Source organism: Ochotona princeps, chromosome X, assembly GCF_030435755.1.
Source record: "Ochotona princeps isolate mOchPri1 chromosome X, mOchPri1.hap1, whole genome shotgun sequence".
Lineage (NCBI taxonomy): Eukaryota > Metazoa > Chordata > Mammalia > Lagomorpha > Ochotonidae > Ochotona > Ochotona princeps.
Window position 1 is genome coordinate 57,916,191 of NC_080865.1, and position 144,179 is coordinate 58,060,369.

Genomic DNA, 144,179 nt, shown 5'->3' on the forward strand with positions numbered 1-144,179 from the left:
TTCTTCTGGGAAATTTTACATTCACTTTCCTTAAAAAATAATATTGCTGTTTTGCATACAGTAATACCACCTATATAGGCATTCTACGGACTACCACTGTAGGAAAATTTTCCATGTTCCATTAGTCAGTGCTCTTGCATTCCGTGCTGTCATTGATACTCACCAGTCTATCCTTATCTTAGCTCTCAGGCTCATCAGGGCAAACTACACAAACATTTGGCAACAAAATTGTACTGTTCACGGAGAAATTTCATAGTTGTTGAGTTATCCACTGTGCCCTGAATGAAAATCTTACTTTTTATGCTTCATACATAAAATGTTGTTCTAGACCTTTTTCATAATAGTGTAACAAATTTCAACACTGATCTCTCTAAACATAAAACATCCTGATAGACTTAAAACAAAAGTAAGGTAGTTTCTTAACTCTATGCTTTCACTTCAAATAATATTGTGCCTCAATTTAGTAAAGCTAAAGATAGAAATCTTTTACTAATATAATTATTCATTCTATTCTATTCAGATAAAAAGCCTTCACGTATTGGTTCTATCATTTATGAATATTTGTTATAAAATAACAGAAAATATATTCAATTTCTATAAATGTCAATGCCTTCCTCAACCAGATGAGGAGAAAAATCTATAGAAATATTGTGAAGAATAAGATAGGCTAAGTAAAACATCAGGCATATAAAAGCTACCATTTATTAAATAATTCCTACAAAACCAGTAACATTAAGAGAGATAAATAGAAAAACATACATATTTGGTTTCAAAAAATCTATTCTGTAAGAATATCTAGATTAGTAAAGATTAACAAAAGTCAAGATTAATAAATCTCCTTAAGTTCGATGACCAGTGGCTTCTAACAGCTGAGAACATATTTCTTCTTGTTGCTCAGATCAAAAACTTTGATCCTTGATCCTGCTTTCTTTCATATCCAAATGCAATGTAAAACATTCTATCAGTTCTGCCTTCAAATACTCAGGTCCTTTTCACCTTTTGCCACCTCTAACACCTTCATTATTATCTTTTTTTTAAAGATTAATTAATTTTTTATTACAAAGTCAGATATACAGACAGGAAAGACAGAGAGGAAGATCTTCCATCCGATGATTCACTCCCCAAGTGAGTGCAACGGCCAGTGCTGTGCTGATCTGAAGCCGGGAACCAGGAACCTCTTCCAGGTCTCCCATGCGGGTGCAGGGTCCCAAAGCATTGGGCCGTCCTCGACTGCTTTCTCAGGCCACAAGCAGGGAGCTGGATGGGAAGTGGAGCTGCCGGGATTAGAACCGGCGCCCATATGGGATCCCAGGGCGTTGAAGGCGAGAACTTTAGCCGCTAGGCCATGCTGAGAGGCCCTCATTATTATCTTTTACAGGAACTATTTTGATAATCTTCTAATTGATTTCTTTGCTTCCTTCATTTTTTTTATCTGATCTTTTCTCCAAATAGCAGCCAGAACAACCATTAAACAATGGAAGTAGCTGATTATCACACTTTTCAGAGAAGTCTTTATGAAAAGAACTCCTTCGTCATTTTCATTATCTTAACCTCTTACATTTTTTCAAAGTACAGATCAAGCATGTCTTAGCCCACCCACTTATTGCATAGTGTCCTCAATTGTTAGCTCTATGAAAGCAAGAATACCGTCATCTCCTCTCACTGCTGTGCCTTAGGACGTGTATCAATTCAAGGGAAATAATAACACTTTGTTCTTTGGCCTTTGAATATTTCATTATTATCATTTTTGAGCATATAGTGATGCTCAAATAATTTAAAAATGAGATCCCAGGTACCCATACCTATATCTTAACACTAACATTTTATTTGTTGTTGTTGCTCCATGTTGTTCATTTACATATATGATATAGGACTACATCTGGGGTAAGCAGGCGGCAGGTGAAGGATGAGGCACAACAGGCTCAACTCCCTTAAAAAATGTTGGTGCGATCAGGGCTTGCAAAGCTGCCCTCTCCCCCTTGCTGCAACATTATTAACATTCCCCTACTGTCAGAGAAGTGACAGTGAACAGAACCTACTACCATGCCCACTGGGAGGCCAGAGGCCAAGAGGCAGGAATTCATACTTTTTCCTTCATATTCCACTTGAATATAGGAGAAAATAAGCAAATCAGAAGAAAACAAATGCAAGTTGGGAATTTAATCATAACCAAACTTCAGGGTACATTCTGCAATACTGGGAAAAAAAACCCTGCCATCTTCTTTCTACACTCACTATATCACAGAGTGATACTATGTTTAAAATTATGAAGGAAGCATTACATGAAAAAAAATTTTAATCATATCACCTGTCACAGTCTACTGATGTGGGGGAAAAATAAAACTATATTTTAATATATATATATATTTTAAAGCTTTGTTGTTTTCTGATATTAACTGCTACATAAAATTATGCATATTTATGGCATACTAAATGTTTCATACATGTGTATCTTACACAATGTTTAATCAGATCTAAAAGTTATTTATTTTTATTTGAAAAGCAGAGTTAAAGAGAAACATGGACAGCAGGGTCATCTTTCATCTGCTGATTCACTTCCCAAATGGCCAAAAAGTCGCTGCTTGCCTTTCTGCAGTCCAGAGCCAGGAAATTCTTCCAGGTTTCCCACGTGGATGCAGGAACCCAAGGATTTGGGCTATCCTCTACTGCTTTCCCAGGCCCTAAACAGGTAGCTGGATTGAAAGTGGATCAGCTGTGACACAAATCAGTGACCATACAGGATGCAGCATGAAATTTGAGGCTTAACCCACAACACCATGGTGACTGCCAGCAGATAAATCTGTATTTCCAAGCATTTAACATTTATTTATAACAAAAATGTGCAATTCATAACCCACACTCTTTTTTCTTTTAAAAGATTTACCTGTTAAATTGAGTGGCAAAGTGAATGGGTGGAGAAGATGGGAAAAAGAAAAGACAGAGAATCTTGTACCCACTGGTTCACTTCCCAAATGAGTGTAATGACTGGTTCTGGGACAGCCTGAAGCCTGGAAGTCCATCCAGGTCTCACATGTGAGTGGCAAGAGCCCAGGTGTTTTTTTGTTTTGTTTTGTTTAAGATTTATTTGTTTTGATCATAAAGTCAGAATTACAGAGAGAATAGCAGACAGAGAGGAAGATCTTCTGTCTGCTGATTCATTCCCCAAGTGGTTCCAATGGCAAGAGCTGAAGCAATCTGGAGCCAGGAGTCAGCAGCTACTTCTGGATTTCCCATGTGGGTGCAGGTCTCAAGGCTTTGGGCTGTCCTTGACTGCTGTCCAAGGCAAGGTTAGGACTTGAGATACAAGGCTATGTGTCAGGCCCAATCACTTGTTTTATGTGATTTTTATTATGAAAAGAATATTTCAAAATAAATCTGCATTATTGAAAAATTTTTTAAAGATGCAATTTGCTTAAAATATATACAACCAAGTTACACTACTATTTACTTTGCATTTTTCTGGAAAGTAGTATACTGCTCCTAGGAGTGATGTGAGGAAAAAAGCATAAGGAGAAGTACTATAGTCTCATTGCCTCACAAGCACATCGATTTAGAGAGTAAACACTTCACATTGTAAGAAATTCAGAAACCATTTGGTAGGCTCTTGTTGTGTCACAGTAGTGTGAAACCGGGCACATCAAAGCCAATAAGAAAATGTAGGCCATCTTCTTGGTGTAATCCTTACCCTGGCAGAGTGTAATAAAATTGGGTGGGAACAGCTTAGATCCCAGCTTCTTCCTGAGAAGGCAAAGGACTAGTTGGTACAATCAAAGCCCAGACATATCAGGGAGCTTCCTAGCAGACTGACATTCCCATAACCTGTGTCAGAACGCCATGGGAGAAAGTCTGAGATGACAGTTTGAGCTTGCAGCAAGTAACTCATCTCCCTGGGTCAGCACAGAGCAAACAGATTTTCCCTGGGGAGAGACGGAGTTATGCCTGTCTAACATCACGGATTGTCTTGAATCTGTCTGTAGAACTGATATCTGTTTTGCTGATCTTGGAACACTGGCAGGATCTCAAATAATCTAGCCACCCTTAGTATCATTAAGATCAGAAATGGCAGTTGAAACTGGCAGTCACCTTATTCTCCTCTTGTGCATCAATACGTGGCAAGCACAGGAAACACACTAGCTCCTCACTGCTTTCCAGAAAGAAAAAGGAATTAAACCATGTGTTCCATGTCCCAAACTGTAAGGGAGTCACTTGAAGTCACTTGCCTCCATTTCTTTCCTGTGCCAGAGTGCTCAAGGAATATGGCATATTCTTGATGCCTGGGGTCTGCTAAGAGCAAAGAAAATGGATTAAAGTATGGCTGTATGAAAGACTCCTGCCCTCAAATATCTTGGTAAGCCAATTGATGAAATTCTTTTCTCATATAATTGAAGCCAGTCCCTGAAGACAGGTAGATGTAGCTGATTTTTCTGGTGTGCAGATATTAACAGGAAGAGTCAAGGAAATGAAAAGAAATGGAAATCTGCATTAAGGGAACAAAATAAATATCCTAAAAGTAATGATGGTGAAAATAGGTAGATGATTTTATCTAACAAATAATTCAAAATTGTGTTCCATGAGGATTAGATCATACTGTTATGGGAACAATGAAAATATCAGGAAATAAAAATTGAGAAAAAATACCAAACTATAACGTTGAAGATGAAAAACATAGAATAGGAAAATTCACATATCCGTAACAACAATGACCAATAAATTAAGAAAGAGATAAAAGCAAGTTATCCAGAGTAGCAAACTTTTTAATGTAAAAAGGTAAAAGAATCTTAAGGTTTCTCTTTCTGCCTCTCACTCCCTTTCTGCAACACCAAAAAAAAAAAAAAAGTGAGAGGGAGAAGAAAGAAAAGAAAAAAAAGATGAAAAAAAACAAAAATCTAACAGGGCCCAGCTATGTATTTTCCCCAAGAGAATCTCATTAAATATAAGGATACACACATATAGAGTGAAAGTGAGGGGGCAGAAAAATATATTCCATATAACTGGTATACAAAGGAGAGCAGAGGTGGCTACATTTAGACAAAATATAATTTATTTAACAATTTATTTAGTTTTACTGTAAGGCAGTTATACAGAGAACAGACGAGACAGAAAAAGATATTCCACTGGTTGCAAAGGTTGGAACTGAGTCGATCTGAAGCCAGGAGCCAGGAGCCTCTTCTTCTTCTTTTTTTTTTTTAAAGATGTATCTATTTTCATTACAAAGTCAGATATACAAAGAGGAGGAGAGACAGAGAGGAAGATCTTCCGTCCGATGATTCACTCCCCAAGTGAGCCACAACGGCTGGTGCACGTCGATCCGAAGCTGGGAACCAGAAACCCCTTCCAGGTCTCCCACATGGGTGCAGGGTCCCAAAGCACTGGGCCGTCCTCGACTGCTTTCCCAGGCCACAAACAGGGAGCTGGATGGGAAGTGGAGCTGCCGGGACTAGAACCGGCGTCCATATGGGATCCTGGGATTTTGAAGGCGAGGACTTTTAGCTGCTAGGCCACGCTGCCGGGCCCAGGAGCCTCTTCTGAGTCTCCCATGCAGGTGCAGCTTCCCAAGGCTTTAGGCCATCTTCTACTGGTTTCCTAGGCCACAAGCAGGGAGCTCGATGAGAAGCAGAGCCACAGGGATTAGAACAGGCACCCATATGGGATGCCAGTGCTTGCAAGCCAAGGATTAGCCAAATGAACACAAGAAACAAAAAAGGGCATAATACATGATGCATTCATAATAAATTAGTATTTTAAATATGTAAAAATTGTTACAATTTGAGTATACGTCATCTAAATATTGAAATTTATATTTAAGATTCTGTACTATATAGAATGAGGTGTTTGGAGCATGGGATTCATGTCTGAAACAAATTAATTTGTTTTATATGTATATTTTCAATAAATTTTATGATTTGATAATTTTAAACATTTTGCCACATTCACTGCTTAATGAGATGGTATGCACACATGCAAATACACTCACATTACTTCTCTTGATAACAGAGACATTATTACCACAAAATGAGAAATCCCTGACAGTGATTATAGTATGTATAACAATACTATACATATTACAATATGTATGTGTTATAATAATATATAGTATATACTATAATAATAATCTACTATATATTATATAGTATACATTACATATCATATTATAGAGTATTATACTATATATTATGTTACATATCATATATTGAAAAATATAATATTGAGATATTATGATTATATGCAACAGACATATATGTAACACATACAAATCATATACATGTATGTATATATACTATATGCATATATATACATAGATACATATGTAGCATTCTATATAATATATAGACATATGGGCCCGGCGGCGTGGCCTAGCGGCTAAAGACCTTGCCTTGAATGCCCCGGGATCCCATATGGGCGCCGGTTCTAATCCCGGCAGCTCCACTTCCCATCCAGCTCCCTGCTTGTGGCCTGGGAGGGCAGTAGAGGACGGCCCAATGCATTGGGACCCTGCACCCGCGTGGGAGACCTGGAGGAGGTTCCTGGTTCCCGGCTTCGGATCGGCGTGCACCGGCCCGTTGTGGCTCACTTGGGGAGTGAACCATCGGACGGAAGATCTTCCTCTCTGTCTCTCCTCCTCTCTGTATATCTGACTTTGTAATAAAAATAAATCTTTAAAAAAAAATTAAAAAAAATATATATATAGACATAATTGCCAGAGGTCAGCTCCAGCTGAGTTTGGAGCTCAAGAAGGATGTGTGGATTCAGCCAGGAAAAGAGACATGCACATGGTCACTTAACAGCTTGAGAATCTGCCTTTTTAATTTAATCAGACACATCATAAACCTCTGCACAAATGTTTAATTGTTCTATTTTTAACTTCATGACTAAATGGGTATGCAAAGATGTTTGAGCAAAGATGTTTGATTATTTTATTTTTTTACTTCATGGTCAACCAGGTACTTTTAAAGATAATTCAGTAAGTTGAGATAATCATTTTCTTCAAAGGAAGCCATTACTCATTCTTTATTAGTAGCCATTGTGTGACAGCCAGGACTCCAAGGGGCTAAAACAGATACATTTCCTATGCTGCAAAGAAGTTGCAATGAGAGCCTACCCTTTAAGGTCACAGTAACTGTATTTATCACTATAGCAGTTTCAGTTCATACTTCCATCACTTTCATTAATCTTTAGGATATTTATCAACCCTTTCTCAGAAGGTGCAATACATGTCTGGGCTGTATTCTGGGGAAATAGTTAGGCACATAATAAGATGTCCAGAAACGACATGGACTTAATTGTATCCCCATGTGTATTAATTCTAATAAATTGTTAAAGGCCCACTTCACCAAGACGTTATCAGTAACATTAACTTCCAGTTTGCATCAGCTGCAAAAACCATCTCACAAGGGCAAGCAACAATGCCTCAATGGATTACAGAATTTTTAGTGGGGTGGTTGAGTGTCCATACAGAGGGGGTGAAACTGCGTTGAGGAGATTGGAAAGACATCCGCCAGGCCTTGCCATACAGCTGGAAACTCCTTGCAGCCTTACCAACAGAGGAGCTGTTCTCTTTGCACATTGATGTCGTCCACACACATGGCACAGACACCTGAACAGAATGTAATGTACATGATAGATTTCAGCAAAGCAATATTTGTAATCACATACCAAATGGCATGACACCCACGTCACTTTTATGCTTTCTCTAGATGAACTTTCACTTACACATATAGGCAGAAAGTAATTTCATTCAAAACTTTTGGAGCATTTGCATTTTGACTGCGATTCATCATATAAGGTGAAGTGTGTGATTTTCCACTTGTGGCTTCATGTTGACACTTTAAAAACTTTGAATTTTTTAAAAAATACTTATTTATTTTTATTGGAAAGTCTGATACACAGAGAGGAGGAGAGACAGAGAGGAATATCTTCCGTCTGATGATTCATTCCCCAAGTGACCACAACGGCTGGAGCTGCGTCAACCCGAAGCCAAAAGCCTGGAGCTCTCCTGCATCTCCCACTGGCACCAGCTTAAACCAGTATCAAAGCATGGCAAGTTAAACATGGTTGAGGTGATGCAGCATACTAAGAACAGAGAGAGGCTATAATTTCAGTGGTAAATAATGAAACTAAAAGGTAGCCTTTTCGGGGAATATAGAAGCTATATGAACAGGAGAAAATGTGAAAAAGGGAGGAAATTTGTGTTTAGTTAGGCAAATAATAATGGGTTATTTCCACCTGGAAGAATCATATGTTACTTTCACTTGAGGCCTTGCAAATTCTCAACTGACCTATGTATCAGTACGTATCTATAATCATTTCTGGTGAACACAACCCTTCATTTATTGCATGGCTATAATTTGCCAGACTCTGAAGTACTGTGTGAACACACAGAAAAGCTGAGAAGCTGTACTGCCAAAAAAAAAATCTTAAACACTATGATTTTCACATATGTATATTTTGGACAAGCACCAATCTAAGAACTTTGTGTATACTACCTTTATTTTTTTCTGTGAAACCTATAAGAAATATACTATTATTCTTGCCATTTTATAATAATAAAGTCAGGGAACACGGAAGCTAAGTAAGTTACCTAAAGTCATACAGAAGATAAGCAATAAAACCACAGTGAAAATACTGTATGAGAGCAAAATTCGTGTTCCTGAATGCTTGTCTATATTGAATGTTGAAATTAACAATTGAAAATTCTTACTTTAACTCAAAGTATCTTAGAAATAAAGCTTCATACCTACTTGATCTGAAATATGTTTACCAAATTGAGAGCTATTATAAACCTAGGGCAACCATCATAAATTTATGTAAATTCATATTAGGTGTTACTCAAGTTACAGACTATTAAATTATATGTAAATCAGGAAACTGATTTTGCAATGCTATTTTCTTAACTTTTATTTAAAAATTGTCTCCCCGATAGCTTTGTTTCAGTATATATTCTATTTTGTTTTTTTGTGCTTATTTCTGATTCACTGATCTTCCTCACTGTTTCTGAAACACACACACACAAACACAGACACAGAGAGAGAGAGAGAAAACAGATTTCATATGGTCTATGTCACCAGGAAAGTCACATATTCTTCTGTTGTGAATCACCAAAAAACATAGTGTGACTTACCCCAATGCCTTTTCCCATGTTCTCAATGTTACTCATTAAGACCTTGGAACAAATATTCCAAAGAACAATAGAAACAACTCCAGCATTTTTCTTTGTGCATCAATCCTTGATCTCTTTGAAAAAAAAAAAAAAAAGAACAACAACAAAAAGTACAACGTTGCCTTTAAATTATAATAGTTACACTTTTGCTGCAATAGTAACTTCTTATGATCAAATACTTTCAGATGGATGCACTACTAGTATTATTTCAGGAATCAAATATGAGATAGAGTTTGAGATAAGGCCATACACAACCTGCCATAGATTCATTTGTTCACATTAGTCTGGACTTAAAGAGAAAAACAGGGGTCGGGGGGAATCAACCAAGGAAGCTCTTCTAACTCTAGCAGGAAATGATGTAACGAGTGACTACTATTGCTGGAAGATTTTTGTACAAATATTTCTCAACTACAGGTCTTTAAGTAACATACTGATTTTACTACCTACTTAATACTTTGATTATGGAAAAAATGTGCCTACAGAACTTAGTTACAGTGACTCCCATGTTATGAATAAATATCTGTTTTCATTTTCCTTCACAGTAAAACCATGCCATTTGATGGAAAGGGGAAGGCAATTTGAAGTCAGTTTGTGAGTTCACACAATTTAAATGTTAGTCGAAAGAACTATATGTTGATTGTTGATTAAAGATGCTTGAAGAGGCATTCAAATATACATACACATGATTTAAAAAAAATTTTTTTAAAAGATTTATTTATTTTATTTGAAAGTGAGAGAAGCAGAGACAAAGAGATCCTTTATTCATTGGATCATTCCCCAAATGGCTGCCGGAACCAGAGCTCGGCCAGAATGAAGCTGAGAGCTAGAAGTTTCTTCTGTGTCTCCCAGGGGTGTAAGGACTTGGGCCATCTTTCACTGCCTTCCCAAGCACATTAGCAGTGAGCTACATTGGAAGTTCAGCAGCCAGGACTTGAACCAATGCCCATACTGAATGCCAACACTGCAGGCAGAGTATTAGCCTACTTCAAAAACAGCACAGGGCCCTGATTTTTATGTCTTAATATTTAAGCTAACTTAGCAATATTTTTCCTTTGTAGAACATCTCTCCTTGGGCTAAGGACTGTTTGCTTAGTTTGGAGGCATCCAGAATTGGACTGACCCACGCTGTTAATTTCTCTGGTTCTCTAGCTTATCAACCACCTACTGTGAAACTTCCCAATCTGTGACTGTGTGAACCACTTTTTCATATATTGTATTAGTTTTAGCTCTCTGTAGAACCCTGAGTAATACAAGGTCCTCATTTTCTCTTTTGTGCATTGATGATAATTTGCAAATATTTTATGTGTAAGTAAGATAATAATTTTCCTTATAGAAATATACTCTACTTATTAGCATGGTGAGATCTAGCATCAGTAAGACATAAATTTGATTTATTATGTTCTCATTTACTATCCAAGTGTAATTTTCTCTGTGCCTCAGACAGCATTTTGTGCAAAATAGAATAATAACAGTGCAATGATTAAGTGAAACAATGCATGTCAAGGAATCAAACATGGGCTCAGAAACCATAATTACTACTGCATGGGTGTTAGAATTTCAGCATCATTATCATCATCATCATCATTTTAAAATTGATATAATAAGATTACCAGAAAAATGGCACACTATGAAGTTCCCAGACTTAATTTTGCCAGACATCCAACTAAACAACATATTTTAAAAATGTGGAAAAATGAATGTGAAATGTTAACACAAAAATATAAATTTTGTTTGTCTATATTAGCTATATCAGGTTCAAAACATTTTTTTCTGTGAAATGATGCCAATTATTTAACACAACCCTTATAATTTTGGTTCCTTGGAATTTAACCATATCAATGCAGTCTTTTGTATATTATTGACAAAGATTATTGACTAATACTTTCCATTAAAATTCTTGCAAAATTAGAGTTATTTGACCAGAGGAAAGAGCAACAACATTGTAATAATTAAGAAGGACCTTTTGGTCAAAAACTTATATTTTAAGTTTTGCATAATTTTCTTAAAATACTCTCCTAATAGGAAGATGCAACCATCATTTGACCATCCAGAAATTCAACAGCAAAATGTGCAAAACACTATTACCATCAATTTTCCCCTTTGATTAATCAAACTTTGCTCTCACTAGATTACTTGTAGTCTTCAGTAGTCACTGTTTTGCTTTTCTTAGTTATGCATTATGTATTATACTTTTCTTTAGGATCATACCAGTAAAGCAATGTTTCACTTCCTATTATAGTTGCTTAAATAAGTAATCCCTCTTATTTATTGTTTTTCTTATGCCATCTTACTCTGACTCTATACTCCCTAAGAAAGGGCGTTTACATTTCAACTTGGAATATAACACTAAATTGAATATCAGCCATCTTTATTCTTATAAAACCTTGGACTCAGCAATACTGTCTTTGTTCCATGATCATATTCCTAAAGTCCTCGCTGTTGGCATATTGCTTGGCCCTTAGTCTGTGTTCTTCAGTTGCCTCCCTTCTGTTTTCTTCCTCATCCTACCTTAAACTTCTGCAAACATTCTAATTAAAACAATATCTGATTCTTCCTGATATTTTGCTGAAATAGTTCTATGTCTAAGAGAAATGTGCTCAAGTTGTATAAATATATCTGTATGTAAATCTGTATATCCTCAAAGCATGCATGTATAGACACACACATATACATAAATATAAAGAGAAATTTAACTTAATCATTTTTATTTTCTGGACAGTCATGGTATGAAACGAATTTAGCACATAGCATGTTTTTGTGTGTATGCATACAAAAATATATCTGTATGCAAAATATACTATTTATGGCTATAAATCTCTAACTCTGCCTGTATCTCTACATATATCTATACATATATATATGCATGTATATGTATATAGCATAGTCATTCTGAAGCTTCAGGTCAAATTAATAGCAAAAGCCATTTTTTAAATCCTTCTTAAGCTTGAGTAAATAGCTTCTGACATTTTAGAAGATGCTTTTATCTCAGAAAACATAATTGACACATCTTGAAGAAAAAAGTCATGAATGATATTTGCCAAACTCAGCTAATTGTCTGGTCCTCACGGACTTTTAAACAGGAGGATGTGATAAACATTGCAGTACTGCCCTCTTCAATTTTCCTTGACAGAAATGATCCCAAAGTACCAAAATTTAAGCCTGAAGCTATACTTTTCTGTTTCACAGATAGAGATAAGTAAATCAATGCTGGATAAAGTCTCAAATTTTTACAGCTGTTTACATCTTAGAAATATATATTATTGGGGCTGATGTTGTGGCAGGGTGGATTAAGTCACCAGTTGAAATATCTGTTTCTCCTATCAGAGCACTAATTTGAGTTCCAAATGTTTGGCTTCCAATTGAGCTTCTTTCTAATAAAAAGGTTGGGTAACATATTGAAGATATTTGAGTTTGCTTTTATTGTAAAAAAAAAATACCAGAACATACACATTTGAATTACATACAATCGAAATGTGTTCTCATGTCATTCAATCTTTGTATTCATATATATATATGTACATATACATACATACACACATATATATACACAAAGCATATTCTTGTGCATGAATGCAAGAACACAAACACATGCACACACGCACATATACACCACTGCTGCTATTTCCCCCACGAATCCATATGTTGAAACCATAATGCTAAGTGTTATTATATTTGGAGATGGCACTATTTTGGAGAAGACTGAGCCATGAGGGTGAAGCCCTAGTGAGGAAATTAGTGCCTTTTTGAAAAAAGGCAGAACAAGCCCGGCTTACTTTCACTCCTGCCAAGTGTGCACACAGTGAGAAGGTGGCTGCTGGTAAGCTAGAACACAGGCTGTCACTAGGAACTTGATCTACCAAACGCTGCAATTTCTGACTTCCCAGTACTCACAATCTTAAGAAATGCTTTTTTAAAGCCAAGTGGCGCATAGTATTCTATCATTGCAGCTAAATTGACTTGTATATGTGCAAACACACACACACACACATACTCCACACTTGCTCTTACTTACTGAAAACCATAGATGATGCCTTGAATGCAAATATCTAGAATGAACCTCAAAGATCAAATGTTTTAGAACATATTTAGTGAAAATGGAATGTTAAAGAGGATATTAAGTAATGTCTACTATGTTAAATGAACAGTTCGATTTCACTTTGTTTAGTATTTTTAAAGGAAATGTTATTTTGGGATGTACAAATTCTTTTCAATAAGTAAATGATGACTTAAAAGAAAAGTCTGTAAATTGTAAGGGTCAGTGGTTAGAATGTGTATTGTAGAAAGTCACATTTTGAAGACCTTTGGGTCATGCTTATCGTAACTTATTTATTTGACTTTCTCTTTGCTGATTTTTATAAAGAAACTTATATTCATAGTTGTGGATATGGAAGACTCAGATAGCACATAATTCAATACTTCCCTGAATCATGTTTTCTTTCAGATATGCCCTTAAAAAAAATAAGGAGAACTTGCGGTTAGTAGAGGAACAGTGACAAACGTTACTTCCTAAAATAAGCAGGAAACATAAAGGACTTTAAAAGCCAATGATAGTGGGGAGAATCCCAGTACCTATGAAAGTGTATCACATAATACAATGTAATCAATGAATAAAAATAAATGAATGAATGAATAAATAAATAAATAAATAAAGGATATTCAATCTGAAAAAAAAAAGCCAATGATAAACAGTAGAGATCTTGACTTCATGAAGAAGACACAATCTTAAAGAAAAAGGATATTTTGGGGTCTTCGTTTGGAAATATTTGCGTTCTGTGAATTTTTCATATATCATAAACACCTGTCTTATCTAGACAGTAGATATTTTGTTTCCTGGAGAAATGGCTTGTGGATGCAGGAAATTTTCCTTGACCCTCCTCTGCTCCATGCGATACTTTATGTGCACACACTTCCACTGCATTTCGGAAATGCCAAAGACATTGATTTTGGGATTACAAGGTGAGAGTGTTTTAGACTTGTAAGATACCGCCGAAATCCCACTACAAGAAATGAGAATTGCTGTTGTTTCACACCATAGCTGGTGTCATTAGTGTTCTGGAATTTTACCATTCCAATAGGTATGTAGTTGAGTCTCAGTGTTGTTTTCATGAATATTTAACATGACATATCAGGTGTAACAATTTTTCATATGCTTGTATCCCACTGGTATATTTTCTCCCGTGAATTATCTGTTCAAATACCTCGCTTATTTTTCTTGGGGTGGGTCATTTTATATGTTTTTGTGTTAAGATGCTTATAAAATGTCTTGTGTTAAGATATAAGATATTCTGTAGCCGGACGCAGTGGCCTAGCGGCTGAAGTGCTCACCTTGAATGCGCCGGGATCCCATATGGGTGCTGGTTCTAATCCTGACAGCTCCACTTCCCATCACCTCCCTGCTTGTGGCCTGGGAAAGCAGTCGAGGACGGCCCAATGCTTTGGGACCCTGCACCCATATGGGAGACCCAGAAGAGCTCCTGGCTTCGGATTGGCTCAGCTCCGGCCATTACAGTCACTTGGAGAGTGAATCATTGGACTGAAGATTTTCTCTGTCTCTCTTCCTCTCTGTATAACTGCCTTTGCAATAAAAACAAACATCTTTTTTAAAAAGTTATTTTGTATTAAGATGCTTGTAAGATATTTAGCTTATTTTTATTTGGGTTCATTTTATATTTTTTGTGTCAAGATGCCTATACATTTTAAATATCTGTCTTTTTTCATATTTATATTTGGGAAATATTAGTGTTTGAGGCTCATCTCGTTGCTTGGATAATGCCTTTGGAAAAAATTTTTTTAATTTTAATGAGTATTACTTTTTGTGCAGTATGTCTTTGATGTTATACCTAAAATGTCATTATCATGCTCAAGGTTACACAGGCTTTTCTTGTGTTATCAATTTAGTAAAATTATATTATTCCATTTTAGATTTAGGTATGTGACACATTTTCAGTTACTTTTTATGGAGCTTGTAGGTCTGAGTAAGTATATAATTTTATATGTGAATGTTTGGTTATTTTAGTACCAATTGTTGAAGAGTATCTTCATTCTATTGTGCTGCCTTGACTTCAGAGATCACTTGATTTCTGGACCTCTATTCTGTTTTACTGATCTCTATTCAGTCACAAACATTTCACTATCTAGATTTCAGGTTCTTAGTAAGATTTGAAGCATAATAATATTAATCCTCAGAATATTCTTCATCTTCAGTCTGATGTTGATTATTCCGAGCTATTTTCTTCTCCACATTAACTTCAGAAGCAGTTTGATACCCACAAGATACTTTGCAGACATTTTTTGTTAGGATTGCATTGAATCTATAGATAGATTGGAGAAAAACATACACCTTGAGTGATATATCTATGTTTAAAAATAGCTTCACATTTATTGGGGCCAGCGGCGTGGCCTAGCAGCTAAAGTCATCGCCTTGAACAGCCCGGGATCTCATATGGACACCGGTTCTAATCCCGGCAGCTCCACTTCCCATCCAGCTTCTTGTTTGTGGCCTGGGAAAGCAGTCGAGGATGGCCCAAAGCTTTGGGACCCTGCACCCGCGTGGCTGCTGGCTTCAGATCGGCTCAGTACCAGCCATTGCTGGTGAATCATCAGACGGAAGATCTTTCTCTCTCTCTCTCTCCTCCTCTCTGTATATCTGACTTTGTAATAAAATAAATAAATCTTAAAAAAAAAATGAAAGAAAATAGCTTCACATTTAGATTTAGGTATCTTTCATCAGAATTTTGTAGCATTTTTCATAGAAATACAAATTTGGTTAACTGAGTAGTATTTATTCTAACAATTATATTTTCTAGTTAATAATATTTAAGAATTTTGTTTCCGTGAGTGAAATAATGAAAAAACGTTATTAATTTCAAATTCCACTTGTTCATTGCTGATCAATATGGAAATGATTGACTTTTGTGTATTAACGTTGTATCATACAGCATTATATTGTTGCTTGTAAGTTCCAGTAGTTTGATATTTTATTTTTATTTTTCTCTTCATAGACAATTTTCCAGTGAGGGAGTCCATTTCATTTCTTCCTTCCCAATTCGTATGTATGTACCTTTATATGAGACAAATTTCATTGGTGATGATGTATAACTGTTTTTATACATTTCTGGTCTCTAATTGCTAATAATTTGAAGAGATTTCAGTGGTTATGTTTATGAGAAGTATTGAGTTGTAGCCTTGTTTTCTTGTAGTTTCTTCTGCTGGTTTTGTTATTATAATAATTTTGTTCTCATAGAATAGGTAACAAATATTCATTCTGTGCTTCTGTTTCCTAAAAATGATTTTAGGGTATTTTTGGTTATTTATTTCTTAACATGTTTGCTGAAATTCATCAGTTTTAAAACCCATCATAGCGTGATGCTTTGTTTCAGTTTCTTTCAAAGCTTTCAAAAGCTTTCAAAGCTTTTGGAGCATATCTTCTGCGTTTTCTTCTATGTACTTTCATAGTCTTAGGCATTTCATTGCCATTGATTTCTGTCATTTATGTCTTTGAACCACTAAGATTTTTTTTTCATATGGTGACAAGTGAATGAGGGGATTAAGTTTCATTCTCCTCAATGTGGGTGTCTTTTTCTTTTTTTCCTAACACCATTTACTAAAGAGAATTTCCTGTGTCAAATGAATGTCTAGCACTTCTTTCAAGTATCAATTGGTTATATGTTGATTTATTTCTGGTTTTGATAGCACATTAGTGCTGACATTGTCAAATTAATTGGTAAGGACTTTTGCTTTCTTGCAGGTTTTTGGAGGAGTTTAAGAACTGCTGTTAATGTTTCCTACAAATCTGACAGAATTTATCAGTGAAGCCATAAAATATTCCTGATTGGGGAGTGTTTCACTACTGATTCAACCTTGTTACCTCTAATCAGTTCAGGTTTTTATGTCTTCTTGTTTCAATTATGGTAGGTTTTATCTATCTAGTGTTTCCAGTTTGGATGCATACCTCTGTTCGTAGTAATTGCTAAGAATTATTACTATGTTTATTTCTGTGGCATGAACTGAAATGTCTCCTTTTTCAACTCTATTTATTTGGGTATTTCCTGCCATTTGGTAAGTGTTCGACCATTTTATGTGATCAGAAAAAGTCTCAAACTCGTTTATATGTTCGTGTATTTCAGTGTGTTTCTCTTCTGTTAGTAATTTACTTCTACTTTTTGGGTTTGCACTGTCCTTTCTTTTTAAATTATTTGAGGGTAATTATTAAACAAATTTTAGATATATATTTATTTACTTGTTTATTGTGGCGAGGGTACTTACAGCCATGATTTCTCCCTTAGTTTTGGTATGATGTTTTTCCATTTTAATTGTACAAATTTGTAAACTTTTCTTTTGATTTATTGGATATTCTATCATTTGTTGAAGAATGTGTTGGCTAATTTTAAGGTATATAGAACATGGTTGAATATAAACCAAAACTGAAATGTCTATGAGGAAGTCACAGGTTGTGGTTGAGAACCTGCATTTCCCTAGTAACATATTGGTTAATCAATACCATGTCAATTATTGCCATAATGTTGTAAATGGTTGTAAATATTATGTTGGGTTTTTTACTTGATTGGGATGATACTCTGCTGGTTCTACCTTCAGACCAGAGATGGTCTCACCAAGAAGCCATTGAACTTACCAGGACAATAAGATGCTGGACTTTATGATTGGTCAAAACCTCCAATGAAAGAATCTCAACTGAATTTGAACTATGGAAATGCAACAAGGTGGAGCAATCCACCGTGGGGGGAGGGTTTGGGGAGGGGTGGGGGGAATCCCAGTGCATAAAAAAATGTGTCACATAATGCAATGAAATTAATAAAAAAAAAGAATGTGTTGGCTAGCTGTCCTGTACTTGTAGCACTTCCCAAGTTTCTTACTGATGTCTGTTTTTATTTCACTGTGTGTAGAAAAAAAAATAAGTGATATGATTCAACTTTTAAAAATTTTGTTGAGACCACTTTTGTGGCCTATGAGGTGGTCTATCTTTAAGAATACTTCATGTGCTGATGAAAATAAAGTGGTTTATAATTGATAGCTGAATTATTGTAAATGCATTTTCATTCCATTTAGAACAATTTAATGTCTCTTTGTTATATTTTCCTGGCTTTTTTCCTAGTGCTGAAAGCTACATCTTCAAGTCTCCAATTTTTATTGCATTAGAATCCACTTCATTTATACCCAATAATATCTTCTTTATAAAACTGAGTGTTCTATTTTTAGGTTCACATATTTTTACAATTGTTATATCACCTTTCATTGATCATTTAGTCTTTATGGCGATATTTTTTTGTGTTTTTTTACAGTTTTTTTTTAACTTAAGAAAAAAATGTCTAATGTCAGTACAGTCCCTCTATCTCATTTTTGGTATCAACAGAAAATTTATTTTCCAAATTTTAGCTGAACAGCAGTTGTTCATGCTTTGTTTGCGATCTTTCTTTCTTAGACAGATGGGTCTCCCCAGCTCTAGTCAGGCATCTTCAGCTTGCTTTGTTTTTGTTTTTGTCTTTGTCCTGGTTTTCTTATTTGGAAGCTTAGATTCTCGATTCTAGATATTTTCTCTTTTCAAATATATTAATATATGTCCTAAATACTGTACATTTTCCACAAGCACTGCTTTTTCCTAATTTCCCAAACTCTGGTTAACATATTTCAATTTTTACTTAATTCAAAACAGTTCTTTATTTCTTTTTGTGCCAGATCAAAGCCAGAGTCTGAGACACCATCTGAATCTCTGATCGCTTTTGTGGACTCAGTACTTCAGCCATCATCTGTCGCCTCTCACAGTGTACGTTAGCCAGAAGATGGATCAGAATTGTAGTAGAGAGTGTATCAATCGCTGATTTTTTTTAAGCTATATTCTGTTGGTGATTTTTAGTTAAATACAACTGTCGTCTTTGAGCAGACATGATATGTTTCTATTCTTTTAAATTTCTTATATTGAATGTTATGGCCTACAACATGTTCTATCTTGGTGAATGTTTCATTTGAGCTTGAGAAAGTATATTCTGTTGCCATTTGTACAAAGTAGTTCTCAGATGTCAATTGTATTCATTTGATTGATGGTGTTATTGAGTTCAGTTATGTCTTTACTGATTTTCTGTCTGCTGTATCTGTCTACTTTTGATAGAGGATTGCTGAAGTTTCCAGCCATAATAGTGGGTTCATCTACTGCTCTTTGCGCTTTATTACATTTTACCTAATGTATTTTAATGCTTTTCTGTTAGACTCATATGCTTTAGGATTGTTATGTCTTCTTGGAGAACTGAGCAATTTATAATCCTGTAATGATCTCTTTATCCCTGATAATTTCCTGACTCTGATGTCTGCTCACCCTGAAATTAACATAGCTCTTCCAATATGGTTTCACCTAGTGTTAATATCATGTCTTTCCCCATCCATTAACTTTTAATAAATTTGTTTCTTTAGATTTAAATTCTTGTAAATGACACATAGTTGGATCCTTCAACCAGTATATTTATATCATTAATTTTTTGTTCATTTGTTTATTTTTTAGGATTTATTTATATTACTTGAAAGAGTAACAGAGACAGAGATGAGGAGACATAGGAAAGGTCTTCCATTTACTGGGTCACTTCCCAAATGGCTGTAACAGTTAGTGCCGGGCTAGTCCAAAGCTGATAACCAGGAGCATCTTTCTGGTCTCCCTCATGGGTAGAGGGAACAAAAGGCCTTGGTCATCCTCTGCTTCTTTCCTGGGGCATTAACTGGGAGCTGCATTGGAAATGGAGCAACTGTGCCATGACCTGGAGCCCATATGAGACACTAATGCCACAGGAAGCTATTTAGCTTGCTACACCAGTGCAGCAGAAGCAAATCACTGATGTTTAAGGTAGTTGTTGCTACTGTTAGACTGATGCACATCATATTACTGTTTTCTTTTTTTTTATTTGTACCTATTCTCTTCCACTCCTTTTGACACCTGTGGTTTTAATTGAATCTTTTCTATAATTTCATTTTCATTCTGTTCTTAATATATCAATCATAATCATACTTTCCTTTTTACATTTTTGCTGGTTACCATAGGGTTTTAACTATATACTCACCACTAATCTAAGTTTGCTTCCAAATAGTACTATATCATTTCATAGGCATGACAAATTCCGAATAATAAGAAAATACTACTCATTCTTCCCATTATCTGCCCTACATCACTATGTTTATTAATTTCCTTTGGTATAATAATATCCAAAGAGCATTCTAAAATTCATGGAAAACATTTTATGGGAAGACTATACATGGATTTAAGACATTTTTCACACTAAAATGAATTTCATTGTAATTCAATTTTCATGGAATACCTTGACGTGTCCCATACACACACACACATATATAACAAAACAAGTTGTAGTTGTTATTATTTTGCACAAGCTATTAGAGTTTGAATTAAAGAAAAATAAACAAAAAGGTTCTGGCTTTGTAGCATAGTGTTTTACACCACCGTCTTTGAACCCAACATCACATACAGTCACTGGTTTGAGCTCTGGCTGCTCCACTTCCAATCCCTGTTAACGTTCCTGGGAAAGCAGTGGAAAACAGCCCAAGTCTTTGGGCAACTTATCCCAAATGGAGTTCCAGACTCCTGATTCTGATCTATCCCAGGCATGCCTATGCCTTTTAGGGCAATTGGGGGACTGAACCAGCTAATGGAAGAGTCTCTCTCTGTCTCTCTCTCTCTCTCTCTCTCTCTCTCTCTCTCTCTCTCTCTCTCTCCATCTCCTCCAACGATGCCTTTCAAATACATAAAGCTTTTAAAAATAAGAGCTGATCTTACCTTTCCTTATTCTTTCTCTCTGTATAGATCTGAGTTTTTAAATTAATTTCCTTTACCTGAGTAACATTTTAATGGTTATTGCAGTAGAGATCTACTGGCAACAAATTACCATATTGTTTTTCTGCCTGAAGAAGTCTTTTTATTTCTGCTTCACTTCTGAATTACAGTTGCACAGGATTAATAAACTCTGATTTGGTAGGTTTTTCCTTCAATAACTTAAATATTTCACTTGATTCTCTTCTTTAAAGTTTTATTTTATTATTTTATAATACAGTTCCACAGTCTGTGGGATTTCCCCTTCCCCTCCCCAAAACCACTCTTCCTCCACTAATTTCCCACAATAGTATAGTCCTTCGTAAACATTGTATCCTGACATTGTAGGTATGAACAGTGGTAGAGAAACCAGCATCCTATTGTCAAGGTATATTTAAAAGTTTCATTGGGAGTCCATTCTATTCTTTCATGCTTTCTCATGAGAAGTTAGATATAACTATTGCCTTTGATCATTTACATAATTTCTTTCCCTTTAAATTCTTCCTAGGATTCTCTCAGATTCCAGCATCTGTAGTTTGTTTTGTGAAAGTAATTTGAGGTTTTTCTCATTAACATTTTTTCCAAATATTTCTTCTGTTCCTTTCTTTTTTTATATATTTCTTAACAAGATTTTGACTTCAGCTGTCGGCTATGTAAAATAAACTTGGTTCTAGTCAGCAGGATAGGAGTATTGTCAGGAATAACCGAACATGTATCACCAAATAAGTGCAAAAATATTCTAGGAACAATCTGCAGAAAATTCAGAGAACAGTATAATAATTTGGTCTTAATGTTTTTCTTTCTATAGTAATAATGGTTTATTATCTTAAGCTAGGGACAATAGATGGATTATTCATAATGTTCTTTATTATAACCTATTCCAGATCTTAAACCGTTTTACCCTCCCGTTTGCTTATACACTGTCATCATATTTTCAATTGACTTATAAAATCAACCACGTCTTTCTGAAAAATTTTAAAAATACAGAGACTTGTTCATTATATATGCAATGTATAATTAAAATCACATTTTGGTGATTTAATCTATGCATTTACTAAAACCTGAGAAAACTGACAATTAAAATAGATGCAAAATGATTAAAGCTGTAGTGAAACTATTCTCTATTGGAAATATGCAGTTCCTCCCAACATGCGTTAAACATTTTTTGATGCATCATCATTTCTCCTCTTTCATGCAGCTAGGATTTGTTGGTAAAAATGTATTTAAGAGATGCATTTATTTGAATTCGAAACTTAAGTTATGAAAAATCTGCCATCTCAATAAAGAACATTGTATAAAAGTTACCTTCTGCTAGTTGATGAATTGACGAAATCACATAATGTTTAACACTTAGAAGAAGCAAAAAAAGCTCATCCTATAAGCCATACACATTTTTTGTGAACTGTTACATGACTAGAATAGTTAAAATAGGCAGAATCTGCAAATGTTTAATTTCCTGTGATTGGTAACCTTTCATAGCTTACAACTTTTTTTTATGTTTTGGTTATTAAATCATCAGTAACTTGCAGAAGTAATATATACACAATCAACTCACAAGCATCAGCAACAGAATTTTCATTTTCGTTTCTTCCAACAAATCATTTCAATGTGTGAAATTTTCATTCTGAAGCTTCTCCTACTTCTTTTTATTGCAGTCAGATATACAGCGAGGAGCAGAGACAGAGGAAGACCTTCCATCTGATGATTCACTCCCCAAGTGACCTCAACAGCCTGAGCTGTACTGAACCAAAACCATGAGCCAGGAGCCTCTTCTGGGTCTCCATGCGAGTGCAGGTACCCAAGGATTTGGGCCACCCTCAACTGCTTTCCCAGGATACAAGCAGGGAGCTAGATGGGAAGCAGGGCTGCCAGGATTAGAACTGACACCCATACGGGATCCTGGCGCATTCAAGGCCAGGACTTTAGCCGCTAGGCTACTGCAATGGGCCCTCCCCTGTTTCTGAATGATGAATAATCAGACAAAACCTTGCTTAAATATCATTGAAAACTCCACTTATAAATATTCATAGGTCATATTTGAAAAGTACATGAAAATATATAAAATTATACCTTTATTTGAGTTATGAAAGCATGAATCTACTAAATAAATTTCAAGCTTTAAAAGAATAGTACCAAATATTTCTCATACATTATTTTTAATTTATTTCAATGCCTTTGCTTAATCATGAGCAATGTGCTTGAATATTGAAAAGACATTTTAAAAAATCATATTTCTGTTGACCTTTCAAAGATATTCCCCTGGCTCTCAAAATTATCCCTGTAAAAACATGAAATCTGCTCTTCTTACTATATGAACAAAAAATCTAAAAATGGGAATAGTGAGTCACTATTTCTGTAATTATTTTTAATTATTTATTTTTGTTTGAAATGCTTATTTTACAGAGAGAGCAGAGCTAGAGAGAGAGGTCTTCCATATGCTGGTTCACTCTGCAAATGTCCACAGTGGCCACAGCTGGACTGAAGAGAAGCTAGGAGCCAGGAGCTTCTTGTGTGACTCTCGCATGGGTACAGGGTCCCGAGGACTTGAGCCATCCCTGCTGCTTTCCTGGACCACAAGCAGAGAGTTGGATGGGAAGTAGAGGAGCTGGGACTCAAATCGGCACCCATATTTTGGATGCTAATGCCACAGGGTAGTGGATTAGCGTGCTGTGCCACCATAGTATTTTGTCATCCTAATAACAAATTATGTTATTCCTTCCTCTGTGTTTATCTTTTGATTAAATGTAATTTGGATTATAATTTCTGAATATATTTTTTGACTCATTTGAGCAAGATCACCAATTTGTTTCATGCCCTTGTTCACTTCATGCAAGTTATTTTTGCCATGCTTTTTTCTGTCTTCCTTTCAATACAATCTATTTGCTTATTGTCTTAATTCTTTAACAGTCTGGTCATTATTTTCTCACCTCTTTTTAATGTATTCCCCTTCCTTCAATGTTCATCATATGTTTTAAAAACAGTAACACTTGATATTCCATAAATATTAAATGGGAAAAAGTCAAGCAATCTCCTTGAAGCAGTTCTTAAATATATGAAATGAATTGGAAAAACTAACTTACCCTCAATTACCACTGATGGAAAAAACAGAATTTTAAAAATGTACAGTACTCCCTAGGCAGAGTAAATCTGTAATTTGAAGGATACCTTTTAATTTGTTTTTCTATCAATAAGGAACCAAGTTAAAACTTGTATCATTTTTCTAATGATTTCTGCAAGCTAGCAGCAACAGAAATTGAAAAATCTATACAAGCAGATTGTTCACAATGCATTTCACTGTGTAATCACAGTCCAATTTGTTGCTAATTTAATGATGTTAGTATACTGTGACCTTCACCCAGGGAGAATAGCCAAAAGCTGAAATAAATAGTTTCCTGGTAGGACTCTTCAGTTTAATGTCAGCCAGAAATGCAAAATGAGCAAATTGTAGTACTCCAGAAATATCAAAATCAAAGTTAGAGTTTCTTAATGTGGCAAAGCATATTTTGGATCATGTGATAATGATCATTTAAAAAAACACCTTCTTGTCACGATTGCTTATAGTTACATGAGCTTTCTCAGAGCATTTCAACTGAGAAAGAAATTTGGTCACCATTTCTGTGGAACTACATATTAATTTTTAATCTACATTTCTTGTTAGTTTCTTATTTTATACGTGCTGATTTTTCTTCTACACCTTTTCAATTTCTAATATATTCAATTACAATTACGTTGTATACATTCAGCAAACAAATACACATTTACTCAAGTCAGGCAATTACTTCCTAAATTAGTGTTTAGAATAAGACTGCAAGATCTAACTTGAAATAGAAACATAAAGAATGTGACAGGGCTTTAAAAAATCTTAGATGATGAAATCAAGCAGAATTGCAAAAGTTGTGCAAGTATGTCTGCATTCTCACTGTCTCTACAATGAAAATATGAAATGTATAATATTGTAACCTCTTTGTTTAAAACAACTAGTTGTGAAGCCTAGAAAAAAGCGACAATCCAGAAAGCTGCAATGAGACTTGCTGGATGACAGTTAAACTTGTTCACGTAACCTTTTTCTCTGGGTTCTATGACACATGCCACCCATGCTACAAATTCAATAGTCAGGGTACAGAGCTATTTCTAGTTGGTGGCAAATATGGCTTAGTCGGAAACTTAGCAATATTACTATTTGACAGTGTATTGTGAGCTTTCTTACAGACACAAAAGAAATACAGGTTAGTGTGGTCAGTAAATTGCTACTCCTCATGACCTTTTTTACATACTTTTGGTGAATTAATTGGCTTGTTTTTTGCTAAAAATGAAATATCAAAGGCTACTTGAATTGAAAGGATATATGTTTTTCTTTGACATTGCATTTTTTAGTTTCCAGTTTTCTTGTTTCTATAGAGAGGACCTTGAATTTATCGTTATACTAGAATCTGTGACACATACACGCATGCACACATTATTTTTTAATGAATGGCTACATCTCCCTTGCTCAGTAGAGCAGATGCACATACAAATATGCTGTGACATCTGATTATTTTCTTTAAAACATAAGAATAATGAGCAAACAAAGCCACCCATTCTTTAAGAAAAGTTTTCACAAAGATTTGTGATGGTGCACAGACTGAAAAGCAGCAGGACAAACAAATATAATAGTTTTGTCAGTCATTACAGTAAAGAAAACTGACTTTGCCATTGATTTCCATTTTGACCTTGACATGGTTGCTGATCTTATTTTCCTTTCATTTCAGATATTAACTTGAAAGAAGTTCCTAACTCATTTTCAAGTCTTTTTTATATGAAGAGTAATTGGCAAGCTCACAGTTCCAAAGGTGAAACTGAATTCATGTGGTACACAGTTGTGATTATTTTGCTATTTATCAAATTAAGTTTTTTTTCTTTTTTACCATTCTCTTGGATTTGTGTGTGTGTGTGTGTATGTGTGCAACCAATAAATTTTCAATATGTATTTGAATATGTCTATATGTGCATTTCCTGTATATGTTTGGGTTTAATTCATAGAATAAGTGTTCTAAAAAAGTGTCTTGGCTCTTTAACAGGTATTCATTTAAGTGAACACCACTATAATTTGTTCGTCTTCTATGATAATTCAAGATGTTCTTCACATTCTGATTTAAAGTTTGAAAGGGAATAATTTGCATAAATTTTCAGAGTTGAACATGCTGACAGCTAGAGAATAAGATGTTGTCTAATAAGACATTCATTACATATACTAGATTTTAAGAATCATTTTTAGGTTCAAATTTTACACAGTGCAAGATAATAACTACATTTAGAGCCATCGAAATCTTCAGTTCAGATTCTTTGACTTTAATCTCTGTGGTGCAGTTTGCAAAGGCACTTTTTTGATGACAAAGCCTGCTATTGGATCTACCAAAGAAGAAAATTCTTATTTAAAAACCATGATATCTCACATCAGTGGATCAAAAGATTCCACATTTTAGTGCATTTTAGTAGTATCATCAAGGTGTTTGATAGAATGGCATTTTTGAAAGTTTGCCTAGAGATTTTTTCCATTCTATTTTCAGAGACTTGAATAATATTTAAAATAGTTCTAAGAAAATATCAAGTTTTACTAATGCTTTTCTCCAAATGTCTTTATTTCAAATTCATTTCAAATTAAAATATGTATTTCTAACTAGACAATTAATATATACTTAATTTATAAAAACTGAATAGAAAGTTGTGAATAGCAATCTAGCAATAAGAGATTTACATGTAATAACTTAGTGTATTTCTCTAATTTTGTCTTTATTCCTGTTCAAATGCATTTGATATAATTAGAACTAAATGCTGTGAATATGAATCATGCATAAGGAAAATATTGTCTGGACTTTACCTCTGGTCCTTGAAATTTTCTAAATGACAGGACTATCTTTGTGGCTCATTGTGGACCATGCAACCATGTGTTACTTTATGTAAAGAAGATGATTCAAAGTGGACCTTTAGATACTTCATCCTTACTAAATGATCAACAAGATAGAAACTGGTCATAGAAGACCAGACATGTGGTTAGAGAATTGGCCCTTTGCTCCACATGATACCTAAGTGACCTTCAGTTAGAAGGGATTGATGATGGAGATTGAGTTAAGTGAATAGCAATTTAACCACTCATAACGCGATGCTGATCCCCCAAAACCATGAACATTGAAGTTCAGCTAATCTTCCTTGATTGATAATATTCTACATACTGTCAAACACTGATGTGCTGGAGTAAGGACATCTTGGATCCATAGGGTTTTATAGGGACCCTACAAATCCACACACTATGAGCTCACTCTTAGTTCTGATTTGTATAGTTTTGTATAATCAAATCATACTCATATGTATAGTATTTTCCTCAGCTTTAGGCATCATTACAGTAAATTATTAAATCTAAAAGAGAAATCAACCAATATGCAGCTAAATATTTTGAAGATCTTGTAGTTGGTGTCTGAAAATATTAGTTTCATTCATGATTATTCCCTCAATCTGTGAAATTTGGGGCAAATTAGAAGAGTTAGTGCCAGAAATCAAAGCAATCTTAATACAGGAAAAGTTATTTCAAAACTTTAAAGGACAAGTTTTAATGATATAATATACCACAATTTATGACCTCTTTTAAAATTTACACACAAATGAGTAGTTCAAAATACTGCATGTAAAGCCTGAAACCTCTTAAGATTACTTAAGTAGGGGCCTGGTGCGATAATGTAGTGGTTAAAGTCCTCGCCTTTTACGTACCAGGATCCCATATGGGCGCTGGTTCTAACACCGCTTCCCATCCAACTCCCCGCCTGTGTCCTGGGAAAGCAGTTGAGGACGGCCCGAAGCCTTGGGACCCTGCACCTGCGTGGGAGACCTGGATGAGCTCCTGGCTCCTGGCTTCGGATTGGCTCAGCTCCAGCTGTTGCGGCCGCTTGGGGAGTGAGTCATCGGACGGAAAATCTTCCTCTCTGTCTCTCCTCTCTGTATATCTGCCTTTCCAATAAAAATAAAATCTTAAAACAAAAAGATTACTTAAGTGACCATGATCAACATGTTGGTAGAAAACTGAACAATAAAAATCAATATTGGTAACTTCTTAAGCAAAAGTCAAACATCATAATAAGAACTGGAGAAAAGACTATCTTTATTATAAAGTGGCAGAGAAGTTGACTTAATGGTGTGTCCACGTGTTGATGTTTTGTGGAAGTCAGAATTTGTGAGTCATGAAGTGGGTCATTAGGCAGAAGAAATAACTAAGCAAAATATTATAGATGTGGCAAGACTTCTTGACAACTTTTGCAGTAAAAATGAAGATGGAATACATGAATTAAAGTTTATAATGAAAAGAGAAGCATGATACAAAGATTTGAAAAATGCTTTACAGGCTCAAGTATCTTAGCTTTCTTTGTGTTGCTCTGACACAATACCCGAGACTGAATAATTTCATATATTTAGAGCAGAGATTTATTTATTGGAGTTCTGAAGAACACTAAGCCTAAGGTTGAGGAGCCTGCCTCTGGTAAGTACCCTCTTGCTGGGTCATCACGTGGTGGAAAGAAGAGTATATCAGAAAGAGAAACAGAGGAAGGTAGATGGAACCAGAGAAGCAGTCAAACATGTGCATTCATCAGTTACCCATTCCCATGACAAGGAACTCACTGCATAATAATGACTTTTAAATGATTAAATGTTTAGGGGATTCACTTTCCAATGCTTTGACAGATACATTCAAGCCACAAGTTTCTTTCTCTGGCTACAAAAACCCATGTCCTTCTCATATGCAGAAGACGTTCACTCCATTCCAACAGCCTCAAAGCTCAAAGTTCAGAGTCTCATGTTTACCACATAAGTGTGGGGCTCAAGGCAAAATTCATCTAGAGACAAATATCTCTCTAACCGTTAGCCTATGGACTAATGAATAAGGAGAAAAAAATGGGCAAGAATAAAATGGCAATGGGTCTCCAGTAAATCCAAGCCTTAAGAAACAATCAGGCATTTGCCCTCAGGGAGCATTTGTGTGTTGGGTTCAGCCTGAACTCCCAGGTTTTCCCACAACCTCTCTTCAATTTATATGCAGATCACCATGGCTCCACACCTTCTACATTCTTTATACCTACAAAGTTATCACCTTATGGATAGCATCTGGTTTATAGCTGGGCCCTTCTGGTTGAGCTTCACCTAGTCCTATTGTGGGCATAGCCCAAGTGGCCAAGAAGCACTGTGTCATGCTTCAGGGTAACATCCTTGTCCTGCCCTCAAGATCTAAACTCATTTTGAAGAGCTCCAGAATACACACAGGATTATTCTCATGTAGTCTTTGTGACTAGAATTTCATATCCTGTTATGCACGTAGATCTCTTAAGCAAACAACTATATCCTTGATATTCTCTTTTAAACACATTTATTGTTAGTATTATAATTCTTCATATGGCTAGGCTAATGAGAGTTTTCCTTATCTTTCCACTATCTCTTTAATTACCAATTTCACTTTTGGGTAATTTTTCTCTATCTCATTTTTAGTGTAAGTGACCAAAAGAAGCACTTTGTTAAGTAAATATTTCTTCTGCGAGATGTGCTTGTTCATTATTCTTAGGTTCGGCTTCCACAGACTTCTAGGACATGAACCAAGTCAGCTGAGTTATTTGCACCTGTATAATAAGGATGACCTTACTCTAGTATCCAAATCTTGCTCCTCATTTACATCTCAAAAATCATCAGATTGACTATATTGTCCATATTTCTAACATTATGTCATTATAATCACACAAGTTGTGCCTATGATTTTGACTAAATAATACTCTTCCTCAGAATTTTGGAAGGGAGGGAAAACCCAGAGCCTTATGGAACTGTGTCATAAAAAACATTAATTCATTTAAAAAAATAAAACAATACTCTTCCTCCAAGACCACACTACAATTGCCCTTGTGCTTCACTTATGGCTGTTAGCGTTTTCTTAGCCTACTCCTTCAAATTGATCCAATTTCCACCCATTACCTTGTTCCAAAACCAATTCCACATTTTCAAGTACTATTTATAGCAAGAACTTTACTTCTCAGCTTCGGTTTTCCATCATAGCTCATTTTGTACTGCTGTAATGGAATACCTGTGGCTGAGCAATTTAGGAAGAACAGAAGCTTTTCTTACGATTCTGGAGATTGGCAAGTAGAAGCTTGAGTTACCCATATCTGGTGAGTGCCTTTCATGACATCATTCCATTAGGGAAGGCAAGAGGGAAAGAGACAAAAAAGGGGGGAGAAGAAACACAAAAAAGAGGGGAAAAGGCAAAGGGACAAAATCATCCTTTTATTAGGTAGCCGCTCCACCAATAACTTCGTTATAATGATAACTGCATCTATCCATCTATTAAAGGCGCTACCTCTCTGTATTGTTGCATTGAGTATTAACTTTCCAATACACAAACTGTAAGGAAATCAAAACATTATATCAAGAAAAATAACAACAACAAAATCATGTTTGACAAAGAGATACTTTGGTAAAACAAACAAACAAAACCATTGTTAGAAACAGAAGAAAGCCAGGTGCTATTCGTGGAAACAATGGGAAAATAACACAGAAGGAACTTTTGAGATTATTAGACCTAACCCTGTCCTCATAATCAAGTACGCAAGGCCCTTGAAGGCACAAATAACATAAGAAGCCCAGGGCTTGCATGGGATTTCAATGTCCAGTGCCACATCAAGTCTGTGCTCTCTACATTCTAGAACAGACTTCTGTACTGAGATCAGCTGTGGCTGAGGCAGGCCCAGGTGTGGCTTGGGCTACCGCTGTGGAGGGTGTAAGCTGAAAGCCTGACAGAGTCCACATGTTGCTCACTTGATAAGCACATGGAGAACGCAAGCTCTAGAGCCGTGGCTATTTCCCATGCAGGATTTTTACACCTCAATGTAATATCATTTGGTTTGTTTTTAGATATACTTGGAATCAGTTACTGTTTATCTTTACCCATACCACCATGGTATTTTGGAAGCATGTTATTGCTTTTTTTAAAGATTCATTTTATGTTTGAAAGGTGGAGAGAGAGAGAGAGAGAAAGAGAGAATCCATCCTCTAGTTCACTCTCCAAATGATTACGAGTAAAACAACCCAGGGTTGGGCCAGAGCAAAGCCAGGAGCCAGGAGTTTCTCCCAGGTCTCCCACTTGGATACAGGAGCCCAAGTACTTGGGTCATTCTCCACTGCTTTCCCAGGTCATCTGCAAGGAGCTGGATCAGAACTAGGGCAGGCAGAACAAGAACTAGTGCCCATATGGGATGCCAGCACTGCTAGTGGAGAATCATTTTACTAAGTTACTGTACCCCAAAGTAAGCATCTCAAATTCTAACTGTCTGACATTTCAAAGTGCTTTTGTGGGTATTTGAATATCATTTATGCACACTAGGAATATATAGTGAGATTCTGTATGCCATGATAGTCCAAGAAGATGTAATTTAAGGTAAGTTAGAAACAAGATGATAAGACAACATACTCGTACTGTGAAAGTTCTCTAAATTGCGTTTCCTTTCCTGGCAGATAAGATTTGAGATTGGGAAAAACTATTATCAGTTCAAAATGTGAACTATAATAATGTCAATGTGCCTGAAGTGTTAATTACTCAAGAGATTTCATTTGGGGGGGAAAAAACACTAAGCTGTCTCTTTATTAACTTAAACACGGCATGCAGAAGTTTGCCTACGGCAGGCAACTACAGACAATTCTGGCCACAGTGCAGCAGCAGTGTTTTACTTCTGTCAACTCAGATCAAGAGAGCTCTGGCCCATCACTTTAGGAAGCTGGAGAGCTAAGAGTTTTGAAGTCAAGCAGATGTCATTTCATGAAGAGCTGGAGTTTTCAGTTGGTTCTCCACTCCAGTCTATTATGTCCTTTTCACTCTCCATGATACTTGAACATGATTTAACATTAGTGCCTAATCTGGTACTAAAATTGGTTAGTAAAGTTGTATGGAAAAAATAATTCCAGTGAAACTTGATTTGTCTACATTATCATTATTTTGTACTTGTATTGTTATTATTGTTATCCATAATAATGTTTTGTAGGTATAGGGATTCCTCCCCCTCCACTCTGCTGCCTCCCTCCCCATTCGCTCCTCCTACCATATTTTCTTTTGTAAAATAAGCAATTAAATTTTTTCTTTCTGTACCTTAAGTAACTGACTTATTAGCAAGTACATTGTCAAGCAAAGACTGCAAAATGGCATTTGGTCAGCAGTAGTAATTACAATATAAATTTAACAATGTCCTCAAGGAATTTATACGCAGTAGGCATCTTCATAGAAACACACAAGCATATCATGTGACTATGACCCTGTTTATGATTTAAGTATCAGTGTTAAGAATAAAAAACAGCAAAAGCACAAATCAAGTACTTTTATTTTTCTAAAATGTATAAAGTTCTTAATTGTTACTTGTGTAATACCCATATTTATTTTGAGGCAGAATTATCATATAGTACTCAAGTATCATAGTATTAAACTGAGGATAAAACCATATATTTAATACATTACACCCATATCTTAAATATTACTTCAATTTAAGAAGTATTGATATCGTTTGAAACTTACATTCTTGTTCCAGGAAACTAATTTTGGTTAAAAAACCATGTCAGAAATTGTATACAAAACAGCCCATGCAATTCATATGCACTTTGAAACTTAAATTACTCATTGTATTATTATGCCAAATTATCATATACTAAATACACACAGATGCTAGCATTGTGGCACAAGGCTTTAACCCACTTCTTGCCAAGTTGCCATTACTTATTGGCATGGCCAAGTCCCAACTGTTCTCTTTTTAGACCAATCCCGTGCTATTGAGCCTAGGAAGGTGGTGGATGATGTTCAACATACTTGAGTCCCCGCCACCCACATAGAAGACTGTGTAGTTCCTGGCTTCAGCCTGGCCTTGCCCTGGGTTTTCCATTCATTGGTGGAATGGGGAAGAACATGTGGATGCATGCTCTCTCCAGCTCTTTTGACCTTTCTGTCACTCTGCCTTTCAGATGAACAAATCTTAAAAATGAACAAACAATATTATAAACAGCTTAAGAAAAATAAAATGTTTCTGTAGTTTATTTTTTTTTATTATGGTCTGTGCTTGGAGGCCAAACTTGTAGTTAACCTACCCTGTAATTATTATAAAAATAATGTCAATCATGTGTTGTCAATGTCCAAGTTTTGGAAAAACAGAACAGAAAAAAACAAATGAAAAGAAAAGAAACAGCAACAAAAGTAAGAGAAGAAAGAGGATAGGGAGGAAAAGAAATAAAATACCTTCACCCTTGAAAGTTGTACAATCATTTCTCAAGATGGAATGATGTTACATGTAGATAACCTTAGCATTCCGTACTAAAGCAAAAAAAAATTGAAACTAATATGCTCAGTAATTGTGTAAGACTTAAAAAAAACCACAAAAGTAAGTTGTTATTCCATACCTAAAAGTGAAAAAAAAATGTGTAAAAGAAGTCAAGACATCACTTCCATTTGCATTAAATATATTTAGAAATAAACTTCACAAGAAGGTTGAAAACTTATGCATTCAAAATGAAAACCATGGCATGCTCCCTGTGGCACAGACAGTTGAGCTGCCATTATACCAGGGGCTCCCCTGCAGAATGATTCAGCAGATGGAATGGTTTCTTCCTCTCTCTTTTTCTCTCTGTCTCTCTTTCTCTGCAACTTTGCTGTCAAATAAATAAATATAAAAAAGACATAAATTCATACCTCAATGAATCATTTGTTGTAGTATGTTTGTGTCTTTGGGTTGTGTTTAGCTGCCTATCTCTCTGTTTATCCATCTGTCAGTAATTATTATCTCTAGTCACTTAACCATCAAGTATAGATTGATATTTCTATAGTGTATTACTTGAAAGGTACATACACACAAAATCTGCTAGTATTTTTGTATAATAATCTTTGAAAATCTGTTAGGAGATATGAGTTTTTTTTAACTCTGGATTTTTGCACAAATGCAGTTTTACCATGGGATATGCTTTTAATAGTAAAAAGTTTAGTTTAAAAAAGTCTATGCAAATTCTGTCACATACAATTAAACAATGTGATCCATATTGTTTTATTTAGGACTTATTATTAAATCATGTGTATAAAACATAATAAGCTGACTCATAAACTTGTAGAAAAGCCATTTTCATCCAGGAGGTAGTAGATTTCAATATTTTCTTTGTTGTGCATATATCAAATACTGTGTACATATCTAAAATTGTCCTAAGCATCTCTCACAAATTAAATCTTATCCAAGACAATCCTTTCATTTTAGGCATCTAGACAGTAAATAAATATGCTAAATTTACCTTGAAATTTTATATACATAGATGATGAACATGAAGAAATTAAATATTTTCATATATACTTACAAATAAGCACACAGATATATCTTTCTCAGGCAGATAAATATCAACAAAATTCTTCTGAGATTTTTCTGTCAATAGCCTAAAAATGTGTCTGTTTTTTGCTCTGGAAACTATTGATCATCTAGTCAATATTATTTTCATTATCTATTAGAAAATTTAATGCATTATTGAGATACAAATGTCCAAATAACACACACAGGGCACATTATTTGATATATGAATTGGCCATTTCTTTAGGAGAGTGAAGCCCATACGGGTTTCCTTGTTGTTTAGCAAACTTCTACAATTTGAAAAATAGCCCTATTCAAAATACTGTTACAGGGAGCTGTTTGGAATGTTGCATGCTTCCATAATTTACAGTTTTTGAATTAAAGCCCAGTAAATAACGTGCAGATATGATTACATCAATACTGACCTTTCATTTGCTTAATGATTTTGGAAGCTCTTAGTTTGTGCTAAGAAATACCTCAGAAACAGGCAAGTGCTTTTAGGGAACAACCATTTCCATTCACATGAGATCCAAACATTTACATAACAAACTTTCCCATCTGGAAAGACCACGGCTCTTCATTGCCTTTCAGTCTACCCCAATGCCTGCTGCTCATGATGCAACAGAACTGAGAAAGGCTAGAGTTCTCATAAATAGTGTGTCAGCATAGCATGCTAATTGCTAGCATTGAAGATCATTTCAAAAACAATAGATGTACAACTTCCACTTGGAGAATGAAGAGTTAAATTTAGAATATAGCCTGCTGGTATATGTTGTGAGTGTTTTAACAGTCACATTATTAAATGAGCTAATCTTTGCACATTGGCACGCCATTAAAAAACGTCAAAGAAGAAATAAAGGGCTATTTGCAATCCCCTAAAACACCAACATTCATTTTGAAAAGTGGTAGAGGTACCTCCATAAGGAAGAGAAAAATGAACCAAAAGCAATTTGAAGCAATTTATGATGCACAAAGGTATTGTAAACTTGATTTGTATGAGTTTAGAAGTAGTAGAGACATATCTGTCAAAATGAGTCTCAGTTGCATGAATAGTTTATCCTCATTTTCTGAACTAAGAAACAACAATCAGAATAGTTCAAAAGGCAAATGAATGTTTCGATGGGTAGATAGTTGGACACTTTTGAAAATGGGACAACTGACAAATGGATTAAAAGAAACACATTTTACGAAATGTGCAGAAGTCATTAATATTTGCAAATATGCTGTAAAATGGAAATCACTACTTTACAAAATTCTCTAGCTTGAAGCAGTATGGAAATTAGTCAATTAGAGATGGGAGGAGATAGGATCAGTGTTAACTTGTTTGTTTATTTTTTAGCTAGTGCTATAAAATATTGGAGAAAATATAGTCATGGTAAGGAATTGCAACTTTAATAGAAAAACATGGTAATTGTGCTAAAATAATCAGGAGATGGGATGTTTGCTCTAGCAGCTAAGATACCAGATAAAGAAGCATTGGTAAAAACATTAGACAACCTGAGTTCCATACTCAGCTCTGGCTCCTGACTCCAGCTTTTTGGTAATGCAGATAATGGGAAACTGCATTTCTGCCACTAATACGGGTGACGCTAATTGAATTGTGGGCCTTCAGCGAATGAGTCAGTTGATGAAAGGAGCCTTCTTTCTCTCTCCCACCACCCTTTCTCTTTGTCTCTCTCAAATTAAAAACAAAACGAAAAAAACTTTACCTTATACTACTCATACAGAGATTGTGATAGTTTGCATAAATTTTTTAGCAAGAAATGAGGTAATTAGTCAAAGGACACATGAATCTGTTTAAAGCACATGTGGATTTAAAGCACATGTGAATCTGTATTTTTCAAGATGGAAGAAATGCAGCCAATTCACAATAAAGAGTATGGTAACTTAAGGTTGTGGGGTAAAATAAGGAATGCCTAGATAAATTTGAATCTCAAGAAAATATTTTCTATGTATTTTTGCAGGTAATGTTTTTCTGCTGAAATAGTCATTATTTGTATAAAATTCAAATTTGGCTGGATATCCTGTAGTTTTCTCTCCTAAAGATTGCAAGCTTCACAGCTGCAAGGAATCAAAAATCCCTTCATTCCCTTCAACCAAACTAATTATTCACTGGGTTGTGTATACAGTACTATTTATATCTTGATATTTATTTCCTAGTATTAATCAATGTATATTTTTAGTCCTAGAGTTCACTTGAGTTGTTTGCGATACATTACACACATTTAATGAAATTCTCTTTTAGTGTATTTTCTTGAGGACACTAATTACAGTTTTTTTAAGCCTGTGTCTTTGGTAACTTTGATAACAGCACCATTTGGTGATCACTTTCCAGTTTCTTTCTTTTTATTTCTTTCATTTTTCAATCATCTTGCCCTATTTTCAGGCTTTTCTTAATGCGAGATACATCCCATGAAAAGTCATACAGGTTTTGTTTGTTATTTTTCTTACTAAAGGTTCTGATTTCTTTTGGTGAGAAGATAGCATAAGAATAAATGACTTTGATTTATAAGATGTTGGTCTGTACATGGTTTGACTTTAGCTGGCATAAAGCCTTTTTCTGTATCTCAAACGAAAAATAAAAGCCCTAAATTTCAATTCTTATTTACTCAGGATTACAGTATACTGAAATATTTCCTATATTTTGGCCTTGAAAAGCAGATTTCTCCATTATTTATCTGCTTCTGATCTATGTAATGTATTCAAGACACTCTCAAAAAAAGAAAAATTCATTTGCCAATTCTTTGAAATTTTGTGTTAGCTGAGATTTTTGCCCCCCTGTCTCCACATTACTTTATAGTTCTGGACTCTGATTGTAACACTTCATCCCAATGAGACCTCTGTAAACTGCAGATTACTGTTTTCTGTTCAACCTGTATACATTAAGTAGGAGAATTGACACATGCACCAAGGATCAAACCAACAATGCAGATGTCGCCTCAGTGTTTCCATTGCCTCTAAGATCACTGGTTCCTTAATTGTTCATCGCTTTAGCTGTTGTCTGGGTACTCAGCCAACTTTTAAAAGGTGTGTCCATTTTTGACAGTGGTGCCAATACCATAGATTTTTTTTTAAAGATTTATTTATTTTTATTACAAAGTCAGATATACAGAGAGGAGGAGAGACAGAGAGGAAGATCTTCCATCCGATGATTCACTGCCCAAGTGAGCGCAATGGCCGGTGCTGTGCCGATCCAAAGCTGGGAACCAGGAACCTCTTCCAAGTCTCCCACGTGGCTGCAGGATCCCAAAGCATTGGGTTGTCCTCGACTGCTTTCCCAGGCCACAAGCAGGGAGCTGGATGGGAAGTGGAGCTGTCAGGATTAGAACCGGCGCCCATATGGGATCCCGGCGCATTCAAGGCGAGGACTTCAGCAGCTAGACCACGCCGCCGGGCCCCAATAACATAGATTTTAAGTCCAAATTAAATGAAGATAATGTGAAAGAAAAATTTGCAGTATGGGAGAAAATATTTCCAAATCATGTGTCTGTAAGGGCATTTGAAGTTACGTGCGTACATATATATTTGAATGAGCAACAGGTATGGTAATATATACAAACGTCCAATAGCGCATAAAAAGTTATTTATTAAACATGTTTATCAATCAATAAATCATAGAATCAAAACATTAATGAGGAACCTCCTTACATGCACTATGATGGCTATAATCAGAAACTCAGATGTAGTACATGTAGTACATATGTACTACATATATTATGTAGTTATAAGAGGCAATGAAGTACTGAACATGATATTGCATGACTAAATTGGAAAATATTATGCAACACTAAGGAAATACTATGAATACTATGATTCTAAGTTTCAGATTCATAAAATGTCAGGAATAACCAATTCAACTACTAAAGAAGATTAAATATTGATTACTTAGAATTGGGAAAATGGGGGAATAGGATGTTTAGCTGAAAGGGTCAGCTTTTCCTTTCCTCTAGATGAGGAAAATATTCAAAAACTGTGGTGGAGGACATACGTAGATATATGCAAACATATCTTCCTTTATTTTTTAAAATTTGTGTTTATTTGCAATTGAAAAACACAACGACAAATATGTGATAGAAGAGACAGAGAAAGAGATTTTCCATTTGTTGGCTCTCCACCTCAAAGACAACAATAGCCCAGGCCAGGCTAGGCAAAAGCCAAGAAGTCAGAACTCAATCTAACTCTCACATGTCAGTGGAAGGCACCTAATCTCTTGGGTTGACACTTGCCCTTCCACAGTGCACATTAGCAGGAAGCTGGAATTGGGAGCAAAGTTGGGCCTTGAGCCAGGTATTCTAAGCATTGTCTTAACTTGCAACAAATGTCCACCTCTATTGACTTACATACTTTAAATAACTGAATCATTTGGTGTATGGATTGCATTTAAATAAAACATTTATTTTACAAAATAATGCATCCAGCTCTTATTTTTTTTTCTTTGTGGAAGTGCTAGAGCAATGGCAACTAGTTTGCTATGGCAAAAATCAGAAATCACACTCTATTATGTTTGCTAGAAGAAGAAAGGAAAGCCATAAAGTGAAGGAGTTTCTTCCAGATGAGAATTCTGAGATATTAGATGCCTGTTAAAATACTTTCTGAACCAAGTAATTTTATTCCCTTTATTATTCACCGGATTTTGGACCACAAAGGGGACTTGAACAATTTCATGAAAAAAAAATCAGTATTGTGAATTAGCTATGCCTGGATTTCAAACTTATTTTCCCAAAAATAAGCTTTATTTTAGTTTCATTTTTCCAGTTTTTGAAGTACCCTGATGCATGCTGTTAATGGATTGAAAGAATGTTTCTAAATGGAAAAATCACCGTTTAAATGACAATGTTACCCATAGATCAATACACTCACTTGACCACAAAGTTAAGGGCCTTGAAAATGGTTATTACCAATGGGGGAGATGATTGGAAATGGAGGATGCTACTACCAAGGATTCCAACAGTCTGCTATTTTGTGTGTGTGTGTGAGAGAGAGAGACAGAGAGAGAGAGAGAGAGAGAGAGAGAGAGAGAGAGAGAGAATTTGGCTAAAAGCTTTTGCATTCTCTTAATAAGATGACGTTAGGGTTTTGAAAGGAAGACTGCACAAAGTTACGAATGGAACAGAACTAAGAGAGATCAAGCACTCTTTAGGGATGCTGATCATCACGACCTTGTGCTAGAGCACATGGGCCGTTTGAAATTCTGATTAACTTCCAAGCATGAAATAACAGAAAAGCCACAACTGAGAAGCCAGGGAAAAAATGTGCCAGGTTAAGTGCTTACTTACATTCATTCCCAAAGTCTAAAACCAAATGTTGAAATGATCAGGAGGGATGAAGCTGGGAGCTAGAATTTCCATTCCACAGAGGGGCTTGGAAAGTATTTTCGACTTTAAACAGGTTGCAGAACAGCTTGTGTAGCGTGACAAAGCATTCATGCAGAATAGCCTGGTCAGCAGTGTCAGAGCTTGAGCCCTGTGAGTGGCATACCTGCCATAAGGAGAGGGCAACAGTGGCAGTAGAAGACAGGCTTAAAAGGGGGAAGGGCGGAGAACAGCCACGTAATTTAAAATACATGAGATTGCATTAAGCATACAGACAACAATGGAACAAGACCTGTGGGATATTGAAACCGTGAGATAAAGGGAACTCAGCACTTTATTTTCACTACTCTCCTGGATATGGGCCAATCATGGGAGTAGAATCAATAAAGTAAATAAAGTCCTGGCTATATGGCCAGATGATCAAAATGAGAACCCTTGAAGTCCAAGACACTGAGCATCTTTTTAAGGAGTTGTAGTCAGGCAAATGAACTCCAAAAGTTGATTTGGGATTCCTAGGCTTATCTCAAAGCTGTCCATCCATAGATCTGACTCAACAGATGGATCACTAGCAAGATCTAAGACACGTCACTGAATGATGCATATGCATGAGACGACCACATAGCAATAAACTTTGTGCAGAGATTTTTTTCAGCTAGATGCCATCAATTTATTTAGTTTTATCTTTTCTTCATTTCTTTTGATGTCATATTTAAATAACTATGCTAAATAAAGTAGTTCTTTAGATTTTCTTACAGGAATTTTATGGTTTCAAGTCTTATGTTTATGTCTTTAATTCACTTTGAGTTTAATTTTTGCATGGTGTAGAATAATTTTTCTAATTTTCTATTTTCAATGTAGATACCCAACTTTTTTGAGCACCACTTATGGAAGAGAATGACCCTTTCCCCGTTGTGTATTCTTGGCATCTTTGATGACTATCAGCTGACTTTACATGTTTGAGTTTTCTTCTGGTATTTCTTGGCTATTCTAGCCCACTGGTGTCTATGTCAGTTTCAATGCTAAAATCATAATATTTTGATTACTATAACATGGTAATGTTTTTTAAAAACTATAAATGTGATGTTTTTAGCCTTGTTCTTATTCAAATTTTCTTCCATTGTTCAGGGTTTCTTGTGGTTCTTTATCAAGGATTACTTTCTCTAAAAATTGTAATTGAAGCTTGATAGGAATTAGATTGAAACTGTGGAGAGTTTGGGAACTATGACTAATTTAGCAATGTTAGTTCTCCTAATACATGAATATGGGGTATGTTTCCATTTGTTTCTTTTTAAGATTTATTTAATCAATGCTTTACAGTTCTCAACATATAGGTAGTCTGGTTCCTTGATTAAATTTAAATTATTCTTTTTGATCCTATTATAAGTGATTTCCTTGTTTGAATTGATTGTTGTTAGTATATAAAAATATACATGTTTTTACTCACTGATTTGTACCTTTCAATTATATTGAATTTATTTATGCATATTAAGAAATGTGTGTATGTGTGTAAACTTTAGTTTTCAATAAATGTAAGATCCTGCTAGCTTTAAATAGAGAAAAATTTTTACTTTTTTCCCCTCTAATTTGGGTACTATTCTTTTGCTTGACTAATTGTTTTTATGAGGACTTCTGCTTCTCTGCTGAGTAGAAATGGTGAGAGTGGGAATTCTTGTCTTGTTCCTGACCTTAAAAAAAGCATTTTTAGTTTTTCACTATTGAATGTGATTTCTTCTGATTGTCATACATTGTGTTACAGAAAGTTGCTTTTTTACCCAATTTGTAGAAAGTTGTAATCATTAAATGGTGTTGAATTTTGTCATATGCTTTCTTCTCATCTATTAAGAAAACCATTGGTTTTAGCTTTCAGTCTATTTGGTGTTTTGCAATGATAACTTTGCAGATGTTGGAGCACATTTCTAAGGGAACAAATCACATGTGGTTGCAGTGTGCTATTGGCTTTAATTCACAAGCGTTTTGTTGAGGATTTTTCATGAATATTCATCAGATACTAGTTTATTGTTTTTATTTATACTATCTTTTTAATTCTGTCTTATCTAGTTTGCATAATGAGACGATTCTGATCTTAACACTTCAGAAGTGAAATTCCATCTATTTTTTTTTTTTAGAAAAACTAAAGATAGCATTATAGCTTGTTCTTTTTAAAATGTTTGTCAGAGAGGCTTGTGATGTGGTATAGTGAAAGCCATTGCCTGAAAAGCTGGCATCCCATACAGGTGCAATTTATGTCTCAGCTGCACCACTTTTGATCCAAATCCCTTCTAATGGCCTATTAAAAGCATAAAAAGTGCCCAAGATTTTGGGCCTTGCTAACCCACCTGGGATATCTGGATGGAACTCCTTGCTCCTGGTTTAGTCTTGGCTTAGCCCTGGCCATTGTGGCTATTTGAAGAGTGAACCAATGAAAAGAAGATTCTCTCTCTTTCTCTCTCTCTCTCTCTCTCTCTCTCTCGTCTTGCTTTCTCTGTAACTCTGCCTTTCCATTAAACAAATAACTTTCATTAAGACATGTGGTAGAATTTACCTACAAGCTGTCTGGTCTTGGAGTTCAGTTTGTTGGAATGTTTTTGTTTGCTGATTAAGACACTAGAAAAGTAGATATATCAAGATGGTCAAATAGAGGAGCCTAGAATTCACCTTGTTCTGTATAGAGAAAAAACAAAGCCGCAAATAATCCTAAGGCAGAATAGAACAAGGGAGAACATTGAGACTTTGTAGGATGTCAAGACCTGGGATGACAGCTTTCATAGAAGCGCAAGGTAATATTGCGAGCTTCAACACTGTACCCATATACGTCTCAATTGAAGTAGAAAAAGGAAATTGGAGAGCCTCATCTCCAAATATAATATTTTTTTAAATTTATAAAATTTTTAATCAGAGCTAGATGAGAGATGCATAGTAATTACACTCTTGCAATCCAATAAAATAAGTTACCTGGAGTAAGCACAGTATCTGCTTCAGAGAAGAAACTCTCATGGTCACTCCTCCAATTGCAGAACATAGGCTGTTGCAATGCAGTGCTATCATGAGAAAGAGTCCTCTGACATAAGTTAGCCTACCATATGGGACAGAATTTCTGCATATATGTATCTGTGGTTCTGCCAAAGACATTTCAGCACACTAGTAACAAGGATTATATACTCATAAATTCAACTAGACCCAGGATTGTTGTACCTATAGCATCCTAGCCTACACACGCACTATACACAACAAAGGAAAAGTGGTTCATCACAGTAGTAAGGGACCTATTTCTAATGCTCTTAAGGTTGAAGTACCCCCCTTGTCAGACTTGCAATCCCACCTTACCTCCTGTCTTGGCCAGTTTGAGCAGTGTTCACCATCAGCAGGATTGAGCAACATGCTTGGAAAGCTCAGTGATATTAGAAAAATCATTCATGAAGTTCTGACAAAAAAATAAGAAAAAAGAGGAGGTGAGGAGGAAGATAGGTTCTGAAAACTTTAGGACATTATTAAATTTTAAAAAGGGGGATGTCCCCGAGGGCAAAGAAAAAAATATAGAAATATATTGATGACTACAATTGACTCATAGACCAAACAACATATATGACAAGAAACAAATCCTCATCACAGTATATTATAGTCAAATTGCCAAAAGTACAATACAGAGAAAATATTGCAAATATTTAGTTGAGGAGCAGGCTTGTGGTGCAACAAGTTAAGCTGTCATCTATGAGTCTGCCATCCCATACGGGAGCCAGTTCTTCTTCTGGTTGATTCAATTTAGATCGAGCTCCCTGTTTACGCTCCTAGAAAAGCAGCAGAAGATGCAGCAAGTGCTTGTACCCTGCCAACCATGTGAGAAAGGTGCAAGTGTCTCTTGAATTGATCCAGCACTTCTACTTTAGGTTATATATCCAAAAACGTTGAATTTAGGATTTTGAAGAAATATCCTCATTTTTATGTTCATTGCAGCATTGTTTCACAATAGTCTAAATTTGGAAACAACTGAAATGTACAGGATGGATAAGTGGATATATATATATGGATATTATTGAATATTATAATGGAAGATACACTTCCAATGTCAAGATTCTTCAGGACATTATGCTGAGTGAAATATGCTAGATACATTAGGACATATATTACATGACTTCACTTATATGAAGAATCTAGAATAGCAAAACTCATTAACATAGGATAGAATCTTGGTTTCTAGGGGTTTGGGTGTGGAGAAAACACAATGTTACTTCTCAAAAGTTGTGGCATTTAATATATGCAAGATTAATAAATGCTTTTGATATACTTTGTATAGCATAGTTCCATAGTTAGCAATACAAAATTGTAGATTTACACATTTGCTGAGAGAGTAGATCTTACTGTATGTGTGCTAGTCACAAAAACAGAAAATAAGGAGATATCAAAGTTTTGGAGGTGACAAGCATATTTTTGGATTTGGTTATAATGAGGGTTTCATGTATACACATATCTCCACTCACAAATTGTATACATAAACGTTTATAACGTTAGTCAATAATACGTTCATAAGAAATTTAAAACAAAATCCAAGCACCATTGAGATAGTATCAAAAGCATAACACAAATGATTAGTGAGAATCTGTGACTAGGAAAGGCATTTGGGCAGTGGTTAACATTCGATTTACATTCTCTTATCCCATGTTAGAGTGCCTGGGTTTCAGACTTGGCTCTGTTTCTAATTCCAGCTTCCTGCTAATCTACACCCTGGAAGGCAGCAGATACAAGATTCAGGTGGTTGGATTCAGTTGGAAGCCTAGATTGGGTTCCAGGCTCCCAGGTTTGTTATGACCCAGCTCCAGGGGTTGTGGTCATTTAGTGGAATAAAACAATGGATGAAAGATTAGTCTTTTTACCTGTGTGCCTCTCTGTGTGTATGTATATTAGCTTTTGAAATAAAATGAGAATAAAGTACACATGAGAATGTGTGCTAAATCTAGCTGGGTTGATTGCCAGCTTAAACAAAAATAACCCAGTTCTAAAGTGGACTAAAGAAGACTACAAATTCTCATAGTGTAATACTCAAAATATCCAAAATACAGTCTGAAACTCTTTGGCCTAATTTTTTTTTAAAAAAAAGCTGAAATTGAAAATACATTCAATAGTAAAACGTAGATAAAGAAAATGTTAGGAATAACTAAGAAAGATTTTTTTTTGTTCAGCTATTATAATATACCAACAAGGAATGATTTATACTCATGATACACAGAAAGATACATAAAAGCTTTAGAAAAAGAATATACAGGGTGTGTCATTATGGCACAACAGCTTAATCTACTGCTTGCAACATCAGCATTCTGTACTGATGCATTAGTTCCAATCTTACCTCTTCCTCTTGCTATTCAAATCCTTGGTAATGTCCCTGAGGAAACAGTGAATGACAGCTCAGGTACTTTGGCCCCTACTACCCAGATGGGGAGATGTGGGGAGTGAAACATTGGGTAAAGATCTATCTCTCCCTCTCTTTGGTCAACGTTTAAAATGAATAAGTGGGTATTTAAAAAATAGAGAAAAATATAGAGAGAATATATAAACAAAAAATGCAAAATCATGTTTAAAATGAGAATCAATAAAACTAAAATTGTAGCAAAAGGAGATGACGGAACAATTCATAAACTTAAAGAAATTGAAACATAAATTATCCAACTCAAGAAAAAATAGGAGACAAAAAATTAGCAGAGCCCCAAAATTTTGTAAGATAATACAGAAATTCCTAGCCTTCGTGTCACTGCAATCTCTATGAAGAGGAGAAAAAGAGCAGTGTACTGAAAGTGTTCCCATAAATAATGACTGAAACTTAACAAAACTTAGTCAAATACACAAATCCATAAATGCAAGTAACCAACTTATCAGCAAAAAGACTAAATCCGAAACAATTTTTCCCCAGGCAAATAATAAACAAAAGTCATTCACCAAGATAGAATAAATACTGGATTTTAAACCACGCTTTATGAGAATAAAACTCATGTAGAGTACACTTTTGGTCATAAAAAATCAGCCTAGAAATCAGAACAATAACAAAAAATCTCCAAACACACATTAATTCAAATGTACATAATTTATTGATCAGTGCTCTCTCAGCAAGATTAGAAAGTATGGGCCCGGCGGCATGGCCTAGCGGCTAAAGTCCTCGCCTTGAAAGCCCTGGGATCCCATATGGGCGCCGGTTCTAATCCCGGCAGCTCCACTTCCCATCCAACTCCCTGCTTGTGGCCTGGGAAAGCAGTCGAGGATGGCCCAAAGCTTTGGGACCATGCACCCGCATGCGAGACCAGGAAGAGGCTCCTGGTTCCCGGTTTTGGATTGGCACAGCACCGGCCTTTGCGGCTCACTTGGGGAGTGAATCATCGGATGGAAGATCTTCCTCTCTGTCTCCCCTCCTCTCTGTATATCCGGCTTTCCAATAATAACAAAATCTTTAAAAAAAAAGATTAGAAAGTATTTTTCACTGAATGAAAACACAATATATCAAGCTTGAATTAGATAGCCAAAATAGAGAATAGGGTAAACTTTTAAATGAAATTCTAATTGTGTGAAAAGATTAAAAGTTGCCAAGGAGTATTATACAGCATTATGTTAGGAAACAAAAAAACAAGATAGAAGAATACAGTCCCAGCAGAATGAGGGAATTCATAAACTTAAGAACCAAAAACAATGTATTTGAAAATAAATAATAGAGAAACCAAATTAATCAGACATTAGTGTAGAATGAAAAAAATCTGTCTAAAAAAAAAAGCAAGTGGCATATGATTTCATTCAGAATGCATTTTACAGCTCACAAAACATTTATTGTAATTGAAATTGTGTGATTGATTATAAATGGAGCAGAGACTTGACTGAAAGGGAGCAGGAAGAAACATTCTGTGGTGATGGAAAGGTTCTACATCATGAATTAGTTGGGAAAAGAACAAGTGTATGTATTTATCAAAAATCAACAGATTGTTTAAAACATGTGCTTTACATTTTGCATTCATTGGAGAAATAGAGAAGTGGAGAAAGAAAGAGAGAGAGCGAGCGAGCGAGTGAGTGCTCTGTATTATGTGAAGCTGAAAATTTAAACCAGGTTTCCTATGCAGGTGGCAACCATTCTAATCATCCATGACCTTTATTTCAGGCATTCTTCTGTAGAATTAGGGCATTCCAAACAAATTATTTTTTAAAGTTTTATTTATTTATTTATTTATTTATTTATTTATTTATTTATCTATATTTAAAGACAGATGTGCAGAGAGAAGGTACAACAGAAAAAGAAGCAACAGAAAAAGAAAGAGATCTTCCATAGCTGGTTCCATTCCCCAAATAGCCCCAATGGGTAAAGCTTGAACTGAGCCAATCCAAAGCAAGGAGCCAGGAGTTTCTTTCAGGTTTGTCCCATGGGTGAGGTGCAGGGGACAAAGGACTTAAGCCATCCTCCACTGCTTTCCCTGGCTGTTATCAGGGAGCTGGATGGGAAGCACAGCAGCTAGGACACTAATCGGTATCCAGATGGCATGCCAACACTGTAGGACCCTACAAACAGACGCTTAATCACTGTGTCAAATTATTCCCAATCTGTTGCCTATCTATTGTCTCAAAACCTTAATCTGTTATTTGCAGAAACTAGATAATATAAGCTTTTTCCCCAAATAGAGAAAAATAAATCACAAGTGGAAAAATAGCAATGCATTCAAAAATGAACAGCAACTCTAAAAATTAATATATCTATGCATCGGGATGACAGTTCTAATCCCAGCAGCTCCACTTCCCATTCAGCTTCCTGCTTGTGTCCTGGGAAAGCAGTCGAGGACTGCCCAAAGCCTTGGGATTCTGCCCCTACTTGGGAGACCTCGAGGAAGTTCCTGGCTCCTGGCTTCAGATTAGCTCAGCACCAGCAATTGAAGTCACTTGGGGAGTGAATCATCAGTTGGAAGATCTTCCTTTGTCTCTCTTCCTGTCTGTATATCTGACATTGCAATAAAAATAAATAAATCCTTAAAAAAACTTATACATCTACATATGTAAAATAATATTGGCTATTTAAAATAACGCAAATATAGAGTTTAAAATATAGCTAAATTTAAAAACATGGCAACGCCAAAAAATGGAAGAGGAAGTAAATTATGTTAATGCGTTTAAAAGTATTTGCATTGTTGGGAAGTGATAAACATGATAAAGAAGGCATCAATAGGTTAAGGTAGGTTTTATTTTAATATAAACACTAAAAGGAATAGCAATATTCATTTACATATATTATATATCATTTGCTTGCATATATTATATATCATTTGCATATATATATATATATATTTAAGGCATAGGATGCTGTGGAATACCTACCAGATAACATTTCTTCATGACCAAAGGACTAATTTCTAGAGCTGATGAGTTTGTTGGTTGTTGACAGTTTTGGAAATTGTTCTCACCTGACAGGAGCCACCTCCTCCAAGAACATATGCACTTGCCTAAGGCAGCCAGCATCTAGTGACTGAGTAATGAGAGGATACATAGGACAGAACCCCCTTGTCACAATTGGAAATGAGTCTGCAGGGCCATCTTAGCCTTATTTTATAGCTTCCTGTGGAACTGACTAATGCCTTTTTATCACTCTTCTACTTCTTTCAGTACCTAATTCAGCTTTTTTCTTTTTCCCACAATTATTGATCATGGATGCCACTTTCCAATAAAATTCTTACATGCAGATCTCCTTTCAGAGTCCCTTTTCTGGGTAATCTAACCTGTGAGAGTTGCTACCAAAGTTTCTTGAGGAAGCAGACAACAATCTACCCGACTGTAGCTACAACACTCAATGGCTAGCATCTAGTGATTATCGTGTCACTACTGATGACAAGCATTGGCCGGCCCTACCCACACAGCAGTGGTATAGCTGTTAAAGCTTTAATTGGTGGAAAAGGATGCACTGGTGCTTTTTGCTGTACAGACCTTGGGAATATATGAATGGAGGTTTTTGATGGCTATTTCTCAGATAGTTGATGCATTGGAGAAAGAGAGTGAAAAACTGGTTAGATGTGGCAAGTTGTTGGAATCAGAGAGAATATTTTGCTGTGTAAAAATGAGTCTTTCATCTCTGTAGCCATAGTAAGAAAATGACAAGAATGATGCCAGGTACTTAGAAAAAATCTAATTGCAGAACATTAGAGGAGGTAGAATTCTTTGCAACCATAGAAGGTCTTCTATTCCCAGAGATTTGATTGGGAAGCTTGGGACCTTGTGGCACATGGTAATGATATCAAGACTGATGCACTAGAAAATAATACAGCTCCCAATTTTGAAGTAAACAAGTTTACAAAATTTCCTTCTTCCAATAAAGTCTAATTTCTATCTTACTTAACCAGGATACAGTCTTCTGTTTTGTAAGGCAATCTGGCATCCCACCAGGATACAGCCTTATCTCTCCTGTGAAGAAGTAGCTAATACAATTAGCAACATAACCCTGCCACACAATTCCTTGATTAACTAAATGATAAAAGGGATGTTTAGAAGCTGTAGGACTCAGGCAACATATTCAAGAACCGGGTACATGTGAGAGTACATGAATGTGTTGGATTAAGAGAGGTATGACATGAGGTTGGACAAAAGAAACCCAGTTGTTATGAGAGACCATTACTTTTGTTATAGGACTTAACACCATTGTAAAGCTCCCCAAGAGACAAGATTAAAAACATTGCTCTATAACAGTGTAATGGAGACTATCATATCCAAATGTGAGGATACAATGCAGTATGCATCTCTACTTACAAACTAAAGATGAACTCCCAATGAAACTGTTAACTGAACTACAGTAATACAATAGGGGAACTCAGTAAGGGGGGAATAATTGGGAAGGGAATAAGGAAAATCTCAGGGCCTATGGAACTGCATGATAAAATGATAATAATAATAATAATAGCAATAATAATAAAAAAGAAATAAAATTTAAAAACATTGCTCTGGTGGCTTTTACAAACTTGGAGAAAGGTACAGCTGAAATGTACAGTAGGTACAACTGAAATGTCAGGACTGTAATTGCAAATGGTAGAAGAAGTGATCAAATGGCTCAGAGCAATAGGCCTACTAGAGTAGACATATTATGCAAGATTTGAAATCGCACAATATTTCTGTAGTCCTTAGGATCCCAGAGGGATGAATCATTTACTGAGGAAATAAGAATTCTCTGCTCAGGAGCACAGAAGCATGTCAGAGTTGGTCAATGATGGCCATCCTCTGTGGTACAAAGGCAAAGGTAAACAACATTACCATTATAGAGCTGGGTTCTCTGACAGCAATGGAGATAGGATCCACAAATAATAGAAAATAAAACCTGATTCATAACTGTCAAATGAAATATGTTGGGCATTTCTGTAAGACACACATAGAATGGATCAGAAATAAGGCACTACCAAGACATACTGGAGCCTAAGGCAAAGGAAAAACAAATCATACTGGTCCTATTTTTATTTAAGCATTAACAATTTGATCACTGTGGATTTTTAAACAATTAGACTTTTAAAAATATTCTACTAAAATACTGCTTATCCTGATTCTTAATGTTTTGAATTTTACTTTATGATGAATTCTTCAATTGCTTCACCCAAATACCAACCTAAAGAATTAGCATCTTACTGAAGATTCTGAAGGTGCAGTGGCAGGCAAGGATTGAGTTATCCCTTCAAAAGTAAAGAAAATTGCACAAAACTCACCTTTCACAACCATAGTGGAAGCACAACATCAAGTAAACATGCTCAACATCAACTAAAAATGCTCAAGCTCCCTGGCAATAAGGGAAATCCAAATTAAAACATCAATGAGGTACCACCTAATGCCAGTAAGACTGGCCCACATGAAAAACACCAACAATACTTGCTGGCGAGGTTGTGGGGAAAAGGGAACCCTACTCCACTGCTGGTGGGGCTGCAGATTGGTACAGCCTTTATGGAAATCAGTATGGAGAATATTCAAACAACTCAAAATCAACATACCGTATGACCCAGCTATAGCACTCCTAGGGATATATCCAAAAACTTGTTTTACAAGAAACCAACATGCACTCCTATGTTCATAGCAGCACAATCAGTAATTGCAAAAACATGGAAACAACCAAAATGCCCATCAGCAGACGATTGGATAAGAAAGCTATGGTTCATCTACTCCATGGAATACTACTCAGCTATTAAAAAAAACAAAATGCAGTTCTTTGTGGCCAAATGGGCCAAACTGGAAAACATAATGCTAAGGGAAATGAACCAATCCCAAAAGGTTAGATACCACATGTTTGCCTTAATTTAAGATGATATGATGTTAAGCATAACATGTTATGTTATGGATATTATGTCATATGTAGTATATAAACTAAAATTGAACTGTGAATGGGGGGGTCACAGAAAGTGGTTAAGAAATCGCATTTGTTTTTAACATGTTGACTGCTCAATACCATGTCAATTAATTCCATAACGATGTTAAGTGCTGCAGATGGTATATTAGTGCTTTTGTTTGACCGGGATGATACTCTGCTGACTCTGGCCTCAGACCAGAGAGGGTCTACCCAATAAGTAGTTGGACTTGACTGGACTATAAGATGTTGGACTCTGTGCTTGGCATATGCTTGCAAAGAGGGAATTTCAACTGAACTTGAACTATGGTTATGCAACAAGGTGGAGGAACCCACCATAGGAGGAGGGAGGGGGGAGAATCCCAGATTCTATGTAATTACAACACAATGTAATTAATGAATAAATTTAAAAAAAAAAACAAAAGTAAAGAAAATTGCACAAAACTCACCTTTCACAACCATAGTGCAAGCACAACATCAAGTAAACATAAACATTTTGGGGAGTTGGTGGCAGCAAATTTCTTGCTTGGGAGTATGGCTTCTTCTTCTATTATAGATGAAATTGAACACTACCACCTTTAAATAGAGCCTAGAGTAAGAAAGGGCTTTGCAAAATGTCCAGGCCAAAACACACAGCTCTCTGTTGTTTATGTCCCACATTCCGTTTGTTACTGTGGAGCTACTGCAAATGAGAAAATATTCTGTTGGATCCTGGTGGACACATAGTCAATATCACTGCTGTGAAGGCTGCTGTATCAAAATACTATGCAATAGATATCATACACACAACAACACTTGATCTGTCATAATTACACAGGCTGTGAAGTCCAAGATCAAGGCATCAATATATTTCAGTGTCTGGTGAGGGGCCATTCCTCATCAACTGTGTCACATTCATGATCTAATCATACATATCAACAAACTAGAATCAATGAACTATGACAAATGAAACCTGAAGAAATGGAAGCAAAAATAAAACACTAGAAGAATTTGATCTATAAAAAAATTCTGTTTAAAAAAAGTACAAACAGCCCTCCCTTTTGGAAGTGCTAGTAATATTAAATAACATTGAAAATAAAATACAGAAGCCTAAAATCAGTACCAAAAATGAGAGATACTGCTACTGATTAAGTTTATAATAGAGATTACTATGCACTATCTTATACAGATATATTCAAAACTTTAAATAGGCAAGAAGTAAATTCACGAATGACATAAAAGTCAAAATGGTTTGTTATTCTGCAATTATTAAAATTATTGAATCATTGAGTAGAAACTCTCCTCACAAAGAAGCTTCACATCCACATAATGCAATTAACTCTTCCTGACATATATGAAAGAAATGGCATCAATATTATAAATTATTCCACTGAATATCAGAAGAGGGATTCAATGGTTTCATTCATATTATCATGGCAATATAAGTTTGATGATAAAAAGAAATGCCTTCAATATCATAACCATAAATGCTAAAGTCCTAAGTAGTTACTTACACATATAATGTGATTTACACATAGAAAACAGTAGAAGGTATGTGCCTGCATAAATTTATTTCTTGAAGGCAGTTACTTTAACATTTGAATATCAATCCTGCTAATTCAATACATTTACGTAATAAAGGAGAAAATAAAACGGATGGACGTATCAATTGGTACAGGTAAGACACCTGATAAAAATTCAACAGATTTATGTTAACCGCTTTTATTCAATCAAGATTTCTGCAAAATTCTATTGCAAATATGATGCTTTATGGTAAGATATGTTTTCCTGTTGAGGTCAAGAATGAGACAAAGATACTGACATAATATTTCTGAATGCAGTACTATCATTCTTGCAAGAAATTAAACAAATGATTTTTGGAAGAAGGAAATTAAACTGTCATTCAAAGAGAACCGATGTATCCACAGACTGTCCAAAAGAAGTCTAAACCTAATTTGTAGAAATAGTGAGGTCAGTGTAAGCACAGGATGCAAAATCAATGTACAAAACTCACAGTTCTACTGTATATTAGTAAGTAGAATTAAAGAGTAATTTTTTAAATGCTTCTTTTACATTACCACGAATCACTTCTTTTACATCTGGGAACAAGCTTACATAACACAGGCAGTGTCTCTGCATAAAAAGTTTAAAAACAATTCTTGTTACAATAATTAAAGAGGTGTTGAGTAAATTGATTCATGGATCAGAGGAATCAATACTATGAAGTTGTCAATTGTTTCTGAATTAAGATGTATGAGGATATTCAATGCAAAATCATTAGCAACACAGGAGATTTTATTTTCCTGAGGAGATTTTCATTGTGTTTCCAAATACATGGAAATGAAAAGACCCAATAAGAGTCACAACAATAGTGAATCAGAAAGCCCTAAATATATACAACTTCTTATGAATTAGCTGAAAATGGAAATTAATAAGAAATGCAAATTTTAAAAAGATACCAAATACCCAGCTATAACATTATTCATTAGAGAAGCAACTAAATCTATATTTTTTAATGGAGGTGTATCTACTAATCTAAACTTTGCAGACATTAAAATGTAGGAAGGGCTGTTTCACTATTTTTATTTTGCATTTGTTAATGTTCATTCCATTTAATTTATGGATGTTACTCAATTAAAAAAAACAGTTAAAATGATATGATACTATTTATTTAAAGTAGGAGGATTCCAGAACAGAACGGTTCCAAAACAGTGATTATCTCTGGATAGTATGAACTAAGAGTTGAAATATACTTTCCTAGATATGTTTCTGACCAATAATCATAAAAACAAAAAAGGTACAATGGATTATGTTTCACTGAGATGACAGCAGAAAACGAAAAAAAATTTTCTGACCCATTTGCTGATAAAACTACCATTTGAGGTTGATTTTGGAACCCTAAATAATGGCTTTTCCGATCTACATGTTTGAATATTCTCTTACATGGGAAAAAAAAGAACATGCAAGAACAGAATAAAATATTTAGACACTATCATTTCATTATCAATACAAAAATACCTTGTACTTGGAAGAGGGAGATGAAGAGTGCAAAAGTAACTGGGAAAAATATGCATACTCAGACATCCTAATCCTTAGGTCGCATAACGCCATCGTTGCTCCGCAAAGTAGAATTATTATATGTGATAAGCTTCTATGGATATGATCTGAATTGTATTAAAATTAACAAGAATTATGGTAAGCACCCTGATGTTACATTGAGAATAATTTAAGTAGCATTTTGTTTCCTAGCTTTTTTTCTATCTTCCTTCAAAAATTTGAATGAGATATTTTATCTATGTATGCCTGAAACCTCTATAAAATGTGTTTGTTGTCTGAGGAGGATTTTACAAATTTCCGCTTTTCGCTTAGTATGACAGCAAGGATAGTCAAAAACAAGCAAATACGTAATACAGAATTTTAGGGCAGACTTTATAGTACAGCAAATTAAGCTTTCACTTAATAGTCTCGTATTTCATGCTGGGAGTGTCTAGGTTGAAGTCCCAGCCACCCTGAACTTTCAATGCAGCTTCTACTAATACACATGGGAAAGAACGGATGGTGACTCAAGTACTTGAAATCTCGTCACTGGTGTGTTAGACTGAAATGAAATTGATGACTTCTTGGTTCAACCTGGGGCAGCAGAGATGTTGTAGACCTCTCCCTCTCTTTTCATCCCTCTCTCTCTTCCTCATTACCTCTGTCATTCTGCCATTCAAACAAATCAAAAAGTCTTTGAAGACAAAACAATACAAAAATACTTCCACAAAACTTGTTATGAATGAAACTACATTGTAGTATTACCTCTTTTTTTAATTTCAGCCAGGTAAATCATATATATATATATATATATATATATATATATAGGAGCAATGCTTTAAAATATAAGCTATTTATTTTTATTCTCTGCATATAATTATTTCTGTATATAAAATGTCTTGAAACAAAAAATATCTTCACAAGTGTATTACTTAATTTAATTTTAACTATTATATGATTGAACAATCATAGAGGGACTGAGAAATTTATATTGGTGTAAAAATTTTGTTTTGGATCTGGAATATATGAATATAACAGTTCATGAAATGCTAGCATTGCTATATTTTAACGTTTAAATAATAATATTGTTTTGCAAGCACAGTACAGTTAAGAAATAAAAGAATGCCAAGTCTCTCTTAATCTGAGTACTAGATACGATATTGAATAAAATCTGAATTATCTCTTTTGAAGAATGGGTGAATATGTTTCTGCAGCAATGTCTCAAAACACTGTCAGTTTGTAAGGATGGACAAAGAAGGCTTGTTTTCATAATGCTGCTGTAGGTAATACCCATAGTTTTTGAGCATGAGTTTCAAACAGTTTTTTGATAAGCTGTAGTGTGGTTAAATTTCTGAATCTAGGATATGGGATCAAGTCCTCGGTATCTATATATTCTCTAACAAGAAGTGGGAATAATATCGTTTAGACCTCTCAGAAGATTGCAAAAAATATATAATGAATCACAACTACTATAGTGAATGGCATTTAATATAAAAATGATTAAAACATTCTCAATAATATGTAATAATTAGATTATCATTTCATAATTTTTAAAAAAGTATCAGAAATCAATATGCATTGAAACTTAGTAAAATATCACAATGGGAAAATTCCTACGGATATATAGATAAAAACAATCCCAGAGTCTGAGGGTAAGTGAACATTGAAATAATGTGTGTAATCTCAATCTCTTTGGTTAAGAAAATGTGCTTAATAATTATGCCAATGGCACCAAACAGGATGGCTAAAATCCTCACCCTGCAGTGGCTAAAATCCTCACCCTGCAGATGCCAAGATCACATGTGGGCGTTGGTTAGTGTCCCAACTGCTCCACTTCCCACCTGTCTTCCTGCTTGTGGTCTGGGAAAGCAGTTGAGGACAGCCAAAAGCCTTGGGACTCTGCTACCTATAGTTTAGATGGTTATAATACATAAATTGTCACTTGGTTCACAAATCAAGTGGACACATATTTCAGGGGAGGGCTAGACCAAAGTCAGGGGCCAGGAACTTTCTCTGGGTCTCCCAAATGGGTGCAGGAACTAAAACACTTAAGGCCATCCTTTGCTGCATTCCCGGGCACACCAGCCAGGAGCTGGATTGGAAGTGGAGCAGCAGGAACTCTAATGGTGTCCACATGGGATACCAGCTAGGTAGGTTGTGGTTTTACTCACTATGCCACAAGGCCAGCCATAGCCATAAGTCATTTTTGTTTTTAGTGCTTCCTATATTCTCTTTTCAATGCCATTTATACCTTAGTCTGCATCCACTAATCTCTCCCATCAATTCCAATTTTCAGTCTCTGGTCCCTCAATTTCTTACTTGCAAAATATTTCTTGTCAGGACAAAACAGGGCTTCATTGTCTCAAACAACTCCATTTGAATATCCTTTGCCCCAAAGAATATGAATCTGAATAAAGAATGGCTGAAGTTGGAAATTCAGAAAATGTGAAGCAGGGGACATGGAGACTGCTGCAGGTTAGGCTGCATGAGCTATTATTTCCTTTATTTGTATTTAGATCTGGCCTCCTGTGGTTACAAAGGGAGGCAGGTGCCTTTGAGTCTCCTGTTTACTAAAACAAGTGAAGTGGGTTGGGGCAGCGCCTGAGAATGGGGCAATAGCTTTAGCAGATGTCACGTGCATTGGTACCCAGGGGACACAAAGAAGCTATACAGATACAACATGCAACATCCCAGTCTCCCAGTGCTGTCTCTTTCTCTGGGAGCCAAGTCTTGTCACCCCTGCTAGCAACCACAGGACCAGAAATATGCAAAGACTTCCAGTTTTGAGTTTTTAATTTTTTTCCCTTTGGTGCTAAAGGCGGTGAATTGACAGACTGCTTTTTATTTTCTTCTGACAGCCAGCAAATGTTTTGGTTGGAAACCTTCCCTGAATGACAGAATACCAGGTTTGAAAGAAACATTTTCATGAAATATGTCCCTCCGTGGGATGAATCTTGTTTGTGCATTAAGACACCGCTGCCCTCACCCACAGCACTAGCTCTTTCCAGCCTCCAAATAACTCACTTTCCATCTTATACATGTGTGGTCCTAATATAACTTAAATGTGTTTCCATCCCTTTGAGTTACTCTATTCCCTTGTTTGTACTTTCTGTGTGCTGCTGTGGTACAGATTAGGAAAACAGACATCAAATGCAGGACAACAAAGGAACATGCTGAAATTAGATGAAGAGGGTAATTAATGCCTCCTGATTTTTTTTTTACATAGAATTGGCTAGCGTTTCTGCTCTGATTTCAGTTGACTATTCTGTAACAGGCTGTACTACCCCCAGCACAAATTCTACATTAAAAAAGAGATTATAGAAATTTATAACTGGTGATATGACTCACAACGCTACAGTTTGAGTGGTATAATTTACTTTGCAGCAATATAACTTGTAATTGTCAATATGTTCCATGAGTTAGGTCAGTGTACGAACAGGTAGCCTGGTGTCTTTTGTTTAGTTACCCAATTTGTCATGTTAGAAAGATTTCCATCTCAGAGACGCAGTGGGGATTCTTTACTGTCTATCAAAAGGGCCTACTGTCTGTTGTGTCTGACACAGGCTCGCACTTTTCTCACACTTCCATTGGAAAGTCTACAATCTCATATGGTAAAGGTTTCACTAGTATCAGGAATCTGCAGAAAGTTCAGGGAAAACAAATATTATGGGAAAAACATACTTTCATTTATTTTTTAAAACGTTGATTTACTGGGTCCAGTTGCAGTAGCCTGGTGGTTAAACTTCTCACCTTTTTGTGCCTGCATCCTGTATCGGCACTGCATCATATCCCTGCTGCCCACTTCCCATCCAGTTCCCTGCTTGTGGCCTAGGAAAGCAGTAGAAGACAGCTCAAGGCCTGGGGACCCAGCACCCTCATGGGAGACCCGGAAGAAGCTCCTGCCTCCTAGATTCTGATCAGTTCAGCTCTGGACGTTGCAGCCACTTGAGGAGTAAATCAGTGGATGGAAGATCTCCGTCTCTCCTTTTCCGTATATCTGATTTTGCAATAAAAACCAATAAATCTTAAATTTAAAAAAAATGATTTACTTTATATAAAAGGCAGAGTTATACACAGAGAGAAAGGGTTAGAGAGAAACAACGAACTTCTATTTCTTGGTTCCCAGCCTAAATGGTCACAATGGTGAGGCCTGCGCCCAACTGAAGGTAGGAGCCAGGAACTTCACTGATATCTCCCACATAGGTGCAGGAGCTTAGGAACTTGGGCCATCCTCTGCTGCTTCCCCTGGCATAGTAGCAGGTATCTGGATAGGAAATGGAGCAATAAAGACTTGAATTGATACCTATATGAAATTCCAGCATCACAGTAGCAGCTTAATCCTCTGCAGAAAAATGACAGACCCAAGTTTCAAAGTATATATTGCACCAAACATAGTTAACTTTAACTCCATTTTCAATGAACTTTTTGAAGTAGCTGCAGATTTTCCACTGTAAGCAATTTGGAACAACTTTGAATTTCTGTCTCTGTGTGTGTGTGTGTGTAGTGAATTTTCAGCAAGTTGATAAGACTTCAGAGGAGTGGGCTTCTAAAGTTGATTTATATTGGGATATATATACCCCAATTCAATGAAAGACAGATAAAATGATGCTGCGAAGAAAAAGACAAACTGCTACGCTTTCAACTTTCTATTTTAACTCCCTCCTTCATGTATTACAGTCTTTCTGTCTTCTTTTTTTGAAGAGGTTTCATCTGCATATTTAAAACTGCAAATATCCCAGGTGTGTGTATGTCAGATTCAAACATTTGAGGCAAAAAAATGGTGATGGCCCTGAGGTTTCCTTAGCTGAGGGTTCTTTATGAGAACCTAAAATTCCCATACAAAGGTATATGAATATTTTCATTGCCTGCATGTTAAATAGATCACAGTACATCAGATCAGTCAGTACAAAACTTGATTTCAGGTTTTCTTAAACTTTAGAGTCCTCATTAGAGACACGCTGATGGCCAGGATAAACCATGGGTCCCCAGTGACATGGTAAATTGTCTGTACTCTAAATATATCAGGCAAGATATCCCGAAAATTAGGAAAAGAAATAACAACAAGAACAAAATACAAAAAATAACCAATTTAGTAAGAAACTTTAGTGCTTCTGTGCTATTCTGCTCTTTGCTTAATTAAAACTATATACTGTTTTATTAATTTTGAAGTGAAAATATGATTACAGAAGTTTATGGTATAATTGTAACTCCATTCAGATCGTAAGAATCCTGATTACGGTAGAGTGGCCATTTTTCTAAGGATGCTTCATTCAAGCATTGAAACACAGGTCAGTACCCATGATTGAAAAAGAAAATATTGTGGCATAATATTATTGTGGGCAATATAACATAGGCAAGTAAATTTTATTTGAGAAAGCATATTTTTGTACCTATCATTTTATTGATTTAGAGCTTATAAACATCCACCTTCAATTATAGATTTTAGTTAGATTGCCTCCTCCATCATAAAGATCACTGCAGATTTAAAACTAATAAGTAGTTTTGTATTTAAGAAAATTTAATATTCATAACTTTCAAAATATTTCCCCTAACTTTAAAATTTTATTTATTTTTTTTAATTTTATGATATAATTTCACAGGGTTTGGGATTTTCCTTACCCCCTCCCCAAATTCTTTCCCTCTACCCACTGATTTCTCTATATTAATACAATAGTATAGCCCTTCATAAACACTCATAAGTCTACCATTCTGCTATTTAACTGTATCCTGACATTGAGGGTACAAACAATGGCAGATAGTCCAGCATCCTATTGCCAAGATATATTTAACAGAATCATTGGGATTCCATCTTTCATTTGGAAATAGAGATGCATACTGCATTGTATCCTCACATTTGGATATGATAGTCTCTATTACACAGTTACCATACATTCCCTTAAATGCAAAAGCATAAAACAAAATCAACAGGAATAAAGTTAAAAATTTACAATGCCATGAAGTTAAATAACATGCTACTGGATGACCAATATGTCACTGAAGAAATGCAAAAGCAGATTAAAAAAAACCTTCTTGGAGAAAATGATACTACTGTATGATCTATGAGTCAGTGAAGAATATAGTAAGAGAAAAAAACTATTTTGAAGAAATGAAAATAAAAACAAAAATATCAAAACCTATGAGTTGCACAAAGCAGTACTGAAATGGCTGTTGATCTTCTATTTTTCATGAAGGTTGCCTTATATTATCAAAATATTTTTAATACAGAGCAATAAGATGTTACTAATTTTATTCTAATACACAACTCAAATATGTATTGTCAAGTTGTTCTCCAAAATATACAGCAATTTGTTTGTGTTACTCCATACCACATAACAAGGATCTGCACATTTTTACGATAAATGAATACGTTGTTTACTTAGTGTCCAAAAGTACCAGAATGGACCAGCTACACTGTGGCATGTTGGATTAAGCTGCTACGTGTAGCACTGCCATCCCACACGGTTGCCAGTTTGAGTCTCGGCTGTTACAGTTCTCATCCAGCTCCTTGCTTATGTGCCTGGGAAAGCAGTGACAGGATGACCCAAGTGCTTGGGCCCCTGCATCCTCATTGGAGACCCTGATTAGAATCCTGGCCCCTGACTTCAGACTGGCACAGCCCTGTTTGTTGCGGCCATTTAGGGAACAAATCAACATCTCTTGCTCTAGTTCTCTAAAAATAAAGTGTACCAGAAAGAGTATTAATATTCACTGTGATAGTATTTCAAGTACGACATGTTAGTAACATGACAATTGCAGCATTAATTAATGCCAGTTGAATTGGAAATTCTTTTGTTAGCTGCTTCAATAACATTGGAATTCTGCCTTCATTGATATTGGATTTTGCATCCTTACCCAGTGGAGATAAAATTAGACTTTTCTGACTAAGCACAATCCTAGCTAAAATAATTATTTGATTGCCATATTCCATGCTTCAGAAAGAGTAAGATTTACATAGCAAATCAACATTCATGTAACTCAATATGCCATCATTTCTTATTAAATTAATGAAGAGGAGAAATTTAAAAAGATGTCAACACCACATGCTTAGCTAGGAAATTTTCTTCATATCAAAAGTTGAAAAGCAGGGTGAAATAATTATGAAACAAAGTATCCTATTCCAAGAATATTTATATCTGACTAAAATATGAATAAGAAACTCCCCAATTTTACTGAAAGTTTCAAAAATAATTATTCCAATGCTTTTGTTGTTTTTTGGGAGAAAAATGGAGATTTGGGCTTCTAACTTTTTTCTTCATGTGAAATAGATAGCTAGAATCCTTACCAAATTTATTACCTCTTAGAACTGAGTTCATAAATTTACTTGAAATGTAAGGCCATGTCCAAAATAAACAAATAAATAAAAAATGTGTCATACAAAATATAAAATACTGAGTAACAGTAAAGACTGCAAGAAATATCTGACCTAGCAGTGAATGTGTCACTTAAAGGGATGCTCACACCTTTAATTTTTTTTAAATTTTATTTTTAATATAGTTTACATAGTTGAGAAGGATGTATGCCCATCATGGGTCTCCAGTTAGGGTGGGAAGGATTGAGGTATGGAGTCAGGTGGCTGGGACAAACATTTTAATTATTATTTTCCTGCTATGTCCATAAGTGAGGACAGGGAGGACACCACCTACTCTTTGCTGTAAACACCTGGGGATAGGGGACAGTCATTTATATCATCTTAGAAACTCTGATGTGGAGAATAATGTCCCTAGGGTGTTGCTTAAGTGAGTTGTCAACTCATTGCACCAGGCTTGAGAAAATCTTCCCAATGTCTATCGGCTACCCAACTCCACCTTAGTGGGATACCTATATCTTACAATGAAATGACTGAATTTGAGTCCTAGCTCTGCTTCTGAGCCTGGCTTCTTGTTAATACACATTCTGGGAAGGTAGCAGGCAATGGTTTGAGCAGTTGAATCACTACTACCCACATGGATTGAGTTTCATGCTCTTAATATCAGCCCCTGGCCCTCAAGTAATCATAGGCATTTGAGGACTAAAAATAGCCCCCCCTTTCTCTCTCTCTCTCACATTAAGAATCAGTTTTTTAAAAAGAAGAACATTATAAAAGCTACCAGCTGTAAAATAAATTATCTCTGAGTTCCTTGAGTAGCATTGAGAACATTCCCGACCCTCAGTTGTATTTACTTGTCAAAACCTTGTGTAGCTACTATGACAGTTTGAGTACATTTTGTATTTAGTGATTTAGTACCAAGGAATCACAGAGAGAAAATGCTTAATAGTAATGAGACAATATGACCTAGATTGACTGGATTGGTCTGAGTTTTCATTCTCAAAAGCGTTCAGATCCTGAGTTATACCAGTATGTAGAATTATTATTCTGTTTTAATACTAATAATGCCATAGAAGAGGGTATGGGATAGTTAAACACTCTCCCCTAGTGATATCAGCCACTGAGTTTACAAATTTTCTTATATCTGCATGCTTCTCAAAATTTGAGGATAATATCTGCTCACAATGGGATATTTCTCTGAGTTTGTCTTTAGAATACTTGCTCAGACCCAAAGTTTCCTCAGTACTTCTGTTTAGAGATAATTCAAACAATAGGATAATAATTTCCTCTTTGGGAATCTTGACTATTCTCTCATTTACTCCATGCATTACTTTGGCAATCCTGAGAAAACTAAAATCAACGATTTATTTGAAAAATCACACTAGAAACCTCAGTCTTCTTGAACTACACAATTGTCAAAAGGTCTTTTGGATGAGCAGTCTAAAATCAAGCAAGTATTCAATGACAGATACATCTGAAAGATCTCTGATTTGCTTGAAATACCAGGATATAAACCACAAAATGGTCATTTGATGGATAGGCTCATTTTAGACAACTTGATATTTTTGTTATTTATTTTTATTTTTTTATTTTGTTTTACGACACAGCTTCATAGGCTCTGGGATTCCCCCAACCCCTCCAAAACCATTCCCCCCATATTGGATTTCTCCATATTGTTACAGTAGTACAGTTCATATCCAGTCATGATTCCTTCATTGCGGGCATGGACCATGCAGAGAGTCCAGCATCTTATTGTCTGGATAAATTCTACAGTTTCATTGGGAAACCATCCCTGGTCTGAAAGCAGAGCTGGCAGAATATCACCCCTCCAATGAAAAGCCACCACACAACTTCAACAACAATTTACAACATCATGGAGTTAATTTGATTTATGACGCATTAAAACATATCTGGACAAAAATGAGTCCCCAGGAATAACTCCATGCCATGCCACTGAAATATATAAATCATGAGTTGAAGCTATGTATTTAAATAGTGTGTGGCACTCTGTTTATGCAGCTTTATATTTGTATCAATAAAGTTCAATTTAGTACTATATAAGAATACATAGCCACGCACAGGAAATGGGCAGACATTTCACAAAAGAACAAAACCAAATGGCAAACAAGCATATGAAAAAATGCTCAAGTTCCCTGGCAATAAGGGAAATACAAATGAAGACAACAATGAGGTACCACCTAACTCCAGTAAGGATGGCGCACATACATAATACCACCAACACTTGCTGGCGAGGATGTGGGGAAAAGGGAACCCTTCTCCACTGCTGGTGGGACTGCAGACTTGTACAACCTATATGGGAATCAGTATGGCGAATACTCAAACAACTGAAAATCAACATTCCATATGATCCAGCTATAGCACTCCTAGGGATATATCCAAAACATCTCCTACACAAGAAACCAACATGCACACCTATGTTCATAGCAGCACAATCTACAATCGCAAAAACATGGAAGCAACCAAAATGCCCATCAATAGAAGACTGGATAAGAAAGCTATGGTTCATCTACTCTATGGAATATTACTCAGCTATTAAAAAAAACGAAATGCAGTTCTTTGTGGACAAATGGGCCCGACTGGAATCCATCATGCTAAGAGAAATGAACCAATCCCAAAAGGTTAAATACCACATGTTTGCCTTAATCTGAGATGATAAGATGACAACTTGGAAGATAGTACCTGTATATTGTAATATTAGTGCAATCTATAACAACCTGTATCCAATGTAATAAGATACTGCAATGTAAACTATAAACCAACAATTAATGTCAAAATACTTAAGATCTACATTGAAAAACTGTAACACCTACTTTACCCTCAATACGCTATGTTAATCCGTGATGGGGGGAATGCAGGGAAGTCTTTCAGGACCATAAAAAGAGTGAGGAAAAAGTACAATATAGCCTATCAAGATCAAATCTGGTAATTCATAGACAACAGACTCAAAGCGGCACTAAACAATAGCAAAACTACTATACCAATGCATGAGGGGGGAACCGGCTGTGATCCTGACAACCTCTTAACAGGAGGTCATGTGCGTGGAGCAGGGGGGCACTCCAGGGTGGAGCAGGTGGTAAGGAGGAAGCTTGGATCCCAACCATGAAGACTCCCAGACCTTCACCACCACCAAACTATTAATATGAGCAACAAGGACTACATCCCAACTGCCTAGGAGACCACAGGGAATTGGATTCCCCCTGAGGCCGAGTACTCTGAGGTCACCCACCCCCAACCAGAACTTCCACAGGGGATGGAAGAAGTCCAAACACTACCGTGTAGAAGCCAACATCATCGGAAAGACAACCAGAAGCCCTGAGCGGTTCGCAGAAACAGAAGAACGATAAACGTCCTTCGGGACCAGGGAGGAGAGCTTTCTCTGGTCTGAACCTGGCTCCAACTCTGGACCCCCGCCCTCCCTCGCAATGACCATCGGGATCGCTTTGAAAACCCCTCACAGCAAACAAACAATCATAGAAACTAAAAAAACCTAAAATAAATAGACAAACAACAAAAAGTAGAGCCTGGAATCTGACAGGAAAGAGCTGGCGTGGATTGGCTCATGCCTCGCTGGCTGGGATACAAAGATTAGTCACTCCTCACCATGGTGTTGGGGATTTCCCTGCACACCCCCCCCAAAAACAAACAAACAAAAAAATGTTCAGCACCTTAATTGTCGACAAATGTCTTGTTAGAGTTACAAGTCAGTCTAGATTACCCTAAAATCTGCCAAGATCAGCAAAATTATACTTCAACACAACAAATGGCTAAATACTAAAATGAAATAGACACGAGACAGCTGAATGGTACCTTATAGCCATTTTAAGGTATATAGCAGTCGGTTCTGTATATAAAACTAAAACTGAAATGTCAATGGGCTAATCATAGGTTGTGGTTAAGAACTTGCTTTCTTTCTTTTTTTTTTTTTTTTTTTTTTGTAACACACTGGTTACTCACAACCATGTCAATTCCATAATGTTGCAAATTGCTGTTGATGTTATGTCGGGACTCTTGGTTGAATGGGATGATATTCTGCCAGCTCTAACAACGGACCAGAAATGGTCTCCCCAAGAGACTGTTCAACCCATCTGGACAATAAATAGCTGGACTTTATACTTGGTATATGTTTACAAGGAAAGAATCTTGATTGAATTTGAACTGTAATACTGCATCAAGGTGGAGGAAGCCACCAGGGGGGAGTGGCGTGGGGGGGATTCCCAGAGCCTATGAAACTGTAACATAATGCAAAATAATTAATAAAAAAAAAGAAAAAAAAAAGAATACATAGCCACGAAAAGTTTCAAAAATGCATATAACATACATATCATATATGTTAAATACATGTTAAAATCTAAGAGTATGAAAACCTTTTCAGATCAATTCCCCCCTCATTTAATGAAATGACAACATTACTCCCATTTAACCTCTTTACTCTCTTCATCAGAGTAATGATTAAACTATCAAATCTCATAGCCATTGATTTTCCTTTTCTTAAAATTTGACATAAAAATTTGCCAAGCAATTCTTAAAGAATAAATTTCAAATAAGCATGACTTGGACTACTACATAAAGAAATTTTAGAGAAGCAAATACATGATGGCCAAGAAACTGTTATCTACCTCTTCCCACCCCAGACTGCAGACATTTCTCTGAAATGTTTTGGGTACTGTCCACCAGTGAATGAAACGTAATGTGATGGCAATTTTCTGATCACTCTGATTGCCCTAGAAGACTTAGACATAGTAACAGCAAAGGACTTTAGGAACCGAAATGTATTCACAAGGTAGCACATGAACGTTTTCTTGACTCTTTTAATGTTGTTTATTTGAAGCAGGGTATTGTGCAGTGAGTAGTTCTTGTCAAAAAACTTGAAAATATTGGCCTTTTGTAAAAACGCATACAGCAAATATGTAAAATACCCTTCTCTGAGCAAGTTCTACCTTCTTTTGTTGTCAACTTCATCCCCTGTGTTGAATGTTGGAGTTTCTGACATATGCCAGCTCAGAATAGCAGAGAAGCTTCCCATACTATCTGCTATTTTAACAACAATGTGCTAACTAAACTACTACCTTTTAGTTTTCTAAAATCTGAAAAGTATTTTTTTAAACTGCCATTCCTGTATGACGCAGTGCATTTTCCCCCAATCTTTGTAGTATTCTAGTTGATACAAACTTGCCTGAGAATCTCTTTAATAAGTTCATTTTTGTTTTCCTTTCCATATGTTGTACTCTATACAATGTAGTAACTCTAGAAAGATACCAGCAATAACTGTAAAGGGTTTCATGTTCAGTTTTTAAGCTTATGAAAATTTAGGAATGTTAATAAAGGGAGAGATGATCTTCCATCATTAATTATTCCATGTCACAAATATATTTAAATTTTATAAATTTCCTCTAGTTGACATTTCTTTTGGAAAAAACAGCTTCTGTGACAATGTTTATTTTTATTTTTTTATAGCTTCCCTTTTTTGAGAATTTAGCTTTATTCTGGGCTTAGATTTCCTATTTGTAAACATTTCCTGTTTTCTTTATATTCTCTATTTCTACATGAGTACCCATTATTTTCAGTAACCACTTGAAAGGGCTGGTGTTCTGGTACAGTGGATTTAGATGCTGCCTGGAACACTAGCATCCCAAATAAGTGCTGTTTCATGTCCCAGTTGCTCTATTGCCAATTTATCGCCCTGTTACCTGCTTAGGAAAGCAGCAGTATATGATCTATCCACTTGAGCTTCTGCTGTACAAGTGGGAAGCCCCAACAGAATTCTAAGTTCCTGGATTAGGTCTGGCTCAGTCCCAGCTGTTGTGACCGTTTAGGGAATCAGCCAATGGGAGAACTCTCTTTTTCTCTGTAACTTTGATTTTCAAATAAATAACTTTTTTTCATTCATTCATGTATTTATTCCACAAACAATTATTGGACTCTTACTGCATGCCAGGCCATCATTATTGCTAATGAGTTCAGAATAAGCAAAACCAGAGAGACTTCTTGTTGACAAGGGATCATTGGCGTGATGCAGAGACAGAGAGATGCTCTATACTTATACTGGCATCCTCGCTAGTGATGGAGGGAAGCACCATAAAGGAAAAGAAAGATGAGCACAATGACTGAGAGCAGACTTTTCAAAAAAACAGCTGAGGAAGAAGAGACCCAAATAGGCAATGGGACTTGGTGAGGTATGGGAAGGAAAGGCATGGAAGTTACATGGATTCTCACTTGTCAAACTCGTCACAAACATTTGTCAAATGAAACATCAAAAAATTTAAGAAATAACATGAGGAGCCTTCAAGATGTTCATGGAAAATGCATATTAAGAAAAAGCTATGCATTGATTTCAAAATGGTTCTGCACAAACATCAGCTTATCTTTATATTCTGTTTTTGCCAGAACTTTTTCAAGTATTGCTCATATGGCGAGACAGTAAAGATGGGCTTGTGTACAAGTTTTCAGTTTGGAGGGTGTTATGATTAATATATCAGAGCTCAGGTGCTCTCAGAGTCACACATTTCCCATTTTGTTGATCTTGGGAATAAACATCACTCATCTACTGACATGCAGTTTTAGATCATTTGCAAGATGTAATGATATATAAGGGCAAATTAACATGTGAACTGGGGAAAAGCCCTACTTTTATTATGGAGAGCCAGAAAAGATCTCAATATGAGTAAATGCTCTGTAAAATATGAACTGTTTATAGCTATGTAAAATGTTTGCTCAAGTTTATTGAATGATTGTTAATTAGATTAATAATAAATATAAAGAATTTATAATGGCAACATGAAAAACAATTTTTAAAGAAAATCTATGCAAAACATGCAAGTGAACATGTTCATCAAGGCAAATGAGAGGGGCTCATCCATATATCACCGTTTTAATATGTTTTCTGATGTTCTCTGAATATAAATCTGGAGATCTAAAGTTATTGAATTTTGTTTTAGAAAAAGCCTTGTATTTTTTTTTAAAGATTTATTTATTTTATTACACAGTCAGATATACAGAGAGGAGAAGAGACAGAGAGGAAGAGCTTCCGTCTGATGATTCACTCCCCAAGTGAGCCACAATGGCCGGTGCACGCCGATCCGAAGCCAGGAACCTGAAACCTCTTCCAGGTCTCCCACGTGGGTGCAGGGTCCCAATGCATTGGGCCGTCCTCGACTGCTTTCCCAGGCCACAAGCAGGGAGCTGGATGGGAAGTGGAGCTGCCGGGATTAGAACCGGTGCCCATATGGGATCCCGGGGCGTTCAAGGCGAGAACTTCAGCAGCTAGGCCACGCCGCCGGGCCCTAGCCTTGTATTTTTTTCTTTAATGTGTAATATTGGACATTAAAGATGTCCATATTAAAGATTTCAGTGCAATATTTCGATATACATATGTAGCATAAACTGATCTTTTAGTTTTAAAAATCTTGTTCATTTGAAATGAGAGAGATAATCTTCCATCCTTCTGTCCACTGGCTCACTCCCCAAAGTATCCAAGTCTTTGAAAATGAAGAGAACAACAACAACAACAAAGACAAAACAAATGAGCTAAGGCAAAGCCAAGTGCTTGAAACTCATTTGGGTCTCCCATATGAGTGGAGGGGCAGCAAGTATTGTGCAATCATCAATTCATCTCAGAATGAATATTAGCAGGAACCTAGATCAGAAGCAGAGGAACTAGTATTTAAATCAGGCACTTTGATATGAAATGCAAATGTCACAGGAACTGTGCCACAGCAATGTGTCTCATTCTAGTCTTTATTTCCTATTTCTATCTTTGAAATTCACCAAAAAGTTTGAAAGTATCATAGTTCATTCCAGCAAAGACACATTTATTATCTAACCATTTAACCGTGAGGATTTCACTACTTGTATATACTCTGTGCCTATATTCTCTCTCTCTCTTTCTCTCTCTCTCTCTCGGTTTCAGAGGTTGTGTCTTACAATCCAGTATTTCTAGGGTGTACCAACAAGTTTTGACAATCTGTGATCAAAATTATCAAAATAAACAGGCAGATAAATAAATAAATTTTGCGTTCTCATGTAAAGCACTTGCAGAACTGTCTTACTCCCGAGCACTGATTTCTCCTTGTATCAAGAAATGAACAAGTGGTACAGGTTAGAGTTTGCAGTAAACTACATATTGCTATGCAGTATACAATAGCACAGTGTATTATTTATAGGATAGCTATTCTTTGAACATTGAAAGTTTGGGGCCCGGCGGCGTGGTCTAGCAGCTAAAGTCCTCGCCTTGAAAGCCCCTGGATCCCATATGGGTGCCGGTTCTAATCCCGGCAGCTCCACTTCCCATCCAGCTCTCTGCTTGTGGCCTGGGAAAGCAGTTGAGGACGGCCCGATGCACTGGGACCCTGCACCCGCGTGGGAGACCCGGAAGAGGTTCCTGGTTCCTGGCTTCGGATCGGTGCGCATCGGCCCATTGAGGCTCACTTGGGGAGTGAAACATCAGATGGAGGATCTTCCTCTCTGTCTCTCCTCTCTGTATATCCGGCTTTCCAATAATAATAAAAATCTTAAAAAAAAAAAAGAAAGTTTGAAATATGGTGCACTCTTCGAATAAAGATGACAACTTACTTCAAGAATATGATTTCATGAATGTACTTATTATTTATGTCATGCATGTAAGCTTTTTTCCATTGGGCCATTCAGTAAAATTTAATTTTTGCTGTACAGTTTATGATATTTTCACAATTAACAAATATTTTCAAATGCTTTACTGGATCATTCACCTGTCACTGTTCTAATAGAAATAGAACTGAAAAATATTATTTTCAAAGTTATCATAAATTGTGTATTTATTGCTCAGCTCAAGTTTTCATAGATGTCTTATATCTAGGACAATGTGATAAAACGGGTTAGATATGACTTCCTCCAAAATTTTGGCCTTGAATAAGGTAACTAATTGTGTTAAGGCTTTATCGTCTTTGTAGTTTAGTCCAGGATATAACAATAAAGAAATTGTAGCATCTCTGCTCAAAAAGAGAGTTGAAAGTTTCCTGTAAGTGGAGTCTGCTGAATATCCAGATCAGTTCCACAGTTAGTTCAAATAGACTACTGAGTCAGTAATGATTCACAGAAAGTTTATCTGCCTTAACTGTGGAAATTTATAGCTACTGTATAAATATGAGCTTACGTTAACTACCCTTTCAGAGTTGCATAGAAACATGGACAAAATTGCAGACTTACACTTCATTATGAGGAGATTGTTTTGAATCCATTGGTAAATTTTACGGGCTTTAAGAAAGAATTCTCCAGAGTTAACCAGGTCCAAAGTTGCCGCTGAAACAATGAAAAATGTGGTCCATTAGAAAAATTTTATCAAGTGTAATTTTAAGAGATTTCTAGCATGGAGAATGTTATAAGGGTTTTGAAAAACATCAAATGAGCAAATATATTCATTTAATTAAAAGATACTTATTGCTTGAAGAATTTCTCTGAGAAAGGCTTTAAGCTTGTTCTACGCTTCAGTGGTAAAGAACATTTGATAATCAGTGCCCATTATCAGTTTAGGAATGTAAGAGTAATTCATGTTTTCTCAGTACTGTACTCACTTACCAGCAAATTCCCCCTACTTTTCAAATAGCTAGAATTCCAATAGAAATAATAAAACATTCTCCTTAAATTTCTGTGATGAGCTTTGTACTTCATGCAGGAAATGTTTGCTAAAAGATTTGAACTAAAAGTTTTTCAACATAGGTAAGAATTACTATGGAAGTTAGGAGCTGTGTATTGCTCATATGTATTATGTATTACTTTTTATATTCCACAGATAAATACAGTGACATGCATCAAGCAGGAAATTCACAAACATTCATATGAATGTATATTACAGAAAGAGTAGGGTGGGGATTTTAATAACAGCATCTTCTGTCAACAGATTTTTTTTGTTAATAAGTACGCTATTGACTTCACTTTTGTTCTCTTATGTCTTCTTGCAACAATATTGAGAAGGAAGACTGGTAGAAGACTTGAATAAAAAAACACTTGTTTATGAGATGAAATAATACACCAACTAGAACATGCATCAGATGTTACGTGGCTATTAGTAATGTGGATTAATAAGGAAAATCAAAATAAGAAGGCTGAGGGAAAGCGTAAATGGCCTATTTTCAATCCAGATTATGCATCCCTTTGATCTCAAATGCTCCTGTAACCTTTGCTTTATTTTACTTATGAGTTAATATTTGCATACTGCAGTTCATACTCACAACTGTGTGTATAAACTATGAAGTAAAAAAATTAATGTTTCACACCTGTATCCTCAAACACTGTATTTTTTAATGTTGCTGAGTGCAATGTATTACACGGAAAATTGCACTATGCAGTAAAACTATTGTAAAGAATAAAAATTTACTAGCACCAAAGCAGGAGCAACATGATGCCTCTGCCCACACAATCCCTCCATGTATACACATATGACTTTTTCACATACTGTAACACTCATCACTGATGCGAGTGGAGTCTCCCTTTTACAGAATTTTCGTAATTGATTTTAATGTCCTTTGAATCCAGTAGAGGTTAGTTAGATTTCATATGATTCATTCTGGTACTGATTAAACTATACTGTCGTTGAAAATCAGAAAACTTCCATAGTTTTCTATGGAACCTCATTTTTCTCTTCAAAGAATTCAATAAAATCCAGAGTTAGATCATCATGTCTCAGCTCAAGGCCCATGTGTTGAAATCAAGATTTATTTGCTTCATAACTTTGAATAATCTAGTTAGATCATTGGGATACATATAGAATGCTAACCTTGACATCATGTGTACTGTTTCAAACGGTTTTGTCATGTATGTGAATGAATGTATTAAAGTATTTTTTTACTTTACAAAGACTTCTACTTCTGCAGTTTAAGCAGCTTGAACGTTAGTTAACTAAATACCACATTTGATTTTATTTCCATGCTAACAGTACAATTGTAATAATACATCTCAGGCACATGCTAAGTGCAACTCTTTAGTTGGAAAAGAGAAATACATAAATAACTTCAAGTTAGCATTATCACAGAAAGCAATATATTTGATAATTTAAAAAACTCATACTCCCATATTCCAAATGTATCTAAAACTTTTGAACAATTTTTTAAATTTTCTTTAAATTATTTTTTCCAACTAATTATTCAATAATACAAAATAAGTAGATGATTTTAGCTTTTTACTGCTAAAACACATCTTTTCAGACACCAAGAATCCATTTTTTCCATCATTTTAAAACCCAACTCTTTGCAAAACTGAGTGGAAATGTAGAACAAATGAAATTTCAATGGATATGAAATGAGTTATATAGTTATTAAACGGTGAGAATAGAGAATATTTTCTGCCAAACACAGCAGATAACTGAATTTTCTCCTCTTATGCTAAGATTCCAGCATTTATATATTTCCAAACATTTGACCCATGAGGTTTCCATCCCTTCAGAATTATTCTATATTGAGAGTGTTGAAACAGCAACATATAAACCTGATACAGAGTTGTGTAGCAGGCAGTAGTGCAGCCGGTTAAGTTGCCACCTGAAACACTTACATCACATTTTCAAGCATTGCTTCAAAGCCTGGCTGCTTCCAATCCACTTACCTGCTGCTGTACCTGAGAAATTAATGGATCACTGCCCAAGTGCTTGAATTTCTGCCACCCTTGGGGGAGACCCAGAAGTATATGTGCACATGTTCATACATACACATACACATACACACACACACACACACACACACACACACAGGCCAGAATTAAATGGTGAGTATTTGTGGTTTTTTTTTCATTAAAACTGCACTCAAAGTTTTAGATTTCTTTTAAAAAAAATAGTGGTGGACATGTAATGGAAGAGTAGAACTAAAATATTGATATTACACTTCAAATACACTTAAAATTATTTTTGTTGTTTTTGGTTTTGCACATTGTCATAGCTTTTAGTTTGTTTTCTAATCATAACCTTAACCCTCCACTGAATATAGAATTCAACAGGTAGTAGGTAGCAAAACCACTGATCCTCAATGGTACAGATAAGGGCTATAAACAATAACTAAAATTCAAAATGTTAATTTCACTCATACACATTATACTTTTCTTGTAAAGAAAATGTGACATATATATATGCACACGTGTGTGTTTATGTATATACACAGAATATATACATGTATATACATATATATACACTCAATATCTATATATATATAGATAGATAGATACACTCCATGAAATACTCTTCATTCAGCTGTAGAAAAGCATTAAATCCTATTTTTGCAAAAATAAATAGATGAATGAATAAATCAATAAATGTGACTGGCAAATATTACACTTAGTGAAATAAGCCAGTGTCCCCAAAACAAATATCATCTACTTTCTCTGATTTATGGTAACCAAAATATATGTTATTTTTTTCATTGGATAGTAATATTGAAAAGACTTAATAGACTTGTATGTATTTTTCTCAATACTACATCTTTCCAAGATACCTATGGAGCAGTTGATAATAAAACAAGTAAAATGCCACACTGTCCATTTCCTGATTTCAGCTTAAAATAAATTTTACTTATAGGTACTTGAAGCTTATAATAAAATATTTAAATCAAATAAAATAATACTTTGCCTGTTTCCTGATTTCAGCTCAGTGTAAATTTTATAATAGAAACTTAACATATATAGTTCTATCATTTTTTAATATTTTATAATGTATTCTAAAGTTGAAAAATACTTTGCTAAACTTGTTTGGTTTTTAATATTGTGATGAACTAAATTGCCAACTTCTACATTTTAATGTCAATTTTTATTTTAATATTTTTGTAGGTGACATTTTATTTTAGATATTTGAGCATGGAATTAATTCTTCTATGAATCACAAAATATGCTAACCTATCAAAATATAACTGATTCTGTTTAGAGAACATACATTTGTTGCATTTTTCTCCTGTTAGAAAGTTCATTGATGGATTTCCAGTACATAGAAAAGTGCCTGGTGAGCAAGTGTTTCTATCATGGTTATCACTTCTGTATGATTAGTCTACATAATTTTAGTCCTCTCAAAATATGCCAGTCTGTGTACCAGAAAAACAAATGGTGTTTCATTTCACTCACAGTAAAATTCAAGGCTGTTTAAATTGGCTGTGACATGTCACAATTTGTACCCCTCACTCCAGCATTTTGTAGTCAGCCCCTGTTTCCTCATTTCCAGTCCTGCAGGCAGGCCTCTTTACTGCTTCCTAGTTCATAATAGACACACTCCTTCCTTGGAGAGTAACATTGTTTAAAACTGCCCCCTAATTGTTGCATAGCTTTCTCTCTTACTTTTTCAAGGTGTTGGCTTTAGTGTCCCCTTGTCAGTTGATGTTTCTCTGGCTACAATTTGTGTGTGTGTGTGGGGGGGGTGTGCATGTGTGTGTCTAATATTTATTTGTTTTACTTGAAAGTCAAACTTAACATGGAGAGGAAGAGAAAGAGAGAAATATTCATCCACTGGTTCACTTCCCAAGTGGCCACAATGGTTACAGCTAGGCTGATCGAAAGCCAGGAGCCAGGAGCTTTTTTCAGATCTCCCAAATGGATACAGGGGCCCAAGGACTTGGGCCATGCTTTGCGCTTTCCCAGGCCAAAAGCATGGAGTTGGATTGGAAGTAGAGCAGCTGGGCCTCTTCAAGATCGCAGGGCTCCAGCACCCACATTCTCCCACCTCCCACTGCCACTCTATTCTCTTCCTTCCCTACTTCTTGCTTCTATTGCACTGATACACGTTTTATTTACTTATTTACTGCTTTTATTTCCCTAATAATAGAAACTTCATTTAACGGCAGTTTTCTTTTGTTTCTGCACTTCAGGATGTTTCACATGTACAAAATTTCAAGGCATTTATTAGGCCCTCAATAATGTATCTGTTGAAATAATAAATGTCCAAACAAGTACAGGTGATAATTAGCTCTGGAAGTAACTGTAATTATTTTAAATATGTGGACCTGAGGGAGTACTCTCTCCAAGGAATAATATTCCCTCTGAGTTATGAATTGCAATATGAACATTTCCAATAGTTTTTATAATATGTAGTCCAATAATTTGACTTGGACTGTCAGATAATATCAAGTTTAGGTCCACACCAGTTTAAAAAATAGTTGGTTAGAAGCTCATATTTGTACTGGAGTCAAAGTAGGATTCCTAATTAATTAAGAACTTCATTAAAGCATCCTTGGGAATAGTAACACACATTTGCACATTAAAATAAGACATATTTTAGGGGAAAATGTTCCATTCAATATTATGGGAACATTTCTTTTTCTTCACCTTTTTAAAGTTGTTACCCACTGAAGCTATACAAACAGTTTGGAGTCTTACACTGTAGGCTAAGTATTACAATTTATAAGAAGACAGTTTCTTCTCTTTTGCTTTGTGCTTCATGGTTTCTCCTGCCTGTCCCACACAGTAACCTAGATTACATTACAGAAATAATTGATGGGAATAAGATTGTAGATGCTGTCATCATTAGAGTATGCATCTTTCTGTTTAGCATTTTTTATAACTTCTTTATACAAAGTATTTTAAAGTTTCAACAACTTGCTACTATGGATGACAAAGAAATTTTCACTCATTAAAACTAGTCAGTGTAACCGCACAAGAGATTGGGCATCTAAGACCCTAACCTACAATTCCTGTCTCGTCCTTTCCCCCAAAGAAAACAACTAGATACAATACAGAAAGTAACTACCTAGCAATATCAAGTGAAAGGAAGCTCACGAATGATGACAAGGAGGTAATATTTGCTAAGGGATGCTAAGAAATGCACCTAGATAAGAAATGACAACATTCTACAGCTTTGACCTTTAGCATGTCATGGAAAACAGAAAAATGCAATCGTTTGGCTTGTATAATGAAAAAATTAAAATCTTGCAAATAGTGTACACGTCAAGAGGTTGGGGAACTCCTGAACGGGTAAACACATAAGAAGGTCATCCTGTAGTGTCCATATGCATCTCTGAATGCACCTCAACAATGCATGAATAAAACACATGTTAAACTGCTCAAACAGACAAATAATTGAATATATAAGCACCACAAGGTTGGTGAACAGCCAACTGAAGTTATAGTTCAAATTCATTGAAGAAATGAGCTTTAAATTACAAAAAGCCACACACTGCAGAAAAATAATAGAATTCAAAATTTCTACAAATTAACACTGCTAATGTACTGATATGATCTGAAATTATCCAGTATGTAAAGAACAAAAACTGAAAACATATTTGGACATAAAACAAATGCTTGATCTGCAGATAAGGGATCTTTTCTTCCTAGTAGACTAATCATTTATCATTGTGTAATGTTCCTTTTGCTACTAATATTTTTCTTTAGTATAAAATCTACATATAGCTATCTCCTCTTTTTCTTTTTTATGATTTATGTGTTCAGGGTATGCCCGTTTCATTTTTTTCACTTTAAATTTACCTATGTCATTTTATTTCAAATAATTTTTTCTTATGTGTAGCCTATTGTTGGATCAAGTTTTTTCCTATACCTCTCTACTTTTTTATTGGAATAATTAGGCTATTAATATTTATGACTATTATTGATAAATCAGCTTAAATATGGAAGCTTACCTTATTCTAATTATTTTTGCTTTTGTTTCCGTTATGAGCTGAAGTGGTATCGTATCAAACATCATACGTTGAAGTCCTCAGCAGTAATATCATGGAATGTGACTGTACAAATGATATTTTTTAAGTAGTTAGTCTATCAGGAGGCCATTAAGTTTTGTAAGCTTTCACTTCAGAGTATTATAGGAGACTTTATACACTATTTAATTCCCTTTTGTAACAAAACTGTTCTGGCTGAAGACTGCCTTATGATAGATGATTATTACAGAGTCTCAGCTCCTCCCTTGGACCTGGTTATATTTTCATAGTGAAAATGAACTGACCCCAACTACCTCATTGTTTCCATGCTAGCCTCTCTTGTCATCAGAAGAGTAATAGCAAAGGGCTGATTCACACTGCTTTGTCACTTAAAGGTCATGGTAGAAATTCAGCTTCCCATTGGAACCACGGTACAGTGGGACCAGCAAGAGAAGAAGCTAGAAGCCCCCAAGGTATCCAAGAAGCAGCTGTGGCACATGAATAGCTTCACAGTGACTGCATTTACGCAGCTGGTGGCTCAGCCTGACGTGGTGGAAATGTACATTGTGACGGCGCACGACCCCATGCTATTGGTTTACCTGAAAGCCATGTGGAACTTGGTGCCGGAGCCATGACACTGGAGTTTTAAGTCTAAGTACCTGCGGGCAAGCGGGGCTTCGTGAAGCCCTCGTTGGAGCTTCCAGACTTCATAAAGTCATATCGGCACTGGGGAGATGCGGATGACCCTCCAGGAGACAGAAAAACAAAGACTAAGAGAAGGTTTGACCCAAGATAGGTAAGATTGACATCGACTACTTGAAGATGCACGACGGCTTCTTCAAGAGGCAGACCAAGCTGAAGCTGACCACAGGACCTGTGCTACGGAGGAATGGAGTTTGAGACAGAACTCAAGGAGAAGCCTGGAGATTTCCCTGGGCATGCTGGTAGGTGTGAATGCCCACAAGGTCCCACCCCCGTGGTTGATTACCATGCAGGGATATGGAACCCCTTCTCCCCAAGTTGTACCCCAACCTGAAAATGTCCAGGTTGAACTCGCCAATCCCTGAAGGCTGCTCCTTTGGGTACCCTGCTGGGGGTTAGGACGAGGTCCCCGTGGATGTGACCCAAAAGACGTTCTAGGAGGACGTGTTTGGAAGCAACGCTGTGGAACTTCAGACCAAGACTGAGCAAACAAAAAATTGATGAAGCGTCTTGGGTGTATGTGGGGGAATTGGAACCATCTGATGAAGAGTCCTCAGAAGAAGAGGTAGAGGTGGAAAGCAATGAAGACAAACCAGATGAGACTGGTTTCATTACCTCTACAGTCAGTGGCCTCATCACCCCTGGGGGGGGGGGGGGGTTCTTGTCCGTGTCTGCTGGAAGTGAGACAGCTAACCTCACTGAGCTGAGGAACAAGAAAATAGAGGAGGTGGGGAAGAAACCCCTCAGCTATTCACCATGTTGCTAGAGAAGAGGACAACCTGAGTGAGGCGCGTCATGTTGGGGGTTCACCCATATTTATGACATGTCCATGGTGATTAGCCAGAAGGGCCCGGCCGCAGAGCTACATGGTGTGGAGATCGCCCTGGTACCTGAGGAGCTGGAACTGGAGTTGGAGCCTGTGGCCATGACCAAGAAGTATGAGGAGCAGTAGGCCCAAGGGCGAAGGAGGATTTCAGCAACATGGTGACTGAGCATGCTGCCAAGCAGAAGCAATAAAAGTAGAATGCTCAGCCCCAGGACAGCCTAAGGGTCAGCAAGAAACACAAGGAGTTCAAGTACTAAGTGCCCTTCCACAGTTGGCCCTTGTCCCTGATGCCTGGTCTTCACACGCAGGTACCCTAGAGACAGCTCTCCTGCAGTCCCTTCATATTCTCACTTTAGACTTGTTTTGTAAGTAAATCAGTTTCCCAAGGGCGGGGATGGGTAGGGGGTGGGGGGAATAGCATCCAAGTAGGATCTTGAGCAACTCTGGTTTCCACCACATTACTCTGCTTTGTTGACACACAGTGGAAAAGGAATGTTACACTTCCCAGTGGGGCTTGATGCAGTCAAGCATGGAGGAGAATTGGACTACCTACTATTGTATCACTGTCTTCAGGCTCAATGCTAGGTCTGGGAAGAGGTGTAGTTCTCCACTGGCACAAAGGATTTTTCATACAACTATTATCATTATCCTCAGTTAAGTGAAGCAGCATTTCCAGTGCATGAAACTGTCAGAAAAGTCTCAAAAAAGAAACAGTAAAAAGTTGAAAATTCTGAAACTCAAAACTACAGTTTCCAAAACTGAAAATAAACACTCATTAATTACATGACAGACAGTAGAGAGCAAGAGTACACTAGATTTAAGACATAGAGAAATCTAAACTGAAGAAGAAATGGAAATACAAACGTTAACAAATACTCAGAAACATTTTAAAAATCAAAAGATCAGATATATGTGAGATCAGAATACCAGGAAAAAAGGGGATAGAGAACAGAGAAGACAAAGTAAAAAGGCTAATAATTTATCAGATTTAATGAAATGTATTTTAGGTCTACGGCCATACCACCTTGAACGCACCTGATCTCGAAATGTATTTTAGATATGATGACACTTCAACAAGGTCTTTGGAATGTACTAAAATCTGTTTGTTTTTTAATATTTATTTGAAAGACAGTTAGAGAGAGAGAGAAAGATCTTACATCTGGTAATTCACTCCCCAAATGACCACAACAGGTAGGGCTGGAATTTACCGTGTTCCAAGCTGGTTGTTGCAGACATTTTGGGAGTGAACCAGCAGATAGAAGAGCTTTCTATTTTTCTTTGTCTTTCAAATAAATAAAATTCATTCCGAAAAGAAAATCTATATGAACGCGTGACTTATGATCCCAAAATTCTTTGACATACATGTTTAAAATGATCAATTTTATTGTATAATGAAGTATGGCTAAGTGGAACTGCTAAGCTTGATAAGTTTATTACATTTATCTTAAGATTTTCTGTGAATGAAAACTAGTCAAATGATTCTGAAATTTAACCATATAATAATCAACACAGATCAATGGAGCAGAGTAAGATAGTAAATCAATTTCCCTTAAATGCAATTTAGTAGAAAGAAGACAGTATATGCAACACATGTTGCTGAAACAGCTAGAAATCTATGTTAACAGATTAACTGCTCACCATTTCCCCCCCAGGTCTTTCTCACTCCCGGATTATGCACCCTCCAGGTGGCTCCATGGCCCGACTTGACAGAACCAGCCCCCAGCGCCAGCCTCCACCAGCCGAAGCTGCAGCCAAGCCCAAACAACCCTCGCCCACTCCAACTTTTGCCCGTACCAGTAGGAACAATCAGCCCAGCCTGGCCCTCCCCCGATCCAGTCCACATGAGGCCCACAGGTGTTATAGCCCTGCTTAGTCTGATCTGCCCCCATCCCAGCCCACGCTCTCCAGTGGGAGGAGCTGTCCGGCAAGGGGTGCCCTAATCCCCTGCCGGCTCTGCCCCCTCCCTTCCTGGTTCTCACATGTGTACTGGTTGGGTGCTGCGGTCACATCCAGTACAGGCAACCTCACATTGGCATTCTGTATTGTGCACTGGTTTTTGTCTTGACTGAACCTGGCCCAACCTGCACTCTGTTCTGGTGCTTGGATTTGTCAGTGGATGACGTGAACTGATTCGGCCTGGTCTGCCCCCAACCCATGCTAAATGTATGTCAGTGGGAAACTTTCCATGGCCTATTCTGGGCTGTTTCCTATCATGCTTCTTGCGCTTACCTGCAGGGACTGTGTCCTGCCAGAGGAGTTGCCCAGGCTTCTCCATCAGAACCCCTCCCAATGCCAGATTTTGCGCATACCAGGGGGTTCATGAGCCAGACCTATTCAGTCCACCTCCTGTCCTAGCAGGAACAGTGGCTTTTCCTGACTGGCCTTCAACCCAATCTGGCTCTTGCTGTTGGATGTTTCAGCCCAGCCATGGCTCGTCCATATCCACACACGGTTCACATATGGCTCAGTAGGGGTTGAGACCTAGCCTAGTCTGTCCCACATCTACCCTGGTCCTCCAGGACACCAGACGGTGTTGGGGTCTGACCCAGCCTGGTAATCCAGTCCCAGTGCACACTTGTGCCAAGGGAGACTACAACCAACAAAAATAAAATAAGTCTTTCAAAACAGAAAAAACTTTCAGCTTGATAGTAAGAAGAGATAAAATTCAATACAAAATAAGTGCAGCAAAAAAGAAAAAAATTAGAGCATCAAAACTAAGGTACATGAATATGGAATAAGCAAATGGAAAGATGGCCAATAACATTTTGAGAAGAGCAGATTATAACTACAATAAGATGCTAGTACTCATTCAATAAAATGATAATGAAAATCTGATGTACCCATAGCACTTATTAGGATGCAGAAAAAAATCAAAATATATAACTATATACAATATTAATAATCTCAAGAAAGCTTCCTTCAAGCTAAGTGACAGGAGTAATTTAAAAAAAACCTATACACAACATAATTCAATTTATCTAAAACTCTAGAAAAGATCAAATAATTGTGACAGAAGGAATAAAACTGTTTACCTAGAATCAGGAATATGCAAAAGGGTTAAAATAAAGATGAAAAGGTGAGAGAAAAGTTGTGTATCTTCATCATATGAAAGTTGCATGCTGCCATGAAATTATAAAATGCCAAATAATTCCTTTAAAACTAGTTAATTTGATTATTTCTAAATATTGCTTCAATAAGCCAAATAAGGAAAACTACTCAAAACCCTTAATCACTGATTATGGAATCTTTGAATTAAAGAAGATTGAAATTCAGGTTGTTTGTTACTTTTTTCAGGTTTTATACACTAGGCCATACTTTCTCCAAAGTAAACTCCTTTTTCAAGTGTTATTGCTTCTTAAATATTCTTTGCAGTCCTATTGTAAAGAACTTCATGACTCACCGACACAGTAATATGCATATCCACACAGCCAGAATTATTTCATAATCTAAACTTGTCATAATTCACTTGGATTTCAAATGAACTATATTAATGTGTTAGCACATCTGCCTTAACATTAAGAGAAACATACATCAGGAATTTTCTACCTATGAGCTCAGTTCTTAATAGAGTATATAGTAAATAGTGAAATATTGCAATTACTCATTATTAAGTACTTTGTAAAAACTGAAATCCTTAACAGTATAAGCAATGTGGAAAATGTCTTTAAAAAAATCACACTACTGGTGAATGTGTGTAGAAGTATTGTAGTGTACCCTATGAAAATGTCTGAGTATTACATGTTAAAGATTTTACTAATAAAATATTTTAAACCATAACATCAAGTCTGTTTGAATAATAATTTCAGTCCTGATTTAAAACATTCTTGATCCAATATTTTTTCCATTTTATGCTATTGATCAAAATGAGATTTTCTTACAAAGAAATACTGACATTTTCTCAAAGGACTTTAATGTGAAAATCCAATAAGGGTACACACACTGACAGGTAATATAGCAGAAGCACCACTCTAGGCAGAAGCAGGAGATGGCACAAAAAGAGTAACTGATCAGAGGAAGAAAGGGAAATCTTAAACTAGTAGAGAGAAAATCATGAAGCTACCCTATTTTCATTGATGACCAAAGGGCTGGTTAACTGGTGTCACTAGGTGCCCTACAGTGAAGAAATCGAAGACTTAGGTACAGGCGCTTGACGCAGCTGTTAAGAAACCACTTGGGTCACCTAAACCTCATCTCGGAGTGTCTGGTTTTAGTCTCAGCTATTACACTTTCAATTCCAGCTTCCCGTTACTGGACATTCCAGGTGGAAGCAAATGATGGCTCAAATACTAGGGTTTCTGCTCTTCACTTCACAGGAGAAGATGGAATTCCAGGTTCTTGGCTTTGTCCTGTTACAGCTCTGGCTGTAGCAGACCTTTTGAGAGTGAACCAACAGCTGTAACATCTGTGTGTGTGTGTGTGTGTGTGCACGTGCATGCATGTGCACATGTGTATGTTTATCTGCCTGTCAAATAAAATGAAACTAAACAGGAATGTAAATAAAAAGAAGTCTGAAAGACTAATTGCAGGTATTTGAAACCCCTACTCCATTTTCAATCTGTTTTGCAACTTAGGCTCGCCCCAAAATACCTTCCACCCTCAGTAAAACACTACTGCCTTATTTTCTGAAAATACTGAAATAGGTTTCCGAACAGGCAGACACAAAGCCTGCCAAGCAGAATAGTGGAGCTGCAAACTGAGAGCAAGTAGATTAAGTGAAAATTTGCATATTTTAAATTATACATTCTTCAATTTTCTTCCCCCATTCAATTACTTAACACATTTATTATCCAAGAAGGAATTTTCAATAGTCTTCTACTGGAAAACAGATTAGTCCAAGAGAAAAACACTTAAATACATTGACACTATGGATTTCCCAAGGAAACAGTCCAGGCAGATCATCTTCATGTGAATATTACAATGAACAAACCCACTCATACGCATAGAGTCTCACACAGATTTTTCATAATGCACTCTTACTAAGAAGTCAGGCATTTGTCATATGATATTTAGAAAATATTTAATATAAAAGATGGAAGAAATAGCCAAGAAAAACTGTATTTTGGATGCAAAGAATATGCATGGAGGAAAAGATTTAAGGCTGCAAATAATCTCAAAACCATAATATATTATTTCTATTTCCATTTAGCAAAGCCAGAAACCCACTTAGTAAAACTTAAACAACCAATTGCTAGTCCTGGCAATTAAAAATGTGATAATAGATATATTAGATTCAATGGAAGGGCTGAAAGACAACAATAATGACACATTTTAGGAAGGAGAGCCAAAGACAAAGAAACAAGAGGGATAGCAGCTATGAGGTAACAAAATCAGGTTAGACATTCAGGAATTACATCATCTGAATTGTAAGAGTTTCAGGGAAAAAAGTAAAAAGAGTAATATAAGAGAAGAAATTGAAACAGAAATTAAGAAAATAACACAGAATTGAAATGTATATATTTCATAACAGCAGACGACATCAAAAACTTAGAAAATGAAATAAAACATCAATTTGTATCAGGCCACATGATTTTGCAATTTCAGAATATGGGAAGAAATAAGTAATGTTGGCAGTTTTTCTATAATGGTAAAGAAAGGAAAGACTTCAAGCAAAGCTAGTGAAGAATAGCTTCAAAATTCTTAGCCAAGACTATGTATGTTTCAGGGCTGTTAATCAGTGCTTGTAAATAAACTGTGAGTAAAGTGATTTCTCACTTATAAATCTATGCTTCTCGAGTCCATTATTAAAGTTTGAAAGAAAAAAATGAATGGTTTTAGATATTTAAGTTTAAAATAGAAGGACTGGCATTGTGGTACAGTAAATTAAACAGCCACTTGGGACTCAGTATCCCTTATCACTACTTTGGTTCAAGTCTTGGCTGCTCTGTTTATGATCCAGTTCCCTGCTACTGTGTCTGGGAAAACGGCAGAATGTAGTTCAAGTACTTCAGACCTGACTACCCGTGTGAAAACATAAGACAGCAATTCTGGCTCTTGGCTCTAGCTTGACCCTGTCCTGACCACTGAGTTGTGAACCAGTGGATGGACGATCTGTTTCTCTGAATCTTCTTCTCTGACATTCTGCCTTACAATGTATAATTTTTTTAAAAAGTAAAGTGTTTAAAATAGGGGACGTTCCTCTGGAATACTTCTCAACAGAGACCTTATAAGAAATTTTCTAAATAATGACATAACCTAGAAAGAGGAAGATCTCTGATACTGTTATGACTTTGTACATAGACTTTTCTGAATAGATTATGCTTAAATATCATTATACTTTATTTGAATACATCATCAATAAGTCCTTTGAAACAAAGTTGTTCAAGGGAGTTTGGACACTTTGTATAGAAAAATAGATCAAACAAAAGACATAATATTAGGTTTGATATTCTCTAGTCTTGGATCAGTAATTCCTAGTTTTAAAAAGCTCATTTCCCTATACCTTTGTGGAGTACCTATTCCACGCCAAGTATGTGCGTCGTAAGGAAGGTAATGGCGAGGATGACCCAATACCTACACAACTTCCCCCAGTGGTCCTAAGTGTCAAAATGGATAATTAGCAAATGCCTTTTACTGTGAACACTTGCCAATTTTACTTTACTTATTTTTAGCAAATAATGTGCACACATACACACACACACATGCATACACACACATATGAATTGATTTTGAAGCTGAAGATTTGAAAACTTGTCAAAAGTATCTGCTAAAGTAGGCAACAACTTTGCCTGAGACTCCCTAGTTTTCTGCACCTAAAGTTCCATATTATAGAAAACCCTTCGCTGCATGGTTGCTTACCCTTTCTGTGCCATGCGGGATTGAAAGTACTGGCTAGCATGAGTATACATGTTTGCATAAAATAAAATTGTAGATACCTTTTCAAATAACATAATGTTTTGGCAGTGATAAAAATCTTACATAAATGACGCATTAGCAATACATTGCTAAATATGTTTTTCTCTTTTTTTTTTTAGCAATATATGGCTAATTACAAAACAGGAGTTTTGCTAGAAAAGAAAATTTTAAATATGCAATTCTGATTTTAAAAAATAGCTGTCAACAGAAGCTTCACAAAGCCAGTTTGATACTGTACAATTCGAAACTATGGGCAAGCTAGTTAGTAAAATCTTAAATATATATATATAAAAGGGCCAGATGCAATGGCCTAGGGAGCTAAATCCTTGGCTTGTATGTGCCAGGATCCCATATGAGCACTGACTCATATCCCAGCTGCTTCACTTCCCATCCAGTTTCTTGCTTGGGGCCTGGGAAAGCAGTAGAGAATGGCCTGAAGCCTTGAGACCCTGTCCCTGCATGGGAGAACCAGAAGAAGTCCCTGGTTCCTGGCTTAGAATCGGCTCAACTCCAGCCATTGTGCTACTTGGGGAGTGAATGATAGGATGGAAGATCTATCTCTTTGTCTCTCCTTCTTGCTGCATATCTACCTCTCCAATAAAATTAACTAAATCTTTTAAAAGTTATGTACGATACAATAATGTATTACATACTTTTATTTTAGTAAAGATTATCTATGTATCTATATTATCTATCTATCTACCTATCTATCTATCTGGCAGAGTTAAGAAAGAGAGACAGAGCTATTCTGTTATCTGGTTCACTTCCCAAAAGGCCACAACGACCAGGGCTAAGCCAGGCTGATGCCAGCAATGAGGAACTCCATCTTGGTCTCACGCATGACAGGATGGCAACTAGTTGAGCTGTTCTTTTCATATCAGCGGGATTCGGGGTTGGAAGTGAAATAGCTGGGACCTAAACTAGTGTCCATATAGAGGAATACCTGTGATTTTGGTTCAGCTCACTGTGCCATGACACCTCAGACCAAAGCTGTCACTTGAAACCAATTTGTGACTCTTGGTAGGAGGTTGGTTTTTTGATACTGTTTGCAATTAAACTTTCTCTAATATGTAAAGTAATTGATTTGTTAAGTATCTTACATGCATTTTAAATCAGTGTTAATATCAATGAAAAATCGATTACTTCTCTGATGTGAATTCTAAAATTAAAATAATTAAAATAATTCATTTCTGAAATTGGGTCCAAAAGTTGGGCAATAAAGTCAATTACAGGGCCTGGCACCATGGCCTAGTGGCTAACGTCCTTGCCTTGAATATGCTGGGATCCCATAAGGACACAGGTTCTAATCCTGGCAGCCCCACTTCCCACCCAGCTCCCTGCTTGTAGCCTGGGAAAGCTGTTGAGGACGGCCCAAAGCCTGAGACCTTGCACCCGCATGGGATACCCGGAAGAGCTCCTGGCTCTTTGCTTTGGATTGGTGTATCACCGGCCATTGCAGTCACTTGGGGAGTGATTCTTCGGACAGAAGATATTACTCTCTGTCTCTTCTCCTCTATATACATCTGACTTTGAAAAAAAAAGTAAATTACAAAGGCAACACATTTACTGATCCACTTCTAGTAAAATTAATTTTGTATTCAGTTCATGACTTATTATTAAATGTAACTTACAATGCAGGAAATCATAAATTTCTGGAAAATGTTAAGATGTAGGGTAGGTGTGATATTTTCTATGCCAGGTCTATTGTTGTGGTAAAGCAAATTAGTATTCCACCTGCAATGTTGACATCCCACAATAGTGTTGGTTCTAATCCAGCTACTCAGCTTCAGATTCCAGCTCTTTGCTAACGAGCCTAAGAAGGCAGCACAAGAAGGCCTAAAGGTTTAGTTACCTTAAGACATCCAGATGGGAGACCTGGAGAGAGTTCTAGGAGCTTGGCTTTACTTAAGTATAGCCCCAATCATTACAGTAATTTGGGTGACTCAATCAGTGGATGGATCTCTGTCACTTTGCCTTTCATATAAATAGATCTTTTAAAACGCGGAAATATCTTCTAAATTGAATCTATTCATCTACATACTCCAGGCAGTTACTAACATGTATATAATATGTATTTGTAATACTTTTGGATTATGTTCAATCATATGATTATACCATGAGATGAGCATGGCTTATTCAGGTTGATATGTCTTTTAATGCACTCTCATTTTCCTTGAGTAATAATTTACTATGCTATAATTTCCCAAAATAGGGAAAAAGTTTTTTTTAAAAAAAAAAAAAAAACAGGGAGGCGAGCCGAGGGCTGCGGGAGAGGACGTCTAGCTCGGATCCCGAACCCAGTCCGCCATGTGCCCATGGCTCATGGCGGGCTGGGCCCGGACATGCCTAGGTGTGGGGCCTGCTTCCTTCCGGGGTGAGTACGCCGAGGGGGGAGGCCTCCGTGACTGGGCATGTCCGGGGCCCACCCGCCACCCTCATTGGGTGGTGAACGGGATTGGGGAGGGGCGCAACCTCGGGCCTGCAGGATTACACCTCCGGCTGCCAGAGGCGAGCCGAGGGCTGCGGGAGAGGACGTCTAGCTCGGATCCCGAACCCAGTCCGCCATGTGCCCATGGCTCATGGCGGGCTGGGCCCGGACATGCCTGGGTGCGGGGCCTGCTTCCTTCCGGGGTGAGTACGCCGAGGGGGGAGGCCTCCGTGACTGGGCATGTCCGGGGCCCACCCGCCACCCTCATTGGGTGGTGAACGGGATTGGGGAGGGGCGCAACCTCGGGCCTGCAGGATTACACCTCCGGCTGCCAGAGGCGAGCCGAGGGCTGCGGGAGAGGACGTCTAGCTCGGATCCCGAACCCAGTCCGCCATGTGCCCATGGCTCATGGCGGGCTGGGCCCGGACATGCCTAGGTGCGGGGCCTGCTTCCTTCCGGGGTGAGTACGCCGAGGGGGGAGGCCTCCGTGACTGGGCATGTCCGGGGCCCACCCGCCACCCTCATTGGGTGGTGAACGGGATTGGGGAGGGGCGCAACCTCGGGCCTGCAGGATTACACTTCCGGCTGCCAGAGGCGAGCCGAGGGCTGCGGGAGAGGACGTCTAGCTCGGATCCCGAACCCAGTCCGCCATGTGCCCATGGCTCATGGCGGGCTGGGCCCGGACATGCCTGGGTGCGGGGCCTGCTTCCTTCCGGGGTGAGTACGCCGAGGGGGGAGGCCTCCGTGACTGGGCATGTCCGGGGCCCACCCGCCACCCTCATTGGGTGGTGAACGGGATTGGGGAGGGGCGCAACCTCGGGCCTGCAGGATTACACCTCCGGCTGCCAGAGGCGAGCCGAGGGCTGCGGGAGAGGACGTCTAGCTCGGATCCCGAACCCAGTCCGCCATGTGCCCATGGCTCATGGCGGGCTGGGCCCGGGCGGCCAATGCACCATTTGGCGCCAGGCTGAGCCTGCTGGCCGCCCGTCCGGGGAGCTCTGGGGTATTGGACGTCTGAATCGCTGCTGAGATAGCTCTAGAGTGACCCCACTGTTTCTGGGATCTGAGTCAATCCTAAAGATTCCCAATACCAGCAACTCTTCCTTTGAAGAACTTCCAATCCCTTAATAAGGCTGAGCTTTGAACACCTATCAAGTAAAAGATAAGCTCCGGCTTGTCTAGCAGGCTGACACCTAATGGTCCTTGGAGCAACCACGTGCAGGTGCGTGATTCACGGCTAGGAACGGTCCCAATCTGGGATGCCACAGCTGGGATGAGGTTCCCACCAAGGGGTGTATGTGCTGGAATGGGGGCTGCGTTCTATCTAGAAAACAGTTGCAGTCACCCGAGGCACTAGTGTGGGCTGGGATTGGATGCACCAGGCCGGTTCAGATCCCAACACCATCTGGTGTTATGGAGAAACAGGGTAGATGTGGGACTGACTAGGCTGGGTCTCAATCCCCTTCTGAGCCATGTGTGAGCTGTATGTGGGTATGGACGAGCCATGGCTGGGCTGAAACATCCAACAACAAGAGTCAGAATGGGGTGAAAGCCAGCCAGGAAAAGCCACTGTTCCTGCTAGGACAGGAGGTGAACTGAGTAGGGTTGGCTCAAGAACCCCCTGGCAAGCGCAAAATCTGGCATTGGGAGGGGTTCTGATGGAGGAGCCTGGGCAACTCCTCTGGCAGGACACAGTCCCTGCAGGTAAGCGCGAGAAGCATGATTGGAAACAGCCCAGAATAGGCCATGGAAAGTTTCCCACTGGCATGCATTCGGCATGGGTCAGGAGCAGACCAGGCTGAATCAGTTCATGTCATCCTCTGGCAAATCCGATCACCAGAACAGAGTGTGGAATGGGCCGGGTTCGGTTGCGACAAAACCAGTACACATTATGGAACGCCAGGGCGTGGTTGCCTGTACTGGATATGAATGCAGCACCCATCCAGCACACGTGAGATCCAGGAAGGGAGGGGCAAAGCTGGCGGGGGGGTTAAGGGGCTGGCCCCCTCGCTGGACAGCCACTCCCACTGGAGAGCGTGGGCTGGGATGGAGACAGACACGACTAAGCAAGGCTACAACACCTGTGCGCTGCATGTGGACTAGATCAGGTCCACAGCTTCAGCTGGCAGAAGCTGGCACTGGGGACTAATTCTGTCGAGTCAAATCACAGGACCACCTAAAGAGTGCATAAACCGGGATAGAGAGACCTGGGAGGGAAAAAGTGGGTTCCCCCTTCTTGGGTCACTATTCCTGTGGGAGGGCATGAAAACTAGGACGGGGGCTGGGATGGCTAGATAGAGAGGTACTCAACAATATCTGTGAGGGCTGGATGGTTGAGTTGGTTAGATAAAACTAAGCTTTAATACCCATTGACAAGTACCAGAGCCAAATGGGATGGGGGACAGATTGGTCTTCTGCTACACATACTGGCAAACCAGGATAGGGGGCGGGCCTGGTGGGGGTTATTGTGGGTCGCCCCAACTAGGCTGCAGCTCCCACTGGTTGATGTAAGGGCCGAACCAGACTGGACTGCAACACCCATTGGTTCCAGTGCAACTCGGGACTGAAAACAGAACCAACCCAGCAATTGCAACCACCAGCTGATCAGGGTGATGGACTGTGCCGGGCCCTGTGCTTGCTAGAACACACAAGAAACTAATCTGGGAATACCTCAAAGTATCTTTGGAGATCTCCCCACTTGAACTGCTGGACTCAGAATTCTAACCAAGAAAAGACAGAAGACAGAATAGGACAATCATTCATCTCAGCTACATGTTGGCAGCGAAATATGGGACAAATGGAGACTTCATGATGGACCATATCAATCAGTGGACCACCTCATCGAGCGAAACTGGCAGTGACTCATAACTGGAGAACTATGAACTCCACTTGAGCACATATCTCAGAGCATGCCCCACATCCGGGACTTGGGGTGGGCGGGAAACCAGGTGGGGCTTCTCCCTCAATATCCCCCTTTACCTCAGATACATGATGGAAACAATATGGACATAATAGCATTGCCCACCTCCCTATCCCCCTGAACCTTTTTTTTTCTTTTTCTTGTTTTTCCTTCAACTATAGTTAACTATGTAAAGATTGTCAACAACAATACAATAAAATGGATAAAAAAAAACACTTAGTTTTTGAGATATATATTGTATGCTTTTATGAACTCTGAATTTTTTCATGCTCATGTCATCATGGCCTCAGGCTACATTATCCATGTGGGGAGCTAGATCATAAGCAGGACCTCTGCAGGGGACAGGTATTAAGAGTCACTGCATTTCACTTACATGAACAAGCACTCCCTCTGACGTGAAATTCATTAACCCGGCCCAAAATGTTAATATGTTGCCACTCTACTTATTAAAGCAGACAAATTGTTCATTTTATTTAAGTACCAATTTTATCAGATGACACAAAACACCATAGCATTTCTCCTACTTAAACTCTCTGTTTAAAATTTACAAAAGAAGAAGTTGTGACAGTTTCCAACTACTAATATACAAAATTATGAACTATCATGGCTGTCAGCATCAGCATTGTTTCCATTCTTTCTCAAAGCTAAGGGAACTATTTTAGAAGCCTTATCTAATTTTGTAATGAGCTGTCAATTTTCATCTTTCCTAAGCAGATACTAATTTTTAAAACAAAATTGTAATCTATATGAGCAAAGTTGACATTTTGAGAATTGATTATTGTTTACAGTCTTTGTCTATAAGCTTGAGGAACATAATAAAATGCCATTTAATTTTCCTATCTGCTGTTTGTTGAATTCTTTACCTAACAGAGTGTAAAGATTGTGATTGTGAAATTAACTTAAAGTATGTCATTTTAAAAAGTAAAAAAATCATGATACTAAGGAAGGAAATGGTTGAGTGGGAACATGAACAGAAAGGAGGGTAGGGTGGAAAGTACCACTCTGCTCCTAAAGCTGTATTGTGAAATATATGAAGTTTGTCCACCAAGTAAAATAAAAATATTACAAAAATGCTAATTCATGTCCAACCTGTTCTAGTTCCCATCCAACTCCCTGCTGATGGGCTGGGAAAGCAGTGAAGGATGGCCCAAGGCTTTGGGACATAACACTTATGTTGGAGACTCAGAAAAAGCTCCTGGCTCCTGGCTTCAGATGAATGAGCTCAACTCTGGCCATTGCGACCACTTGGGGAGTGAATGAGTGGACAGAGGATCTTTCTGTATCTCCTTGTCTCAGTCCATCTGCTTCTGTAACAAAAATAATTCTTAAAAAGATCAAGCATAACATTATTTTAATATGTGAAGACCATAGAGTGAACAACCAGTGAACAGGAAACGTAAAGCAGCAATATAAGAAGAGAGATATCATGAGAATTTACAAATTACAAACTCATTTGACTTTTCACTGTATTGTTTCTGCTTCAGTTCATTCCTCCTGTATATCTGACTTGTGAACAGTTTATGTCTATTGAAATTAAAGTGCATCACATGATAGTTCTTTTCTGCCCTATATATCAGCCTTTGATATAAGTTTTTCCATCTCATTCTCACAGTACTCCATTGAGGCAGATAATATTGCACTAACAAAAAATAGCAACTTAGTCTTTGTGTTTTACTGGATAATTTTGTTTTGTACTATTGTATTTCAATACTCAGTGTTTACTAGGTGAAGCTGAGGTTGGCAGTTCCAAATCCCATGCTCTTTTTTATTGACTTCTCGAAAGTTTATTTTGAAATCAGAGAGAAGCACAACTTCCATCCACTGGCTCATTCCTGCAAATATCTGCAATAGTCAAGGTTGAATCATGCCAGAGCCAGGGGCCCAGCGTGGTGGCCTAGCGGCTAAAGTCCTCACCTTGAACGCACCAGGATCCCATATGGGCGCCGGTTCTAATCCCGGAAGTTCCACTTCCCATTCAGCTTCCTGCTTGTGGCCTGGGGAAGCAGTCGAGGACAGCCCAAAGCCTTGGGACCCTGTACCCACGTGGGAGACCTGGAGGAGGTTCCTGGCTCCTGGCATTATATCGGGGCAGCATCAGCCTTTGCGGTCACTTGGGGAGTGAATCATTAGGACGGAAGATCTTCCTCTCTGTCTCTCCTCCTCTTGTATATCTGACTTTGTAATGAAAATAAAATAAATCTTTAAAAAAAAAAAAAGCCAGAGCCGGAGCCAGGAGCTCCATTGAGGCCTCCCACCTAAGTGGCATTTGAACCACCTCCAAGAGTACACATTTGCAGGAAGCTGAAATGAGAAGCAGAGCTGTGACTCAGACCCAAACACTACACTACACCTATCCAAGATAATGTCTTAATGACTCTCAAAAGCCCAGCCTGTTCTTTCTGTTTCTGTTCTTCACAACAGAAAATGAATATTTATTTTTTAAAAATACAAAGTTTCAGTGAGTTTAACCTGATATTAAAGTGATAATGACATTGATATAAAGAGCAATATCTTCTGTTTAAAAATTAATGGGATTGGGCCCGGCGGCGTGGCCTAGCGGCCAAAAGTCCTTGCCTTGAAAGCCCCGGGATTCCATATGGGCGCCGGTTCTAATCCCGGCAGCTCCACTTCCCATCCAGCTCCCTGCTTGTGGCCTGGGAAAGCAGTGGAGGACGGCCCAATGCATTGGGACACTGCACCCGCGTGGAAACCCGGAAGAGGTTCCAGGTTCCCAGCTTCGGATTGGCGCGCATCAGCCCGTTGCGGCTCACTTGGGGAGTGAATCATGGGACGGAAGATCTTCCTCTCTGTCTGTCCTCCTCTGTGTATATCTGGCTGTAATAAAATGAATAAATCTTTAAAAAAAATTAATGGGATTAATACTTGCTTTAGCCTTTCAAGTATGTGGTAATCTGTTTAAGTCACACAGCTTAAAATATGATCAATATGCTCAACACACACAAATGCGTGTCTCCTGCCTGGAAATGGTCTATAAAATCAATATTCATATTTAAATTGCTTGCAGATGTCTACTTGTGTAACTAAAAGTCATCTCAAACTTAATGGTCAGAAAAGATCAACAGACTCCCCAACTCCATCCAACCCAGCCATGCTCAATAAAAGTTACATGAATCTCCTAATTCTATCTAGTCATTTGGGAAATGATCCAGTGTAGGGAGATCCCTGTTGCTCCATGCTCTCTAGTCACTATACCTTACAAATAAGTAAAATAAAATTTCAGAAAGATACATTAGTCCCAAAACGTTGCTTCTATTAATAGTGTGATTTGTATTTTTTTAGCAGATAATAAGGCTTTCATATTTTGAAAGTTTTTCTGGCAAAAAAAGTCACCTGTGACTATTATAATGCCAGTAAAATACTTTAATAGAGAAATCAGAAAAAAATACAACAAAATCCTCTATTCCCAAAGTAAACAAGTTATAAAATACGGAGTACTAAAAATAAAACTGAAGAAGTAAAAATAAAGCAATATTACATTGTTTACTGTTTTCCTCAAATATTGTACTAATATGAAGACCTATGAGGTTAAAAGTGAATATTTTGGACCCAGCGTGGTGGCCTAGTTGCTAAAGTCCTTGCCTTACACCTGCTGGGGTCCTATATAGGTACCAGTTCTAATCCTAGCATCCCCGCTTCCCACCCTGCTCCCTGCTTGTGGCCTGGAAAGGCAGTGGAGGACAGCTCAAAGCCTTGGGACCTTGCACCAATGTGGGTGACCCGGAAGAGGCTCCTGACTCTTGACTTTGGATCTGTTCAACTCTGGCAATTGCGGCTGCTTGGGGAGTCAATCATCAGATGGAAGATCTTCCTCTCTGTCTCTCCTCTTCTGTGTGTATCTGACTTTCCAATAAAAATAAATAAATCTTTAAAAACAGAAAGTGATAGCTTACAGCATACCTTACTTCAAGCAGAGTTGATATTTTTTCTTGAGTTTAATAAAAAAATTAGTTGATTAATACATTTGTAGTTTTCATTAATTTTCCTAAAAGATACCAGAGATACAAACTAAAAGAGATTTTTCTTGGACAGAAAGAGCTCAGAGATCATTTAGTTACTATTGCCAAAGATTCTAATAATACATTTATCTGGGCAGAGTCTTATCTCTACAGGATTGGCTTAGGTGTGGTCTAAATGTGTAGTTCGGTTGACCTTTCAAGGTCACTTCCAGATTTATGAGCTTGTGAAATTCCTTAAAGCCATTTATTTTCTAGGTTGTCATACGCTGATTCTACTTTCCTTTACTGAGATGAAAAAGCTTTTGTTCACGCTCTAAGGAAAGCAGATCACTGAATACTGTTTTTTTTTTCTTTCAGTGAAGCTCAACAATTCATGTCTTTTGATTAATGCAGAAGTACTAAGAGCAATCTTCCCCAATGTGTTCCTATGATATTCAAACCATGCCACATGCTGCTGAAAGGTTCCTGTCTAAATACCATAGGATGGGTTGAAACATACCCACCCCAGGCAATTCTCTCCAGAACAATTAGAACCTGCTGTGATTCCAAAAACACAGCTTTGCTCCTTTCTTCCTCTGAACTGCATTGGTCCTAAGAGTAGGCTTCTGCAATTTTCATCTGTGAAGTTTTTTCTTTTTTCCTTCTGAAAATATTTACACTGTGAGAGCTATGTCTTAGATGAATACATGCCTATTCTAATCAGAAAATCACAATCCCAGCATTCCCTTATCCCCAGAACTATTACCATTGTCACAACTTACTCAAACATTTCTAGTAGACTGAGAGAGAAACAGCCTGGCATTCTGCATTATGAAGATACCGATTGTGGCTCACGGATACAATCTACCCAGCTACTTGCAGAAATGGTGTGAAGTTTCATCTGAAAAACAATTTTTACATAGGCAATGGGTAGCCAAACTCAACTATTCTATAGTACATATTTAATTTCATGGAAATAGGCAGCATTACTAAAAAATTACTACAATAAGACAGTTATTTGATTTCTGTGGAAGAGCTCAAGCGTTTCATTGCATAGGTAAAAAAATTACCACATTACAAATATAAAATCATTATTGATAAAATTCCATGTCTTATATCTTACTTGATACAATTTACTTAAAATATATGAAGCCAAAAAGACCATGCCGAAATTTTCCCTAAGCTGTATTCAGCTAGCAGTATGTCTTATATTTTCTAATTTCCAATGTTTTTCATATCCACTATATGATTTAAAATAATTTTTAAAGATTTATTTATTTTTATTGGAAATTCATACATATAGAGAGAGGAGAGACAGAGAGGAAGACTTTCCGTTTGCTGATTCACTCCCCAAGTGGCTGCAGCTGAGCCAATCCAAAGCCAGGAGCCAGGAGCCTCCTCTGGGTTTCCCACGGCTTTGGGCCATCCTTTATTGTTTTCCCAGTCCACAAGCAGAAAGCTAGTGAGAAGCTGGAATTAGAACTGGTGCCCATATATGATCCCGGCGCATGCAAGACAAGGACTAGCCGCTATGCTACCGTGCCAGGTTCTTCAATTACTTTCAGTAATTTACAGTTATCATTATACATACATATATTTTTTTTCACTTATAGCATTCATTACAGAAATAGCCTACATTTTGATTAAATTTATTTCCAGATGTTTTAATTTTATAGCATGGAATTGCTTCTCTGCCATCTTTATCAGCTGATTCAAGATTTATGCAGAGCAATGATACTGACTTTTGCACAATCTCTTGGTGTCTTATAAATTTGATAAGTGAAAAGGCAAAGGCTTATTTTAGTTATTTGAAAGGTAGAGTTACAGAGAGCGAGAGACGGAGAGAAAGGAATGCTATCCTCTGGCTCACATCTTGAATGGCCCAGGCTGAAAACAGAAGCCAAGACTTCCTCTGGGTTTCCCACCTGGGTGCAGAGATCAAAACACTTAAGACATCTCCCGCTGCTTTTCCATTCACATTAGTAGGGTGCTGGATTAGAAGTGGATAAGTTAGGACTTGAAATGGCACCCTTATGGGTTTCCAGTGCTGCATGCAAGGGTTTAATCCATTGTGCCAGAGTGCTGGTCCCCACATTTTCTAAATTTGTTTATTAAGTATGTTTACTCATAATATGTTTGATAAAAGTCATAAAAGTAAATATCCCTGTCTTTCTTCCTACTCTCAGAAATATTTCAGGTATTCCCTTCACAAGACTATGCTAACTATTGACTTTTTACATATGACTTTAATATGTTAAGGTAGGTTGCCTTTGTACCTAATGTGGTCAGAACTTTTATCATGAAGTTATGCTCAACGTATCAGTTCCATTTCTGCATCTGTTGAGTTGATCATATGTTTTTGCTCTGTTTTTCTATTGATACATCACATTTTCTCAATTTTCCATGGTTTCATTGCAGAGATGAATGCCACTTCATCAAGATTACAGTCTATTGTTCTGTTAGTATTTTGATGAGAACTTTTAAATGCATAACAGTCAAGGATATTGTCCTGTAACTTTCTTTCTTAAAACAGTATCTGCCCTCATTTTAGATCATTTAGTTGAAAGGCAGAGCAATAGAGAGATGCAGACAGAGAAAGATTTCCCATTCAATAGCTCCTTTCCTAAATGCCTGTAACTGGCAGGGCTGGGTCAGGCTGAAGCCAGGAGCCCTACAAGTCTATTCTAGTTTCCCGTATTTGAAACATCTTTTGTTAAATGCCAGTATGAAAAATCAGGAATCTGAATTGGAAGCAGAGCAGCTGGGACTTGAACTGGCACTCTGATATGGGATGTGGGTTTCCCAAGTCAGGGCTTAATCTACTGTCTTACAAGGAATGCCAACCATCACTGCCACCACCACTGCTTTCTGTTCTCTTGCATCCTTTTCCAGTTTTGGTAACAAGGTAATGCTACCTCTACAGAAAGAATTTGAAAAAGTTCTCTCTCTATTTTTTGAAATTAGTTAAGATAGATTAGTACTAAATTGTTTAAAAGATTGTTGAAGTGGTCAACTTTATGGCATGACAGCAAAGCTGCTATCTAAAATGCCAACATCCCATATAGACACTAGTATCAGTTGACTGCTCAACTTCTAATCCAACTCCGTGCTGATGATCCTGTAAAAGCCATGAAGGACGGTCTAAGTACTTGGGCTGTGGACACTCATATGGGAGAAGTAGATGAAGCTCTTGGCTCCTGATTTCAGCCTGGTGCAGCTCAGTCCATTGCACCCATTTGGGGAGTAAACAAGCAAATAGAAGACTGTGTGTGTGTGTGTGTGTGTGTGTGTGTGTGTGTCTTTCTTCCTTTCTCCCCTATCTTCCTCTCTTTCTCATTAACTCACCTTACAAATAAGTCACTTTAAAAATAATTGTGGGTTTCAGCAGTGATATCATCTGGTTCTGGGATTCTCTTTATTTGTTGATCTGTTTACTAGTTTAAGCTTGCTATTTGTTAATGGTTGGTTTAGATATTCCACTTCATGATTAAATCTTGGTTGGTTATATTTGTCTATTTCCTTTAGGCTAATACATTTATTGTCAAATAATTGCTCGCAGTAATGTCAAAAAATCCTTTTCATATATGTGGTTAAACAGACTTTCTCCATTTTTATGTCTTGTTATATACATTTGTATCCTCTCATTTATTTTTGTTTCAAAACCTATCAACGCATCAACTGTTTCATTCACTGGATTCTTGCATTGCTTCATTTATTCTTTATGACATTTCTTTGTGCTCTGAATTTTACTATTTCTTTATTCCTAACAGTTTGAGATTTGATTTGTTTTTGTGTATCTAGCTCTTTAAAGTACATTTTTAAGTTGATTATTAGAGCTCATTTCTTTTTTTTAATGAAAGTATCAATTGCCATAAAATCCCCCCTTAGTGTTGCTTGTGAAATATCCCACAGATTTGGGGAAGTTCTCTCTCCATTTCATTGGTTCTGAATTTTAAAAAAGCAATTTCTTTATTCGCTGATTGACTCATGTGAAAGGTGCAGTAGCAGAAAGAGACAGGTGCTTCTCCTGATTCCTCTTGGGTTTCATTTAGAAGAATTTTGCTACTCCGCCCTTGCGCTTTCAGGCTATGTGTGTCCCTAGTGGTGAAGTGAGTTTCTTGTAAACAACATATAGCTGAATCCTGTCTATATCCACCCTGTCACACTATGTCTTGTAATTGGAGAATTTAAAAAAATCTTTTATTTTTATTAGAAAGACAGATCAGACTTACAACAAGAGAGACAGAAAGATTTTCCCTCCGCTTGCTCACAGCCTAAGTAGCTGCGAAGTTCAAAGCTGAAGTGATCCGAAGCCAGGAGACAGGAGCTTCTTCTAAGTCTCCCACAAGGGTACAATGTTCCAAGGCTTTGGACCATACTCTACTACTTTCCAAGCTATAACCAAGGAGCTGGATGGGAAGTAGCGCAACTTGGAAGTGAACTGGTACCCGAAAGAAAAGAGATAACAAATCCCACCCCCCAAATTATACATCTGTGCTCTATTTTTCTCCACATTTTGATTTTCTATGCTACATTTTGTCTTGTTTCAATACAGCCTGTCTCTTAAGATACATACAGTTTACATGCCATGCTTAAAATATGAGAGCCTTATAAATTTGTTTAATAACTCTTACCAGTGATTTTTCTAACTTCTATTGTATACTTTTTACTTATTAGCATCTTTTTATCAGTGTGAGTTTCTTCATATTTCTTGTAATACAGGTTTGGTGGTGGTAAATTCTATGTTTTCATTTGTCTTATAATGTCTGTCTCTCCAAGAGTGGTGAAGAATAGCTTTGTTGAATACAATGTTCTTGGCTGCTAAGCTTTGTCCTTCAATACTATAAATGCCTCATCCCATTCTTTCGTAACCTGTAAAGTTTCTGCAGGATATCCAACTTTCTATATTTGTTATTTCTTTTTTTTTCTCTTGCAACTTTGAGAATCCCCTCATTATCTTTAACCTTGGAGAGGCTAATTATAATATGCCTTAGGGTAGACGGGGTTCGGTTGAATCTGTTGATCTTTGAACCTTTGGTGCCTAGATAGCTGCATGTTTCTCTGGTTTTGGACAGTTGTTCTGTCCTTACCCCTTTAACATTCTTAAGCACCTTTTGAATTCAAAAAAAAAAAAGGAATAAAGGTTTCTTCCTTTAATTTGTTTTTCATTTTCTACTGTGCATTTTCCAAAGGTCAGCCTTCTAGCAAATAAAAAATTTTGCTCTAATCTGTTATTGATGTCATCTGCTACATTTTATTGTAAATAATATGTATTTCATTTGAAGAATTGTGATTAATTTGTTTTACCACCTTTAACATTTTAATAAATCTGTTAAAATATTGAATCATTTCTCTTTATTCTTTGAATTTCACTGAGTTTTCTTGATCTAATTTGAAATCTTCATATGATCATTTGGAAATATCAATTCATATATAGTTGTTTCCTAGCATTTTATTTTATTCTTTAGGTAAATATGCAGTTAAGCTAGAAGTTTTTAATATTTTTGGATGGACAGGGTGAACAATTATAGTGATCTGGCTTCATTTATGAGCATTCTTTCAGAAATTTTAAACAGTGGTTAGATTTTCTCTGAGCCTATTTAAATCTCTGCTATTTGAGCAGCAGCTAACATCCAAAATTGCAGGTTAATCCTGTTCATCTTTTAATATATTTTCACTGCTTCTGTCTTGTCTTATTCCCTAAATTCACATTGGTCTCAAATCCATAGATGATGTGCTATTCAGTATGAATTGTTAAAGTACCTAAAAATGGGTAGTACATTCCTACAAGCCTCTTACTTGGCCTGTGTGAGGCAAAAATTTATTTACTTGTGCTCACGAATGTCATGATGTTAATCACAACCAGGGTCCCTCAGTCAAACCTGTGGTGTGGGCCTAAGGTTCACCATGCTCTGATCTGTCTGCTGCTGTTCATGCGGGAACATTAGACGTTGATGTATTTATTAGACACAGGTGATACAGGCTGGCATAATACTCTAAGGCTGTTCAACCAGGATCATACATCACTGGGCACTGCAGCTGGTCCAGAGGCTGTCTCCAGACACTGCCCAGGGAACTTGGTATGAGGAGTGACTCGAACATCGGCCATGAAGGCCCTTGCCATATTAGACTCAGTACTGTTTTAAATATCTGCTTTCCCTTCCCATGGCTCAAAAATCTCAGGCCACTCTGGATTCCCATGAATCCGCTGGAACAGCCCTCTCCACCAAACCCTCGCAACCCCTCCTGCTAACCTCGGCCCACCTACCAATTCCCTGGCTCCGACAATCCTATCCACCAATCCCTCACAGCATCATGACACCCGCCCCTGCCACAAAACAGGCACACTCCAGCGTGTGTCGCTTCCGCTTGGTGTACTGTCACCTTCCCCTGCCAAGCCCTTCCCTGGTCCTCTTCCTCCTGTCCCCACTCCCAACTCCCCCACAACCCCCTCCTGCCACCATGGCAGGAGAGGTTTCATTTCTCTCTTCTCTCTCCCTCCCTCTGCCACTGCTCCCACCCTTTTCCTGTTGGAATAAAGGACTTACGAAGTGTCCCGCTGCATCTGATATCTTGGCTTATTGAGGAAACCTTATCCTGAAAAGAGGACTTGATTGTTAAGAGTTAACACAGGGACCAGTAGGATCTTCTCAGTGTGGGCCTACCCCAATAATCTTTGGATTTTTTACTGTTTTCTCAAGGCTAAAAGCGAGGTGATAGAGGTGACCCCTCAAACCTAAAGTGGATTACACTTGAATCTGTCTCCCAGCCACGTGCATTGTTGGGCCCCAGGTTACCAAGGCTTTCTGTGATGCTGGCTGCTACCATGGCAACAAGTGGTGAATGAAAACAGAGACTGCTGGACTCAACCCAATTGAATTGTTAAACAAAGATTCCAGCATTCATTTCACTTTCCTGCTGAGAAGTAAGAGGCATGTGTTTTGGCCATACTCCTTAGAATTGAGGGGAAAATGGGCAAGTTCTTCTCCTTTGCCGTCTGCAAAGAAACTTTTCCTAGGATTGTAACAAGGTAAGTCACCACGATCTCTCACCTGGCTTGTGTAGTTCTAATAAAGGTGACTTGGCATATGTAAGGAGTTATTCGAATATCCCACCCTGAACCCAGGGCCATTTCCTTCCAGACAGCTCACAAAATTCATGCCAGTCTAGCCATCCACCAATCAGATGTAACCTGGCATTTCACCTGAGAATCCCGCCCCCAGTATCTCCTAGCTCCTTCCCCAATCCTGCTGATTTACTAATCATTCTTAGACAATCACCTGTGATGGTCTCAGGCACCAATCCCCTGGGGCCTGCCCTCAATCCCTCCCAATCCCCGCAACCCCACACCTTGGGGCTCACCTGAATGGTATAAAAGAGACAACAGGTGTGACTCTGCTCTCTCTTCTCCTTCTCGCCTCCCCCCTTCCTTCTTCTCTCTCTTTCTCTTCTCACACCACCTCCATCCAGTTCCTGCCCTGCTGGAATAAACCTCCTAAAAGTGCCTCTGCTGTTTTCAGCTCATGGTAAAGAACCAGGTTGCGGGAATCAGCTGCGCATAATAATATCGTAATAACATATGAACTAGAACTCTGTTTTAACTAACAGCATATGTATTGACGCTCATATTGTAGGCTCTGTGATGAGATCGTAGGAGCCTCTAGCACAACTGCCATCCTAGTTCTGATCTCCAAATAGTTTTGAAAGATGATAGAATGCTAAAAGTGAAAATGTCCCACTTGCCCTCATCAGACAGAGAGATCACACTTAAAAAAAGTCACAAAAAATATGGTATAAAGCAACCTTTGAACTATGCATATGAAAAGCAAATGAATTTAATGTTTTTTGGTACCCATTCTCAATATCTCTATGCATATGCAAATATTCCAAAATTCAAATAAGTGAAATTCAAAATATTATGGTCCCAAACATTCCTTGTAAGATAAATTCAACCTGTAACGTTATTAATAATGTCTAAATAACAAATAGCATGCATAGTTGTTGCAAAAAACACGTAGTATCAATTTTGACATCTCCATTTTTTTGGATTATACAATTGAATACTGTTAAATATACATACACTGTTATGCAACACATATCTGCAATCCCATTTCAAAACTCAATTTTTATCACTATTTTGTATCTCATGGTTACTTTTCTTTTTTTTTTTTTAAGATTTATTTATTTTTATTACAAAGTCAGATATACAGAGAGGAGAGACAGAGAGATCTTCCGTCCAATGATTCACTCCCCAAGTGAGGGCAATGGCCAGTGGTGTGCCGATCCGAAGCCAGGAGCCAGGAACCTCTTCCAAGTCTCCCACATGGGTGCAGGATCCCAAAGCTTTGGGCCATCCTCGACTGCTTTCCCAGGCCACAAGCAGGGAGCTGGATGGGAAGTGGAGCTGCTGGGATTAGAATCGGTGCCCATATGGGATCCTGGAGCGTTCAAGGCGAGGACTTTAGCTGCTAGGCCACACTGTCGGGCCCCCATGGTTACTTTTCAATATAAAAGAGCAATATATAATTTTCTTCCAACTTTATTTCTTAGCAATTAAATATATGATTATAAACAATCAGTTACTCTTCAGTTCTGTTACTAAATCCAAAATCTCATGAAGTTTTAAAAGTCATCGGTTAATTCAAAACTCACTTTCTCTAACTGGTGAGAAAGGGATTACTCCAACTTTTACAATGAATTCCATAAAGTGTACAAAATTAGTGAAAAATATTCACAGGGCTCTAATTATTTATAGGCATTAGATTCAGTACCTTACAAAAGTGCTGTATAGCTTCACAGCTCAAACCATTTTCCAAATAAGCCATCAATGATTTCAATGCCTATAATTTATTTCTTGAGAAGAAATAATGTATATGAAACAGATATCTACATTTCCTTTTTCATTAAAGGGCTATTCACAATACCTAATATATTAACAGATGATTGGAAATCCAGACATTTGCAGTAAATTGATGGAACTGTTTATTTATTATCAAGTAAAATAAGCCAGATGAAAATATTGACATATATTCTATATAAAGAACTGAATAAAAATTTCATTATCTACTCTACTCTAAAGCTATTGTAACCATTGATCTTGGTATTTTATAAATTCAAATACATATAAATACGTATGTAGATGAGTAGAACAGAACACATACCATAGAAATAAATCAAAGAATCTATAATTAATTTTTCTTTCAAAAAGTGACTAAAATTTTCCGTACAGAAGAGATAGTCACCTCAGCAAACAGTAATGGGTAAAGTGTGTTATCGTATATAACTTGGATATTATATATAAAAGATTCAAACAAGATCATGAAACTCTTAAATTATGACAATAAAATGTTTTGGAACCACATCAAGGTAAATGTATCAGCAATAACATTCTGGATGAAACCCAAAACACAGAGGCAATAAAAAACAAAAATAATAGACAATATTATATCAAACTAAGATGCTTCTGCACAGCAAAGAAAACAATCAGGGTGAAGAGGCAACTGACAGATAGGGAAAAAAAAAATATTCGTAAGCTATTCACCAAGAAAAGGATGACTATCCAGAATACATGTATAGAATCTAAAATGTTCAACAATTAAATAGCAAATGATCAATCAAAAGATATGAATAGACATTTCTCAGAAGAATAAATACAAACAGCCAACAAGTATATGGATAAACATTTGAAATCCCTAGTGGTAGGGAAATTAAAATTAAAATCACAGTGAGTTATCTCTCCATTCCTGTTATTATAGATACTACAAGAGTTGGTGCGGTGATGCATTAATGTAATTCACCTCCCTGTGGCACAGGTATCTCATATAGGTGCCAATTCATATCACGATTGCTCTACCTCCACCCCAGCTCTCTACTTATGACCTGGAAAGGCAGTGGAAAATGGCCCAAGTCCTCAGAATCCTGCATCCACTTGGGAGACCTGGTAGAAGTTTCTCGCTCCTAGCATCAGAAAAACTCAGTTCAGGCTGTTGGGACCATTTGTGGAATGAACCAGCAGATGGAGGACTTTCTCTCTGTACCTATTTTCTCTCTGTAAACTCTGTCTTTCAAATAAAAATAAATAAATCTTTTTAAAAATGAATAGTTATTACTAAAAGAAAAATGTCAAAGAAGTGGAGAAAAGAGGAAGTCAATAAATTTTTTTTGTAGGAATTCAAACTAAAACAGGCATTAGAAGAGGAAAAAGGAAACTGTGAAGATTCCTGCCCCCCACAAAAGAAACCCTAAGATAAGATCTACCATATGATCAAGCTGTCTTACTTCTGAGGGATTGAGTCTGTCAATTGGCCCCAAGATCACCAAGTGTGAGGCGACAGTGTTCTTTGGTCAAAGAACCATCAGAGACAAATTGGTGATTATTCACTACAATATACAGGTATTTAAAGGTTAATGAAAGAAAGGGTAGGAGGCCTTTTTCAGGTAGTCCCTTCACCCAATAATGACTCTGTGGTTGGCTAAAAGGTATGCCACATTCTGTTGTCCTTCCAGTCATGTCAGAGGTCATGTTACATATACAGGGCTGGAAGTTGTGCCTTAGGCCAGGGCAGGTAAGCTCCAGGCCATGCCCACCAGGTAGCAGGCAGAGACCTGGTGGTGATTGCCCACAACTTACAAGTTTTTATCTAATGGAAATAAATTCATCACACGAATGAGATACCTGGATTCTACTGCTCATTGCTCTGCTATTAGCAATAGTCAAGATACACAATCAATGTTAGCTCCCACTGATGTAAAAATGAATAAAGAAATAAAACATATCTTTGCAATGGAATAGTATTCTGTCATAAAAAGAATGAAAACCTGACACTTGCAGCAAAATGGTTGGAACTGGTTATCAGCATATTAAATGAAATAAGTCAGGAGACCAATAGGTAAAGCCTCCAACTGGGCTGCCAAAATCCCCTATGGGCAATCATTCAAATCTCAGCTGCTCCACTTCTGATCCAGCTCTCCTGCTAATGTGTTGGGAGTGCAGCAAAAATGGCCTAGGTCCCTTGACCCTTGTACCCTCATAGGAGACCTGGAGGAGGCCTCCAGGTTCCTGGCTTCAGACCTGCCTACTCTTATTGTGGCCACTTGGGGAGTGAATCAACAAATGCAAGAGCTCTCTCTGTCTCTCTTCTCTCTGTAAATCTACCTTTCAAACAAAGATAAATAAATCTTTAGAACGATAGAGAATGAAGTCAAAAACAAAACATGAAAATCGCGGGTTCTTGTATATGGAAGTTTAAAGATGATGTTTATTTGTATGTATATATTTTATACAAATTTAAAATACTATTACTAGAGACCTGAAAAGACAGGAGGAGAGAGAAGGGGGCATTCGGATAATGAGTATTAGACCACGATAGGTTGACTGTAACATGTTCTGCTATAGATAGTGAAGTGGGGTGACTATGTTTCACCGCCATGAATAATATTCTGCATTAGGAGCTGGACCAGAGAAGCTGGTGTGTCCCAATCATACAGAAAAACAACACAGTGGAAATACTGGTTACCTGGCATAGTTGGTTTAAGTTGTATTTCTGTATTAAACTGTTACATTGTACCCCTTGAAAGTTGCAATTATTATGTGCTAATCCAAAATTTAAAAACAAATGGAAAAATAAATAATTGGGAAAACAAAGAAAGTAAAAGGAAATGGAAAACATTGTTGCGCATGGTAAGTTTAAATTATGTGTTGAAATACCTGTTAAAATGTACCAGGTATTATCTTTTATTCTAAGTACTTTTTATTCCTCATAAATTCTGTTTTACAATTCTGTTTCTTCATTGAGAGAGAGAGAGAGATTTTTTCCATCTACTATATACTCCCTGAAGGCCTACATACCTGGAACTGCCATGGGGGTTAAGCAAAGCCAAAGCTCTGAGCGTGAAACTCAATTTTGGTTTCCGATATGAGTGTCTGAGACCCAAGTTCTTGGGCCATAATCTGCTTCTTTCCAGTGTTCATATTAGCAGGAGGCCGGAAGTTCAGCCAGCACTCAAATCTAGGTACTACAGTATAAGAAGTAACACAACATAAGACACCCAAGAGGTCATATTAATGACCTAACTTGTGCCCTCAAGCACTATATGCTAATTTACTTGTTACTATTTCATTAGTAATCCATTCAATTTGTATTGCAGTATGTTTGAAAAACAATTGAAGTCTATCAAATAAACTTTCTCTCTCTCTGCTTCGCCCACTTAATTGCTTTATTCAAGCATGTATTCATGATTTATTTTTACTCTCAGTTGAAATGTTTTGTATCTGCTATTATATCTCCTCCAATATCCTATTATTAGTCTCTTTAAACATCAATTTGCACAATTAATTTCTCAAATGTTTATATTCCTAATTTTGTCACCTGGTGATTCTGTTAGTATTGAGGCTGACAGTACAGTATAGTGGATTAAACCTCTCTGTAGTACTGACCTCCCATACAAGCACTAATTCAATCCCCTATTGCTCTGCTTTTGTCTCCCTGCTAACGTTTTTGGGGAAGCAGCAGAGTATGGTTCAAGTGTTTGCGCACCTACATCCATGTGGGAGACCCAAAAGAAGCTCTTGACTCCTGTTTTCAGCATGGCCAAGCATTGACTATCGTGGCCACTTTTTAGTGAACCATAGATAGAAGATGTCTCTTTCTATGTCTCTACTTCTCCCTCTCTCTTTTTTCTCTCACTTTCTCTGCCTCGCTTTTCCCTCTCTGTAAGAACTTAGTCTTCCAAATATGTAAATAAATCTTAAGAAGTCTGTTAGTATAGTCACGGGTGAGAACTAATGCCCAACCTCAACCCCCCATTTTCATGATTTTCTCTTACCTTGAAGTCTTAAGGAAAATTAAAAATAGATAAGAACTGGCTTTAATATTCCATTAAATCCACTATAAGGAAATAAAGTATGTTAATACACATTCTTAATCTTAAAAATTCAATAGCTGAATCAAACAATTCTAGGAACAATATCTGTGACACTTCTACTAGAAAAGCAAAACAGTGGACAACTCAAAATTCCAGAGACAGGCACGTTATACCCATGAAATGTGCAACAGTCACTTGTTTCTGATGAACTAACTCAGCTACTGGCAAAACTGTTGGAGGAGAGCAAGAAATTGAAAGTTGGTCCCAATCGCCAAGTGCTGCTTTTTCTGTGTCATTCATTACTAGAGACCACATTTTAGCTACATGGATTGCATAAAATCATATCCAATCTAGCCAAAGTAAATAACTTGATGTGTATGCAAAAGATTTAGTGCAAAAGTTTGCACATTCCAACTGGATGGTCCTGTTGCTAGCATAATTAACAAGTCTTGTGGAGCTATTTCTGATTCCTGAGTTAATCTGACTTCAGCTTCTTCAAGTCCTCAATTATAGCTGATAAAATAAATGCTGAATCTGTTACAATTTAAGGATCTTCAAATTTGTAAGCTGACTACTATAGTAGATGGCGAATGACTGAAGTAAAATAGAACGAGGAGACTCATCTCAAGATTATAAAAGATAATGAAGAAACCAGTATAATTGGTAAAAATAATAGGTGCCCCTAAAATGTAGTATTTTCTTTAGTGTTCAGTGTGAGGTCCATGTCCATGTGTAAGTACTAATACAGTTGGAAGAATGAAGAGTTAGGAGAGAAACTGTAGAGTAACAGACTAGTTCTTGCTTGGAAAAGAAGATGAGTACATATATGAAAATAGATAAGGTTTTAAGTTCATAATGACTTCATATCATCTGATCAACAGAAAGAGTTTTACAGTCATGATGTAGGATAGGTCAATAGATTATTATATCAGGTCTGCTGAATAATAGTTCAAATAACATGCCTCAAAACAAAGCAAACAAGCAAGTGAGTATAGCATAGATAGAGTGATTACATAAGGAAAATATGTGTGGGTTTTTTTTGTAATTATAGGAACGTTTAAAGTGAAAGTTGCACTGTCTTGTCCAAACTAGTTAAGAACTTTCAAAATTTCTCTTACAATGTGATTAGTGTCCTTTCTTCTCCTAAACAGCTTTTAAATGATGTGAAGAATAAAGTAAGGTTTCTTGTTGGGAAAGCGGGGGGAAGGGGGAGGGGGCGTTCTGTACTGAGAGATGGGATACTCTTCCCAGGACACTGCAAAAGGTGGCAGAGGTCAAATTCTTGTTCCTTAATATTTTCAAAGTGAGCAAAGGAAGGCTATAAGTTCTCATAAAACAAATGCGGATCACAAAATAATGTGCACCTGAATGGACTTCCAAATTCTCTGAAGTTATTTGTTATGTCTAGGTTTTGAAGACCTTGTAGTTAGTTACCATCACTTAGAGTGGGGGTACCTGTGACCTATATTCCCGTCGAAATCCTATTTTGTAGCAAATGATTCATATTGGTTCCCATGCTTGTCTACGTTGCCTGAAAAATTTAAAGCATTCAAGATCTATGAATCTAATCATTTTGGCTGATTTAAAGCTACATTAGATAGCTATACAACCTATTTCTCCCTCAGTTTATGCCAGACAATGAATCTTTATTGGACTCATAAAATTAAATTTAAAAAAGGTATATGAATATAATACCTGCCTTTCACCACCTTTCAGGCACTACAAATTCAGACCTTTTGATGTTCAACTTTTGAAGGAAGATTCCTTAAACGTTGGGAAGATGCCTGCCAAAGCACATGAGAAAAGATCTCATCTGGCAGTTGTTTGCCTTACTGAGTTTTGCACATGCCAAAATGTAAAAATAAAATGTTATCACTACTATTCAAGCATTTCAAGCATCTTTTTAAAAATTCAATGGAATTGTATTAAAAATAGTTCTTTCTAAACACACACACACACACACACACACACACACACACACATAGTTGCTATGTAGACTTTCCTTCGCTGTCTTCAAATAGCCATTTCCTATTCATTGTTCTATAAAAAACAGCTTGCTATTAGGTATGACTTTGATTTGAAACAAAATCAGTTGGGCTAAACCTCTAGTTTTAATTATGTTGCAACAAAAAGTCTGTCAAGTGTTTGAGATCATTTTCACAACAAATAATTTTTTACTTTCAGAGTTCTTCTTAATGTAGATACAAAATGTTCATGCAAAATAATTCTGGGAATATTTATTTACTTAAGGTTGATTTAGACTTTCTCCACATTCAAACACTGTATAATTTAATGAGGCTTTACAGATTTGATTTTTTGTCAGACTGCATGTAAGCAAAAGTATGGCAATGTACAAGAGACTATGTTAAAGTTCTACCAACGTCTACAAATTTTATGACATGGATCACTTTATTACAAATTTTTATTTACACGTCAAGCATTGTAGTTATTTTTTCCTTTCTTTTTGGTAGTAGAATTATTTGTTTATTAAAAGACCAACACGGAGAGGAAAAGACAGAGAAGGAGAGAGAGGTAGAGAAAAGGAAAGAGAGAGAGAGAGAGAGAGAGAGAGAGAGAGAGAGATCTTCTGTCTGCTGGTTCACTACACAAATAGTGGGTTAGGCTGGTCAGGTTGAAACCAGAAAATGGGACCTCAACTGGGTGACAGGGGTTCAACTATTCAGGCCATCACTCACTGCCTTCCCACATTAGCAAGGAGCTCCACTCCAAATGGAGTAACCAGGACTCTAATCATTGAATTAATCAGTGATGTAGGATGCTAGCCTTGCAGGTGGCATCTTAGCTGGCTGCACCACAAGGCTGGATGCTATAGTTCTTTTTTCCCTTTATAGCTACCCTTCCTTACTTTTCTCTTATATAAGCATCCTATAAGTTACATTTACCTCACTGTGAAATGGATCTTACTCTTTAACATATGACAAGAAAGCTTTATTGGTTTATGTTTAATATAAGGACAATGGTAGGTAATTGTCAAAAAGAAAAGAAAGTTAAAACTGAATTTTGTTGTTGTTATTGTTGTTCCAAACATCAAATGTATCTTTTAGTCAAAGATTTTCTCACTTATTTCCTAAGTGACTAAAAATGAGAAGATAAGTAGCATCTAAACTTAAAAATTACAGAGAATATATTATGGAATGTGACAATAGTGATATTTCTTTTATCTTTCATGTATATAAAGGGCACAAATTTTATGTGTTTTATAAGTACAATGTTAACAGCATAATAATACTTCTCTCCAAACCCTTCTCCCTTCTCTCACCCTCCTTCCTTCTCTCACTCCCAGTCTCTCCTCCTCTATTGCATGTGAATTATAAAATGACAATTTCAATTTATAATCACAAGCTTAACCCTCTACTAAACAAAGAATTCAACAAGTACTAAATAGAAAAGTCAGTTTGTCAACAATAATCAATCTCAAATGTCAATTCAAATTAAATACATTTTTTGTACTCTGTGTATTCATTTTTTAAGAACATGTATTGGAGCTGGCATTGCAAAGGAGCAGATTAAGCAGCTGCCCATGATGCCAGTATCCCATATGATCATTGTTTCATGACCTGGATACTCCATCTCAGTATTGCTCCCTGTTGGTGTGCCTAGGAAAACAGCAAAAGATGGCCCAAACCCTTGGGCCCCTGTCACACATGTGGGAGTCCTGAAAGAAGGTTATGGTTTCAGCCTGATCCAGCCCCAGCCAATTGAGGTCATTTTGGGAGTGAACCAGCAGATGTAAGATCTTTATCTTTCCCTTTCTCTGTAACTGCTTTTAAAAGAAATGAATATTGTCTGTACCTTTCATTTATTTGAAATGCTGAGGGAGAGATAGAGGAAGAGTGAAATGGAGAGAGAGATGAAAAACTATGCTTCCTTTTTCCCTTTGGTTCACTTCTCAAGTGCCCACAACAAATAGCGGTGGACCACCCTGTGGATTGGAACCAGGAACTCAATCTGTGTCTACCACATGGGTTAGAGAACTTAAGTACTTGGGCCTCCACCTGCTACCTCTCCACCTGACAGAGTGCATACTGGCAGGAAGCTATAACAGCAAGTTCTTGAAAAACTTGAACGTGTAGAATATAGATGTCCCAATTCTGGCCTCAGAATTCCTTTTCAACTCTCCCCTAACCCTTGTTGACATCATGGCCATCTGTACAGCTTAGCTATATGATCTTTGTAGAACATTAAAAGTAGATAAATAAAAATACAAACACTCTCATAACTAAAGCTACCTACCCAATGGCCCTGTGTTTAGAGACATTACCTACTATTCATGGTTCAGACATTAGTGATTCAGGTAGGAACACCTCCATCACTTATCACATGTACTAAATAGCTAGTTGTCCTTAACTCTTCTAAGAGTTGGAATAAGATAGAATATATAAAAAAGAGTGGAAATGCAGGCTATTCAAGAAAACACAATGTGCAGGAAAAAAGGTAATTGAACAGTGGAAAGTAAGAGAAGAAAAATAAAAGGATGATAAAAGTATAAGAGAATATTACTTTTTGATAATTTTGCTATATAATATAAAACTACATTAATCCTCACCTAATTTCCATTTTCAAAGTTTGTATGTACAACTAATAGAAATTTATGCCAAATGAGATCTTATATTCATGCTACAGCTTTGTTCAATTTAGCTGACACAATGTTTAAAAAAGAAACTAGAATTTACATATCTTTAAGTGATCCTTGCCCAGTTAAGTTCCTCATCACCTGCTGATGTTTTATAATCTTCCAGGTTTCGCTCCTTTTCCTGTCTAAAGCCAAAGGCCTTTTTCTTTTTTGCAGCAATGAGTTCCTTCTGATTTGTGTTATTATTCTAACCTCAGAGTGTGATACTTTGGAACAAAAAAATATATTGAATTTCTCATCTTTGAGCATGCTTCCCCTTCACAAGCCTTCAACATAGAGGATATTTAGAATTCTGAAGTATGACGGAGCCCAATCTGAGAACATGCTTTTATTTCTTCTGTAGTCAGCACTTTAATGTCTTTGTTGACCCAGTTTTCATCTTTTAATTAGACATCTAAAAACATGGTAATTTGTATTGTAGGAAAGGTTGTTCTGAGGATATCACCACAGAGTATTGCACCAACACCCACCTTCACTTTTAAAAGTGACAAAATAGTGACTGATTACAAATCCTTCAGTATAAGATAACCTTTCCAATGATTTTTTGCTTTCTTCCCAGAAATCCCTGTCATTCAAATGGCCTCCGAGAATACTAAAACTATCGTTATTTTCAGTTTTATAAATCAATATTATTTGCAATGTAAATACACAAGTGCTGTTTTCACAATGCAAGATTCAAATATTTTATGAACATTACTGAAGCAACAAACTTCCACCTTAGTCTTCTTAGAGTCTTAGCTGAAACTAATAATTAAATTGGTATAAGATAAATTAAGGGAAACCTGCAAATGTCTTTGCAACAACTCTTAAAATACATGGGGTCTTCATATGGGCGCAGGTTCTAATCCCGGCAGCTCCACTTCCCATCCAGCTCCCTGCTTGTGGCCTGGGAAAGCAGTCGAGGATGGCCCAAAGCTTTAGGACCCTGTACCCATGTGGGAGACCTGGAAGAGGTTCCTGGTTCCCGGCTTCGGATCGGCGTGCACCGGCCCTTTGCGGCTCACTTGGGGAGTGAAACATCGGATGGAAGATCTTCCTCTCTGTCTCTCCTCCTCTTTGTATATCCGGCTTTCCAATAATAATAAAAAATCTTAAAAAAAATACATGGGGTCTTCATGAAATAATGATTAAGACGCAAAGATGCAGAGCCAAACACATAGTGACCTGTTACACAAAACAGGATGGGCTTGTACTAAGGTGCTTCACTGAATAGAAAGGGAAGATTCAAACACAACTTCTCATCCTTGAATATAACAATACGATTCATTATAGTATCTTTCACATGGGAATTTAAACTTCTGCTTTTAAAAATCAGAGGAATGTCACAGTAAGACTGTACTTGCTTCTTTGCTTGCTTAATGGCCTTTAATTTTAAATATTCAGTGTCCAAGTGCCACATATTTTTGGGTGTCATTTTTCTCAGATTGATTTTTGTTGAAAAGGCAGATCAGATTTACAGAGAGAAGGAGAGAGAGAAAATCTTTCATCTGCTGGTTCATTCTCTAAATGGCTACAATGGCTGAGATGAACTGAGCTGAGCTGAGCCAATTCAAAGACAGGGAGCAACAAGAGATTCTTCCAAGTCTCTAATTTGAGTACAGGGTCCCAAGGCTCTGGGACATCCTCTGCTGTTTTCCCAGGCCTCAAGCGGGTAGCTGGATAGGAAGTGGAGCAGCTAGGAGAGGAATCAGTATCTGTATGGGATCTAAGCATTTGCAAAATAAGGAATTCACCACTGGGCTATCACTCCAGATCCTGGAATATTTTATTCTTAATTCCTTTTAGCACACACATTTATTTTTAAATGTTTTAATCTCTTTATTTGGAAAGCAGTGACAGAGACACAGAAAGGGGCAAACACACACACACACACAGAAGCACACAGCCAGAGAGAGAGAGAGAATCTGCTGTCTACTGGTTCACTAACCAAATGCCCACAAGAGCTAGGCCTGCACCAGGCAAAAACTTTGAGCCCAAAAATCAATCTAGTCTCCCATGTAGACAGCAAGGACCAAACCACTTGAGACATCACGTGCTGGACCTCAGAGTGCACATTATCAGCAGGAAGAAGAAATGGTGGGACTCAAACCCAAACTCTTCAACATGGTATGCAGACATTACCATCCCTGACAAGTCAGTGTCCTAACCATTGTGCAAAACACCTGCTCCCACATATCTTTATACATAGCAAACTTATAACTAAATCAATTCTTTGATGATGGTATACTGTGTGAAAATGCTAACTGTGTAAGAATGGGGCTGTGTGTTATAACCTACATGGTAAATCTCAGCACATTCTGATTTGCATATTGCAAACCTCCAACCTTATTATTATGGTTGCACTTCTGTAAATTTATCTGTTTTAGTAGCATATTACATAAATGATTTTCATGCTGTGTTTAAAAACAGTGAATCAGAGGCCACTGGTATGGCTCAACTGGCTAATCCTCCACTTCCAAGTACCAGGATCCCATAGGAGCACTAGTGTTGGCAATGCCCGCGTCGCCAAGTACCCCGAGCCGAGTGGAGGGACTAGGGTTACAAAAAAGACAACACGCAGTGGACCATTCTTGTCAGGAGAATGCCGAATGCGAATGATGATTATTGAAACTCCAGGCTGCCTTTTATACTCTGCCTAGCTCCTCCCAGTGTTTATCCAGTCCTCAAGTGGCCACCCTAAATCCCTCAAGTTCCTCCCAGTGTCTATCCAATCCTCAAGTGGCCACCCTAAATCCCTCGAGCTCCTCCCAGTGTCTATCCAATCCCTTGGCAGATAACTTGACAAATAGGAAGCAGGAACTTGCGGTTAAGCCAGTGGCTAGATGTATCAGACCAAAATTGCCCATCCTGTTACCCTCTGAGAAACAAGATAAGCTGTGCAGTTAACCCTTGGGAGACTGGGCCCTGCACACTAGTTCATGTCCAGGCTGCTTCATTTTCCATCCAGTTCAATACTTATGTCCTGGGAAAGCAATGAAGGATGACCCAAGTCCTTGCCATCCTGCACCCATGTGGGAGACCAGGAAAAAGCTCCTGGCTCAAGGATTCAAATTGGCTCAGTTCTGGCCATTGCAGCCAGTTGGGGAATGAACCAGTAGATAGAAGGTCTTTTCTCTATTCCTTTCTTCTCTTTAAATATGTCTTTCCAATGCATATACAAAATGTACAATATCCAACAAAAGTAAAAATATCTGTATCCTCAAACATTTAATGTATCTGTCACAAACATTTGGTTAAATATTGGCTATTCATGCTTTGATTCATGTAATTGTTGGTACTACAAGCAATGTTATAAACTCGTTCAACTCCTTCATTTTACAAATAAAGAAACTGGAACTCAAATAAATTCTTTTATTAGTTATTTGTCTAGTTTAGCCTTTGTAATTACAGGCATCATGTCAAATGGCTCTTGCAGGGATTTCATGTGATGTTATTAATGCTTTTTAAATTATTGATATACTCATTTTACAGAAGAGAAAGCCTAGATTTTAAGACAAGAATATCCAGTTAAAGCTACAAAATCGTTACAAAACAAAAACATTAAAATCAAAAATTTCTTTTTGTAAGTTGATATTTATATATAATTCATATATCAGATGTTTCTCTCACTGAAACTCTGCAAGTTTAAGTTGATCTTCAGTTGACTCAGCATGTGATTCATCATGGTTTTCAAATTTATTTTGTTAAACATGTTTATGCATGTGTTTATTTATTTGAAAAGCACAGAGACAGATTTGCAGATGTGAACAGAAAGAGATCTTTCACCCAGTGTTCATTCCATAAAGCCTTGCAAAACTAGGGGCTTGAAGAATCCTAATCCAGAGACTCCTGCGCGGGTGGCAGGGACCTATCTGCTTGAACTTGCACCTGCTGCCTCTCAAGGTGCATATTATTATCAGAAACCTGGAGTCAGAAACAGCCAAAGATAGAATCTGGGGAATGCTGATGTGGGTTTCAGGGGTACCAGTCCATGACTTAACAACTGTGTCAAACACCTGCTACTGACAATTATATTCAAAACATTTCAAAGAATTACTTATTTTTATTGCAAAGTCAGATATACAGAGGGGAAGAGAGACAGAGGGAGAAAGATCTTCCGTCCGATGATTCACACTCCAAGTGACCGCAACAGCCAGTGCTATGCCGATCTGAAGCCAGGAGCCAGGAACTTCTTGCAAGTCTCCCACGCCGGTGCAGGATCCCAAGGCTTTGGGCCGTCCTTGACTGCTTTCCCGGACCACAAGCATGGAGCTGGCTAGGAAGCGGGTCTGCCAGGATTAGAACCAGCACCCATATGGGAACCCAACGCATTCAAGATGAGGACTTCAGCCACTAGGCCACTGCACCAGGTACCACATTTAGAACATTTCAAAGCCATTATCAGTTTCTCCTAAATGCCACCCTTCTCCCAAGCCGTAGGTAACAACTTATCTACCCTGTATCTAAATATCTCCCTATTCTAAGTATTTCACTTAAATGGAGTAACTAGTCTTTTATTACTGGCTCAGCATCATGACTTCATGGTCCATCCATGCTGTAACATATCTATGTATCATTTCTTTTTATCACCAAATACTATCCATGATATGTGTGTAATACATTTAATTTATCCATTCACCAGTTGATAGATGCTTCCGACACTTTTGGCCATTGGGACAAATACTTCTAACAACATCCCACCAACGTTTGTCTTCTTTTTCCATCTAAACCTCCTAGTGCATCTGAAGTGGTTTGATTTGATTATGGTTTTAACTTACAATTTCATAAAGGTATGTGGGGTTCAATTTCCATTCATATGTTTAGTATCAATTGTGTTATATTCTTTACAGCAATGTCTGTCAAGTTTTTCCCTCCATTTTTAGTATTAAATTGTCATTGTGTTAGATTGTAAGAGTTTTTCATATATCCTAAATATTTTTATTACTTGATATAAAATGTTCAATATTTTATCATTCTATGGTTTGTCTTTTTTCACTTTCTAGAATTTCTAGTTCATTTTTAAAATATTTATTTTACTTTTATTGGAAATTCAGGCATACAAAGAGGAGGAGAGACAGATAGGAAGATCTTCCCTCACTCTTCAAATAACTTCAATGGCCAATGCTGAGCCAATCCAAAGCCAGGTGGCCAGAACCTCTTCCAGGTCTCCCACATGGGTGCACGATCCTAAGGCCTTAGGCCATTCTTAATTGCTTTCTCAGGCCACAAGCAGGGATTCAGCTGGGAAGTAGGGCCTCTGGGATTAGAACCGGTACCCATTTGGGATCCTGGTGTGTTCTTTAACTGTTAGGCTACTATGAAGGGAGAAGCTCATTTTTTTTTCTTTTCCTTTCCTTTCCTTTCCTTTCCTTTCCTTTCCTTTCCTTTCCTTTCCTTTCCTTTCCTTTCCTTTCCTTCCTTTCCTTTCCTTTCCTTCCTTTCCTTTCCTTTCCTTTCCCTTTCTTTTCTTTCCTTTCCTTTCCCTTCCTTCCTTTCTTTCTTTTCTTTTTTTTTCCTGGAAAGGCAGGTAAACAGAAAGAAGGAGATACAGAAATAAAGATGTTCTTTCTGCTGGTTTACTCTCCAAGTGGCCACAATGGTCAGAGCTGCACCAATCCAAAGTCAGGAGTCAAGAGTTTCTGCTGGGTCTCCCACGTGGCTGCAGGATCCCAAGGCTATTTGCTGTCATCTACTGCTTTCCCAAGCCACAAGCAGGGAGCTCTATCAGAAGTGGAGCAACTGGGACACAAACCTGCACCCATATGGTATCCCAGGATGCAAGGTGAGGATTCAGCCTCTAGGCCACCACACCATGCCCACAATTTATTTTTAAAGGTTTATTTATTTTTATTAGAAAGGCAGATCAGATTTAAGAAGAGAGATAAAAAATTCTTTGATCCACTGGTTCATTCCCCAAAGACTAGAGTTGAGCAGATCTAAAACCTGGAGCCCGGAGCATCTTCCTGGTCTCCTACATGGGAACCATTGACTTGAGCCATCCTCTACTGCTTCCCCAGGACATACGCGAGAGCTGTACGGGAAGTGGACCAGCCGGGACATGAACCAGTGTCCATATGGGATCTTGCTGCTTTTAATGCAAGGATTTAGCTGTTGGGCCATCCCACCAGGAGCTATGACATAGCATTTAATGATGAAATTTGCATCAATCTGAGTAAAAAAAGTGATGATAATGTGTTCTTATTCTGTGTATGACACTGGCTGTTACCCTGTACATGAATTTTTTTAAAACTATCTATAAGAAATCTTTGAGGGGTTATTAATATTTACAATTCACAGAAGAGAACGTACATAACTTCAAGGATTTATGGAAGTAAACACATTGCTACAAGATATGTTTTAAAAGATAATAAGAAGGAATACTTTAAATAAAGTTTTCTTGCCAGGAGCAGAATATGTAGACATAAAAAAATTTTAAAATACATACCATCATCAAAATTAAAGCATTAGGGGAATGTGTTAGCACAGTTGATAAGATACTGCTTGTGAGACCTGAGCCCCATATCAGAATGCCTGTCCTCAAGTCAGGGCCCCACTCCTGTTTCAAGCCTCCTGTTAATAGCGCCCTGAGAGGATGGGGAAATCCACTGCTTATGGCAACTGTATGTATGATACACCTTGTTTTCCCCTACTTTCACTATGCTCCTTCATTTCATGCTCCAAAAGCTCATATGTAATGTGATGATTTCTCATAGTTGCCATGCATTTAATAGTAGTACTTTTGCTTTTAGCTCTCAGGATGAATTTAAAGATCAATCAATTGTATATAAAATTTAATTGTTTTTCCCACTTGGAGAACAGATAGAAGTCACAGCAGAAAACCTAACCTGTGAGTTCTGACCTATATTTCTCACTTTATGGGGCACAAAATACTTTGTAATACATCCTAGTAACCCGTTATGTGATTAAAAATTTTATTAGGAAAAGAACTGCAAATGATATAATCTGTTGAACTCTGACTCACAAGTGAACAGATTCATCATAGAGGTAAAAGGATATAAGGAAAGAATAGAGTAAGTTATATGTAATAGATTAAAATGGAATGCGGGAATATATTGAAAAATGGGAGTTAACACTTTGGAGTGAATTGTTTGACCTAGTTCAAATTACTTAAACTTGGTCACTTCAACCTGATCATTTGTAGGGATAATAATTCAGTAGTGAATGACATGGTTGTGATGGGCCTTGGTTTTGGTTTTAAATAATAACCCAAGTATATTTGCTTTAAAGGCTTTTCTTTGTTTGCTTGGTTTTGTAGCTGCTTCAATTGTCCCTGAGAGACAAACTAATGCTGAAACTGCATCAGAATTTTTTTAACTTAACACTTATTCTATCACTTAATGCTTGGTCTTAAATTGCCAAAGCAATGGATTAAGTTTAAAGATACTGAATCAAAATGGGAAAGAAAATTTGTACTGGGAAGACTTGCTGACTTATTGGACCAGCATGCTTAAGTACACACAATTATCCACTTAATCTTGAATACTGGCCAAATGAAATTTTATGAACTCTAAAAAATATATAATTATAATCACTAATTCCAAAGGTATTGCACTTATAAAGGTAGTTTTTAGACCCAGGGTACCCTTGTGTACCATAAATGGGCCTGACTATTTAAATATTGGCTCATAACCTATACCATGTGTCACTAGATCATGAAACTAATTTCCTCAGTAAAGACTTCTCAAAATAGATTTAGCTAATTTCCCACTAGGTTTAATATCTATAATATCTACAATGATTAACAAAATCCTGGAATGTATATAGCACCATTCAAATGAAAAGCTTTAAATACTTTTTCGGCACCATTTCATTTACTTTCACGGTTTCCCAGGATATAATGTGATTTTTGTTGAAATGAAGTGGAGGTTTTAACATTTACTTACTCTGTCTTCAGTTGCCCTACATCTGGACTTATTATTAGGGCAAGGTGAAAACAAAACTGTGCAGGAAGTGGTGTTTTTTTTTTCATTAATTAATGCTTACATTGTGCAAATGTATATTGGTTAGAAATACACAGAAGACAGGTTCCTTTGTGTGGTCATATATCATGACATAATTGGATACAAATCAGAATACAAAATTCTAATATGTTACAGAAAATGCTAAGAAAAAAATTCAAAGGCGAACCCACAGATGAGGAGATAGCATGGTTTAAGAGAATACTTGGGTTCTAGCTTAACAACCGTGTGAATGTCAGTGTTTCTTTAAACTTCTTTTGTTCTTAGTTTTTTTTTTAATATTTATTTATTTTTATTACAAAGTCAGATATACAGAGAGGAGGAGAGACAGATATGAAGATCTTCTGTCCGATGATTCACTCCCCAGTGAGCGCAACAGCTGGTGCTGTGCCAACCCGAAGCCAGGAGCCAGGAACCTCCTCCAGGTCTCCCACATGGCTGCAGGATCCCAAAGCTTTGGGCCATCCTCGACTGCTTTCCCAGGCCACAAGCAGGGAGCTGGATGGGAAGTGGAGCTGTCAGGATTAGAACCCCTGCCATATGGGATCCCTGCGAGTTCAAGGCGAGGACTTTAGCAGCTAAGCCACACTGCCGGGCCCTGTTCTTAGTTTTAATTATATAAAACAGACAATAACGTCTCCCTAAATGATTTGTGTATCAAGTATGTAGCACTATCTAGCATAATGTTTGGCCTACAAAAGGAACCTAATAAATGCAGATAATATATAGGAGACATCCCATCTAGCAATTGAAATCCACACTCAGATTGATACCTGTTAAAGATGGGCAATATTTTACCAAAAACAAATGGGATAATATCAATTTAGTTGGAGAAGAACAAGCGGAACGACATAAAAATATAAATGCACAAAACATCTTTTAAGAATTTGGCTTGAGAAGAAGCTATGAATAAGATGGACAATTAGGCTAAGGTTAGATCAGGGAGTTTGGCCTTTCTTGGTAGTTACAGGGAAGATACTGCATTTTTTTTTTTTGATGTTTAGTAGATTAGTTTTTTTATTATTATTATTTTTAGTTCATTAATTACATTGTATTATGTGACACAGTTTCATAGGTACTTGGATTCTCCCCACCCCTCCCCAAACCCTCCCACCATGGTGGATTCCTCCACCTTGTTGCATAACCACAGTCCAAGTTCAGTTGAGATTCCCCCATTGCAAGCATATACCAAACATAGAGTCCAGCATCTTATTGTCCAGTCAAGTTCAATGGCTTCTTGGGTATACCCTCTCTGGTCTGAAGACAGAGCCAGCAGAGTATCATCCCGATCAATTAAAAACTCCAACATACCTTCAGCACAAATTTACATCTTTATGGAATTAATTGACATAGTAATGAGTAACCAATATGGTAAAAGTAAATGCGAGTTCTTATCCACCTTCTGTGACCATCTCATTGACATTTCAATTTTAGTTTATACACAACATAAAACAAACCTAACATAACATGTTATACATAACATCGTGTCATCTTAAATTAAGGCAAACATGTGGTATTTAACCTTTTGGGATTGGCCCATCAGCAGACGATTGGATAAGAAAGCTATGGTTCATCTACTCCATGGAATACTACTCAGCTATTAAAAAAAACAAAATGCAGTTCTTTGTGGCCAAATGGGCCAAACTGGAAACCATAATGATACTGCATATTTTTAACATGCAGGGGTAATAATAATAATTGGTTTGGTAGAGGAAGTTGCACAAAGCAAGATTATTAGGAAAACATAGCATTTTAGGTATGAACGATTTGTGCCTTAAAGCAGCTGGAAAGTGAGAATGAATATGTTCAAAATGGAAGATAAAATTAGTGAATCACCTTCACACACACACACAAGACCTGAATCTTTATCATGGAAAAACTGCAGTAAGAACATGTTCTCTCCAGCAGCCTAAACATGCTTTCCTCTTCCACATACTGTTCTTTGTGAAATTCTTTTGCGAAATCTACTGACCCAACTAAAAAATTCCTTTCATTCTTTACATTTCAGTAAGAAAAACTAAAGAAGAAAGAAAGAGATGGGGGGGGGCTGGGAGAGATGGTCAATGATATCATTAAGTTCTTAGAAATTTATCTGCAAATTGGATAGAATCTGTTTAAAGTTAACAATCTGAGTGGGTTGCTTGTTTTGACATTTTGGTTGTTTTGTAGCTCTTTGTATATTCTGGATATTAGCCCTCTATCACCTATGTCGTGTGCGAAGATCTTCTCCCATTCTGTGGGTTGCCTTTTTACTTTGTTGATTGTTTCTCTAGCTGTACAGAAGCTTCTTAGTTTGATGAGGTCCCAACTGTTTATTTTGGTCTTGATTTCTACTGCATCTGGAGTCTTTTTTAGGAAGTGAGGGCCTACCCCTAAGTGTTCCAGTGTGTTTCCAACATTTTCTTCCAAAAGTTTGAAGGTTTCTGGATGTAGGTTTAGATCTGTTATCCATTTAGATCTGATCTTAGTATATGGTGAGAGATGTGGATCTATTTTTTTGTTTCTGCAGGCTATCAACCAGTTGTCCCAACAGCATTTATTGAACAGACCTTCCCATTTGCCTGGGTTGTCGCAAGAAATGGGCACGGGAAATGGGCAGACACTTCACAAAGGAACAAACCCAAATGGCAAATAAACATATGAAAAAATGCTCAAGTTCCCTGGCAATAAGGGAAATCCAAATTAAAACATCAATGAGGTACCACCTAACGCCAGTAAGACTGGCCCACATGAATAAAAGCACCAACGACACTTGTTGGCGAGGTTGCGGGGAAAAGGGAACCCTACTCCACTGCTGGTGGGGCTGCAGGCTGGTACAGCCTCTATGGAAATCAGTATGGAGAATATTCAAACAACTCAAATTCAACATACCGTATGATCCAGCAATAGCACTCCTAGGAATATATCCAGAACACTTGTTCTATGAGAAACCAACATGCACTCCTATGTTCATAGCAGCACAATCAGTAATTGCAAAAACATGGAAACAACCAAAATGCCCATCAACAGAGGATTGGATAAGAAAGCTATGGTTCATCTACTCCATGGAATACTACTCAGCTATTAAAAAAAACAAAATGCAGTTCTTTGTGGCCAAATGGGCCAAACTGGAAACCATAATGCTAAGGGAAATGAGCCAATCCCAAAAGGTTAAATACCACATGTTTGCCTTAATTTAAGATGATATGATGTTATGTATAACATGTTATGTTTTGAATGTTATATGTTGTGTATAAACTAAAATTGAAGTATAGGTGAGGTGGTCACAGAAGGTGGCTGGGAACCCGCATTTACTTTCAACATATTGGTTACTCATTACTATGTCAATTAATTCCATAATGATGTAAATTTTTGCTGATGGTATGTTGGAGCTTTCAATTGACTGGGATGATACTCTGCTGGCTCTGTCATCAGACCAGAGAGGGTATACCTAAGAAGCCGTTGAACTTGACGGGACAATAAGATGCTGGACTCTATGTTTGGTATATGCTTGCAATGGGGAAATCTCAACTGAACTTGAGCTGTGGTTATGCAACAAGGTGGAGGAATCCACCATGGTGGGAGGGTTTGGGGAGGGGTGGGGAGAACCCAAGTATCTATGTAACTGTGTCACATAATACAATGTAATTACTGAAGTTAAATAATAAATAATTTAAAAAAATAAATAAATAAAGTTAACAATCTGTAAAGAGTTTAAAAACGTAAACCTTCAGTGAGAATATTGGCTTCTGTGAGTCTTCCCATCCCCCAGAATAGTTTTGTCTCCATTTTGTGCTACTCCTTTTTTTCTACACTGTCTTTTAATACATACAATACTGTCTTAATCATATGGTAACTACTGCCTTTGCTGTATATTTTTTCATGTCTCTCTTCAGTATTCATTATAGAGGCCATCATATAAAAGAATATGTTTCTAGAAGCCATAATAATGTATGATTATAATAGCTAATGATTTTACTATATCCAGATCATTGCTTTAAACACTTATTAGTTCATGTAAGGTTTTTGTTTAACAGCCACTTGAGGTAGAAATAATAGTTACTTTAATTAAAGGATTTGTCAAACTTTAGCAGAGAGAAAACAAATAACTAGTCCATACAGAAAAGATGGAGAAACAGTGGAATTATCCAAGCTGGAGTATTATAGAATTTAGAATCTCCTCTGCTAAACACTATAAAAAACCCCCCTTAGATGAAATGAAAAAACATGGAGGACTTTAAGAGACATTGCTTAAAGTCAAGTGTTAATTACTAATTATAGTTAAAAGCAGAAAATGCATTCTTCAAGGGGAGCTAATTCTGAAATGGGAGAAGAAACAGGCTAACACACATCTGGGGGAAAAGGGGGAAGGAAAGGAAGGATTAACCATACTTACAAAGGTGCATCACACAAAATAGCAGAAATAATTTTTAAAAATTAAAAGTATATTCAATTATGAAAAAATGTTTCTAAAAGGACTCAGTATCATATAGATTGACAGTGCAAGAGAAATGACTATGCATCATGGGAATAATGGAAACTGTGAAAAAGGAGAACCACAAGAACACAGACTGAATGTTCTAAATCTAAAAGTCTAGCTATTGATCAGGCAAAAGAAAAGAGCATACTGGGGAAAATACAGGTTCCTGGAATGGAGGAACACCAAGGAAATGCATGGACAAAGAAATGACTGCCTCATGAAAGTAGGGAAGATCACATCGTGTGCTGAAAGTAGTGGGGCTGGTCATACGATAATAGAAACCTTGGGAATACTTCTGTGGGACAGGAAATTAGAAAGGCCCAACGGCTGGTAGTTCCCTGGGAATATTTAAATATCTTAAAGCTGGTGAAGTTTTGAATGATACAAAAGTCTTGTGACTATGGGGTGTCAGAGGTGAATGATCAATGTAATGATATCTAAGAGTTAAAAAGATTATTTGGTTAACATATTATAGGGGTCATGAGTAAGGAATGTTGAGGTTATCAGGCATGACAGTACGGAAAGGGTTAAAAACAAAAACAGTTCTGAAGTTATTAAAAAACAGAATACACAGCAGATTTTTTTTAGTTATGGTAGCAAAATTATAGGAAGACAGTATATGTGTATTGATTAGATTCTAAAATATTTGGGCATTGATTATTATATTAAACAGTAGTACTGTCTTCTTTCAGTTTGCTTCCTTTGATTAAAAAAAAATACTGTTTTCTGGGCCTGGCATGATGGCTCAATGGCTCAATCTTCACCTTGCAAGTGCCCAGATCTTATATGGGTTCTGATTCCTTGCTTGGCTGCTCTTCCTCCAACCCAACTCCCTGCTTTTGGCCTGGGAAAGCAGCAGAGGATGGTCCAAAGCCTTGGGACCCTCCACCCACATGGGAGACCCGGAAGAAGCTGTTGGCTTCTGGCTTTGAATTTCTTCACTTCCAACCATCACAGCCATTTATGGAGTGAATTAGAAGATGGATCTTTCCCTCTGTCTCTGCTTCTCTCTGTAAATTTGATCTATCTTTCCAATAAAAATAAATAAACCATTTTAAAATTTACTGTTTCTTAAATGAATTTATATTTATTATAAAGGCAGATTTATAAAGAGAAATGGAGAGACAGATAGATTCATATTTATTTGATAACGTATCTTTTGTTTTTAAAGATTTATCTAGTCGTATTTGAAAGTCAGATATACAGAGAGGAGGAAAGACAGAGAGGAAAATCTTCTGTCCACTGATTAACTCCCCAAGTGGCCACAATGGCTGGAGCTGCTTCAATCCAAAGCCAGGAGTCAAGAACCTCTTCCAGGATCTGCCACACAGGTGCAGGGTCCCAAGGATTTAGGCCGTACTCTACTGCTTTCCCAGGCCACAAACAGGGAGCTGGATGGGAAGTGGGGCTGCTTGGATTAGAACCGGCGCCCATGTGGGATCCCGGTGTGTTCAATGTGAGGAATTAAGCCGCTAGGCCACCGCGCTGGGTCCCGATAATATATCTTGAAGAGTGATGGATGCATGTTCTCAGTTTCTGAGTCTGATAAACACAAAGCAAATACTTCCCATCCTTTCGTCCTAGAAATTCAACCGTAACTGAAAACCTTGGCCAAAATACTGACAACAGCTTTGAGATGTCCCTAAAAACGCAATAAGCAAGAGTAGCAAATGAGTAGGAAAATGCAAATTTGTACAACAGCGTTGGAATGGGTTATCCATGTTTTCCTTATTTTCTCATGTTTTATTTTTTGGATTATTTTTGCTTCTCAGATCTCACAATGCTTATACTATATATCCTAATATTACAAACTAGAACTAACAGCAGCAACAAGAGAAACTGTTTTTAGTGCAAAGGCTAGGAAGGGTGTCTTATGAATGAGACATATTGTTGCATCAATTTGCTTTCAGCCTTTGGCTTTTCTTAATTGAACCTCACTAAAGAATTTACCCTGCAGTGGGGTAGTGGAAGAAATGACAACCTTAGAAATTATCCCCTGCTCCTTTAGTTGGGCATTCACATATATCTGGAAAGGCTGTGAAGCTAAGTGGAGAAGGCCTTGAGTTTTGGTCAGGTTATCAAGAAAATGGTACCCTGAGTGTTGGTTCATACAGGGGATTTCCCTAGGATGACAGAATGAGAAAATGGCATTTTTTTTTTTAATCTCAATGTGATGTTCTAATCTTTCCCTCAGATCGTACATATTTAGAATGGGAATAAACATAGAAAATACTTTGAGGACTGAAATACAGTTGAAGTCATTTGCCAAGTTCCTGACTGGTCCCAGAATGATGCACACGGAGCAGAGCAGAACAGCTATAAAAACATTGAAACCAAGCAAGTATCAGAAATGAAACTCCAAATAGGAATCGGGAGTTGTGATGCAAAGCTAACCACGCTGCATTCTAAGAGAATAAAAATAACTCTCCCAATCAACATTAATAGAAGCAGAGTCTTCAATCATAATACTTTCAATATTTTCAGGATATAATTTGAAATTATTCAACTGAATTAAGACATTTAAATAACTATCAGAACACAAAACTTATCAGACATCAAACATGACGATTAGAAATTTGTAATCCTCAACAGGAAAAAAAAAGACATGACAAAAGAAAAAAAAATTGGAAAAAATAGTACTGAAAAATACAAAGAAGGAAAAAATTTACAAAAGGGGCCTGGAAATGGAATGAGAATGATAGGTAATAGGTGTAGTGATTTTGAAGATGGATCAATAAAAATTACAATATGAAAACCAGAAGGAAAAATATGGTTAAGAGCATAAACAATGTCTTAAAGATTCATGCGACAAGATCTAACATTCATAAATTCAAGGCCCATGAGAGTGAAGAAGCATGGTATTAGCACCTTATCAAGATATATTTGGAGCCATGTCTGAAAATTGCTGAAATAAAGTGAAAAGAATAATTTTTAGATCTAAGAATTCAGAAAACTATGACCAAGAAAAATTCAAAGGAATCCATGCACAAACAAAATAAGCAAGTCGAAGATAAAGAAAACATCTTGAAACTAGCCAGAGAGAAATATTACATACGTATAAACAGTGATTTTATTGAGGATTTCTCATCAAATTCCATGAAGGTCAGAAAGTGGGGGTAGCAGTGTTTGACCCAGCAATTTGGATGTTACTTGGGATTCCTGTATCTAATATTAGAGCGCCCAGATGAAAGTCCCTCCTCTGCTTCCAATTCAACTATCTGCTATTTCATACCGTGGAAGAATTGGGTAAAGTAGAAAGTAGTTGGGTCTTTGCCACCCACTTTGGAGAACTGGACTAAGTTCTAGGCTCCTGACTTGAGTCTGTCCCAGCCTGTGCTGCTGTGGCCATTAAAGGATATATGAAGTGAACCAGCAAATGAAAGATTATCTCTCTGAAATACAAATAAATAAGCTTTTAAATAAGATCAGAAAATGATAGCAAGATATTTTACAGTACAACAAGAAAATAGTTGTCAAATGAAACTACGGTTATCAAACAGAAGATTTAAAGAATCAACAATCATTTCATTGAAGCACAGACCAAGGAGTAGCTGCCATATTATATTTATATCAATATACAACTATAATTATAGCCCCAAATGGAGCATCTATAAAAAATATTAAATATTAATAGATCTGAATAAATAAACTATAATAAAACAATAGTATGCTTTACTATCCTATTTTCAACAATTGGCAGGCAATCCAGACAGAAAAATCAGTAAGGACTTCAATACACTTGAGGTTAAATGTATCAAAAACATATGGAGCATTTCACCCAACATTAGCAGAATCCACACTCCTCTCAAGCACACCTGGGACATTCTCCAGGAAAAACAGTATGACACAAAACAAAATTGGAATAGATTTAAGAATATTAAAACCATGAGTATCATTTTCAATCTCAGTGATATAAAGCTAGGAAGCTAATTGGAGTCATTTCAAATGTTTGCAAATAGAAACTAAACACCATGTCTCTTTTTTAGAAATTCATTTATTTGTATTTGAAAAGAAGAATTTACATAGAGAAAATAAATTAAGTCTTCCATCTATTGATTCAGTCCCTAGATCGCCCCAACTGCCCAAGCTGAGATGCAAGAGATTCTTCCAGGTCTCCCATGTGGATGTAGTGTCCCAAGGATTTGGGCCGTCTTCAGCTCTTCATCAGGCCATAAGCAGGGAGATGGATGAGAAGTGGGGCAGCCGGGACACGAACTGGTGCCCATATGGGATGACAGGAAAACACAGGATGGAGGATGGGATCGTTGCAGCATTCCAGCCCCACACAGTACGCTAATAAACAACAAATGAATTAAAAAAAGAAATTAGAAGGAAAACTTTTGATCTTAATATAAATAATAAATTGAACTGTGCTATGCCATAAATTATGGGATGCTGAGAAGTAGTTTTAGGAATGAAGTTTACCGTTAAAATGTATGCAAAAACTTGAATTAATTCAGCATTATATCTCAAAGAACTGGAAAAATAGATAAAAACAAAGGCCATATTTACTGGAAAGAATATTTGTCATAACAACAGAACAAATGGAATAGAAACAAAAAATAAGAGAAATGATCAAACAATTAAGTTAGTTCTTTGAAAAATCTAAAATAATAGTCAATAATTAAGGAAAAAAATAATTGAAGGGAACTTAGAAAGCTTGGAGAAATAAAATAAGAAATAAGAAATAAAAATAACAACAGAAATAAGAGAGATTAAAGTTAAATTAACTTGTAATACAGGGTGCAGCAGTGCTCATCCATAAATTAAAAATTGTGGGGGTTTTTTTGCAACAAAATTAATGTAGCTGGCAATCACTATGCTTAGAGAAATAAGCTGTAACAGAAAAGACTTGTGGTAGCTAACATGCAGATAGAAAAATTAAATCCATATAAGTAAAAGCATCGTCTTGGAATTTGATTAATGTCTATAGCCCTGGTCTACAATACTACTGAAAACTTGTCTTTCTACTTTCTGTTTTTTGAACTCTACTTAGTGGAGCATTAATTTTGAGACTATAAAGTAAATTACACTATGGTAAAAACTAGAAAGAGAGAGGAAGAGAAGGAAGAAAGAGGAAGAAAGAAGAAAGAAAAAAGAAAAAGAGAGAGAGAAAGGAAAAGAAACACAAAAGAGAGCCCATAGCTAAGTAGTTCAATCCTTGCTTTGAAAGCACCAGGATCCCAGTATGGGGGCCAGTTTGTGTCCCTGCTGCTCTACTTCCCATCCAGCTTCCTGCATGTAGCCTGGGAAAGCAGTGGAGGTCGACCCAAAGCCTTGGGTTCCTGCACCTGTGTGGGAGACCTGGAAGAAGCTCCTGGTTCCTGGCTTTGGATTAATCATCTCTGGCCATTGAAGCCCTTTGGAAGAGAACCATTGGACAAAAGACCTTTCTCTTTCTCTTTCTCTGTGCAAATCTGCCTTTCCAATAAAAATAAATGAATCTTTAAAAAAACAAAGATGGAATTAAGACAAATAGGAGGGAGAGAGACAAAAAATATCATTATATGCTTAGAAATCCATCTAAGAATTACATGAAATTTGTTCTTTCTATATTTTTTTTGTTTTGTTTTGTTTTGTTTCTTTAATATTCATTTATTCATTAATTACATTGCATTACATGACACAATTTCATAGGTACTGGGATTCCCCCCCCCCTTCACCCCAAACCCTTCCCCCATCTTTCTATATTAACATATAATTTTTAAAAATAAATTTACTAAGAAGCACATATCATCAAATTGTTTTACAAAGCAACATCTCACTATATATTCTTTAAAGGTGTAACATGCAAAATGGAAAAAGGTAGGAAGTAGAAATTTGCTAAAACACACAACACAATTAAAAGTGATACTTGGCTATATTAATTTGAGTCTAAGCATTCACAGTCAAAGGCATTGACAGAGATAAAGAACAATGCTTTTTGATAAAAAGCCAATCTACTGGGGCAAGCATAGCATTTGAAAAATTTCCTGGACTTTGTAAATAGAAGCTTTAAAAATCAATTCAATGGAACAAAAAGGGGATATAAACAATTACATACAGTGCTTCAACAAACCATTTATAACAAGTAGAACTAGACCATCACATAATGCCAATCTTCTTGTTAATTATGTAATTAAATAGAAGCACTAGGTCAAAATAAGTATACAGTGCATTGGAAAAGCAATTTTAAGGATGGGTATTCGGCACAGAACTTAAGTTGCCACTTGGGATGCCCACATTCCTTATCAGAAGCACGTGGTTTGTGTTCCAGCTACTCCATTTCCCAGTCAGCTTCTTGTGAAATGCCCATGCTGTGAAAGCAGCTGGTGATGGCTCATCCACTCAGATTCCCACCACTCACATGGGAGACCTACTGGAGTTCCAGCTTCCTAGGTCCAGGTTTTGGTCTGATCCAACCTTGTTTTCTTTTCCTTTTTTTTTTTTTTTAAGATTTATTTATTTTATTACAAAGTCAGATATACAGAGAGGAGAGACAGAGAGGAAGAGCTTCCATCTGCTGATTCACTCCCGAAGTGAGCCGCAACAGCCGGTGCTGCGCTGATCCGAAGCCGCGCACCTGGAACCTCTTCCAGATCTCCCACGCGGGTGCAAGCTCCCAAATCTTTGGGCCATCCTCATCTGCTTTCCCAGGCCACAAGCAGGGAGCTGGATGGAAAGTGGAGCTGGCAGGATTAGAACCGGCGCCCATATGGGATCCCGGGGCGTTCAAGGCGAGGACTTTAGCCACTAGGCCATGTCGCTGGGACCCCAACCTTGTTTTCATGGGCATTTTGGGCAGTGAACCATCACACAGGAAATGTATGAGTGTTTCTCTGTATATATTTCTGTGTCTCTCTCACTTTCAAATAAGATGAAACAATAGCAAATGATTTTTTTAAACTTCGTAGAATTAACATGTAAGATACTGCAGTAATATCTATATGTATATATAGATATATATCTATACATATAATGATAAAAGGCAGACTAAATTAACAGCATGAGAAATCATGTCAAGAATTAGATTAACTAGTAAATCAAAGCTAAGAAAGCTGAAGGAAGGAATTATAAATTTAACGGCAGAAATCTCAAACAAATTTTGGCTCTTTGAAATGACAATTAAAAGGTAATAAATCAGCTACAATTATAACAATGACAGATTTTATAAATGAAAATGTTAAGAAATTAAACAGGTACATCATTAGAGACCTATTATATATTTAAATATGTCATAAGAGAATATTATGATAAAATTCTGAAAATTATTTTGAACAATTTTTTAAAAATGAAATTCATGAGATACATCATACCAAAACTGACCACAAAAAATAAAAGAAACTTAGAGGGCCTGGTGCGATAGCGTAGTGGTTAAAGTCCTCGCCTTGAATGCACTGGGATCCCATATGGTCACCGGTTCTAATCCCGGCAGCCTCACTTCCAATCCTGCTCCCTGCTTGTGGCCTGGGAAAGCAGTCCAGAATGGCCCAAAGTTTTAGGGCCCTGCACCCATGTGGGAGACCTGGAAGAGGCTTCGGATGGGCTCAGCTCCAGCCATTGCAGCCACTTGGGGAGTGAACCATCGGATGGAAGATCTTCCTCTCTGTCTCTCCTCCTCTCTATATATCTGACTTTGTAATAAAAATAAATCAATCATTAAAAAAAGAAATTTAGAGCTGAAATTATTACACAAGGGGTTAAGCCATAGCTTGTGACATTGGCATCACATAAGCACCAATTCAGCTCTTACATGCTAAGTGAGCCTCTGATTCAACTTCCTGCTAATGGCCCTGAAAAATCAATGGATGAAGCTCAGGTATGTGGGTCTTTGCCATCCCTACCATGTGGAGTTTCAGGCTCCTTCCTGGCTTTGGCCTGGCCCAGGCCATTGCATGCATTTGGTAAGTGGACCAGTGGTTAAAAGAGCTCTCTCTGTGTGTTTCTCCCTCTCTCTGTCACTCGGACTTTCAAATAAATACACAAATTTTCAAAAAAAAAAATTTAATACTTTCGTAGTTGCTGGAGAAGCTAAGCATACAAGTAACATTTGTCTACAAAGAAAACTAGGTCAATGTTCTTTCACTTGTGATTTCTGTCAAATACATAAAGTAGACGAGCCAATGAAGCAAATTTCTCGCATATAGATCAACATGGACAAGTTCAATACACTATCATATCTATTTCAGCAATAATCTAGAGATACATGGTCATCTAGTACTTTAAATGTAACATGTATTCCAAGAGATGCAAAAAATTTGATAAAATCAAACAAGTTTATATAGGATAAAGGGAGATTGTGTACTGAAAAACAGAAACAATTCATTGAAATAATCAATATTGTATTTGATGCATTTGTGTTTAGTGTATTGCACTTAGTATACATGTTTGATACATGTTTGTCAAGATTTCATTTTAGACTTAAATTCATACATGCTATGTATGAAATTCACACCTTAATAAAGCATTTGAAATATTTGCATTATCAGAAAAAATGACTTGAGCAGTGTATTCGTGACAGTCTAGATATTTCTTTGTGTGTGTGTGTGTGTGTGTTTTTCCAAAATAATGATTATGATGCCATTAATTTCTTCATGCATTTATTAACAATCATGTACCAGATGCTGTTTCTGGAACTTTATGCATAAGTCCTTTTGATTCTTAGATTTACTCTAAGAAATAAATATTTCCATTTTTCATATTACAAAACTAAGGCTCAAGTACAAGCAATTTGCTCAGTCATATAACACATATTTCGATATACAGAGGCAGGCAGCCTAGCTCCAGAAACCATGTTCCTTAAAATTATCTTCCATCACATTTATAAAACAGAACATTTTGGGCCCGGCGGCGTGGCCTAGCAGCTAAAGTCCTCGCCTTGAACGCCCCGGGATCCCATATGGGCATCGGTTCTAATCCCGGCAGCTCCACTTCCCATCCAGCTCCCTGCTTGTGGCCTGGGAAAGCAGTCAAGGACGGCCCAATGCATTAGGACCCTGCACCCGCGTGGGAGACCTGGAAGAGGTTCCTGGTTCCCGGCATCGGATCGGCGCGCACCGGCCCGTTGTGGCTCACTTGGGGAGTGAATCATTGGACAGAAGATCTTCCTCTCTGTCTCTCCTCCTCTCTGTATATCTGACTTTGTAATAAAATAAATCTTTTAAAAAAAAAACAGAACATTTTATACATCATTTGTGAAACTTTCAACCTCCCTTGTTAGTCAATTATATTTCAAAAGTAATTCAAGCTATTTGGGCAGAATAATTTCTTTCAAACATTTTACATGAAAATAAATCTACTGAAAACAGAGGCAAAGATATAATCCCATGTGTTAAGGTAAGGATGAAGTTCACCAGTGGAATGTCAAATCTTTCAGTGAAGGGGAAAACAGTTCAGGTGGCCATTACATGAACTCCTTGTGCTTATGTTAATTTTAAAAGCTTAGCAGTGTCGTCAAATGAAAATATAAATTTCTTACTTATTTTTAGTTTACAAATAATTTTATTGGAATGCTTTCCATAGATTCTACTATGCTATTTGACTTTCAAATAAATTTTTTTTAAAGATTTATTCATTTTATTACAGGCAGATATACACAGAGGAGGAGAGACAGAGAGGAAGAGCTTCCGTCCAATGATTCACTCCCCAAGTGAGCTGCAACGGCCGGTGCGCGCCAATCCGAAGCTGGGAACCAGGAACCTCTTCCAGGTCTCCCACGCGGGTGCAGGGTCCCAATGCATTGGGCCGTCCTCGACTGCTTTCCCAGGCCACAAGCAGGGAGCTGGATGGGAAGTGGAGCTGCCGGGATAAGAACCGGCGCCCATATGGGATCCCGGGGCTTTCAAGGTGAGGACTTTAGCCACTAGGCCACGCCGCCGGGCCCTCAAATAAATTTTTTGAACATTAATTATACTTGCTAGACATCAAGCTATGCAGATGTTCTAGATATGATTAGGCTACCTATAAGTACATGTGTGTATTTGCATGCATTATCATTTCATGAAAACTGGAAATTTTGCATTTACATCTATAGATGACTAAGAATTTGGAGTATTTTTTAACTGTATCAAAATGTTGGTACTCGATTGAAAAAAGTGAATTTCCATAGCTAACACTTATATGACTATAACTTCTTAGTGCTCTTTTATGGCCAAATAACGATGTCAAATATGTATAAAATTATTTAGTGATATATGTTCAGATGATTAAAATAATTTTTCTATTTCTCCTCCTCTAATTAAATCTATTTAACAGGACAGTTGAAATGGGGTATCTGATACATTCCATCATTTAATCATTAGGATAAAGAAAAACCCTATTTTTTGTTTATTCGCAGATCTAAAAAGTTTTTATTATGTTAATGCAACAAATATACATTTGTGATCTACTTAATTACTTTTTATGTGTGGTTGATTTGTTTTGAAGATACAGGCATATATGCATACAGAGACAATTAGAAAGATCCCACTTGCTCACCCACTCCTCAAATGATTGCAACAGATTGAGCCTTGCTCAATCTGAAACTAGGTTTCCCACCTAGATGGCAGGGACCCAACCACTTAGGTCAAACCTGCTACCTCCTAGCATGTACATTAGCAGGAAGCTGGAATGAGAAGCTGGAGTCAGGGAACACATGCTTTCTGACAGGAGAAGCTCAGGTTTTAACTGCTACACCAAATACCTGCCCGTAACTATCTTTCGATTAAATTTCTGTAGTATTTATTTGGTCAAATTCAATAAATTTGATAGTATGCAAACTTTCATTTATCCATTGACATGTCGTTTGTTAAAAATGTTATATGTTGTGTATAAACTAAAATTGAAGTATAGGTGAGGTGGTCACAGAAGGTGGCTGGGAACCCGCATTTACTTTTAACATATTGGTTACTCATTACTATGTCAATTAATTCCATAATGATGTAAATTTTTGCTGATGGTATGTTGGAGCTTTCAATTGACTGGGATGATACTCTGCTGGCTCTGTCATCAGACCAGAGAGGGTATACCTAAGAAACCGTTGAACTTGACGGGACAATAAGATGCTGGACTCTATGTTTGGTATACGTTTGCAATGGGGAAATCTCAACTGAACTTGAGCTGTGGTTATGCAACAAGGTGGAGGAATCCACCATGGTGGGAGGGTTTGGGGAGGGGTGGGGAGAACCCAAGTATCTATGTAACTGTGTCACATAATACAATGTAATTACTGAAGTTAAATAATAAATAATTAAAAAAATATATATATATATATATATTCTCATTATTCCTCAAAAGACTTTATCATGTGAAAGTTTATATAAATTTCTTATTTCTTCTTTCTTTTTTTTACATTTTATTATTATTACTATCATTTTATTATATAATTCCATAGGCTTCTGGCATTTCCCTTATCCCCTCCCCCACCTAGTTCTTCTATATCATTACTAAAATATAGTTCTTCATACACAGTCATAGGTCCATCATTGCGGGCATGGACAATTGCAGAGAGTCCAGCATCCTATTGTCAAAATATACTGAACAGTTTCATTGGGAATCCATCTTTGATCTGGAAGTAGAAATGCATACTACATTGTATCCTCACATCTGGATGTTAGTCTCCATTTCACAGCTACTGTACATCCCCTCAAATGAAAAGTCATAATATAAAATCAACAATAGAAAAAAATAGAAATTTACAATGCCTGAAGTTAAATGACACGTTACTAGATATGACAGTCTCCATTACACAGCTACTATACATCCCCTTAAATGAGAAGCCACAAAACAAAATCACTAACAGGAAGAAAACAGGAATTAACAACACCATGAAGTAAAACAACATACTGCTAAATGACTAACGTGTAGCTGAAGAAATGAAAATCAAGAACCTTCTTGAAGAAAATGATGCTACTGTATGATCTAGGAGTCATTGAATGATTTAATCAGAAGAAAGTGTTTTGAAGAGATGAAACTAACAGAAAACAACAAAATCCATGCAATATAGTTTCCGCTGATTTTTGTTGGTGAAGTGTGTCTCTTCTAGACAATAAATAGATGGGTTTTGTTTTTCAATCCAGTCTACTAATCTATGATGTTTGATTGATCTTAAGCCATTTACATTCAGGATTAATATGTATGGATGGTACTTTGGTCCTGACATTTTAGGAATGGGTTGTTCATTAGTTTAGTCTTCTGTTGTCATTTTACTGGGATGTTCTTCCCATTTGCCTTTGGTTTTGGTAGGTGCTATTCCTCTTCTCTGTCAAGAGAACATCTTGAAGTATCATTTGTAGGACAGGTTTGGAAGAGGCAAATTCTTTTAACTGTTCTTTAGTGTGGAAGATTTTTATTTCATTTTCAAAGACAAAAGAAAGCTTTGGTGGATATGTTATCCTGGGCTGACATTTTTTTTCTTTTAGAATCTGGAATATGTCACTCCATTCTCTTCTGGCCTGTACAGTTTCCTGTGAGAGATCTCCTGTGAGTTTAATTGGCATTCCTTTGTATGTCAGTTGATTTTCTTCATGTGCACATTTCAGGATCTTTTCCTTATATTCAATTGAAGAGAGCTTGATGATCATGTGTCGTGGTGAAGATCGCTTTTGATCAAGCCTGTTGGGAGTTCTGTGCCCCTCCTGGATCTTGTTTCCCAATTTCTCTAGATTAGGGAAATTTTCCTTTATTATTTCATTAAATACATTTGTAAACTCAGCTTCTCTTTCTGCACCTTCTGGGAATCCCATAACTCTTTTTTTAATTTATTTATTTATTTATTTATTTATTTATTTCATTGCATTATGTGACACATTTTTTTTATGCACTGGAATTCCCCCCGCCCCTCCCCAAACCCTCCCCCCCCCCCCACGGTGGACTGCTCCACCTTGTTGCATTTCCATAGTTCAAATTCAGTTGAGATTCTTTCATTGGAGGTTTTGACCAATCATAAAGTCCAATATCTTATTGTCCAGGTAAGTTCAATGACTTCTTGGGGAGACCATCTCTGGTCTGAAGGTAGAACCAGCAGAGTATCATCCCAATCAAGTAAAAAACTCAACATAATATTTACAACCATTTACAACATTATGGCATTAATTGACATGGTATTGATTAACCAATATGTTACTAGGGAAATGCAGGTTCTCGACCACAACCTGTGACTTCCTCATAGACATTTCAATCTTGGTTTCTTATATTAGGCCTCTTCATAGTGTCTTTCAATTCTTGAATACTTTTCTTGGCATGATCCCAGCTCTGCTTTCAGCTTTTTGTTTGCTTCCCCCTGGTGAAAGGAAATATCTTCCAATTCTGAGATTCTTTCTTCTGCTTGTTTCATTCTATTTTGGAGACTCTCCACTGTACTTTTAATTTGCTCTACTGTGTTCTGAATTTCTGATATATCAGCCTTGATTTGCTTTATTGCTTCCTTAAATTCTTTGAACTCTTGTATGTGCTTCTCATTATTGATCAGAAGCTTTAAAATGAGTTTTATGAATTCTGTGTGCCCCATTTTCTCAATGTCTTCCTCAGTTAACTCTGAGGTTGACATAGGGTTTTACTCCTTTGTAGGGGAGTTTTCAGTAATATTCATTGTGCTTTTGTCTCTTTTGCTCTTCATCATTGTACTTCTGGTTAGCAGAGTCTTCTCCTTGGGGCAGGTTTCTAAGCTGTGTCAGCCACAGGTCTACAACACGATTTTACTTATTGCAATTGGTACACAACTTTTTGCTTGCAGCCACTTGTGCCACAACCTCCAGCGAGTTCCAGGTCTGGATTCTTATGTTAGATTTCCACCGTGGTCTCCACAGCCCCAGCTTGTGGCTTACCACTCTCTACCTCCTGTGATACCATGCTGAGGCTGCACCATTGTCTCTGCAACTTTTCTCCCACTTCCAGTTGGAGCAGGTTCCAGAATTAGAGACACACCAGGTGTCCTATATAATTAGGTTGTTGGTGGTGCTGATCTTGTCGGAACCTGTTGGACGTTAGACCTGGGTGCCACATGGACATATTTTGAACCATAGGATGCCACAATCGGTATTATTTTCCTGAAGGACCAGTGCAATCCATGAAACCCAGTGAGTTCTTGCGAGCTCAGCCCATGCGCAGTTCACTGTTGTCCCCTGCAGTTCTAAAGCTATTGCCACAGTGTACAAAATGGTGCCTGACGTACCACCACTACAGTTCTTGATCTGCTGGCCGTCAGGTCTTAGGGCTACCCAGACCTGTCTTGGGTGGAACTTGTATAGTGCCACGTTGATGCTGTTCACTGAGTCAGAAATGAGTTCACTCCCAGCTCAGCGTATGCTCAGTTCTTTCCCTTACCTTTGCTTCCTTAGGCAAAATGGCACCCAATTTGGCTCTAGGGGGCAGACATGGCTGTGAAATCCACCCTGTTCTCGCACTGTCTGTCTGGAATCTGCTACTCTGTCTCTGCTCCTGGTGAAATCAAATGGATCAGCAGAATGGACAGTTCTTTGGGCTCACCTCCCAAGCTACCAGTGGAAGTCCTTTCCCACCTGGTTGCTGCTGGAGTTCCAACTGCTGGTGGAGTTCAGGTCACCATTACCTGAATATCAGTCACTGCAACAGCACACCGTTGTGTCCACTGCTTTCCTGTGTCTGTCAGTCTCCAGGTACCCCTCTGCTGTTGTTCTGTCCTTTCCTATTTCCTGGAATATGTCCTTTCTGCTTCATCCTGATTAAATGCTTTTCCGTCCGTTTAAATGTGTCTTTACCCTATTCTGCCATCTTGATTCTCCTATTTCTCCTTTCTTATGTCTGAATTTATTTATTAGAAAATAGTAATATCTTAAGCATAAGAACAATTACATGCTAGATAAGAATAAATGTTGCAGAGAAAATGCTTAAAGCTACATTTACATGGCAATGATCAATCAGCCTCATCCAACTTAAATTGGTTGACTCAACATGCTAAGAATTTTACTGAGTAAAGCACATAGCAAAGACAGAACACTTAAAGATCTTTAATCTACAATATTAGATTTTGCATTTGATATTTCCTAATGGTTAAGAGATAATTGTTATTAAAAGAATGAATGAATTCAAATATAAAGCAATTTTGTTTGGCATGCATGTTTAAAAATGTTGTCCAAGGCTGAAATGACAAAATTTGTGATTTTAGAGATCAAATTTTATAGTTCAAAATTAAGCAAATATGAGTAGGGTGCTAATTAAAATTCAGAATGCAGAAAGCAGTACATTACTTTTGGCATTATTGCAGGACACAAGACTTTCATCCTTAAATAAGTGAGATATCAAGGGATAGTAATACGTACTTAACAGCCAAAATTGTACAGAATTTTAAAATGAAGGAAATTAATATGTCTGGAAGACATTAAAAACAGATGGGATTGAGCATTTCACTACACTTATATCTATGTAGTTAGTCTTGTGAAAATATGCATCTGTGAAATAATTGAATGTTACTCTGTATGATTTTAATCTTCTCCAGTGTTGGAAACATCTGGAAATTTATTTTTTCAGTGGTCATAGTTATTTGTTTCTAGATTAAAAATGAGCGTGCAACTTGTATTTTATTGCCTTTCATTATGACTTTAATTGAATTGAATTAAAAACAAATTACAAACTTTACACTCTGCAAGACTACCTTTTCTAAAAATATTTTGTATCACAGAACCTAGAAAAAGTTTTGGTTAATCAATAGTTTATTTCAGAACAGTAACTGTTGTGAAAATCTGATTTTATAAAAATTTCAAGGCATCAATTTTAAGTCCCATTGTTGTATAAATAAAAGGAGATGCAACGAATTGGTAAATTGGGGAAATGAACTTTTTTTTATTATGCAATGTTTTCGCACTTACGCAAAATTCCTAATGCTCATCTGAAAAGTCATTACTGACATATAGGAAGCAGAAAAGTTATTAATAATCCAGTTCCAGTAAGGAATAAAAATGGTTCTTATTTCAGGACAAGGATATGTTGAAGCATTCTTCTTTTTTCATTGAAGGCCATTAAAAATGAGGAGTACACTGGTCACCACAGCAGAATAGTGGGTAAAGTTGCCACCTGCAATGTCAGCATCTCATATAAGTGCAAATTCTGTCCTGTCTGCTTTATTTTCAATACAGCGCTCTGATAATGGCCAGTGAAAGCAGTGGAAAACAAGCAGAATACTTGGACTTCTGCAGCACCAACTGGCCACAGATGAATCTCCTTGCTCCTGGCTTGGACCTGGCAAAGGCAAAGTGCTGGCCGTTTTGACCATTTGAAGAATTGACTGGTGGATGAAAGATTTCTCTCTTTCTGTCCCTGTATATTCCCTTTCTGAATAACTTGAAATAGAAAGAAAGAAAGAAAGAAAGAAAGAAAGAAAGAAAGAAAGAAAGAAAGAAAGAAAGAAAGAAAGAAAGAAAGGAAGAAAGGTAGGTGGGTGGGTGGAAGGAAGGGTGAGTCTTCAAATAATTAATTGTCTTCAAATAATTAATGAATAATGCATATTATGAAGAAACCTACATGTGGATTTCAAAATTTTGAGCACTAAAATAAACTCTTCCTAACTCATGACTGCATGCCTTGTCAGATTCCAGCTTGAGTCAATAATAATAGTAAAAAAAACAGTTTGAAAAAAAGCCCCTATCAGATCAATGTGAATTCTGTTAACATTGAAGCAAAACCAAATATCAAGTTTTTGTGAAGCCTGATTGGAAGAATGGAGAGATCACTCATTATTTTTGAAAGCTGAGAAGTCAATGTTCCAAAGAGATCAGTGATTTACAGATAACTCCTTTTATGATTGTATGAGATGAAACCCTTGCTGACAGATCATTCATTTCCATTTGCATACAAACCATCATTCCTGTTCAGGCCCTAACTGAATAGCATCAATGAGCAACAGCCCAGACAATGGATAATATCATAAACATCTTAATCAGCTCAGTTTACATATTTCTGACTGAAGAATTAAAGTGTAATAAACTTTGTTCTTAGTGGGCGTCAAAATAGTTGCTCACATGTCAAATGCAGACAAAAGACAAACATTCAACAACGCTTTCAGCAGCATCAAGATCCTCAAGCATTTTCTTCAAATGAAAGTTGTAGGAGATAAAACACAGTTTTATCAGTACTAGCATGAAGACAAATAATCACAGCAATGACCGACAAGAGGTGGAATGAGTCTAGTCAAAACAACAAAAGAATCTACAATAGCAAAGTTCCTGACATCAGTTTCTGGGGATTTTCAAGACACCAAGCTGGTTGCTTTTCTAGAAGAGTCAAAAAAATATAACATTCTTATTAAGAGTGGATTCTGACATAGCTGGAAAGCAGAAAAACATCCAGGAAAACTTCATTGGAATACTCATCCATGAAAACAAGTTTCCTGATGATTTCTTTCATCCAAAATGGCAATTTTGGAAGTTTCAAAGGAAAATTGTGTGCTTATATCACAGCACTGATTTGGACCCTTCTCATTCTTTTTGTTTTTTAAACTTAAAATACCTTTGAGGACCCTCCATTTTTCTTCAATTGATACTATTATTTAAAAAAAAAAAAAGGCTCACTAACCTTAATTAAATAACCAGTACTCTAAGTTCTGTCAGGATGAACTAAATTTCTGGCATCATTACTTACAGTGTCTTCAACTTGATGCTTATGTTAAGAGACAAAGTTGAGATTTTAATTACTTTTTCATTTCATTTCCCCAAAGTTTTGAAACCCTCTCATCAAAAGCTAGACAAACAGGAAAGCTTTCATGTGATCTAGACCCATTCAGCTAAACAAAACTAATGAGCCTCAGCTTGGAAAGCAGCAAGGAGTGGCAAAAGGCACGAGATCGTTGGAATCCTCACTCTCTGGATTCGAGAAGCATTATCACATTATTATTTTTCATGGCTGCATATTACTGAAATATTCTTCAACAGAGGTTGTGAAAGTAATTTTTCCATTCGTAACTAATAAATACTCCACTTTCAAATTCACTCAAGTTTGGCAATCGTCAGAAAATTAGTTTCAATTTCCTCTGAGGCAATTTTATAGAAAAGCATGCCTTGGGCCCAGCGACATGGCCTAGCAGCTAAAGTCCTCGCCTTGAACGCCCTGGGATCCCATATGGGCGCCGGTTCTAATCCTGGCAGCTCCACTTCCCATCCAGCTCCCTGCTTGTGGCCTGGGAAAGCAGTTGAGGACAGCCCAAAGCTTTGGGACCCTGCACCCGATGGGAGACCTGGAAGAGGTTCCTGGATTGGCACAGAACCGGCCGCTGCGCTCACTTGGGGAGTGAATTATCGGACAGAAGTTCTTCCGCTCTGTTTCTCCTCCTCTCTGTATATCTGACTTTGTAATAAAAAATAAATACATCTTAAACAGAAAAAAAAAAGTATTCCTTAAAGTTGTTGTTTCATTGGAGTTCACAGACCATATCTAAAAATCCTGGGAAAAGATGCTTCTTAAAAGGCTAAAACTCATTTCTTTCCTATTAAATTGAATGGTTAGTCTGTAGATACTACCAGTTCTACCTATAATTGTTATTACTTTTGCACCATTACTCTCAGACCATAGCAATATTCAAGACTGTAACATCAGAGTACTTCTGCTTACAAACCATCTAGACCAAGTATTGTCACCTGCTCTGATATAATACCCAACATTTGTATTTGGAAAACTTCCTTTACAACTATGTTTCATTACTCTTTATACCATGCTGCCAGAGCTTTTGTATCTTCTGGCACCTAAGTGAATCTCCCAAGTTTCTCAACAAAGATTCTTACCATCATGCCCATTATATACTTGTAATTTTATTTTTTTTAACAGATTTAGTTCAGGAATTGCATCTAACATACATTATGTCAATTATATTAGGTGTAAAACTAAAATAATGCAACAGTGACCTTAGGACTTTGAGATTTTTTAATTTTATTTGTCATGATACAATTTTTATGCTCACAGATTTCCCCTTTCACCTTACCCATCCCTTCTTCCACACTGTTTCCTTCAACAACAGTCACAAATCCATTATTCTGCTATTTAAGTGTATCCTGACATTGTAGACATGGAGAATGGTAAAAGTCCAGCATTGTATTGTAAAGATATATTTACCAGTTTAATTGAGAATATATCTTTTATTTGGGAGTAGAGAGGCATACTACAATGTACTTTCACTTCACAGTATAGCTGCCACCATTGTACAGTTCCTCTAGATGAATGCTATATATGCAGGCTTACCTATATATCTGTTGATGCTGTATTATGCATGGATTTTTCATTATGTCAGAGATAATTTTTATATTTGTCCCTTTGAGGTTGACTTGTTTTGCTGAGAATAATGGTCTACAGTTGGGAATATTGTATTGCAACTGGTAGGAATTTCATTTTTTAATGGCTGAATAGTATTCCATAGTGTCGATTATATCACAGTTTCTTTATTCACTTCTCTATCGATGGGCCTCTCGGTTGTTTCCATGTTTTTGCTATGGTAGATTATGTTACTATACTTATGTTATTGCAGGTCATTTTCCCATATGCAGATTTCATTTCCTTTGTATATATATCCAGAAATAAGATAGCTGGGTCATATAGTACATCAATATTCAGTTCTCGGAGCACTCTCCATACTGACTTCCATAATGGTTATATTAGTATGTCTACACTTCCACCATCAGTGGAGTAGGACACATTTCCTCTCATCCATGCCAGTACGCGTGATTAGTAGATTTCTGAATGTAGGTGAATCTCT

General features: G+C 37.1%; 1 long non-coding RNA gene and 1 pseudogene across 1 annotated transcript; one reads left to right on the top strand and one right to left on the bottom strand.

The window, feature by feature from the left end:
• Positions 1-58,927: 58,927 nt before the first annotated feature.
• On the bottom strand, positions 58,928-101,353 carry LOC131478606 (uncharacterized). The gene is made up of 3 exons (XR_009244575.1): positions 101,124-101,353; positions 95,354-95,476; positions 58,928-58,993 (listed from the first exon to the last, which is right to left on the bottom strand). It is a non-coding gene; the product is annotated as an uncharacterized LOC131478606 (long non-coding RNA).
• LOC101521272 (splicing factor 3B subunit 2-like) lies at positions 77,212-78,676 on the top strand (annotated as a pseudogene).
• Positions 101,354-144,179: the final 42,826 nt, after the last annotated feature.